General features: G+C 42.1%; 1 protein-coding gene across 1 annotated transcript; it reads right to left on the bottom strand.

The window, feature by feature from the left end:
• Nucleotides 1-4,398: 4,398 nt before the first annotated feature.
• NSUN7 (NOP2/Sun RNA methyltransferase family member 7) lies at nucleotides 4,399-115,520 on the bottom strand. Its single transcript, XM_082253836.1, has 11 exons — nucleotides 115,200-115,520; nucleotides 99,689-99,747; nucleotides 96,718-96,848; nucleotides 85,985-86,137; nucleotides 82,316-82,499; nucleotides 57,880-58,090; nucleotides 53,432-53,575; nucleotides 45,535-45,636; nucleotides 44,463-44,580; nucleotides 43,926-44,049; nucleotides 4,399-5,054 (listed from the first exon to the last, which is right to left on the bottom strand). Exons 1-11 carry the CDS (start codon nucleotides 115,447-115,449, stop codon nucleotides 4,422-4,424), a joined length of 2,109 nt encoding a protein of 702 aa, XP_082109962.1. The 5' UTR covers nucleotides 115,450-115,520; the 3' UTR covers nucleotides 4,399-4,421.
• Nucleotides 115,521-144,179: the final 28,659 nt, after the last annotated feature.

Raw genomic sequence — 144,179 nt, forward strand, 5'->3', positions numbered from 1 at the left:
ATGCCTGCTTTAGAATATCAGAAGCACCGCAATGCTAAAAAAAAAGAAACAGTATCTTCAAAAAGTAAAATGCATGGCAATTGTTTTCCGTTACTGACTGGAATAAAGATGAAGATAGGAATTGAGATTTTTACTCTGACGTTTTTTATCTGCATGCTTGTTCTGGGTCTATTGAAGCCAGGCAATTAGCATTTTTAGAAAGAATTCAGCAACAGCACTCTCCATATTACTCTAGTCTTTAAACTAGCGCATCAAGTCAACAGCAATCTTATAATACCTCCCTAAGAAAGCGAGGTTTATCATCAGCGATTCTCCTCAAAAGACTCAACAATGGGGCTCCAAAGGCTGGGGTTAAAAGAAAATCTGTCATGCCAAAAAACACGTAGGATGCTACTACATAGTTACATAGTAGGTGAGGTTGAATAAAGACAATAGTCCATCTAGTTCAACCTGTGTAGGTGTGTGTGGCTGTAATCATCTCACATACCCCTGAATGTTCTGATCCTTGAGATGTAAGTCTAAGAGTCTTTTGAAAGCCACCATACTACCCGCAGAAACCACCTCTTGTGGTAGAGAATTCCACAATCTTGTTGCCCTAACAGTAAAGAACCCCCCGCGTTGCCTGAGGTTAAAACGCTTCTCCTCTAATCGCATTGTATGCCCTCGAGTCCTCATGCAATCCCTTCGAATGAACAGCTTTTTTTCTAAGCTGGGATCCCCATTAAGATATTTATAAATTGCTATCATGTCCCCCCTCAGACGTCTCTTCTCCAGGGAGAATAAATCGAGCGATTGTAGACGCTCTTCATAGTCAAGGTCCTCCAATCCCCTAATTAGTTTAGTTGCCCTTCTCTGGACTCTCTCCAGCTCCAACACATCCCTCCTGAGGACTGGCGACCAGAACTGGATGGAATACTCCAGATGCAGTCGGACCAGAGTTTTATAAAGTGGAAGGATTATAGTCTTATCTCTGGAATGCATCCCTTTCTTTATGCATGCTAATGTTCTGCTGGCTTTGGCAGCTGCCGCTTGACATTGCATGCTGTTTCCTAATCTATCATCAACCAAGACTCCCAGATCCTTCTCCATTTTTGATTCCCCCAAGGGCTCCCCTCCTAACGTGTATTGTGTTTTTATGTTTTTAGTCCCCAAGTGCAAAACCTTACACCTCATTTGCCATGTCGTTGCCCACTCCGTTATTTTGTCCAGGTCATTCTGTAGGATATCTGCTTCATGTTGTGAAGTTATTGCCCTGCCCAATTTTGTGTCATCTGCAAAAACTGATATCGAACTACTGATCCCGACCTCAATGTTGTTTATGAATAAATTGAACAAGGTTGGTCCCAAGACTGAGCCTTGGGGGACCCCGCTTACCACCTCAGACCAGTCTGAGTATGCGCTGTTTATTACTACCCTTTGGACACGCCTTTTTAGCCAGTTCCGTATCCAAGAGCAAACCCTGCTATCGATACCTGCAGACCTTATTTTATAAATTAAGCGCTTGTGGGGAACAGTATCAAATGCCTTAGCGAAATCCAAGTACACCACATCCACTGGTTTCCCCCTATCTAGCTCACAGCTCACCTCCTCGTAGAATGTTAGGAGGTTGGTTTGACAAGAACGCCCATTTGTAAACCAGTGCTGATTACTGCTGATGATGTTGTTGTCTTTAGCAAACTCTACGATATATTTCCTTATCATCCCCTCCAGAAGTTTACATACTACTGATGTCAAACTGACAGGCCTATAATTTCCCGGGATATGCCTCTGGCCCTTTTTGAATATTCGAATCACGTTAGCTTTCTTCCAATCCCCTGGTACATCTCCTGTCCTAATACTGTCAGCAAAGATCAGGAACAGTGGTCTCGATATAACTTTACTGAGTTCCTTGAGTACTCTCGGATGTACGCCATCCGGTCCTGGTGATTTGTTTGTGTTAAGTTTATCCAGCCTTTCCCTGATTTCCCCCTCTGTTAGCCATAGTGGCAAGTCCTGTGTATTACTACTAACCATACAGTCATGGTCAGTGTACCCCTCCTTTTCCTGTGTAAAGACTGACGAGAAAAAAGCATTCAGCACGGTTGCTTTTTCAGTGTCCTCTGTAACCATCCTCCCATCATTGTTAATTATGTGTGCAATATGCTCTGCCTTAGTTTTTTTGCTGTTGATATATTTAAAGAATTTCTTTGGGTTTTTTTTACTATCCTCTGCTATTTGTCTCTAAAAGTTGATTTTAGCCATCTTGATTTCTTGTTTACTTTTCTTATTTGCCTCCTTGTATTGCTCGAAAGCCGATACTGTGCCCTCTGATTTATACTTCTTGAAGGCCAATTTTTTCCCCCTAATAAGTTTTTTGACGCTACAGTTTAGCCAGCCAGGTTTGGCTTTGTCTCTTCTAAATTTATTTCCCATAGGAATGCACTGCAAGATGCCTTTGCCTAATATGTTCCTAAAGCATTCCCATTTTTCCTCTGTGGTCAGGGATCCCAGGGTTTGGTCCCAGTTTACCCTTTCCATCAATGAGTACAATTTTGGAAAGTTTGCCCTTCTGAAGTTTAGGGTTCTTATGTTCCCCACTTGCCTTGTTATATTGTTATTTACACTAAATGTGATCATCCTGTGATCGCTAGAGCCCAGGTTGTCCTGGACTCCTACCTCCGAGATTATGTCTGGGTCATTAGTGAGCAATAGATCCAGGACTGCGTTTTCTCTGGTAGGGGAATCCACCAACTGTGACATGTAATTATCCAGTAAGGTTTCCGTGAATAGACGGGCCTTCTGTGAGTGTGCAGTCCCCTCTTCCCAGTCAATGTCGGGATAATTGAAGTCCCCCAATACGATGACTGATCCCAATTTTGCCACTTTACCCATTAGTGCTAAAAATTCCAGCTCTACCTCCTCCCCTTGGTTAGGTGGCCTATAGCAAACCCCCACAATTACTTTCCCCTTTTCTCCTTCCCTATGGAGTTCAACCCACACAGATTCTAAATCCATACTCATCCCATCCGTAATGTCACTCCTTTCTATCACCTTTATATTGTTCTTGACATAGAGACATACCCCTCCCCCTCTTTTTCCTACCCTGTCCTTCCGGTACACCGAATACCCTTGGATATTGGCCAGCCAGTCATGTGAGGGGTCGAACCAAGTCTCCGTTATTCCCACAAGGTCTATGTCCTCCTCATGTACTAACATTTCCAACTCATCCATTTTATTAGCTAGGCTCCTGGCATTAGCATATACCCCTCTTAGTTTTACGGAAGTTAAATGTGATTGGCGGTTATGTTTATTCCTGTTTGGTCTGAGATTTTCCCGCACAGACCTGCCAATTGACATTGTGGACCTACTGTCGCTGCTGACACTACAGCTGCCTTCTGTCCTCTGCTCCCTCCTGACTGACTCTACTTCTGAGCCCTCCCCCCCGTCTCCTAGTTTAAAAGCCCCTCCAACTTGGTGGCCTCAGCTACTAATAACCTCAGCTTTTAAAAGTGCTAGTTGACTTGGTTTGCCACTGACCCTATTGTTTTATTACTTTGAATCACTGGACAAGAATGCACATAAGGATGCCTGATTTTATCTTGACTTACCTGATCTGCATACTTAATCAAGATCAGTGACTCAGAACTCACTCAAGCCACTGTATGATCTGTGTGCCATTGGGGAGACTTCTCTTCACTTCATGTCCCATAATCAAACAAGAACTGAGAGAAAATCCCTTCAAAATGAAGGAATTCCTGGTTGTCACCAGAAGTAGTGTCTACATTGGAAGATTCCTCTCTGTTCTTTGGGATTTGGGTGATATTTGTGATATAGATATATATAATATGGATTTGTATCTCAAAAGGTAGGATGTCTGTGAAAAACATTTACCAGCGGCAGTCATGATGTCTCTAATGTCACATGACGTATTAACAAGTATTTCCGCAAGATGTTCATTGTAGCAAAACAGTTGCTGATATTTAATTATGTCATGAAAGTCATGCCTTAACATATAACCATTATAATAATATTGATAGAAAACACTAAAGTTGTTCTAAATATTTGTAAAATCTAAAAGGGAATATTTAAAATATTTTACGTATCATTTCCTTAAATTTAGGGTTTTTATTCAACATCAAAAAAGATTATTTCCCCTACAAAGATTTTAGGTAACAATAAAACAAACAGTTTATCCATGAAACTTACTGCACAATATTTTGGTTATGTATTTATAACATAGATAGTATGTACTACTACCTTCTAGCATGGTAGAACCCACTTGCAAGATACATTAATTGGTCTATTTAAAGAAGTTAAAACTGAATACTAACTGTAAGACATAAAAAAAAACCACAAATTTAAAATACAAAAAAATAGTTATATATTTTTGTTACAGTGTTAAATAAAACCAGTAAAAAAAAAAAAAAAAAAAAAACCATTGTTTAGTGCCAGGGCTTAGGATGTCGGACTGCGGTCCACGGTGTGCTTTCCTTGTTCTTGCCTATAAAAGGTACAGTTGAAATAAAGGGATTTTGGGGACTGCTCCTGATTCCTGAATGCCAGCGCTGGTGAAAATAATGGACTGGACTGCGGTTCTTGACCTCAGGTGGAGAACTGTACTGAACTGGAGAGGTCACTGGAGGCAGCATAATCTGGACCGGCTTCAATGGGATCATCTTATCTTCTGACTTTGGTCTGATGGCATTTGTCTGTCGATCTTTGGACAAGAAAGAGAAGTTACCTGGATTCTTCATGGATACAATGGGAATGCCACCACTCTGCTTTGGTGCCTTTGTAAACTGTAAAGTGCTGGCATAGTTTGTGTATTTGTGAGAAGTTTGATCATGTTGGTCTTTTGGTGTTCTTGGGCTCTTCAAATTATTTTCACGGATTAACTCATTGATTTTTGTTTGAGCGTTTGAAGTGGCTGGAGTGGTTTTATAATTTTGTGCTTTTGATTTCTTCTTTTTGTCATCTTTTCTTGGAGATTTTGCAACCCGAATGCCACTGAGAAGTCCCTTAGCAGCAGCCTGAGCCAAAACCTCTTGAGGGGAGACATACTGAGAAGGAGCCGTCTAGAATGGAAGCAGACAATGTAAAGAAAGTCACCTTGGTTATCAGAAAAAATAGTCTGCTTGCCAAATAGAATGAAGATAAGAACCCAGTACATGGTGAGAGTGTTGAATATGTGTTGAATGTTCTTTTTTCACAATGCTTTTAAGATCACCACAATACTCAAATATAACACAATATAAACAAATGGATCTCAGTCCCTAACCCCAAATGTATGACAAATATTATTTATGAGAACTGGTCATGATAGAACTAATGCAAGAACGATTGCTGCCTTGACAATGTTTTGGCCTCACACAGTGCACACTGTGTAGCACATTCTCACCCTTTGCTTTAGGCAGAAGGATCAGACAGACAATGCAAACAAAGCTAAATAAGAAGGAAAATGCAAATCATTCATTGGAAATTCTGTACACTTTTAATAACTAAAGTGATTGAGAATTTTTGCAAAAGTCTAGCTGGTACTGGTTCTCTAGGATCTCTGAAAAATGTATGTATTGCAAAATAACCCTTAAAATCAATATGTTATTAACATTTTACATCCCACAGCACTGGGTAATCAGGGAGAGCTCCAATATTATTTATTTTTGTTAGCACCCATTCTAACGATTGCATTGAGGTAACAAGTGGCAAAACCTGCACATTGACTCATAAACTACATTAACTAGTATTTTATGGCGATATTCATGTTGCTACTTTCACAGCAGAGGAAAATTCATGCACAAAACACATAGCATTCATTGTGGTGTGCTGCATTAAAAGAAAAAAAAAATGTTTGAATTTTGGGCCATGTGCAGGACATTAATATTAAATGCATTACCATACTGCTTGCACAATAATGCTTGAGCATTAACCACTTAAGCCCCAGCCCTATTTCGGACACTTTTTATTTACAAGTTAAAACCAGTATTTTACCCTAGAAAACTACTTAGAACCCCCAAACATTATATATATTTTTTTAGCAAAGACTCTGGAGAATAAAATGTCGGTCATTGCAAAATTTTTTGTCACGCGGTATTTGCGCAGCGGTCTTTAAAACGCAATTTTTTTGGAAAAAAATTGAAAAATCACATTTCACTGCATTTAAAAAATACTAAACAGTAAAGTTAGCCCATTTTTTTTGTATATTGTGAAAGATGATGTCACGCCGAGTAAATAGATACCCAACATGTTACGGTTTAAAATTGCGCCCCCCCGTGGGATGGCGACAAACTACGGTCAATAGAGATCTCAATCGGCGACGCTTTAAATTTATTTAACGGTTACCAGTTTAGAGTTAGAGTGTAGCCCTTTTATTTAATTATTGCCCACGCTCTGGCGATCGCGGCGATACCTCACATGTGTGGTTTGAACAGCGATTTCATTCGCGGCTCGACTTGGGTATACGTTTTTTTTTGTGCGCGAGCTAACGGTGACGGGGGCAGCTAACTTATTATTTTTTTTTTTCCTATTTATTTTTTCTTTTTTTTTAACTTTATTACAGGTTTTTTTAAAAAAAAAAATCTGATCACTTTTATTGCTGTCACAAGCAATGTAAACATCCCTTGTGACACCAATATATAGTGACAGGTACACTTTATGGAGGGATCGAGGGTCTAAAAGACCCTAGACCCCTCCACTACACTTCCATGTATGCAAAACGCAGAAAACGGCATTTTTGCATACAGCCGTTTTTCAAATTTGCCGCCTTTTGCAGCACAGTAACCCGGAAGTGACGTCATGGACGCCGCCTCCGGGTTACGTCATCGGAGACCTGATCGATGCCGTTTCCGGCATTCATCGGGACTCCATCCAGCCGGGGGATGTGCCGGCTGGGTGCTCGGGCTCCCGATGGGGAGCCACGGAAGGTGGCGGGAGGGGGGGGGACGTCCCCTCCCGCTCACCCGGGGTAACGATCGAGCGGCTCCCTAGCCGCATCGGTCATTACCGACGGAAAGCCGACCGTCGGCTTCAAACAACGGTACCAGGATGATGCCTCTAGCTAGAGGCATCATCCCGGTATAACCCCACAAAGTTACCCGACGTACGGGTACGTTAGTATGCGGTAAGTGGTTAAGGCACCGCAACAGCCTAAAAAATGTGAATGCTCCCTAAGTCTTGATACTGTGAGGTTGAATTGACATATAAAATTAACTGTATATATTTTGTAAATAATCCCTTATGATTGATTTTTCTTTATTTAAAGACTAAAAATCCTTATTTGGATGTGCACCATATATAATGCATTATATAAATTAGACATGTGCAGGATGGAAAAAAAATGTGTTTAGTTTCATTTTGATTCGGCATTTAAATAAATTAAGTTTAGTTAAATTCGTTATATTCGTTTTCGTAATCCGTTTCAAATTGGAAAAATTCAACTGAATTTGAATTAAACTTTTTTTCCATTTAAATGCAGCTGTTGCATTAGGCTATTGATACTGACTGTATGACAATTTGAAAATTAGAACAAAATAGAATAAAATAGAAAAAACTATACAACCATCTTTTGAAATTCGAATTTCAAATAGAATGAATTTAAATAGAAAAGAATAGAATATAAAATAAGAGAATAGACTAGAAAATAAAAGAATAGAATAGAAAAACAATAGAATACAATAAAATAGTATATCTAACCATCTTCCAAAATTCGAATTTCGAACAGAATTAATTCGACTTTGAATAGAAAAGACTTGAATAGGATAGAAAATAATAGAAAAGAAATAGAATAGAAAAGACTTGAATAGAATAGAAAATAATAGAAAAGAAATAGAATAGAAATTAGAATAGAATAGAAAAGTATAGAAAATCAATAGCATAGAATAAAACAAAACAGAAAGAATATAATGGTTATATTCTTTCTATTTTATGTTATTCTATATTAATTGTTTTTCTATTCTAGTCTCTTATTTTCTATTCTATTCTATTATTTTCTATTCTTTTTTATTCTATTGTATTCTAATCCTTTCTATTGAAACTCATTATATTCCAAATTCGAATTTCTGAAGATGGTTAGGTTATATTCTATTTCATTCTATTATTTACTATTCTATTTTATTCTTTTTCTATTCTTTTCTGTTCTCTGATTTTCTACTCTATTCTTTTCTATTATTTTGGATTCCATTGTTTTGGATTCTATTCTGCACTGTGACAGATGTGCATGGAGTACTGGTGAAGCCCTGTGACAGATGTTGATGGGACAATGGTACACTGTGGCAGATGTTTATGGGGCACTGGTGGTACGCTGTGACAGATGTTGATTGCGTACTGGTACACTGTGACATATGTTGATGGGGCACTAGTACACTGCAAAAGATGTTGATGGGGCACTGGTGCACTGTGACAGATGCTGATGGGACAATGGTACACTATCGCAGATGTTGATAGGGAACTGGTGCACTGTGACAGATGTGCATGGAGCACTGTGGTACCCTGTGACAGAGATTGATGGGACAATGGTACACTGTGACAGATGCTGATGGGGCACTTGTGGTACACTGTGACAGATGTAGATGGGGCACTGGTACACTGTGACAGATGTTGATAGGGCACTGGTACACTGTGGGAGATGCTGATGATGCACTAGTGGTACACTGTGACAGATGTTGATGGGACAATGGTACACCGTGACAAATGTTGTATTATTTTATGTTCTATTCTTTTGTATTATGTTCTATTCTATTCTAATATTTTCAATTCAAATTCATTCTATTGAAATTCGAGTTTCGAATAGAATGAATTTGAATGGAAAAGATTAGAATATAATAGAAAAGAATAGAACATAAGAGAATAGAATAGAAAACAACAGAATAGAATAAAATAGTATGAATATTTGTTAAGGGGGGATGGGTGCGCTGATAGTGTGTTGAAGCTGCTCCCGGTATTCAGTGCTTGGTGAATATATAAAATAATTATGGTGTGTTGGGGTGCGCTAAACAACAATAAATATATGAACAAAATTATAACTTATAACCAAACTTAAATATACAAAGATATTCGTGAGTATTCAGTATGTGCAAAAACACAAAAGTTCATAAGTGTCCATAAATGGGTGATGACAGGTAGGTGAAAAACTTAAATCAATTCCACATCCAAAGTGTATCCACCACCAAGTGAAATTCCTCCTTACCGAACGGAAAAAGGTAAGGTGCAAATAATAAACTCATATGCTGAACAAAATCCGATCTCCTTAGTGAACAAGCAATCACCTCGTGCAAAACACCTGGGTTAGCCTCTTACCAGATGGCAATCAGTATGCGCTTGTCTCTGCAAAGGCACTGCCTCCCCTTCTCTTTAGAATCCACAGAATCTGTCACAGCAACCCCGCTGATGATTCCAGCTATAGATGACCAATGTCCATCACTTCAATCTGGCCGCTGCTGCCGGTTCCATGAAATCAGACTTAGGGTATGCCGACATCACTAGCGGGGGGCTGCAATGTATCAACTATATCTTATGCCTTCTTACTCTAGTACTCTAGTACTGCTAGAGCTAGAGTAAGAAGGCATAAGATATAGTTGATACATTGCAGCCCCCCGCTAGTGATGTCGGCATACCCTAAGTCTGATTTCATGGAACCGGCAGCAGCGGCCTGATTGAAGTGATGGACATTGGTCATCTATAGCTGGAATCGTCAGCGGGGTGGCTGTGACAGATTCTGTGGATTCTAAAGAGAAGGGGAGGCAGTGTCTTTGCAGAGACAAGCGCACACAATTTCTTCTTTGTATACTTCTCTACATTAAATAAGGGCTACAAAAATACACTACTAATATCCCCTGCTGTAAATCCATGTAAATCACAATGTCCAGTGATGTAAATCCATTATCAAACACTGTGCCCAGCAATGTAAATCCATTGTCAATCATGGGGACCAGAAGCCCACAGATTTGTACATGTCACACTCCCATCTAAAGGACAGACCCCCAGCATTGTGGAAATGTAAACAAAACGCCAGGGATCCTGGGGGACATGGCTTACCAAATTAATGACATCACCCGACAGCATTCGGTATTTTCCTGCCAAAGCTCCTAAACTCAAATCCATAAAAGCCTACAGTGGGCATAGAAAAGAATCACCCCCTTTAAAATAATCACATTTTGTTGCTTTGTAGCCTGACATGAAGAAAGATACAGTTTTTGTTTTACCCAGCTGTATTTACATATGTGCTGTACGTATGTAAGTGCAACTTATTACACCAACATGTCAGAAAAAAAATAAAACAAATTAAAAAACAGAATCACTGAGTTGGAAAAAGGATCACCCCCTCCTAAAAATGACTTGTAAACTCAATCAGGTGTAGCTAATCACCTTTTCAATGGCACAAAAAGCCATTTGTCTTTCAAATGTGATCAGCTGTGGTCATTTTGATTAGCTCAGCATGCTAAGAGCATTCATGGAGCATTTCAGACCCTGTTAGTGCAACTGAAGCAAACAATGAACTATGGGTGACAAGGCACTGTCAAGAGAACTCCAGGATAAAGTTGTGGACAGGCACGAGTCAGGAGATGGATACAAACATTTTTTCAAAGGCTTTATCAATGCCTAGAAGCACAGTGAAGTATATTTTTAATAGGCATATTTTTAATAGGTGTAAGGTATTTGGTACAACACAGACCCTCCCTGGATCAGGACGTCGCTCCGAACTGGATGAAAGAATCAGGAGGAAACTGGTCAGAGAGGCTACCAAGAGGAATCAAATTCACAAATAGCTCACAGAGCTGCTGCCGCTCAGGTGCAAGCAATGAAGTCTTCAAACAGCAGGTGCACGTCTGGTCCATGAACCCAGCAATATCCAAACACAGGAATATAGACCACAATCCAAAGTGAAGAAGCGGAATTTAGTTTGTGAAACGCGTCAACTGCTCCTGTTCGTGTGTCCTTGATGTCTGTACCATGGAACATTATTTTTGTTCAATAACTTCCATTTGATCTTCACTTCGGAGTGCAATCTATCATCCTGTGTTAGGCTACCAAGAGGCCTACAGCAACTCTAAAGCAGTTGCAGGATTTTATGACAAAGAGTGGTCATTGTGTGCATGTGACAACAAAATCACAAATTCTCCACAACTGTGGCTTGTATGGGAGGGTTGCAAGAAAAAAGCCACTCCTCAAAAAAAGCCACATGCAGTTACGACTGAGCTTTGCCAAAATGCACCTTGAAGATTCTGAGGCCATATGTAAAAAGTTGTTATGGTCAGGTGAGACTAAACTTGAATCATTTGGCCTCAACACCAAACGATATGTCTGGCGGAAATCCAATACAGCTCACTATCCATATAACACCATTCCTACAGTAAAGCATGGAGGTGATAATATCCTGTTATGGGAGTGTTTCTCTGCAGCAGGGTCTGGAGCACTTGTCAGGATAGAAGGAAAAATGGATGGGGCAAAATGCCATTGTATTCTTGAGAAAAATCTGTGACCCTCTGCCAGAAAATTGTCAATGAGAAGAAGGTTTACCTTCCAACATGACAATGACTCAAAGCACACAGCAAAAATAACCACACAGTGGTTGAAGGAGAGAAAGGTGAAAGTCCTTGCATGACCTAGTCAAAGCCCAGACTTAAACCCCATCGAAAATCAGTGGAATTACTTGCGGACTGTAGTCCACAAACAGTCACCATCAAATTTAACTAAACGTGAGCAGTTCTGCAAAGAGGAGTGGGCAAACATTGAAAAGTCTAGATGTGCAAAGTTAGTAGTGACATATCCCAACAGAATAAAGGCTGTAATTGAAGCAAAAAGGTGGTTCAACAAAAAACAAGGGGGTGATCCTTTTTTCAACTCACTCCAAATCACTTCCAGTGATTCGGTTTTGTTTTTTTTTTGTTTTTTTCCTGACATGTTGGTGTTATATCTTTCACTTGGAGGTTTTAAGCTGCACTGACTAAATACAGCTGGATAAAACCAAAACTGTGCCTGTCTTCATTTCAGGCTGCAAAGCAACAAAACATGATGATTATTTTAAAGGGGGTGATTCTTTTCTATACTCTTTATATGTGTCCATGTACACATAGGCTTTTAGCAGATTTTAGGAGCTGCCATGTTTAGGTGAGGTTAAACCTCTCTCTCCTGAACGCGGAAGAATCACATTCAATGAAAGGAACGTTTTGACCACGGGCGCAGGAAAATGTTACACAATTGTGATAAAATTGAGCAAAAAACACACTTTGCATTTTTGCGGCATTTTGCTTTTTCAGGCGGTCAAGGGTAGGCTAGAGTACATGTAGCCTAAGAATGCAGCCAGTAGGAAGGTATATTTCCCAGCCAGAAGAAAATACCATAACTCATACACTGTAGGAGCTAAAAAAGCAGTATTACATAGGTTTTCTTGTGGTAAATACTGTTTGTATGTATTTTTACTAAATTGATAAATAAATTAGACATGTGCAGGATGGAAAAAAAATGTGTTTAGTTTCATTTTGATTCGGCATTTAAATAAATTAAGTTTAGTTAAATTCGTTATATTCGTTTTCGTAATCCGTTTCAAATTGGAAAAATTCAACTGAATTTGAATTAAACTTTTTTTCCATTTAAATGCAGCTGTTGCATTAGGCTATTGATACTGACTGTATGACAATTTGAAAATTAGAACAAAATAGAATAAAATAGAAAAAACTATACAACCATCTTTTGAAATTCGAATTTCAAATAGAATGAATTTAAATAGAAAAGAATAGAATATAAAATAAGAGAATAGACTAGAAAATAAAAGAATAGAATAGAAAAACAATAGAATACAATAAAATAGTATATCTAACCATCTTCCAAAATTCGAATTTCGAACAGAATTAATTCGACTTTGAATAGAAAAGACTTGAATAGGATAGAAAATAATAGAAAAGAAATAGAATAGAAAAGACTTGAATAGAATAGAAAATAATAGAAAAGAAATAGAATAGAAATTAGAATAGAATAGAAAAGTATAGAAAATCAATAGCATAGAATAAAACAAAACAGAAAGAATATAATGGTTATATTCTTTCTATTTTATGTTATTCTATATTAATTGTTTTTCTATTCTAGTCTCTTATTTTCTATTCTATTCTATTATTTTCTATTCTTTTTTATTCTATTGTATTCTAATCCTTTCTATTGAAACTCATTATATTCCAAATTCGAATTTCTGAAGATGGTTAGGTTATATTCTATTTCATTCTATTATTTACTATTCTATTTTATTCTTTTTCTATTCTTTTCTGTTCTCTGATTTTCTACTCTATTCTTTTCTATTATTTTGGATTCCATTGTTTTGGATTCTATTCTGCACTGTGACAGATGTGCATGGAGTACTGGTGAAGCCCTGTGACAGATGTTGATGGGACAATGGTACACTGTGGCAGATGTTTATGGGGCACTGGTGGTACGCTGTGACAGATGTTGATTGCGTACTGGTACACTGTGACATATGTTGATGGGGCACTAGTACACTGCAAAAGATGTTGATGGGGCACTGGTGCACTGTGACAGATGCTGATGGGACAATGGTACACTATCGCAGATGTTGATAGGGAACTGGTGCACTGTGACAGATGTGCATGGAGCACTGTGGTACCCTGTGACAGAGATTGATGGGACAATGGTACACTGTGACAGATGCTGATGGGGCACTTGTGGTACACTGTGACAGATGTAGATGGGGCACTGGTACACTGTGACAGATGTTGATAGGGCACTGGTACACTGTGGGAGATGCTGATGATGCACTAGTGGTACACTGTGACAGATGTTGATGGGACAATGGTACACCGTGACAAATGTTGTATTATTTTATGTTCTATTCTTTTGTATTATGTTCTATTCTATTCTAATATTTTCAATTCAAATTCATTCTATTGAAATTCGAGTTTCGAATAGAATGAATTTGAATGGAAAAGATTAGAATATAATAGAAAAGAATAGAACATAAGAGAATAGAATAGAAAACAACAGAATAGAATAAAATAGTATGAATATTTGTTAAGGGGGGATGGGTGCGCTGATAGTGTGTTGAAGCTGCTCCCGGTATTCAGTGCTTGGTGAATATATAAAATAATTATGGTGTGTTGGGGTGCGCTAAACAACAATAAATATATGAACAAAATTATAACTTATAACCAAACTTAAATATACAAAGATATTCGTGAGTATTCAGTATGTGCAAAAACACAAAAGTTCATAAGTGTCCATAAATGGGTGATGACAGGTAGGTGAAAAACTTAAATCAATTCCACATCCAAAGTGTATCCACCACCAAGTGAAATTCCTCCTTACCGAACGGAAAAAGGTAAGGTGCAAATAATAAACTCATATGCTGAACAAAATCCGATCTCCTTAGTGAACAAGCAATCACCTCGTGCAAAACACCTGGGTTAGCCTCTTACCAGATGGCAATCAGTATGCGCTTGTCTCTGCAAAGGCACTGCCTCCCCTTCTCTTTAGAATCCACAGAATCTGTCACAGCAACCCCGCTGATGATTCCAGCTATAGATGACCAATGTCCATCACTTCAATCTGGCCGCTGCTGCCGGTTCCATGAAATCAGACTTAGGGTATGCCGACATCACTAGCGGGGGGCTGCAATGTATCAACTATATCTTATGCCTTCTTACTCTAGTACTCTAGTACTGCTAGAGCTAGAGTAAGAAGGCATAAGATATAGTTGATACATTGCAGCCCCCCGCTAGTGATGTCGGCATACCCTAAGTCTGATTTCATGGAACCGGCAGCAGCGGCCTGATTGAAGTGATGGACATTGGTCATCTATAGCTGGAATCGTCAGCGGGGTGGCTGTGACAGATTCTGTGGATTCTAAAGAGAAGGGGAGGCAGTGTCTTTGCAGAGACAAGCGCATACTGATTGCCATCTGGTAAGAGGCTAACCCAGGTGTTTTGCACGAGGTGATTGCTTGTTCACTAAGGAGATCGGATTTTGCTCAGCATATGAGTTTATTATTTGCACCTTACCTTTTTCCGTTCGGTAAGGAGGAATTTCACTTGGTGGTGGATACACTTTGGATGTGGAATTGATTTAAGTTTTTCACCTACCTGTCATCACCCATTTATGGACACTTATGAACTTTTGTGTTTTTGCACATACTGAATACTCACGAATATCTTTGTATATTTAAGTTTGGTTATAAGTTATAATTTTGTTCATATATTTATTGTTGTTTAGTGCATCCCAACACACAATAGTATGAATATTTAACCATCTTTCAAAATTCAAATTTCTTTTTTGAAAATTTGTTTTTTATTAGTTTCCAAAGAAACTTACAAAAGCCCCCTACTGGGCCAACAATACATACATTGAACCAAAACAAACAGCACACCAATGGTCAGCTATTTACTCTCTAAGAGAGAGTACTCTTATAACTCTTAGGCCCCCATATAATATGATCAGAGCATTCACCCCTATATATAGATGGAATCTCCATCTCACCCTCCCCCTGCAACTCTCAACATTGCACTGGATTACGTACATATATACATCCTTACTGCCCAGCTAATATTATAGTGTGGTTCTATTTGCCCCGGGAAACTCTATCCTACATGGTCCATCAGGATCAGTCAGATACTGTGGACATGCTATTAACCCAACAGTCCCACAACTTATTAAACTTAGCAGGTGTTCCCCTGTTGATGTACGTAGATTTATACAGAAAAAGTGCCTTATTTATAATTGCCTTCCAGGTCTGTACTGTAGGCGGTCTGGAATTTTTCCATGAGAGTATTATTAGTTTCCTAGTATAATAGAGAAGAATCGTCAATAGAGTACAGTTGGCATTTTTTTAGGCCAATCCATCCACTAAACCTAAGAGGCAAACCTCCACCACTTGCTGTATTGAAACAGCTGTCACCTCAGCTATGCAGTCTACGACTCCCCTCCAAAATACCTGAATCTCCACACAACCCCAGAAAATATGGTCAAAGTCTGCATGGACAGAAGTACACCACCCGCAATCAGGGGTTTGTCCAGGATAGAGCTTAGCCAACTTAGCCGGGGTGTAATATATACGATGCAAACATTTATATATAAGATGATCTCTGGAGGATACCAATCTGGACAAATTTATGTCCCATAGATTGTCCCAATCATCCCCATCTAGTTGAGGGAACACAGCCCCCCACGCCGCACGGCAGCGTTCAAGGTTTTCCAAACCATCCGTAAAAAAATGTTTAAAGATCGTGGACAATGTTTTTACCAGGGGATCCTTTTTAAGCAGGGATTCCATCGCGCCCGCCTGGACTTGAGGGCCATCTACATCAAATTGAGCATAGAAAGCATGTCTAAGCTGGAAATATCGGAACAAATGTGAATTGGGGCGATTAAACCTGTCCTTCAAAACATGAAATTGGAGAAGCCCCCCCTCCTCCACACTATCACCCAATATCTTAATATTATATTGTGTCCAAATACCTGTATCCGGGTGAACAAAAAAGTGTGGCAAACGAGGGTTCCTCCATAGTGGTGTATAGGGCGAGATTGCTCCACCCCCCTTTTCTCCTCCATTTTACCTGCCACCACCCATGCTCTCATCGTTGCCCTCATAGAAATGGTAAGATTGTAGGGTGCCCTAGGACCCCGCATCACAAGATGTGACAAAGCCTCATTGCAGCCGACAATAGCCGCCTCCAGGGCAATAGCCACATCATCATCCAGACTATTCAGCCACCGATGGACAAAAACCAACTGACCTGCCAAAAAATATTGATAAAAATCAGGGACCGCCAACCCCCCTTGCCTCCATGGATGATGTAAGGTTTGTAGCTCAATCCTGGGGTGGCGACCCTGCCATAAGAAATTGGTAACAAGGCGATCAATATTTTTAAATTATATTTCAGAATCCACACAGGAAAATTTCTAGCTACATACAAAAAATTGGCAAGAATTTCATTTTAAGTAGGTTATTCCTACCTATGAGTGTCAAAGGTAACTTTTACCAAGATTGTATCTGATGCCTAAGCTGTTGCTGCAATGGAATAACGTTTAATGTTAGGAAGTCTGAAACTGCATTTGAAATATATAGGCCAAGATATTTTACCTTGTCCACTTGTTCAAGTGGGCAAGTATCCGGCACTCTACACCTTGGGGAAGGTGTTTTCAATGAGAGAATTTGGGATTTACTCCAATTAACCTTCAATTCAAAAAGGAATTCAGAATATCCAAGACTGCCAATAAGGAAGACTCCGAATCACGTAAAAAAAGAACCATGTCGTTCGCGTAAAGTGCAATTTTCTCTGACAGTTTACCCACTTGTATCCCCTGTATCTCCGTAGAGTTTCTTAAAGCCGTTGCTAAGGGTTCTATCATCAAAGCAAAAAGACCTAGAGACAATGGACACCCCTGATGAGTTCCCCTCCCCACAGAATAACTTTCCGACAGCATGCCATTTAATTTTATTGCAGCCATAGGATGTTTATACAAGATATCGATCCATTTCCTAAATTTAGGCCCAAATCCAAACTCCTGAAGTGCAACTCATATATTGCCAGTCTATGGAGTCAAAGGCCTTTTCAATATCCAAAAAGACCAATACTCCACCACTGGAGGTCTCAGCTCCCAACTGGGTATGCGTAAATACTCTTCTTAAGTTAATATCTGTCGTTTTTTTGGGCATAAACCCTGTCTGGTCTGGGGAAATAAGATGGTGGAGAATAGTCATCAGTCTGGTAGCTAAGGATTTAGCAAGTATCTTAACATCTACATTAAGTAACGAGATAGGTCTGTAGGAGGTGCATAATAGGGGAACTTTGCCGGATTTAGCTAATACTACAATATGCGCTTCATACATGGAGAGGGGAAGAGTACCTTTTTAGAAACAATCTGCATAAAGGGCAAGCAACCTAGAAACCAGAAGTGCAGCATATTGCCTGTACCACTCAACTGGCAGGCCATCCGATCCTGGTGCCTTGTCAACAGGAAATTATTTAAGTGCCATAGCTATCTCCTCCACCCTAAGATCTACCTCAAGAGATTCCCGAGCATCCTCCGGCAACGTAGGCAATTGTAATCCCCGGAGGGTGCCCAGGAGCTCCTCATTGTCATAAGGTGGTTTGGACATATAAAGTGCACTATAAAATAATCTAAAAGTCTGCAATGTATCCTCCCTACTTGTCAATACTTGCCCAATAGGAGAAGTTATACATGGGACAACGGTCTGAGGACTACCAGTCGCCGTGAGTAGGGCCAATAACCTACCATTCTTGTCCCCCTTTTCAAATATATTGCATGCCTTTTGCCTTTTTTTGCAAGGAGGCAGATGTAAGGTTTTGATAATAAAGCTGTAATTCCCTCCTTGCTGACTGTAGTGCCACCGCTGTATCTGATGAGGGCATTGCAGCATATACCGCAGCACACTCCCTTTCTTTGTCCTCTAACAGAGCCACCTCTCCCCTGCGTTCTTTCCTAAGGCCCTTAATGGCTGATATGTACATCCCCCTGGTAGTTGCCTTAAAGGCATCCAACGCCTTCATTTATCTACCAGAAAAAGTCCATATGAGACTTCAGCATCTCCACCACTTCTGCCTCTCCAATCCAGCACGGGGTTGGCTGCCAGGGTCCCCTCAACCCAGCAGGCCTAAATTGCAAAATAATTTGGAGAGGGGTATGATCACATGTGGCTTCCGAGACCATGGGCAGGAGGGAGATTCCAGCAAATGCCATATTATTTTCTGGAGGAGGAGGCATGTACAGGGGATAAATAAGAATAGCATCTTTCAGCAGGATGCCTCCACCGCCAAAGTTCCGTAAGACCCACCATCTCTGCCCAATGCCTCAGATCATGATTAATTGCCCGACCTGGATTTGAGGTATCCAGTGAATAATCCAAAATACTATTAAAATCACCAACAACCAACACTTAAGATGGGGAATATGGCACCAACCTCTCCAACAATTCATACAGAACCTCCCTAGAGAATGGAGGAGGAATGTATATCCCCACCACCGCTAAACGGTGGGAGTAAACATTAAGCACAACCACCACATATCAACCACCAGGATCAGTAGTGACCTCCTCCACTGTAGCCGGAAGAGATTTATGCAGGAGAATATAAACACCCCGAGCATACGAAGAGAATGTAGCATGTATGACCCTATGTACACAGGGGCATCTCATAGCTAGAATTTTATTATCCAACAAGTGGGTTTCCAATAGTACCATAATATGGGGACGTAGAGACCACAGGTATTTAAATACCAGTGCTCTTTTAAATTTAGATTTCAATCCCTGGACATTCCAGGAAATAAATTCTAATTTTAAATAGATTAAATTCGAATTTGAATATAAAAAATGTGAATAGAATAGAAAAGAATAGCACAGAAAAGAATAGAAAAGAATATAATAAAAAAAGAGAAAAGAAAGAGAAAATACATAGAATAAAATAGAAAGAATATAACAGTCATATTCTTTCTATTTTATTCTATACTATATTGCATATCGCTCTCCTGGCGGCGGAATCGATCAAGTTTTGAAGCTGCTTCCGATACTTTAAGGGGAGGTGACATAGCTGTGAGGTACGCTGGAGTGGTCACATACAAAACAGAGTAAGTGTAGCGTGGAATATTGAGCTCAGGATTGTTGTAACAGATAGGGACCGGGAGAGCTCCTCTCACCAGCGTCTGTTTACATGCAGCTCCAGGCCGCGCCCCCTATTCTATTCTATATAAATTGTTTTTTAATTCTTTTCTATTCTGTTCTCCTATTTTCTATTCTATTCTAATATTTTCTATTCACATTTATTCTATTCGAAATTCTCATTTCTGAGGATGGTTATATTCTTTATATTTTATTTTATTCTATTGTTTTTCTATTCTACTCTATTCTCTTATTTTCTATTATATTATTTTGGATTCGATTGTTTTGGATTCTATTCTAATCTATTCTATTCAAATTCAGAAGACGGTTATATTCTATTTTATTTTGTTCTATTAAATTCTATTCTTTATTATTCTTTCAATTTTATTCTATTGCTATATTATTTCATATTTTATTTTATTGTATCCTTTCTAGAAAATGGATTTCAAATTTTTTCTTATTTGATTTCAAATCAAATTTGTTTTAGAATTCAAATCAAATTTCGTCGGAATTTCAGTGTGTTACTTTGGATTTGTTTAAATTCCTCATTATTGTAATTTAGATACATCCGAATTTCCGAATAACAAAAAAATGTATCTGAATTTTTAATTTCGGAACGAAATGAGCCACACATGTCTAAACTACATTAAAGCTGCAAAAGTGTTGCTATAATTTTGTAATTAGGGCGGTCTATTTGCTTGATTTTTCCCTCTTTTTTTCTTATAGAAAAAGTCTAGCACACCCTTGTGTATTTTATAAACTCACTGGTATCAGAGAACCCAAATACATTGGCTACCTGGCTTACCAGTAGAAAAAAACATAGGGAATGGTTTTCTTGTATGTCTGAAAGTTTTCCCAGATAAGCCTTAGCTGGTGGTGTCTGCTGGGGCCACAGAAAACCCAGCATTGTCTAAGGTGTATGATCACCTTTGATTTTATTTTTCATTTGCAAAGGATTTTATTGACAATCAATAAAACAAAAAAAAAAAAAAAAACAACAGTTAGATGGTTACATAGTATGGTGATCAGGTACAAATCAGAGAAATATGTATATTGAAGGCTCGGAGCCTCACAACAATTAAAGTCATAGAGTTACTATCTGAGACAGTGGAAAGGTTCCTGTTCCTGTAGAAAATAATAATACGAAGGCATTGGAACACACGACTGAATACAACTAGACAAAAGCCCCCTCTTGTATATTGCATATTACAGAGGTTATTGTCTATACATATACAGTACTTGTAAGTAGAAATACAATGTAAAGTAAGGAGAGGTGCTATCACCGTAATCATCCCAGCCAGGACAAAGCCGGGTGGCCATATAGGCATATAAGTTAGACAAGAGAGGTAAGGCAGAAAATGCAGAGAATTAGAGAGAGAGAAAAAGAGGGCTAGTAGGAAAAGGAAAAGAAAAGATGAGTCCCATGTGGTGCGCGTCAGAGAGTCTTTGATCGGGTCTTCTCTTCGGCAGCCGTGCAGGATGGTTGCCCGGGTCTCCCAGTGGGACGGGAGACCCGGGTGAGCCACGGAAGGCGGCGGGAGGGGGACTTCTCAGCTGGATCGGTTGTCATTACAAGACAGCTGACCATCGGCTATGGACGCCAGTACCGGGGTGATGCCTCTAGCCGCAGGCATCACTCTGGTACAAGCACTTTCCCGAAATATCGGCAATATTGGTAACCTCAGGGGCCGATTTGATATATCGGGGAAAGTGCAGATCGGCCCTCGATATATCGGTCGATCTCTAATATGTATATATATATATATATACACACACACACAGTATCTCACAAAAGTGAGTACACCTCTCACATTTTTGTAAATATTTTATTATATCTTTTCATGTGACAACACTGAAGAAATGACACTTTGCTACAATGTAAAGTAGTGAGTGTACAGCTTGTATACCAGTGTAAATTTGCTGTCCCCTAAAAATGACTCAACACGCAGTCATTAATGTGTAAACCGCTGGCAACAAAAGCGAGTACACCCCTTAGTGAAAATGCCCAAATTGGGCCCAATTAGCCATTTTCCCTCCCTGGTGTCATGTGACTCCTTAGTGTTTCAAGGTCTCAGGTGTGAATGGGGAGCAGGTTTGTTAAATTTGGTGTTATCGCTCTCACTCTCTCATACTGGTCATTGGAAGTTCAACATGGCACCTGGAAATGGAGATCACCCCGACTCCAGTATATAGAAAAATAAAATAGATTCAATGTGCAGCACCTTGTATATTTATTAAAGTGGAGTTCCACCCTAATTTTATACTTACCTCCATCTTCTCGCTCCGGGTCACCTGAAAAAGAAATGGATAATCGCATTTTTTTTTTTTTTTTACTTACTTCGTAGCGAAGAAAATATACTTACCTTACTTCCTTCTTCCTCCTTCCTCGGCCGCGGCCCGTCGTCACTTCCTGGCTCTGCAATGATTCCTGGGAGCTGAACGTCATTGCTCCCAAGAATCATCGTGCCTGCACCGGCCCCGACGTCAGTTCCGGGGCACGCGCGTCATCCCCTTCTAAACAGCTTCTGGCATGCCCAGAAGCTGTGGAGGGATGACGCGCGCGCACCGGAAGTGACGGCGGGGCCGGCGCAGGGCATAGTTGGACCGAAGAAGGCGGAAGAGGACGCCGAAGAGGATCTCGCTGGCTTCAAGCTGCCCACATCTGAGATGGCAGCGCTGGACAAGACGTTTTCAAGGTAAGTATTTGTCCTAACAGGTAAGTGCAACCCGGGACAGATCAGAGGCTAGCCATTGTGGAATGCACTAGCCCTGACTGTCCCGGGGGTATTTTAAAAAAAAAAAAATTCCAGGGTGGAACTCCGCTTTAAGGGAGTAAAAATACTCACAAAGGAGACATCAAAATAACAAAAAATAATGACGCTTCGGATCCATCAAGAAGTTGATTACTATCTGTTGGTTTTACATATAGATCTATCTCTACTCCATCATTTTTCCTATAAACCCTAATATCCAGAAAGGGGATAAATTCTTTATTACAATGCATGTTAAACTGTAATCCTGGTATCATATTATTAAGATATGAATCCAAACTTTTTAGAGTCTCCATGTTTAAAATTTAAGGACAGGATATCCCAACATAAATCCTCTATTCATTCCCCACAGTCTGAATTACCAGTTGCTAAGCATTTTAGACAGGGTGGTCACACTGTAGCTCAGCTAAGATTTATGGTAATTGATCACATACCACAACCGAAGAGAGGGGGAAATAAGGAGATAAAGGGCCTGATTCATAGTACGGCGAATTGGCGTTTCGGCGGGATTTTGCGAACCGGCGATTATTTAAGTCTGAAATTGGCATTCAAAGAACGGCGGGCGGAAAATAGCGCCTAGTGTGAGATTTATTAAGATGCAATATGGTCAGAGCGCGACTTAAAACCACGCCAGCTAAAAGCTCGACTAAAGTTTAGCCAAATTTTCCCCTGTACCCCCAAAAATCCCAAATCACTGTGGAAGGTGTGGAAGTCAATTTGGAGATGACTTGCGTTTAAAAAATCTCAAAAACTGACTTAGAAAGAGAGATATCTGCGAAAGTGTGGAAAGGTTAAACAGCTCCTCCAGCCGCGAGCTGCGAACGCGCGAATGTGCGCATGCGCAACGCCAAATAGGCTCAAAAAATTTCGCCAGCGCGATTTTGGGTCAATTTTTTTTTGAATACCGCTTGCAAATCCGCTGTCTCGCCCATAGAAAATGGCAAAAACCGGCGGAATTGGAAAAACATGCACACTTCCAACAAGGGATCCTTTAGTAAACACCATCACATTCCATACACCTTTCCTGCTAACTCCGAAATCATAGCAGTCAAATCTACAGTGTTTATATAGAACCTCCACATTATCTGAAAAAACCCACAAAATATTACATTGGGGAATTGGTCGTCAGATAGAAAAAAAATAGATGTAAAACATATTTCAAAGAAAGATTATTAGCATTTCACACATATCAAGGAAATGTCACAATTTTGACAATATTTTATGTGTTTCCAAAGAATGTTTTTAGAAATATATTGCAAATACTACCTTTTCTTCCATATGGGTATGGCCAAGTGTTACCATTTTACTACACATTTAACTGAAGGTATATATATATATATCCCTTATACTTGGCTAATTAGCAAAGTATGCCCAACAAACAAATAGAGCTTTAGCTCACAATATTGCTACATATTGACTTTATGTGGCATCTTTTGTATTTTGTTCATGTCTTTAGATTAAAAGTTTGCTGATACACATGCCTTTTTCAAACATGAACAAAATTAATGATGTCAACATTTGGAGGATTGGAGATATCCAAGTGTTGCCCATACAGAGGGCACCTTCCGGATTCGAACTTACAAACCTACAGCAGGAAGGCAGACTCCCTAATCATTGTGCTATTTCTCAGTGAGCGTTGGGTGTTTTCCTCATGCCGTCAAAATGCTCACATGGGAACAGGGGCCATTGAACTGAATAGGATTGGATTTTTTGCCTGTTTTGGGAGCTGATCCTTGAGCTGGACAAATCCCCCTCAAACGGGCTACGTTCACATGTACGTGTTTGTGGTCTGTTTTTGGGGCTTTTGTAGGTGATTTCATATAACAATGCCTGCCCAAAAAATGCATGTCAAAACGCCTGTGAAAACGCCAGCCAAAATGCACATAAGAACGCCTGATATAATTGCCACGCCAAATTTAGGGATGTTCATGAGTGATGAGTCAGATTGTTGGCTTACATATCTGGTCAATTGTCACAATCTCACTTCCCAAATCCCAAAAGGTGTGTTTCAATTGTTTACCTAAATATATATTTCTCTCTCTCTCACGTAATTGTATATATATGTATGTATTCCTGTATCTAAACATTCTAAATAATGACTAGCAAACTTGAATAGAGAATTTTTTCAATTCACATATACTATACACACCTACATACATTTCTATTCCTCATTTCTATTTCCCTTGTTTTGGCAACTGAGCATGCTCCAAAACACACAGGACACACACAGTTAATTTTTTGACTGGGCGTTACCATTCTGGGTGTGTGTTTGCTTGGATTATATATAGCTCACTCAGACATCAGGAAAGATTTGACCTATGAAGAGGTCCAATATATTTGTGTGTCACATGCTTTATGGGTAACATTTTTGGCCCTTTGTTATTTATGGAGGTGAGATTTGGCTGTGTTGTGTGTTGACTCTCTGTAAGTATTTATTGCTGTTAACATAATTCTGTCAATCTGCACATGCATCTGTTGATTATGGGCTCTTTGTCGATGTATATGGTCTAAATGTTGTACAAAGGTTGTTTTTGTTTGAAAAATACAAACGTAATAAACAGCATGTTTCCAATTTTTTTTTAAAATGTCTTCATGTGTCTAAATAAAGTTTTCTGGTGTCCACAAATGTATGTATTTGTATTTCTTTTTCTAAGTTAAATCTGCTTAATGGTTGTGTATGTTGACTATTCGCGAATTCGCGAATATACAAAACCGCGTTCTCACATTTATACATGAAACCGGAAACGAAACTTTTGGTGCGTGCACACGTTTCCGGAAATTGTCCAGGCCCTGTCGTAAGTGTGCATCATGGCTCCTGCACTGTTTACTGCCGAAATAGTGGCATTTGTGTGTAAGGTAAGGAGGGGGTGTGAATGTGCAGGGTGCGGGATGGGGGATGGTGGCTGGGTGGGTCGCTTATCTAGCGGGTGTGCAAGAAACTTTTGGTCTGCTGATCCGCGCATGCACTTTCTGCCTATTAGACGTGATCTAGAAGCTTCCTGTTATAGAAACTTCCTAGATGTGAACCTGTTCCCTATATATATATATATATATATGTATATGTGTGTATATATATATATATATATATATATATATATATATATATATATGTATGTGTGTGTGTGTGTGTGTGTGTGTATGTGTGTATATATATATATATATATATATATATATGTATGTGTATGTGTATATATATATATATATATATATATATATATGTGTGTATGTGTATGTGTATATATATATATATATATATATATATATATGTGTGTATATATATATATATATATATATATATATATATATATATATATATATATATATATATATGTATATATGTGTATGTGTATATATATATATATATATATATATATGTGTATGTGTATATATATATATATATATATATATATATATATATATATATATATATATATATGTATGTGTATATGTGTATATATATATATATATATATATATATATATATATGTATGTGTATATAAAAAATATATATTATACAAAATATATATATTAGACAATATATATACTATGTATATATTATATACAATATATATACATTAGATACATTATAGAATATGTTATATACCATATATTAGTGTATATAATAGGGAACAGGTTCACATCTCTGAACTTTCTATATAGATATAGATAGGCATACCCTGCTTTAAGTACACTCACTTTATATACAATCGTGAGTAAGGACACAGCTTGTTCAGCTTGCCATGACACTGCTCACAAACCATAAGTGACAGGGATAACAAACTTAGGGAGCAACGACAGGGTACCCAGGTACCCAGGACTACACCATATCCATTTTGTGGCTGGCCAGCTTGCCTAGGTAATCTATCATGTCATAGTCCTGGCTCCCCTTAACATGCTCCCACATGGTTTGGGAGTAAGGCTATGTCAATGTGGCCAAAATTTACAATGGAGCTGGTGTATTTTCATGCATCGAGAAAAGAAAAAAGGGATTGCTTCACTTTAAGTACATTTTCAGTTTACATACATGCCCTGGTCCCATTGTGTACTTAAAGTGGGCTATGCCTGTATATAGATAGATTTGATTCGTTTCAACTTTTACACAAAATGAAACACAATTATCTGTGACAGATTGCTCTGACGCTTTGGAATCTGTCTCGATAAAGACAAATGTATTGACCCTTTTCATATATGCAAGATTAGAAACATTATATTCCCTAAATGCATAATGCCAAAAATTATTGCCTTACATACATCCATACACACTGCAAGCTCGGCCCCGTTTGTCTTGTCTGACACTCTTACCATCATAAGCTGGATCTGCACACAGCAGCTAATTGGTTCACCTGAGATGGAATCAGTGATCACAAAAATCTGGAATGGTTATGTCTTCAAAGGATTGCCTTGAACAAATCACCCATCTCACACTGCCATATGATAATGAATGGGGGTGTCCATTGCAAGTTAAATACACCCCCAGATCACATTGCTTTGTTAATTTACAGATCTAACTGGAATCTGATGGCACTGCTGTGAACCACTATGCCATCAAATTCTGCTGGGGACCTTTAAAAAGGATTATGTGTGATTGTGTGGATAATTATGCCACCTTAAATTTGCATCTCCCACATACCATGTGCAACTCTTGCAGGAATTGTGAATCAAGGATAATTCAGCACAGCTTAATGAACAGACACATTGAGGAGTGTAGGAACACACCGTCAGATTACCCGATCACACTATGGGGTTTTAACTCCTCCATAATTTTGCCACTTTGGAAACCAAGTGCTTACTTTATGTATACTTTTTAGACGGAACTACAATTTCTAGTAGGGTGATATCATTGCATGAGATTTTCCCTCACTTCCTGTCTTAGTGTCACCAAGACAGGAAGTGAGGGGAATATCACTGTGGGGAAATAGCTTGCAATTGTTGCCTTATAATGTCCATAGTATATATAAAAGGAAAGAATTGCTGGCTATATCCCCACGGGAGATTCCCTCACTTCCTGTCCTGGTGACACCAAGACAGGAAGTGAAGGGAAATCTCCTGCAATGATATAACACTGTTACATGTTCTAGTTATGTAGCAAACTTAAGAATATACAAAGCAAACATCTTTTTTTTTCCATTTTGGCAAAATCATGGATTAATTAAAAAACTATCTTTGTTTGTCCCGTGGCTTGCAGGAAAAACATTTTGCCTTGATTCCACCATCAACACAGACAGGGGAAACCCTCCTGCGGAGCCATTGTGTTCTCCTGGTGCTGCCCCTGCCAGGAAAACACAGTGATTATTGCTAGTGGCTACAAGAGATGCTAGCGATAAGTGTGTGTAAAATCTGACAGACTGGTTGTACGTTGTCCTCCAGGTGATCGACCAATCAACTTGGGTACCTTCAGCCTGGCCATACACAGTTTAAATCTGCATCTCAAATGAAGCAATCCCATTTACATATAACACTCCATAAAGGAGAATTGAGGGGCTTATCAGGTCTGCGTCAAAAATTAACAGCCACACCCAATCAGACAGCTCGTGTTAAAAGGGACCTGAAAAGCAATCTGCATGGCTTGCTTTTCCAAGCATTGGCTAGTTTAGTGAGCCTGGACTAATAACAGTCACTGTAATGCTACCCATACTGCTGTCCTTTTAACATGGTGACAAAAGTTGATACCTATGCTACATGTGTGTAAAGTTACTTTCACCCTGCTAAATGGACAGCAATAAGGTTGTAAATACAGTGACTGCCTGTCCCCCCCTGATGGCGGCCCTGGGTGTGTCATGAAAGGCCAATTGAGAAAATGGCTATATCATGTAGAGGAAATCACCAGTGTGGGGCAACCTATGTCATGGAGGTAGATTTGGACATCGATGTATATGTATCACCAGAAATGGAATTCTTTGTTCTACAATATCTCAAAGACGACCTAGCATGTTATTTGAAGACTGTACTATTTTGGACATACTTGGACTCAAACATACACTGCTCTTTCCACAGCTCCTCCTCCTCTGGGGGTATGATAAAGTTTATACGCATCTTCACCAAAAGCACAAGATGATGTGTCGTCTCCGGATGAGGCTGCAGCGGAGATTTCAGTTCCTGCCTGAGATAGTGGATCTGCAGCGGGCCTGGAGTGATGCCAAAAGGCGCTCACCCAGGCTCCTGCTAAAGGCTGTGGAGCAAATCTCCGGTAAGTAAAAATATACATTACATGTGACCAGATAGGTTACAATTTTTTGGGTAGGTGGACATGTGTTTAGCTATGCAACAACACTAATACCAACACCCCCCCCCCCCTCCCTCTCGCTCCTACCTTTCCTACCTCCATCAAGTGTCTCTTCACAACCTTTAATACTACTATGTACATTCGTATTTTTTATGTTTCTTTTTTTTCTTCTGCTTCTAGCCAAAGCGGACAGCCGGCACCCTCTTGTGCTTTTGGTGAAGAAGGGGAGGAGGAGGACGGCCACACTCCAATATGCATTCAGAGGCAGCGAGCCATTTGAGCAACTGCAAATTGTGGATCGTAAGTAGAAAATAAAAATGTTAGAAATTTCTAATCTCTAATCACATTTTACAGAGCCCCCTTTACATCGGAGTCTCCAGACTTACTACACTGTAAGAGGGAAGTGTGAAGACTCTGATATAAGGAGAGTTTGGGAACCATTATTTGAGGGGGGAAGCTGGGGACTCTGGTGTAAAAGGGAACTCTGTGGTCCCCAAAGCTCCCCCATACATCTGAGCTTACAGAGACCCTCTTACACTTCCCTTCCTCAGTCCACCACAGTCAAGGGCACAACAAGTCCCACTGCAGAAGGCTACCTGCTTGGACTTGTAATCCTCTCTGTAGGGGAATGAGGAAATACTGCCTGCTATGCTAAGACTTGTAGTGCCCTCTGTTAGGGACTAAGGATTCCTCAGTCCTCAACATTCTAGGGCACTATAAGTCTCAGCATAGTGGGCTGTCATACCTCAGTCCCTCACAGCTCGGGTCAAAAACAACACAGTTAAACATCTAAAGGACAACTCCAAACAAAACTACCAATAATGGACAGAGTCCATATGCTCTATAATGTCAAAGACCCGCTACCACTCACCTTCCACCTCTGGTGCTGTCATTGTGTAGGGCAAAGGGCTCCATCTACACCATGTTTGGCTTTCAGGTCAGATAGGCAGGACTTGCTCAGCTCCACTCTCTTCCTTGGCAATTGACTCTGGCGTCATTGTGGATCTTTCCTCCTCTAGAAAACACCCAGGGGCCCTCTCCTTGTCCCCCAGCCACCCAGGACCTTCTTCTCCTCCTCCTCCACCAACCATTTTCAGACTCTTCCAACTTCCCTTGGGCAACTCAACCCCTTTGCATAGTGGACACAACAAATCTATGACCAGCCTGCAAAATATCAAGTCTGGGCCTGGTTACCTGTATGTTCCGGGTCCAGGGCGGAGCTCTCCTCCCAGAGCAACAAATGATGATAGCAGAGTGAGTTGACCGGCCAGTCACTTCCTACTGGTGCAGGTACACACCTACCGATTCCTCCACATCTTAGGATAACATGATCAGACGGCCAATCCCCAGTCAGAGAAGGAGGAGTAAGTGTCAGCGGACAACAGACACCTGGCAGACGCAGTGAAGGGACTGCAGCACACTGCTGCAACTTTTTGATCCGAGGATTGAAAGCAATCTTTTACTTGGGAGATTTCCCTGACTGCGCCCTTCGAAATGTTGGTGCTCCGCCACTGGCCGCAAGGCCCCTGTAGGTGTGAGGCCTTAGGCGCCCGCTTAATTTGCATGGTGCCCTCCTGTTTTAAAACATGGTCAATGCATCTCATTGGTGTAAGTGCACTTCTATGTTCTGAATTGTAGGGGCATTGAGTATGGTGCTAGCATGATGAGAGGTTACTGCCTATTTGTGTCCATAAATAATATATAATGTTTTTCTTTTATTTTAGAAACCAGTGATCAGGATGTGGAGGCTCAGCCTTCTCAGGCCCCCTGTAAGTAATGTGGATGTGCTGGTGTGTTGTGTATTAGGTCGAACTTGGAGGAATGATTGTTTGTTTTGTTTTCTTTTGTGGTTGATATAACTTCAGCAAGAGAGGAGCCTCAGGCAGGGCCAAGTCGCCTGGATCCGGGCCAGGAACACATTGGTGCCCAAGAAGAGGCCAATTGGTCTCAAACGGATGAGGACCTGGGCTCTCCTCAAATGGGAAGTAAGTATTCTACATGTGTTTGTGTGTTCAATGTGTCCTGGGAAATCTAAGGGCTGTAATATATATATTTTGCCATTGGGGTTATGTAGCAGATGACATTGAGGATGTTAGTTGTGGAGGACTGGGGAAGAGGGGCCGCTGCTTACCCAGTCCAAAGTAACTACTACCTTCAATGTTTCCCAAATACTTTCTGTGTGCCTTTATCAAATAGCTTTGGTTCAAGGATTGTATTTGTGTCTTTGTGTTTCTAGGAGATACGACGCCATCCCCCCATGAAGGGACACCATCCCCCCATGTAGGGTCTCCCCCATCCTCCCCCACTCCAGGCTCCCCTGAACTAGTCTGTAAGTACCTAAAATTAGATTCTCACATGAATTGTGTGTGCTAGGATGATGTGTATCTAGGATAATCTAAGTTGGAGTCTAAGCAAGTGTAGTTTTGCTATATGTGACAGGAAGGTTGGTCATGAAACACTCTTGCTTAACCTTCAAGTTTGAAAGGTGGTTTTGGGCAGCTTTACAGGACATGTTATCTTTTGTAAGTTATCTCAAGCCACCCTATTCTAAATTGGTGTTAGTTTCTCTACATTGGAAATGGTGTGCTTTGTACTTGTAAATTTTTTGTGGACATTGTAATTTAATCATGTCCTGATTTAGTCAACACTGAAAATGTGTGTTTGTCAATCTTTCATAAATACTCTTCCTCGGTAATGTACCACATTCCAGTTCACAATTTGTGTTCTTTTTGTGCAGTTTCTCCCGAGCCAGCCACGCCATCAACTTCGGGGGCCCAAAAAAAAACTGATGATGGTAAGTTGTGTGCTTTTCCAGTAATGTGTCTACTTAGTAAGTGGAGAAATGCTAACTGTGTATGTCCCCGCTCAGGCTTCAAGTTGCTCTAAAGGCAGCAGGTTCTTTATGTGAATGCATTCTATGCATTAGTATTCCAAGTGATAGGTGTGCATATTCCCCCTAAGACTTACTGGGACCATTTTTTACTGTCCAAATTTTTGCACTAATACTTGTCTGGAACAGACTCCCCCTCCTCCTTAACTGAGGTGACAGCATGCCAATATTGCCTCCTGATGCTGTCACTCCTAATCATTGAGACCATCGGAAGGGAGGGGGGCAAGGCTGGCTCACAGCCTAGTGCCTGAACAGGCACAGGGTGCTTGGCTTCATCTCATGTGCCTCCATAGCAAGCTGCCTGCTGTGGGGTCAACCAACAGGAGGGAGGTGCCTAGAGGTGTGTACAGGGGCCATGTAAAAAGGAGGATTGTTATTTCTCTTGTCCCCAAAAACCTAGAGAGTGTAAGTCTAACCTAATTAGTTTTCCACAGCCCTCCCAAAATGATATGTTTCCAACACTTAGAACAGGCAGGGCTGAGGCACAAAAAACATCCGAAAAACACAATCAGCACAAAAGCAGGGAGTACGTATCCTTAACGCTACAAGCTTCACCCAGTAGAATGACGCTTGCACTGTACAAATCTGCATCACCACCATATCAAAGTCTAAATAAAACTTTCAGGGAAATGTGGAGGGGTAATGAGTGGGTGTTAGAGCGTTTTCATGACTGCCTAACCTACAGTTAGCGTGAGTCCATTTGTTGATAAACTTTTTCTTCTCTCTTAACACAGCTGGGATGGCGGAAAGGAGATCAGGGGAGCAGACACATCTGCTCCGTCCACAACTGGCCCTCCGAATTCCAAAGGGTAAGTCTCTACTATGTGTCAGGTTCAATCTATAGACAGTAAGAGGGAGAGAGAACGCTACACAAACTCCAATGGTGATAGAGATAAATGTGTGCACATGTATCGTGTTGACCAATTGAACCCAAAACACCTTACATTCTTCTAAATGATTGCTTGTGTTGACATGAAGAAAAGCCTTTTACTTAGCTTTGGTGGAACTGCTACTAACATTCCAAGCCATCTTATGTAACCTTTTGAACAATTTGCTGTGAAAGTTTGAGTTTAAGGTTTACACCAGCAATTTAGCATATTTGCTTCAGAGTGTTGATAAAAGCCAACCAATAGACTCCTAAGCATATTTGTTGAGGCACATTAATTACAATCGTTGTTTGGATCATTTTGCATAAAACTAATTGTCATGTCTTTTTCTACCCAGGACACACCCACCTCACCTATGAGGTCCTTTTGGAATATGTAACATGGTGCATAGACCGAATATTAGTTTTGGAAGACACTTATGGGGCGGATCCAGCCCCTCAGGAGCCATTTGTCAGGAATGTGTCACCCTTAAAAAGATTTTAGTTTTTATTTTTTAATTTGTTTGGTTAATTTTACAATGTTTTTTAACTGTCACATTTCGACATTCTAAAAAAAAATATAACAAAAAAATAAAAAAATTAAAAACCCTTTTTTTTGGGACCAAAAAAAATAAAAAAAAATAAAAAACCCTCGTTTTTGGGACCAAAAAAAAATAAAAAAATTAAAACCCTTTTTTTTGGGACCAAAAAAAATAAAAAAAAAAAAACCCTCGTTTTTGGGACCAAAAAAAATAAAAAAAACAAAAAACCCTCGTTTTTGGGACCAAAAAAAATAAAAAAAAACAAAAAACCCTCGTTTTTGGGACCAAAAAAAATAAAAAAATTAAAAACCCTTTTTTTTGGGACCAAAAAAAAAAAAAAAAAAAAAAAAACCCTCGTTTTTGGGACCAAAAAAAATAAAAAAATTAAAAACCCTTTTTTTGGGACCAAAAAAAATAAAAAAAAAAAAAAACCCTCGTTTTTGGGACCAAAAAAAAATAAAAAAATTAAAAACCCTTTTTTTTGGGACCAAAAAAAATAAAAAAAAAAAAACCCTCGTTTTTGGGACCAAAAAAAATAAAAAAAACAAAAAACCCTCGTTTTTGGGACCAAAAAAAAATATAAAAATTAAAAAAGCCTTGTTTTTGGCAAACAAAAAAAACACAAATGTTTACAAAAAAGCCTTGTTGTTTTTATGGCAAACGACAAAACCACAAATGTTTACAAAAAAGCCTTGTTGTTTTTATGGCAAGCGACAAAACCACAAATGTTTACAAAAAAGCCTTGTTGTTTTTATGGCAAACGACAAAACCACAAATGTTTACAAAAAAGCCTTGTTGTTTTTATGGCAAACGACAAAACCACAAATGTTTACAAAAAAGCCTTGTTGTTTTTATGGCAACCGACAAAACCACAAATGTTTACAAAAAAGCCTTGTTGTTTTTATGGCAAACGACAAAACCACAAATGTTTACAAAAAAGCCTTGTTGTTTTTATGGCAAACGACAAAACCACAAATGTTTACAAAAAAGCCTTGTTGTTTTTATGGCAAACGACAAAACCACAAATGTTTACAAAAAAGCCTTGTTGTTTTTATGGCAAATGACAAAACCACAAATGTTTACAAAAAAGCCTTGTTGTTTTTATGGCAAACGACAAAACCACAAATGTTTACAAAAAAGCCTTGTTGTTTTTATGGCAAACGACAAAACCACAAATGTTTACAAAAAAGAATTGTTTTTGTGAAAACCTTCAAAAAAATGATGTCAAAACATAAAAAATGTTTAAAATGTTTATCTAAATTAAATTTAAGTATGTTGCTCTTTGCAACACAAATGTTACATTGGCAATTTAGTTCATTCTATTATATATTGTAATATATTTTTTGTACGCTACAGTTGGTAGACACCCACATGTGTTATTAAAACATTTATTTTATTACCCAAGTTTTCTTTTTGGTGTACACATCGAATGTCTTTTGTGTTGTATTTGTTTAGTTGAGTAGTGTGGTCTGTAATTGTTAGTATGTTGGCTTTGGTTTATGTTAGCCTTGAGACTTGTTTTGAAGCTACATTTGAAGGGAGACCTTTTCTTGGGTCGTTATGTGAACATTGAGTTATCTAAATTTACATGAAATCATATGTTTGGAGATAGAGAAGCACGTGTGTATAAATGCCTACATTAACCAGGGCCATTACTTGGCCACCAAGACTCCTAAAAAACCAAAGAGCAAACACAAACTAATCATTTTGCATAAAATTTTATTTCATCCCCAAAAGAAGCACTATAATAAATCATATTGTGCCACCCTCAAATTAAAAAAAAAAATGGCCCAACAAATTGGCCAATGTAACAATCATTAACAAAACTAAACCAAATTAAACAAAAAAACAAAAAATCAAGTTGGTGGTGGTGCCTGAAGCAGTGTGGTGAGCACTGTTAAGTTTCCTGCCATCAAATGGTGGGCCAATAGTTCCATCTGGTCTGGGGTTAGCTGTAGAGTTGTGGTCAAGTGGCCCATTAGGATCATATCTTGTGTCTGAGGCTGCTGATGATGCAGGGTGTTGAACCTTGGAAATGTCCCAGACAGAAGATGTTCTGCCAATAGTGTCATCTGCTCTGGGGTCAGCCTAAGAATTTGGGCAACGTGTGCCATTAACATGAGATGGGATCGTTGCTGCTCCAAGGCTATTTGATGCTGCTGGTGGTGCAAGGGTTGTGAAGATGTGTGGGGAGTGGTGGTTGATTGGTTGTTGTGGTCCACGGTGCGGGGGCAAACGACATGTCGCATTGGTGACAAAAAAGAAGAACGGCCTGGGGAGGAGTGAAGTGATAAAGGTGTGGAGGGAATGTAGTCAGGTGGAAGGGGTACTGTGGAACCAGTGCGCATTGAGGTTGTGCAGGAGGATTGCTCATTGAGGGGTGTGGGAGTCCGAACGGAGTGTGAAGTGCTAGGAGTGGCTACAGGAGGAATTGTCCCATCCCCAGCTGCCTGACAAGTGGCCAACACTGGCATTACCCTCCCACTACCACAACCTGCAGTGGCAGGTGAGTGAGATGTTTGGGAGGGCTCTGCCAATGGGGCATCTTCAGATCCAAACAGGCATTGGCGTGTGGCCAGCACCTGAGTGTCAACACTTTGCCGATCCCGTTGATGCTGGTCTGCTAAACTTACCAAGCTGTTACGCATATCCTGTTGAACCTGTAACATATCCTGGTGAACCTGTACCATTGTTGCTACAGATTCCTGTATGAGCCCGAGCAGACGTACTGCCTCAGTAGATTGCTGAGTACGCCTCCTTAACTCATTTTGGACCTGATACTCATCAAGCAGCCTCTCGGCTACATCCAGCATAGATGGACGAAGTTGGGTAGGTGACAATCCCTCTGCATCTAAGGCTACCTGAAAGCAGAAGAAATAGACCAAATCATTATCAAACATCATGACTAAATATTTCAGATTAGTTTGACAACTTAACACCCCAAGCAGAACGTTGAAAAGTTTGATGTGCTTCTAATGAGTACTTGTTCATTGTAAGATTATCCAAGCTAGCAACACTTCTGATAATGGGTACATATTATATTGTTAGGACTAATATGACAAAGGCAAAAAAGATTCAACATGAAGGTGTTCCCAATTAACCCTGGTGTGGTAGGTTGTTTATGCTTTTGGTAAATCTGTTACTACACCAATGACTTTATACATCTACGTATGTTGTCTAAAATCTTGCCATCAATCGGCTAGAGGACAACCCAACCAAACGATACCCATGAATTTGGACCTGGAAAATCAAAGACGGGCCGGACTTTAAAGATCCTGGATGTTTTTGGAACATTAGTGGCACACCAAATTATAACATAATTCCCTGATGTTCAAGATAGAACTCTTGTTGTGCTGGTGCATCGTCAGAATGTCATAGCACTAATTTAACACACACAATGTAAGCCACATCTAGTCCAAAATCAATGCTACCATTGAAATGTTACATGTGCACCTTGTTCCCTTATATCACATACCACAGCACTGGATGCAGAATCGTCGCCAGCTCCTGATCCAACTCCAGCTGCAACGTCAAGAGGGGCCTGATGTTCTTTTAAAAACAAAAAAAAAAAAACATGTTTAGTACATAACCTTAGTCAGTAATGATTATGGCCAGATTGCCCTCCTAGCTTCATGAATGAAGCATTGAGGCCAAACATTCAAAAGTGCTTTCCTGGGCTCATAGGACACTTGCTAAACCCTCCCAAAGGTTAAGAAGGCTTGGTCTGCCTACTAATGACGGCACCCATTAATGCTGTCAACTGTGTTTTGCAGGGTAAACATCTAAAAGGCAACACTCTTTCATAAGAAAAAACATGTGTGTTAATGGGGTTAATAAGATTCCAAAAAACATTATTTGGCTAGACATACCAACACCTTCCTCCAGGCCTAGCTGCACTGGGTGTGTTCCCTGCTGCGGATCTTCTGTAAAGGACATAGCAATATGAGCTATCTTGGAAAAAAAAAAAAACATCTACATTGTTTGGCACAGTATGATATTGGACCTACCAGGAGGAGGGTCAGCACTGATGTCAACACCTGTGAGTCCGTCTGGTTCGCCAAGCTGCATGGGCTGTGGAGGGGCTGAGATCCGTGCTACAGATGAACAAATTGCAGGTTGGGGAAAACAAAAAAAGGACAATTGGAAGGGCAAGTATCACATTCTATTAATGTCACACATAGGATAGTAGTTAATCTTTTCCAAACAACTCACACAATTGACATCCAAGATAATATCCTACCTCGGTGCAAAGCATCCGAATCTAAGTCCTCTCTGGTAAAGATGGTATCAGGTCCTATGATGTTCAAGAAAGGTAATTGATAATCCCAGAGAGAACTTCGTGCACGTTCATCCAGCCGACCTTGTCGGTCATAAAGACCCTCCGCAGCCCATGCAATTAGCTTCTTCCGAACGGACCCACAGATGTCGTTGACCTTCTTCCGCACACTGTCACGGTGGCGAGGTGCTTCACCCAGTGCATTTACAGCATCCCGGATTTCATCCCACAATCTGTTCTTCTCTGTTACTGAGTAAGACGCGGCCCTGGTCCCATGTATCGCCTGATATCTGGCCATATAGGCGTGGACCAGGGCACAGCACTGATTGTGGTTGAAACGGGGAAGCCGGGATAATGTGGACAAGCTGACTCTGGTGGACGGACCCGCTCCAGGACTACTGTCAGAAGAGCCAGCTTGTCCACTTGGTGTGTTACCACCTCCCCCGGCTTCCTCCTCCGGGATGGGGATGGTGGACTCCCTCATGGATACAGCTGGAGCCTCCCTCACACCAGAGCCAGACGATCTGCCCACCCTGCCCCCCCTGGCCACCCTGGCCACCCTGCCCCTTCTCATCCTTCCAGTGGGTGGGGCCATGGGAGCACGAGGTGGGCAGAGAATCTGGCTGTCCAGCAGCAGCAAAGAGCCCCAAACTCCTAAATCTGAAATGACAAAAGAGAAAACAGAAAAAACAGGATTTGCAGATTGCTCTTCATATACAGTATAATTAGTGAACAGTTACAGAACACACTTACCTAATGGCACAAACAGACTTGGTGGTGGTGGTGGTGGTAGTAGTGGGCAAAGAGCAGAAGAGGCTGCAAAGAAAAGGAAAAAAAAAAACACATAAGAAAACGCATATGGGTACAAATCACACGAGGCCCTCCAAACACTTACCTAATGGCACAAACACGGTGGTGGTGGTGGTGGTGGCAAAAAAAGCAGAAGAGGTTGCAAAGAAATGTAAAACAAAAAATAAGAAAACGCATATGGGTACAAATCACACGAGGCCCTCCAAACACTTACCTAATGGCACAAACACGGTGGTGGTGGTGGTGGTGGCAAAAAAAGCAGAAGAGGCTGCAAAGAAATGGAAAAAAAAAACACATAAGAAAACGCATATGGGTACAAATCACACGAGGCCCTCCAAACACTTACCTAATGGCACAAACACAGTGGTGGTGGTGGTGGTGGTGTTGGCAAAGAGCAGAAGAGGCTGCAAAGAAATGGAAAAAAAAAACACATAAGAAAACGCATATGGGTACAAATCACACGAGGCCCTCCAAACACTTACCTAATGGCACAAACACAGTGGTGGTGGTGGTGGTGGTGGTGGCAAAGAGCAGAAGAGGCTGCAAAGAAAAGGAAAAAAAAAACACATAAGAAAACGCATATGGGTACAAATCACACGAGGCCCTCCAAACACTTACCTAATGGCACAAACACAGTGGTGGTGGTGGTGGTGGTGGTGGTGGTGGTGGTGGTGGCAAAAAAAGCAGAAGAGGTTGCAAAGAAATTTAAAAAATAAAATAAGAAAACGCATATGGGTACAAATCACACGAGGCCCTCCAAACACTTACCTAATGGCACAAACACGGTGGTGGTGGCAAAAAAAGCAGAAGAGGCTGCAAAGAAATGGAAAAAAAAAAACACATAAGAAAACGCATATGGGTACAAATCACACAAGGCCCTCCAAACACTTACCTAATGGCACAAACAGACTTGGTGGAGGGGGGGTGGTGTAATCCTTTATAGGCAAAAGGAGGCTGCAAACATTAAACATACATGAGAAATCGCATGACCTACATACGTGCACATAATAAATTACAGTTATCAGGAAAGCAAAAATGGTGTCTTTGGAAGCTGGGAAGGTAAGGGGGCAGGTTTAGATGCCAAATCTAGACTGCACACCTTTAACAAACATGAGAAAACACATGTCCAAACCACATGCACATGGGGCCAACTGCCAATGATTAAAAGACACTTGAGGGGTTCCCAAGCTATTGTGGGTTGGAGGGGATTCACCATAGACAACTTAAGCACACCCAAGATAAGTACAAATTCTCTCCTTCCTTTTTTTTGGGAGAGAGAGATACAATTGTCTTACCTCCAGATAATGTAGGTTGTGGGTCACAGGGTCTTGCTAGCACATAAGAAACATCGATCTATAACATCCAGCAGCCATATTGGCCATGTGCTCCTTTTATAGCTGGCTCACAGGTGTGATAATTAGCGGCCGTTTCTATATATATCTGCGCATTCGCGAATTTGCGCGTTCAAAATGGAGGACAATATCCCAGACGCATTAGATGGTGCAATGCTGGCATTTATCGGTGCCTTGTTTGAGGAGGCCCTGGCACAGGAGGCAGCAGAAGGTGGGGAAGCTGCAGCAGCAGCAGCAGCACCTCCAGCAGCAGCACCTCCAGTCCGTGTGCCCTTACCTCGCCAGCCACGCATTTTTGCTCCAAGGATCTATTTGGACAAGCTGCGGGATTCTGATGTCAGGAGGAAGTTCCGGCTCGAGCGAGGAACTATTCTACACCTCTACCAGCTCATAGCAGACAAAATTGACCCGGACACACAGCGCGGCCATGCGGTGCCCGGCATGGCCAGATTGCTGGCCACTTTGTATATTTTAGGGCGTGGCAGCTTCCAAGCCACTTCGGGAAGTATCATGGGCATTAGCCAGCCCACAGTTTCAAGGGTGTTCATGTTGGTCATTAATGCCATAGTGGATATAGTGCCCAATTTTATCCACTGGCCACAGAATGAAAATGAGTGGAATGAAGTCAAGTTGGGTTTCTACCTGCGGGCACACATGCCGCAAATCCTAGGGGCAATCGATGGCACCCACATAGCCATTAGGCCACCAAGGAGCCACGAAAGTGAGTACCGGAACCGCAAGCAGTACCACTCTGTGAACGTCCAATTAGTGTGTGACGCCAAACAGCGCATCATGAGTGTCAACACTGGTCACCCAGGGCCGTGCCATGATTCCAGTATGTTAAGAACAAGTACTCTGTACGAGGTGTTTGAAAGTGGACAAATGCCCGAAGGGTGGCTTATTGGTAAAGTATTTTGTCTTAACAACATAAACTGTAAGATTACATAGACATAGGAATAAGCTACATCGGTGTACACCCTGATTTAAGCAAAGCCTACCTAAAATGGATGTGTTAGGAGTTGTCAGGCTGTTCACACACAACCAGATCAGCAGCTTAGCAGCTCACAAAAGAAAGATTTGCAAAGTTGTCTTTGAGTCCAATGAAGGTGGTTAACCAATGTGTAAATGGTGTCCTCTAGCCACCCAAAGAAAACCTACAAATGATTCCAATGGTATTGCCATATCCCCAAAGTACTTTGCATAAGTGAGTCAATATTGGTTTCCTCACTCTAGTTGCAGATATATTCCAGAAGTAAGACCTAGGCTAATGTAATAGGAACAAAATAGGGGCCAAGTTGGAACTTGCAAGAGAAACCCACCACTTTGTGTGTCCTTTTTCCCATTTGTATTAGTGATTTAGGCAGTTAGACAGAGTTGAGATGTTTCATATGATTTTTTGCAAACAGACGAGCAGGTTGTTTAGTAAAATGCCTAATTGTCTCCCATTTTGAGGAGTCATCTAAAGTCACATGATAGGAAGAACTAATGTATATTTTTCTTATTTTTCAGGGGATGCTGGTTACCCGCAGCTGACGTGGCTGATGGCTCCAATCAGGTACCCCCAGGGCCCAGCAGAGAGGAATTACAACAGGGCCTTGCGGAGAAGCCGGAGTATCATTGAGTTGACCATAGGTCTTCTCAAGTCCCGGTTTCTCTGCTTGGCCCGGCCTGGGGGTGAACTCCTGTACTCTCCTACAAAGGCTTCCAAGATCATCCTGGCGTGCTGCGTGTTGCACAACATGTGCGTTGCCCGGGATGATTCTTGGGAGCTGACGGAGGAGAGGGAGCCAGAGGTCCGTCAGCCGGCGGCCCCCAGGCGGCGGAGCACCGCTGCCGGTATGGCCACCCGGAATACCCTGGTTGCTAGCCACTTTACATGTAAGTACTGTAACCGGTCAAGATAGGGCATGTGTATTAATTAGCTAGTTAGCAGAGGTGCCACTCACAGGGAGACAGAGGGTGATTATCATCTGCCAATGACACTTGCCATTGTAGATAAAGTGTAGTCAACATTGGTAAAATTGTGTTACTTGAGCAAAAACATGCACCTCTAACCATAAACATGTTGGTATTGTGAATAGTGTAAAGGGCTGAGAAGAGCTGGCAGGTGTTTATTTGTGTCTATGCCACCTGTGTAGTTATTGATAACATGAACGGCTGCTTGGTATCTTATGGTGTTGTAATTTTCCAGAACATCAACATCTTGGAATCATGGCACGTACCATGGGAAGCCTGTGGTGATGGGCTGTCTGGCGTCACAGGTGTGTATTCAAATGTTTACATTAATGATTTTTGGTTTGTGTAAGTTGGCATAAAATGTGTTATTTCACTCGTGATGTCGAAATTAAATGAAGTTCAGAATGAAGCAAACAGGCATTAAGATGTGATTTTCATTATGAAATGTCTTATCCTTTGTTTTATTTTTCCAGGAGTGGTACTGCTTGCGGGTGTAGGTGGTAGAAACCCACCTTGATGGACTCCACTCATTTTCTTTTGTGGTCAGTGGATATTTGGTAAGGCACATGGCCAATGACCAACATGAACAACCTGGAACTTCGAAAGTGGCTTGGAAGCTGACCAGCAACCTTGCCATGCCTGTCCCCTATGAGCTGGTAGAGGTGCAGAATGGATTCTGAACTCTGCCGGAAGTTGTGGAAGACATCAGAATCCCGTAGCCATGGAGCAAAGATCGTGGTCTGGCGCTGTAAAGGCACACGGACTGGAGAGTGACAATATTCTTTTGCTGCATCCCTCCTTCTGCTGTCATTCTCAAATAAATAAATACATTAGAATTGAACATGTGTTTTTTTGTTTTGTGTGGGTGCCTACAGACAAAAGGGCCATCCACACTGTAAGATTTAGAGAAGACTTTATCCTTCAGATTGACATTTTCTATGTAGTGCAAGGGCCTGCCTGATTGCATCCAAATTGAAAGTGTTGAGGTTTGAGCTTATATTATATGGTTTGGTTAAGTCTACAGGAAAAAGTCTAGACAAATTGTTAGTGTATGGCCCATTAAGCTGCCAAGGCCGGAGTTTTGCACTTTGCATGCTGCTTGTACTGGTGATGTGAGGGGTTGTAATGTAGAGTAGGGATGTGACAGTGTTGTGTTGAGGTGTGAGGCAAATGTAGTGTTGGACTATGAGGGTCTGTGTTGTTGAAATATGGAGAGAGTCCAATATCAGACACCTATGTTTATTGGTCAAGAAATTGTAAGAACCATGGTAAATATGTAAAGAATTGCATCTCGATAAAACTAGGACCACACTCATAAAATCAAAATTGTGTTGTTTCCATTGATGTGCTTGAAATTTGGGTAGGACACCCCCCCCCCCCCCAAATTCAAGATAGTTTAAAAAAACTGTTAAAAAAAATGAGAGTGAAAAGAGATCCCAAGTGTAGTGATGTGATTTGAACCCATGACGTTGTTAACTGCAGTGAAGTTGCAAAGCACTTAGCTATTGTGCAGAATAAAGCTGTATGGTGGAAAAAAAGGAGTGTGTTAAGGCTAAAAAGCACATATAGCTAAAGAACTAAACATTGTATGGAATGTGGGAAGAAGACCATGGTAAAATTGTGAGGTTTCATCTTGCCCTGAAGTAGGGTAGGGGTTTGGTCACTTGCCTTTGGTACTTTCCTTCATAAGATCGATTCGACACACAGACAAGATCAAAAAAACACTTAAAATGGTGTAAGCTTGCAAGCGCTTCTGAGTGTAACATTATTTAGCAATATATATGATGTAATCCGTTACATTTTAGCAATATAAACAAAAAAAGAAAATAAAAAAAGTAGGTGGAGATGGTAAGCCTCGAACCTACAGCAGAGGGAGATGAATTACAGACGTGTGATGTGTGCACTAATCCACTAGCCCACATCGCTATGTGAAACTGCTATAAGCACGAAGACATAAGTTTGCGAATTGGCGAAGCCGCGATCGTAAGTGAATCCCGCTGACGGCGGAATTCATTATTGCTGTTTTACTCGCCAATTCGCCGCAGCGCCAGTTAATTGATTTGAACGCGGCGAAACTGAAACACGTCATAGATGTTTGAAGCTGCAGTTTCTTTAAATCCGGCCCAAAGTTACAACAGAGGGAAGAAAATTGGATTTCACGACGTGATACTATTTATCCTAGAGGTTTGAATAAGGAATATGATTTACATCTCTTTTTGTAAATAATTGTTTAATCTTATAAATATTTTGTTTCTTTTTTTTTCCAGATGTGTATATGGATAACCAGTAACACTGTTATATTGTATATCTTCTGAATATTAGCTGTAATATTAGTCTCTATTTTACTTTGAGTGAAGACTATCCAGGTGATGCTAATTTCCAGTTGATGAGAGAAGTTGCTAAATAATGAATGTGATTAGAGTCAGATTTTCATGCTTGCTGTACCCGATGAAGGATCTTGATGGATCTGAAGTGTCATTTTTTGTTATTTTTATGTCTCTTTTGTGAGTATTTTACTCTCTTAATAAATTTACAAGGTGCTGCAAATTGGATCTATTTGGTTTTTCTATATATGTATATATATACATACACACACGCACAAGCACCAAGTTTTATTATGTATTTATAATATATTATTTACAGTTCTCTCACCTCTCTTGTCATGACAGCAAGAAAACAGCCATTGCAATTATCCGATGGTTCCATTTTGAAGAATTTATTGCACGCAGTTTCTATTTCTGCTGGAGGGCAAACTGAAATAACAGGTGGGCTTAGCCTGCAAAAAAACATCATGACTGGTAAAATGGCAGAAACGTATTACGAAGCGATTATTGATCATCTTGGAAGTGTTTTAGAATCATTAAATATGAAGACAAAGTTATCTATTCTTGACCAAAGACCTCTGATTCTTGGAAGGTAGGTATACCTAATTCATTTATTGTTACTAAAACAGGTAAATTTCAGGCAAATTTACAGCGGTCAAATTTTGGAACCCACCCATAGTGCCCTGTGTACCCTCCCCCTGGCGAACATTCTCAGCACTGGCTGACTTGTGCTTGTTGGGTCCTACCCTAAATTTTCTTACCCGCAATAGAATATGATAACTAGCAGAAACTTTTCTCCTTGATTTATAGGTGAGCTTTAGTGAAATATTCAAAATAACACATGCAGGTGCTAACAAAGTTTTACCTAAATGGCCGCACTTTGGTTCCATCCATCTTGAACTGAAGAGCCTGGCTGATGACATTTTCATTCTCCTCTTGATACACTGAGCGTGTACAGTATACAATAGTATGCACTTTATTAACTAGAAAGAGAATACACAATAGATAAACAGAAGACCTTTTACTGTCATAAATAACATGTCAGTTAAAGCAGAATTCCGATCAAACCCTTACTACTCTTAAAAATGTCCCCTCCCCTTCCTAACACCTATTCTGACCAACCTGGGTCAGGCTGCTTCAGTCCAGTCACGTGATCTCCCCAGTGTCAGCCAGCTACATGGGAACGGAGAGAGCACTCAACAATAGCTGGTAATCCCTGAGTGGTGATGTCATCCATAGGCTTTTTAGTCTGTGCTCCCTTCTCTACCCTGCATCCAGGGGAGCCGACCACTGGACTGGACCGGAGGATCCAGAAAATAGGTAAGTATATATCTTATGCAGGTTAGTCAGAGTAGGTGTTAGGAGGAGGGATGGAGTATTTTTAAGAGTAGTTAAGATTTGACTGGAATTTCATTTTTAAGCAACCTCACAATTTTGGCTAACAGGGATCTGATGAGAGCAGGGAAAGACATGATGCAACATAATCAGGACAGATCTAGTAGCTGTTGGCTTCATACAGCATCCTGGGGTCAGCTGGGTTCACACTGCCACACGGGGCGGCTTACAGCAGGGGTCCGGTGCGTCCCTGTTTACTGTTTCAGGTCCGATTTCTGTCCGAATTTTTGACTGATTTCGGATGTGAAAGGAACCAGAAGATGCACAGGACTCCTGTGCAATTCGCACTGGAGCTGCTCTGGAGATATGTGAACCGGCTCCATAGAGAGCCGGTCACAGTCTCCTGACATTTGAATTGGATGTGGGGAAACCCACATCCAATTCACAATAGTGTGAACTCAGCCTAAGGATACCAGGGTACGGTGGCATCTTGTTAAGTTCAAAATGCACAGTACATGGAAAGACATGCAATATGCTTGTTGTAATCTTGGACAATATCGACACTCTTCAAACAAAACAGTGTTAGAATACTGATCACCTACATTTCATAGCATGGTTCATCTCAGACAGCTGCTGTTTAGCCAGATCATTCAGTCTCTCAGCTGACACAGACCCTTGAGAGAGATCCTGAAGCAGAGAGGTGTCTGTATGAGAGAATACATTCATTCGCTTATTTACAGTAAAATTAAACACAATTGCACATTAAAGCATCTTTAGCTGCATCTTTAATTTATGATCTTTATTGTATGGCTAGGATGGAAAAAGGTATGCAATGGCACACTTAAAGGTAATCTGTCACAGTGGAAATATGTCAGTGAGAAGTCTCAGGAGATAGTCAACGTACTCTGGCTCCTGAGTTGCTTGTAAAACCAGACATAATGTACACTGATTGAAATTCAGCTGGTTCAACAGGGACCAGCAAAGTTTTGATCAGTGTATCGCAGTTCCAGCTGCTGGTAGTCCATCTCTTGATCAACAGTCTGTTGGAGGGATATGATGGAAAATTTTCATTGATCACCAGCTGCAGCCGCTGATTGGTGCATTCTGACAACAGCAGATGCCACAGTCAGAATATAGCATCCCAAAAGGGAGGGGATTCCTCTATTAATCTTGTTGGCTGAATGAAAATAAACAGTATACTGTATGCCCAGCTTTACTTATGGGGAAGTCATTAGCAGTGAAGCTAAACAGCTTCAGATTTGCTAAATAGTAACTAGCCTGGAGCCTGGAAACAGTTTAAGGCAGATTCCTTCTGGGGCCTATGACAATTGGTTTTTGCTTTGAAGCAGAAAACAAGATTTTTTACTTACCTGTAAAACCGTTTTCACAGGACACATGGCTTTAAAATCTTTCTGTTCGGTTATACAGTATACTGCCACCTCCAGGTGAAAGACACTGACACTCAAAGTAAAAAGTGGTCTGGCCTTATCTCATGTATATAACCCCTCCCAACCCAGCAGGCTCCTAGTTTACAGGTAAGCAATGGGAGAACAGACACAAAGGCTTCGGAATCTTTATGTCCTGTGATGTACTTCAAGAAAAGGATTTTGCAGTTAAGTAAAAAAAAAAATCATGTTTCCTTGATTGTTCATTCTCTGTTCTATTTATTGGCATTCCCCGAGCAATGCTATGAAAGGTGGGAAATGGCTGCCAGAAAGACCTTATGTTCAAAAAGTGATACAGCCAATGCTTGAACATTGGTATGGTACGTTGTAGGGATAGACCGATTATTGGCAAGGCCGATATCGGCTGCCGATATGCACTTTCCCCGATATATCGGTATCGGCCCCAGGACTGGCCGATATTGCTGATATTTTTGTGACGTCATTCTGCCTTCTTAGGCCACCTCCCTCGCCTTGGACAGCCTCGTCTGGAGTTGGGACTAGTCTCGCGGGAGTGTATCACAGCCATACACCCACCCACAGCAGCCCGGTGCCAGCCAGCCACCCACATCCACAAACTCTGTACCAGCCAGCCATCCACAGGCACTGTACCAGTGAGCAAGCCAGCCACCCACAAGCCCTGTACCAGCCAGCCACCCACAGGCCCTGTACCAGCCAGCCAGCCACCCACAGGCCCTGTGCCTGCCATTCACCCACCACAGGATGACAGACAGCCAGCCACCCACAGACAGGGTGCCAGACAGCAAGCCACCCATAGGCCCTGTACCAGCCAGCCACAGGCACTGTACCAGCCAGCCGCCCACAGGCCCTGTACCAGCCAGCCACTCACAGCCCCTGTGCCAGCCATCCACCTACCACAGGGTTCCAGCCAGCCACCCACCACAGGGTGCCAGACAGCCAGCCACCCACCACAGGGTGCCAGACAGCCAGCTACCCACCACAGGGTGCCAGACAGCCAGCCACCCACTACAGGGTGCCAGACAGCCAGCCACCCACCACAGGGTGTTAGCCAGCCAGCCATCCACCCACCACAGGGTGACAGCCATTAAGCACTAAACAGAAATTAACATGTTCAGTACCAGATTGTTGTCAAAAATTGTCTTTATTTTCCAAAACTTTAAATGTACAAAATATCGGCCCATATCCGCAGATACCGATACGTTGTGACCAAAATATCGGTTTTGCCCCTGAAAAAAAACATATCGGTCTATCCCTAGTACGTTGTTCTTCCTGCCTGTGCTGGCCATCTACAGAAAATCTACTGTGCGTGAGTGGCAAGAAGTAAAAGATGCTGTTGCCCAGAGATATGCCATTATAGCGCAAACTGTATCTAAACAATGTAAAGCCATGTTTTGGGGCTGTTTAGGGATAGAAAGACAATGTCTTGATTAATGGGAATTGACAGCACTAGGTTTAGGTCCTGTGGTGCAGAAAAGGTTTATGTACAGAAGGATGATAGAAAATTGTATCAGCGCAAATACCAATATATCACTCTACAGGAAAGCTGTTGAACACTTGTGGTCAATTTACATAACCCAACAGAATATACAATCAAAAAATCAATAGTGAAGCGCTATATAAAAGGAAATAGCTGTACATTCAGCCCCTATATTATGAGTAAAAAGTAGCTATGCTCAAATGTCTTTACCAGCGAATGCAAAGCCAACTTCTTTTGGAAAGTATAGCTTAAACTGAAATCTGGCCTCTAATAGCACTCAGAGCCAAAGAATTATCCAATCCTAAATTAAGAGACCCTAACATATGCTTTCCATGTGCAATGCTAAATCCTGTGCTGTGAGAATACAGCTTTCTAGCTACTAGAATAGTCAGTATGTCAGTCTGAAAGTACCCTGTTACTTAAGACTATGGTCTCATCAACTGGGCAACCAAAGCTAGCTACTGTAAAGCAGGATGGAGTACTGGATCCTGTGAAAGTAAATCCAGAGGTAATTAAAGAGCCGATGCTAACCTGGGGATGCCTGAGTACCATATCCTTATTGGTCAATTTGAAGCAGTCATAATTGGGACGTAAGAGAAAATTGGATTTTTGTAACAACTTACCGTAAAATCCTTTTCTCTGAGTCCTTTGACAGATGCAGCTCCTGTCCCTCTTTTTTGAGTTGGTTGTGTCCTCTTTCACTGCTTGCTAGGAATATGATTTGAAAGCACAGTGTGTCTGGGGTTATGTCGTAAGGGACAGCCCCTACATGCGTGTCGAGTGAAAACTTTTCACTGCCTAGTCTACTCATGTAGATGGCGCATAACCCATTATTGAAGAAGCATTAAGAGCTGCGTCTGTCAAAGGACTGATTTTATGGTAAGTTCTTACAAAAATCAAATTTTTTTGAGGAAGCAATTACTGTCCAAAGTGACCCCGTGTGAAAGTTCTGTACCTGAAGGTACCAACTGAGCTTGTTTAAGTCCAGAATAGAACATACCTTACCATCTGGTTTCGGGACCATGAGTAGGCTGGAATAAAAACCACTGAAGTACTCTTTCTCTGGCTCAGAGACTATTAGTCCCTGAAAAATGAGCTGTGCCAGAGCAGACTGAGCTTCTTCCCTTTGCAAGGGGACAAAGTCATGAACACCTGGGGTGCTCGGCGGGAAGTTCGCCTGCCGACGCGCGCTCCATAATGCTCTGCGATCTCGCAGTGCATTAATTGCTGGTGATTGGCCAAAGCATGCACCTGACCTGTATGCTTTGGCCAATCACAGCACAATGTCCTGTCAAAGCCATGATTTAGGGGCCACGTCATACCCTATATAAGGCTGCTTACACGGCAACCCTGTGTAGTGTGTTAGTGGAGATTAGGCAGGATAATCAGTGGATCGTTTGTTCAGTCAGTTTAGTGCAGTCAGTGTAGTGTAGGGCTGTGCTGTGATTCTTGTGGAACAAAAGTGTAGTATTGCCACTGAAGTGTTGGTGTATCTAACATGTCTGTGTCACCCCACTGGCCCCATTTCTTTTTTCTTTTTGCAGCATTTGGTTCTGTTACTGCATTATTAGTACTACCCTATCTGTGTTGCAGGGGCTATTCCTTCTGCGTCAGCAGTGATTTTCTTTTTTTTTGGCACAGCTGCACTTATAATATTTAGGGCATACTTGCTGTCCCTCCTTCTGCATTTCATGTGGTATTCCTTTTGCGTCAGCAGTGGTTTTCTTTTTTTTTATGACGCAGCAGCACTAATAATATTTAGGGCATAATTACTATCCCCCTTCTACGTTGCAGGTGCTATTCCTTCTTCATCAGCAGTGTTTTTTTTTTGTGGCACAGCAGCACTAATAATATTTAGGGCATAATTGCTGTCCCCCCTTCTGCATCACGGGTGTTCCTCTTTCTGCGTCAGCAGTGGTTTCCTTTTTTTATTTTTCCACAGCAGCACTAAAAATAATTAGGGCATAATTGCTATTCCTCCATTCTACATTGCAGGCATTCCTCCCGTGTCAGCAGTGCTCCCTTTTTTTTTTTTAGCTTTATTAATTTTTTCTTAGTTAAAAAAAAAAAAAAAAACTCTAATAAAACGGTTTATAGTGCACCAAGCACAAAAGTATAGCACCCAAGTACCATATTCCCTTCCCACACTCTATAATAAAAAGTTATAAAAATCCTCATCATGTCTGAAAGGCCAACAAGGAGAGGCAGATGCTCACAGGCCACTAAAAAAGGGCAAGCAGCCTCTGTGTCCACAGTGAAAAGTGGTGGTCGCGGACATGGTGCATCCTCTGCAGGCGGGGCACGCTTGTCCTTTTTTTCTGGTGCTGGCTGTTTTATTGAGCCACAACATGCAGAAGAGTTGGTGGAGTAGATAACTAAGCCGTCCTCCTCCTCTGTCACCTAGGCTCATATTAGTTTGCCTTCCATCGTAGCTGCCAAAGCGGCCTATTGCACAGGCTCCTTGTCCACAGCTACTCCTTCCGTAGCCCCACCATCATGCATGGAGGAGTCACCTAAATTATGGGATCATAGTGTCAGTTACAAGCTGCTGGAGGATGCGCAGCAATTTGAATGCTCCGATGTTGGTTCCCAGGTTGAGGAAGGGAGTAACGTGAGTCTAGAGAGAGGGAGTGCCAATGACGGACAAGAAACTAGCAGTCATGTTCCACCCAGGAGGAAGAGGAGGAGGAGGAGCACTGTGGCACCAAGATGTAGAGGATAACATACAGCAGTCTTCAAAGGATGGTTTTCATTCCCTAGAAACCCCAGGAGTTGTACATGGCTAGGGAGAGGTAGTTCCTGACAATGTCATCCTTAGTGACCCAGAGAATCTCATGCCTCCTCAAACTTACGCTGCATGGGCTCCCTGATTCTGCAAAGCCTGCGAAAGGACCCCAGGATTCGTGGTATCAAGGACGGAGATCATTACTGGTTGGCAACCCTTCTTGATCCACGTTACAAGGGTAAAGTTGCAGAACTCTTCCTGCCTTTGCAGAGGGAACAGAGGATGAAACATCTTGAGGACGCCTTGAAGAATAATTTGTGTTAACACCTTTCCAGTCACTGAGAAGCAACCATTTCCTGGACAACGTGTTTCTGAGGCTTTGTTCGGTCAAAGGAAGAGCAGTGGAGAAGACAGCCAGCTGTCAGATGCCTTTAAACAATTCTTCTCAGAAGAATAGTCCTCAGCGCCCAGGGCGCTTAGTTGAGTTTAAGCAACCATCGGCAGTGTCTGCATCATATGATGCAGGATTAGCTAGGGGCAAGAGCAGACTTGGAGACCTTTCCAACTGAGCATCCACTGGGTCTTGGGGATGGACCACTGGCCAGAACTTGCTCAATATGCAATCGAGCTACTGACCTGTCCTGCTTCCAGCGTGCTTTCAGAATTTTTATAAGAACTGTCAAAGCGCAGATCAGGCAGACGGCGGGACGCATTTTTTTTTTGCTTTTTTTCGGGTCCGGCGGTTGGTGTGGTTGACGATGGATTTACATTGAGGGACACTATTTTCTTTATTTGTTAAGAAAGGACTAATCAAAAAACTTTCCTGTGTTTCTTACTTTTTGACACATTTTTGGGGGAATGGGTAGGGGTACAGTGTACAGGATACACATTCAGATGGGGGGGGGATCTGGATCCAGATTCCGAAAAGTCCCCGCCCACAGACCCCCACAACAACAGCCCAGGGTTGTCGGGAAGAGGCCCTTGTCCCCATCAACATGGGGTGAAGGCAAAACACCCACCCCACCATGTTGAAGGCATGTGGCCTGGTATGGTTTAGGGGGGGCGCTCGCCGTTTTTAGAAAAAATGTTTTATCTGTATTGCTGGGATCCCGCAATACATTACAGCTGCAAGCAGGTTTAAATTACATTTTTTTCTTTAGAAATGTCAGTATTGCTGCAGCATGTTCTATACATCGTACAGATGCGCCACTTTACCGGCAGACTAAGAGGACCCCCTAGGCATGATATTTAAAGGAATTTTTCTTTTTTTTTTTTTTGCTTCACTTCAAGCATCATTAAAACCACTGCTCCTTAAAAAAATGATAGTTTTAAAAACAAATTTCCCCAGGAAAGTACCCAGGTCCCCAAACACTTGCACATAAGCCTTTAAATTAGGATTTTTGAGTCCCATAGACTTTAACAGAGTTCGCACATTGGCTAGAATTCCCTGAATTCGCTAGATTCCCTGTTCGAGATGTTCTGGTGCAAACCAAACAAGGGGGTGTTCAGCCCATTTCTAACAGACATTATGCTGAAAACCCAAGCATCGATCATCTCCCACATCCAAATATTTCCAAACAATTTTTTCTTCTCCCCACTTGTATTGGTGGGGCTGCACTCTTATTGTAAAGCTGTCTTGTCTGATTCAGTTAATTTTTGGGTCCATTTCTTCTTATGAAACTGAGACTTTTGTTTTTTTTTTGAGAACATGAGACTTAAGTGGGGTGAAAAAAACATTTCTTAACCCCGACATAGACCTTACCAATGGTTTAACCTCTTTCTTTAGGGGCAAAAAGGTCTCCCTACCACCCAAATTCTTGTGAATGGATATGTCTAAGGCCATGCCAAACAACCTACCTTCCTCAGAAGGCATCTTTTCCAACTGTTTTTTGTAGGGAAGGTTTCCCAACCAGCACTTTAACCACAACTTTAACAACAACACACACAACAGACATTAGCAATGTGGGATACCTGGTAAATGGCACTTGGTATGTGAGTATGTGAGTGTTCTTCTTTAAAGTGGTCTCTTTTATAATTATATATAAACTAATAAAAAGGCTTTTAATAATGCAATATGAAGAAGACAATAGTTCCCCTTTGACTGCAACACTGGTATTAAAGCAGAGTTCCGGCCTCAAAATCGAAAAAAATTGATTTTGGTCCATCCGCTTGCTGAGTGCAACCTGAAAAAGAAATGGATACTGCCGATTTTTTTTTTGGTCACTCACCTTATTATAGAAGAAAATATACTCACCTTCCTTCCACTTCCTCCCTCTGCGGCCGTGGCCTGCGCCGTCTCTTCCGGTTTGCAAAAACTCCTGGGAGCTTAACGTCATTGGTCCCAGGAGTCAATGCGCCTGCACCGGCCCCGCTCGTCACTTCCGGTGCAGGTGCGGCATTCCCTGCTAAACAGCTTCTGGGCATGCCCAGAAGCTGTGCAAGGATGCCCTCGCCTGCACCGGAAGTGACGAGCGGGGCCAGTGCAGTGCATTGTGGGACTCCGACATCACGGAAGAGGACACAAAGAGGGACGCTGCGGCTTCAGCTGCCCACACCTGAGATGGCAAAGCTGGAGAAGAACTTTTCAAGGTAAATATTTCTTCTTACAGGTAAGTGCGACCCGGGACAGTTCAGAGTCTATCCATTATGGAATGTACTAGCCCTGACTGTCCCGGGGGTATTTTTAGCTAAAATTTACCCCCGAGGCTGGAACTCCGCTTTAAATGTGACCAGGCAACATTTAGTTTGCCCATAAGGTAGGTGAATATACAGTCCATGAATACTATACTGGCTATGAAAGTTACCAAAGAATTCTCCAGAGGGCTCCTAGTTCTAGCCTCAGTAGTCACAAACAGTACTATTTTGATAATTACCTCCATGCTCATCTAGAATAAACTCCACAGGGTCGCTGACTCCTGATCCAGAGCACTGAGGTAGCAGAAGAATAAGACCGGCCTTTTGTAATCTTGGATCACCAGGGTCAATGTCAGTGAAGCTCTCTTTAAGCATTTTAACATCTACAAAGTAAAATACTGGAGTTAGTACATGTCATTGGTATGATGTACTATGTTTAGGAAAGTGAAATAAAAATAACATAATATATGAAGACGGTATATGGAAAAAGTAATTCCCCTTAAAGATAAACTCCAAGCAAACAGCTACATACTGTACAACTAAATACATACAGTATAGTGTCTCATTTTACCTCCAAAGGATCTGTATTTCTATCCATCCAGTCCTGAGATTTACACAGCTCTACCAGATAGGAGAGCTAAGTTGGTGTCGTGACTTTTCATAACTGAAGTAAGGTAATCCGGTTAGGTAACCTTTCTGTCCCCAGCCTGTGACTGGGGACAGTTGTAAGCACAGGTAAATTGCAGCACACCTCACTGGCCCCTATTGCTGCTTCTCACCTTTCTAGTCTCACCTCTACTTTCCAGTGAAATGCAGGAGGAAAATGCAAGTGAGATTTAGGAACCTATACATGTTGTATTTCAAAATAAATGTAATTTTTTTTGTGCTCAACTACATTCACTAGTGTTTTTAAATCTACCTCAAGTGGAGCTTTAACCACTTTAGCCCTGGAAAATTTGGCTGCTTAAAGACCAGGCCCTATTTTGCGATTCGGCACTGTGTGATTTTAACGGACAATTGCGCGCTCATGCAACGCTGTACCCAAACAAAATTGACGTCCTTTTTTTCCCCACACACAGAGCTTTCTTTTGGTGGTATTTAATCACCTGTGGGATTTTTATTTTTTGCGCTAAAAAAAACAGCAACAATTTAAAAAAAATATATATATATTTTTCACATTTTTTTATATGAAATTCTCAAAAATGGAAAAATCAAAATTTTTTAACATTTCAGGCCAATTTGTTTTCTGCTACATATTTTTGGTAAAAAAACAAAAATCGCAATAAGCGTATTTTGATTGGTTTGCACAAAAGTTATTGCGTTTACTAACTACGGTAAAGATTTATGTCATTTTTATTGTTTTTTTTTTAACTAGTAATGGCGGCCATCTACGATTTTTTTTGCGGGACTACGACATTGCGGCGGACAGACTGGACCCCTGACTGACATTTTTGACACTTTTGGGAGTACCAGTGACATTACTACAGTAATCAGTGCTATAAATATGCACTGTTACTGTAAAAATGGCACTGGCAGGGAAGGGGTTAACTTTACTGGTGATCAAGGGTGTGATTCTAACTGTCAGGGGGCAAGGCTTGTGATGTAATCACAGAGACATGCGATCCTTCATAGCAGGATTGCATAGCCTCTGTGAATACTTTAGTGAGAATGACAGACGGCTGTGTTTACATCAGCCGTCTGTCCTTCTCTCACTGCAGCGGGAGATCGCGAGTGGCCGGCAGCCATCGGAGCCGTCGGTCACACGCACTGACTCCCCAGCCGACGAGCGGGGGCGGGAGCGCACATCCGGCAACGCGCGATCGCCCCCTAGCTCCTTCCAGGCTAGCGCCATATATGTACGGCACTTTGCCTGGGAGAGCCAGACTGCCGCTGTACAACTGCGGCGGACGGTCGGCAAGCGGTTAAAGAGTAAGCTAGAATCAGCACTGACTATAACAAAAACAATTTATTTCCAAAACCACGGCACCGATATTAAGGGGATAAGTACTACGTGCATAAGCCTTTCTAATTTTTGGAGAGAGGTCTTTAAGCAAAAAAAAAAAGCATCTATTTAATCCCTTTGTGGAGTAGGTTTCCACCTTTCCTGTAACTAGCAAAGACACAGATCTTGACAAAGATTCTTTCATGTTTTGTATGCCTCTATTTAATAGAGGTTTTAAAATTATTTCAGGGGAAAATGTAACCTTAATTCTTAATCAGAGCAGAGATTGGTGTCAATAGGACAGTGGACGGGGTCCGTAGTTTCTTTTATATTTATTAATGTATTTTTTATTCTTTTAGGATCCCTTTTGGGACAGGGGGGGGGGGGGGGGGCAGAGATTAGAGATTTCCCAGTACCTTTCTCTGCAACCTCAGGTGCCCTGCACAGTGAATAAATGGGAAGTGCTCTGTACTGAGCGACTTTCTGTTAATTCACAAACTGAAGCATAGTAAACACTGTTTGCTGTACTTCAGTTATGAATAAAAGCAGTGAGTAATCAGTAGCAATCACTCACTGTGTTCATTCAGAAAATGAAGGGTTGGCAAATAGCATATTCACTGGCTCCATCCTGAAACGTTCCCACAGCAGCCAGCGGAGAGGGGAGAAGCCGGCAGTGTTTTAGGGGGACACGGGGGGCCCGCTCAGCAGGGGAAATCTGCATTGCATGGGGTGATTAGGGGGTGCCCAGGCAAACCCAGCAGACTCCCTGCGCATGCCTATGTTAGAACAAATAACACATCTGGCACCTAGAACACTTTGTCATGCGGAGACAACAACCTAGTGAAGATCTGCACATCCCTCTGAAACTGAAGTTTTTACTATGTGTTTTATTAACACATGTATAAAATAGGGAAACTGGCTAAACCATCCAGGGTGGAAATGTGACTATGATGGCACAGAAAGGGCTGCTGATTTATTCACTGAAGTTAATGTAATTTAACACTAAATTAAGGTTTAATAGTACCAATGGTTTAATAATACCAATTTTATTCAAGTATGTATTCTTAACTCAAAAAATGATTGCTCTCAGCCTCCTCCAAATTCCTTTTTTTTTCAGTGTTGTGATCTGACTTCTTGCTGAAGGGTGGCTATGGTCGTTCTCCACTGTATATACGATCGTAGCTTCCCTCTCTTGCTTGGTCCCAAGACAGACAAGGGACTATGAACTATGGGATGGGTAGTTTGCAGCACTCATGAGCGCAGCTAATGTGCATTGCTTGTTTCAAATACATAAATACAGTAGAAGTGAGGAGCAAAAGGAAAGGCCTGGTAGCTCACAGAGGACATTACAAGGAGGCATAAAACACAGTATGAAATCATTTCTTAAAAAACAGATTACAGGGACATTAAGTAGAGGATATGTATGGATTATCTTTGGAAAATAAAGATATCGTTTAGCGTCACTTTAACCACTTGCCGACTGCCTAACGCCGATCTACGTCGGCAGTCAGCCCCTCACAGGCAAAGTGACGTAGGGCTACGTCACTAGCTTGTGAGGGTCTAGTGAGCGAGCGCGCGCCCCCGGAGGCACGCTCCCGCGTGGTCACAGACCCCCCCGCGCGTGTGACCAGCGGACCCGATGTCCGCCGGTCACTCGGCGATCGGCGGGGGAGAGGGAGAAAGGCAGGCAGCTTGTGTAAACAAGCCACCTGTCATTCTCCTCGGTGTAAAGACACTGATCACACGGATCTACTATGTAGATCCGTTGATCAGTGTCCTTACAGCTGAAGCCACAGCCAATCACAGTAGAAAGCACGCCCCTAGGGACACACATAGCCCCTCCCTCCCAAATAAAGTTAACCCCTTCACTACCAGTGTATTTTTACAGTAACAGTGCATATGTATAGCACTGATTACTGTAGAAATGTCACTGGTAACCCCAAAAGTGTCAAAAATGTCAGTCAAGGGTCCGATCTGTCCGCCACAATGTCTATGTCCCGCAAAAAAAATCGCAGATCGCCGCCATTACGCGTTAAAAAAAAAAACAACAAAAATGACAAAAATCTTTCCCTTTGTTAGCAAACGCGATAACTTTTGCGCAAACCAATCAAAATACGCTTTTTGTGATTTTTTTTACCAAACATAGGTAGCATAAAACAAATTGGCCGAAAATGTTAAAAAGTTTTGATTTTTACATTTTTTTGGGGGGAATTTCGTATAAAAAAATGTGAAAAATATTGCTATTTTTGCAAAATTGACGCTATTTTTTTGTTTATAGCGCGTGATCAAAAAAATCGCACAGGTGATCAAATACGACCAAAAGAAAGCTCTGTTTGTGGGAAAAAAAGGACGCCAAATTTGTTTAGGTACAGCGTCGCACGACCGCGCAATAGTCCATTAAAGTCACGCAGTGCCGAATCGCAAAATACCCCCTGGTCGGAATGGGGGTAAAATCTTCCGGGGCTTAAGTGGTTAATGCAAGTTTGGTTCTGCCCAAACATATAAATAAATATTAGACCATTTTTTTTTTAGCATTTTTCTATATGTTTAAAAATAATTATGCATCCATTCCTTCCTACGCACAAAATGTAAAATTACACTTATATGTGTCAGTGATGGAAATCTGTCATGACTGATATATAGTACTTTGCTGCAAATCTACATTAAGCTGTGTTGGTGTAGCATATGTATCTGACATAATATAGTTTTATTTCAGGAACTGTATGTGATGTGTGAAGGACCTACTTTTACACTCCATGTTCTTGAAGAGTTCCTGCATTTCTTCATCTCTGGATTCAGACTTAACCCCACATACATATATACTGCATATGCCCTGACTGGTCAGCACAGAGAGGTGGGCGATAGTAAAGTCTGAAAAAGGGTTGGCCACAATGATATCACTGTCCATGTTGTGCAAAGCTTTCACAGTATGTGCTGCAACATTGTGCGACTTGTCCTATAGAGAAAACACAAATATGGCAAATATAGTTATAGAAAATACATCCTAACTTTCTTAAGTAAAAAGTTGCACATGGCCCAGGGTACAAATGTGTCTTCTGAGTAGGCAGCAGTTATCTCTTGAAAAGACAAGTGTCAATACTCCCTAAGCCTGCTATCAGAACTGAGTATACCTTTCATTTTATAACTAGCATTTAGACTTGAGTCACACAACATGCATTGTGTTTAGCGTGTAGACATGCTTTAAAAACACTTGATTTGATTTTTTTTACCTGCAGCGTTGATGTGTTCTCTTTCCCTAGAAGATGCCATACTATTTTTTTTTTCATTAACCTCCCTGGCGGTATGATTCTTTCTGATTTTAGGTGCTGAAAGCGGTACCATTATTTTGCATGTAATTCTTAAGAATGAGCAGCCCAAACCAACTATTTACATATGATTTTTTTTTACTGTGCATTCTTCTTTATAACATCTCGTGTATGATAAAGTTTGAAACACAAAATCATAAATTATAATATAATAAAAAACTATAAATAAGTTAAAGTATGTATGTATGTATACATATATATATACTGTATATATACATATATTTTATATATATATATATATATATATATATATAAATACATAAAAAGTACAGTAAAACTGCAGGAAAGGGCACTGGGGGGAAAACTAATGTGATTTTTTTATTATTTTGCATTGTATCAGTGTGTTTGGTGTGTTTTACATTTGAATTTACCGCCGGTTCCACCCCCCTGTGAACGTCACGTCGCAGGAGACGGAAGCCGGGGCACGGAGAGGATCGGGAGGAAGATCCGCCGATAGACACCGCCGGGATACATCGCTGGATCCCGGTGACAAAGTAAGTAACCCCTCTACCAGGATCCAGTGATGCTTCTGGCGGTACCCCGAGTGTGGCTCGGGGTTACCGCTTTTGGCTCTGAAATCTAACCCCGAGCCACGCTCGGGAATAACGCTAAGAAGGTTAAAATGGAACTAAAGTTAAAGAGTTACTAAACTCAGGTTTCCTGCATTCACTATATCTGGTCTCCCACAGTACACAGAAAACGGGAATGCAATTGTTTTAGTAAATATAAACTTCTAAATACCTTTTCTCATCAGCAATATATAGCAGTCTTGTAACTTCTATAAGTGTCTGGTTAAAGCTTATAGCAGGAGTTTTCATTCTACTCTGTGTCCTATAAGGGTTGCAGGACTCCTAACATTCTGTATGGACAGAGCTGATTGGCCCTGTACCCATCACATGCACCTTCCCAAGAAAGAAAAAACTCTAGAGCAATACACACCAAACTGAGCATGTGCAGAGTGACTCCAAAGGGTTTGTCTTATCGGTAGATGGATTGGGGACAGTGGAAGGAGGGGAGGATCTGAGAAGACAGTATCAAACAGCCTTTGTACACAATGCAGAGGATTAACCCCTTAGGTTCCACAGTGACTATAACAAGCATGCATTACTGCAGGGCAGGGCCTGGTGACATCAATTTGCTCTCAGAGGAAGATTGCACCCTGTTTGGTGGTTGAGTATAACAAGCATGCTTTACTGCATATACACAATGATTTTACTGATGTGGGTTTAACTTTAAAGTGGTTCTAAAATCAGAAGGTTTTTTTATGTTAATGCATTCTATGCACTAAGATAAAAAAAAAACTTCTGTGTGCAGCAGCCCCCCTTAATATTTACCTGAGCCCCATCTCAATCCAACCATGTTGCAGGAGAGTCTTGGCTGTCCGGGACTCTTCCTCCTCATTGGCTGAGACAGCAGCAGGCACCATTGGCTGCCGCTGCTCTCAATCAAAATCAGTGGTGAGCCAGTGAAGAGAGGAGGGGGCGAGTCACAGCTTCGTGTCTGAATAGACACACAGAGCAGAGTCTCGGCTTGGGTGCCCCCATAGTAAGCTGATTGCTGTAGGGGCATTCGGCAGGAGGGAGGGGCCAGGAGCAAGAGTGAGGGACCCCAGAAGAGGAGGATCTGGGCTGTTTTGAGTAAAACCTCTGCACAGAGCAGGTAAGTATGACATGTTTGTTATTTTTAAATGAAAAAAAAGGAGACTTTAGCATCACTTAACCCCTTTGCGCCAGCCGCACGCACGCAAATATGAGGCCTCTATGCGCCTGGGCCTTGGCATTGACAGGCCGCATATTTGTGTGAATTGCCATCAATAGCACTCCAGAGAACTCCGGAGTTTTCGGATCACGTGACTTTCGGAAACTTAGCTGCCTGTTCACAGTGAGAGGAGTAAATGTCAGCAGCTGGCAAGGGATCCAATAGTTGCATCTCTGGAGGGGAGTATGTCAGAACAGAAACTGTTGCTGCTGGGTATTTTAATAAAGGAAAAATATTATTTTGCATCTCAATGTGCAGTATTCCTGTTTCTGGTACAATTGGCGTTCCATTTTTACTCAGCTCAAATCAAGGCAGTGAGTTGGAGTAAAATGGGCCTATTGGAAATGTTGAGCAATGCCGCCCAACAGACATGGAGTGAAAGGGCCCGGAAGGTGTATGCAGTGATCCAATGGTTACATCTCAGGAGGGGAGTATTCTGTGACTTTAACGCATGCTGTGACACACTGAAGTGTGTTGCAGCACATTGCACTGCGTTTAAATGCAGCATGATCCATTTTTAATGTCAAACATTTCACATGCCACTCCAGAAGAGATCAGATCTCACACTCCTCAATCACATCATGGGTACTGGCTCGGCTCCTCTCCAACAACTGTACCAACAACAGGAATGCTGCACACCAATATTTAAATTATTATTATTCCTTCATTACAATAGCCAGCAGGAACAGGTCCTATTCTGACAAGTTTTGCACTAGCCAAGGTGCTTTGCCATAACATTTTTCAGAAAGCACTGTGCCTAGCTCGAAACATGTCAGAATAGAAACTGTTGTTGCTGGGTATTTTAATAAAGGAAAAATATTATTTTGCATCTCAATGTGCAGCATTCCTGTTTCTGGTACAATTGGTGTTCCATTTTTACTCAGCTCAAATCAAGGCAGTGAGTTTGAGTAAAGTGGGCCTATTGGAAATGTTGAGCAATGCCACCCAACAGACATGGAGTGAAAGGGCCCGGAAGGTGAATGCAGTGCTAAGAAAATTTTCAGTGAGCTTTGACAGTTGTGTTCTCCAGAGAAATCAATTATCTTTCTGGAAACCCTCATAACCAAAGCTAAAAAGGCTCACAGCGTTGCAGAAAATGTTCATGTGTATGGGCCCTTGATAGACAGACATAAAGACAGATAGATGAAGAAGAAAGGCAGATAAAGTCTTGATATTGGAAGTTTCTAAAACACTGACATTTTACTTGGTATGTATGTGAAGTAACCCTTGAAGCATTAAATGGTTAGAGAACTAGAAGAGATGCAGAAGGCTTCAGAGAATTCTACACAATAATAATCCCCCCTTCCCCCAGCACATCCCTGTAGGAGGCTGAAGAACCAACAGTATCCCACCAAACAAAGACAACACACCGGGTGGGAGGAAACTGGTCTATTAATAATAAAACCAAACTAGTGAAGAATCAGATGCATCTGTTATGTATGACCATTAATCATACTCAGTCTGCAGAACCTACATATTTTACCTTCATGGAAACAAGGTTCACTGATACTATGTACTCAGTCTACAAGATAATAATATTGACTATTCAATAATATTGTGAATCTGTCAACTGTTTTACATATGTTTCCATAATCCATAAATGTTTAAAGTGTATCTAAAGCCAAAACATGTTTTTAGTGTTAGATACAGTGGAGAATGGTTTGAACCTTAGTTCAGTTTTTATCACTGTCTATGTTCCCACTGGGGAGATTAAAATGTATCTAAACCCAAAACATATTACAGTTTACTAGTCTGATGTGGTTGCTGCATTATTTTACCTTTATTTTCATTTTGGTAATCCTGTAAGTACATTTCCTGTGCTAGGGTGACAACGCTCTGTGGGCGTGGCTTTGGGTGCCCAAATGGGGACACTGTGGAACTGCACATGGTAAAGCCTGTAATACAGGCAGAATCTGCGGTCATATTAAATTAAGGTACGCAGGACTTAGAAGAAAGCAGACCACTGGCACAGTTAACACTTTGTAATCGGCTGCCATACTTCTTATTCTTTCGACACTAATGCACTGAGGACACAACTTCTGTTAGAGATCTCTTCTCCCTAGGTGTGTAGCATTTCCGAGCGAATACCGTGGTGCATGTACCGGTTTCCACCAACTCAGCAGTCCTGTCACCTCACTCCCAGTTACAATGTTCTGTATTTTACTATTGGGTACAGGAAAAACACTTCTCCATAACTCCATGCTTGTTCCCCTCCCGGGCCCACTCTATATTTCTCTCTATGACTCCAGGCTAGGTCCATAGGTACTCGCTGTAAAGTAGGTCCCAGTATGTGTGGAACAAGTCGCTAGTAAATGGGCAAAGCATACCACCCTTTCACTAACACAGCATCTGTCACCTCTGCCATGTCACGAATTCCCTGGTTGGTTGGCTGATTTAGCAATTGAGACAAATATGGAAGTCGTAAGCAACAGCAATAAAGCCATCTCTGCTCGTTAGACCCATGTACTTTCTCTTCTCTAACTAGACCAGGCAATTAAGATGAACAACAAAGATCTTTTACTGAAGTAGATAAATGACACATTTGAGCAGTACTTGATAACATCTTTATCGCATTCCTCACAAAATTATCCAACTGCTCTTGAATAGTGCCCTCTTGTTTACCTAGTACAGTCCGTTAGAGTCCTTCTCAGTGCAAGAGTCCATAACTGGCAATAATCCACTTAAGGTAGCAATAGTCCACAAAAGGCAGTAAATCCAAGACTGGCAGCATAAGTCTATGTAAGTTCATAGTTTCCACACCTCACTGGGAACCCCAGCTGGGCTCCCCCAAAGTGTGGTACCATCCGACAGAGTAACAGTTATATCTGGCAGACTTTCCCTTAACGTCTCTCTAGGGCACTAATGAGCCCCGGCCCCTATGTATATGGTATGACCTGTAGGAGGTGGTAATCTTCCTGAAAAGAGCAGGAAAACCTGAACAGCAGCATTAGCTCTTCCTTCCCAGGAACCACTGGCTCAACCGGTAAACCCAGGAACCAGGTGCAATAAATCTACATTTTAACAAATGCAGGGCTGCTGTTAGATATCGCGGGGCCCCGTACAGACTACCTGGCAGGGCCCCCCCCCCCAAGAAAATATTAAAGATATATTTAGCTAAAATTACAACAAAATCACTATTAGCAGACACAAATATAACATAACTCACATAATTCCTGCTAAATCTAAAAAAATAAAACTATGTTCAATAAAAAAGAAGATGAGATGAGAAAAATATACAGGCTGGGCAGTTGGAGCTCAGTGATCAGAGAGACAGAGAGAGAGAAACAAAGTTACAATTTACAAATAAACTCCTGAGCAGAGATAAGTGCTGGGAGGGGGGACCCACACAAGGGAGGGGGGATTAGTGAGGGACAACTGTCTCTTTCTCAACAGATAAAAGCTTATAGCAGGGAGAGGGACAGATCAGATTCAGGTGCTGGAGGAAGATTTCTGTATTTGTTGTCCATCACTAATCCCCCTCTCTGTGTGGGCCCCCCTGTGTGCTCGGGCCCCCTACAAGAGGGCTGGTGGTCCCCCCCTATCAGTGGCCCTGAACAAATGACTTACACACATAAGCATAGTTGAAAAGGATCAAATCCAGGGCACATGGCTAGCAGCGGAAGAACTTTTAACACACAGAACCTTTTGAAGCACCTGCTTACAGCTCACTCAACATATTGTATCTATGGAGGAACAGTGTTATCACCCCTAAAACATGAAGTGCGTTAAATCTATAGAATGCCTCCCATTCTCCATAACATGGTAGGTTTTCTGTAGTGCTCAGAGGTGAAATGGAGGTCTGATAACACCTACTTGAGATAACACTGCAAAAAGCACAGGTACTCATCAGCTCAACAGATTTCTTGTCAGGTGAAAAGGTATTTTTGACACTTAGCCAACAGATATTTTAATGGCATATTTAACAGGCCAAAAAGGGGTAAATAAGTTAACTGTTAAAGTTTAGATACACTTTAACCTTTTTTGTTTGTCTTAGGGATCTTTCCCAAAAAGTGATGGGAAATCCACAATTTCCCAGTATTTACCGGAGCAAAGGCTGAAAAGATATCTTCCAATGAGGACCTGTTCTAAATAACTAACGGGGCTTCCCTTCACTTTGGTCTCTAGGACAGGATCTAAGTTGAAACAACCTAACAAATAGCAGACATAAACAAAACTTACAAGGGTTTTAACCAATCTGTACCCTATCCTAAATTAAAGGAGTTCACCTTTCTGAACATGTTACACGCATATGTAGGGTGTAACATGTTTAGCATCTGGCCCCGCTCCTCCTGATTCCCCCCTCCCTGTAACAGCAAGTTGGGGATCTTCCTACTGCACTCGCTGTCACAATTCAAAGAGAGCGCAGCCATGTGCAGCTCTGCTCAGGCAGCCATGTCATTAATTCTCAGATCCTACTACCAGGGCGCTGATGAACACTCTAGGTAGTTTACTGAGCTTTCTGTGATTCAGTAACTGCCTGTCCGTACCAGAGGTATGGGCAGAACGCTCAGAGACAGTCTGCAGGAGCATGGCATTACATCTATGATCTGCTGATCGTGGGTTTACAGGCTCCTAACAAAAAAAAAAAAAATTAATAAATGCACGTTTTACCTGCAAAAAAATGTTCATTTTTTAAATTTTTTTTTCTAAAGGTGAACTTATCCTTTAAAATGCAGTTCTTGAACTCCAGGCAAGTGACACTGCCTAGACGAAGGTGATGTCATCAGTCTACTGCAGGTAGGAGGAAGCATTGTAACTTTACAGTGAGTCTCAAGGAGAGATGTGTCAGACATTTGTAAAATTATGAAAGGATAGGGGCATGCAATGCTAGGTAGTTGGCTTGTATGTCAGCAAAAGGGACCTTTCTGTATTTGTCACGTCTCTGAGTATAGAAGAAGCCAAGAGCACAAGTTAAGAGGTTACTACTTTTTCCAATGCTTTATTCGATTGGGACACCTACAAAATCAGGCCTCCGGGGTCCAAGCCACACTTAATGCTACAAGGATTGTCTCTTCTTGATTCTAAATTGTTTAAAGAGGTTGTATTCGTTATTTATTATTTGTTATTTTGTTAGAGCTTTGTTATTTTTACCTACAGGTAAGCCTATAAAAAGGCTTATCTGTAGGTAAAATGAATATCTCTTAATCGTGCACCGATTAGGAGATAATCACCCTGGATGCAGCCATTGACGTCAGCGGCACATGCACTCTGAAGGTCCAGCATATTGTGTCGGAACTTCAGAGCTTCTTGCAGGAACTGAGGGCTCTCGTACGCATGCACGGGAGTGACATCATCGAGGCTCTGGGCACTCACAGGGCCGGAGTCCGCGAACCCGGAAGAAACGCCTGGAGAACATGTCAGCCCCCTCAGTGGTGACTGGGCGCCGCTGCGGAGGCTTTGTTTTAAGATAAGTATTTCATAATGTGCTAGTATGCAATGCATAATAGCACATTAAGCCATTGTCTTGCAGGTTTATTTATTTATTTATTTTTTAGGGGATTAAGGCTTAGTTCACCTTTTGAAAAGAAAATGCACATAATTTTGCAGGTAGAAAATGTACATTTATTTATTTTTTTCTTAGAAGCCTGCAGAGCAATGTCAGGCTTCTGCAGGCACTGCCTAGAGCTCTCTACCCATACTTCTGTATGGGCATACAGTTCCTGAGTGGTAGGCAATGTGAATGAACTACAAGCATGCTGATAAGCGTGCCCGCAATTTATTCAAATTACAAGTTCATCTTCTGCGATGGAAGACAGGGCTTGTAGTTTTTTGATTCACAGATTCTAAATTCAGATTTTGAATTGAGACAGTGGGAGCAAAGAGGACCAGTGGTGCATTGGGGGGTAAGCAAGGGGTGCTGCCTAGTAACATGTTGCATGTCACTCTCTATATACCAAAGGCGAACTTATCCTTTAATTATAATAAATACAGTTTCCAAAAAACATTATACTATTACAGTATATTGTGACATGACAGGTATTTTTGTGCAGGTTTGTAAAGTTACTGAAAGGTTCACCTTTAACAAAGTAAGGTTGCTTCCTATACATGACACTGGAATCTGGTGTTTTTAGAGTGTTATAAATGCAGATGAGCTGTATAAATATTAATATGTATAGAATTCCAGATAGCAGTTCTTCTGATAAATGATGCTTCATCGTTCTGCTCTTTTACTGAGGTGGTTAAGATTGCTATTTATGGTGCATCCTCATTTGTTATCTGCTTGTTTTTTCTTGTAAAGCTGTAACATTTGCAAATAAAATTGGATTTAAATTTTTTCTGCTCTGCATTTATTTTGCATAGCTTCCCATAAAAAACGGAATTGCCGAGGGAAGCAAGGACGGTAAACACTACAATAACTTTTCATTGAGTGTGGGTGAGGGGTGATCCTAACTCAAAAACAAAAATGTGATATATTGCAGCTTACTAGACCTTAGATGTACTGGCTGCATTTGTTTTCTTTCTTTTTTTTCCTTTTCTTTTTATTTCCACTGGTTTCCCTGTAAATAACACACTTCCTGTCTTTGGGTGGCTATATTCACTACCCCCTGTATCTACAGAGGGAGCCATATTTGATATCCAGGCTGGGTTCGAAATATGTCCATCTTTGCTCCTCTGTATTACATGGGAGATGGGGAAGTTAGTAGATTACGGGAGAAAGAAAACATTTCTTTTGCTAACAGTTTATTCCACAGGAGTGACAAGAACAAAATGCACATCTGGCAAAAAAGAACAGATATTTTCTAAACTTGCTGATAAAAAGAAACCTATGCAGCCACCACATCTAAGGACTGCAATGCAATACATTTTTGTTCTTCGGTTTAGTTATCCTTTAAATCAAGGAAGATTATTGCAAGAGTAGTTGGCCAAGAAGGGTAAAGTTTCCTCCTACTTTTCTTGCTCCTTTTTACCACTACCACCTTCATAAGACCTCCCCAGTTCAAACATATATTCATATCTGCTATTTATACCTTTTTTTGATCAAATTCGATTCCCCAAACATCAATACTTGAAAAAGAGGGAAGAGCACTTGGGCTATGACCATCCCATTGCCACCTGGCAAAATACCTGGAGCCGTGTGAGTAAAACCTAAATCTGCATGCTATACAAGGAAAACACACACATTATATATATATATATATATATATATATATATATATATATATATATATATATATATATATATATATATATATATATAATGTATTTACCATTTCATTGGTCCTTTACCCTGGAACAGCTCCACATGATTTATTCCTCTACCTTCAACTCCTACTGGAAATGACAATCAGCAACAGGCTCCCTATTCTGCATATACTGGTGACGTCCCACGTCATGTCTATGTGTCTATGTACACGCCTTTTGGTCTATCGTTAAAGAAATAATCTCAAAGTATTCACGTCTCCCAGCCACCCCCTGGATCCCACCCACTATACTGTATACTATGATTGTTGTTTCCACGTGTACCAAAACCAGATAAACTTACCTACCACATTTTACCAGCTCAAGATGCCTTAAAGCACTAAAATGGAAGCAACCTGCACCCCTTTCCCCCAAATTGGAACTTTTCAGCTAAGTTAAATAGGTACAAACCATGAAGCTCCTATCAGTCAGAATACACGACACCCTCAAAAATATAACAATATTTGCAACCCCTGGACCCAAATCTACACATCACTAAAGAAACGGCAATCTTCATCCCTGTCAACTCTTCTTCATGGTTGGACACATATCTCCTTCCTTTTTTGTCCTCTTTTTCTCTCTCCTCTTTCACCTTTTAATTTCTATCTTCCTTCAGCATTCTTGGCTTGTCTCTCTGGCAGCAGTACCATAAATGTCACACCAAGACCTAAAGTACAGTATACCTTGATTCTCTTTACATTCTGAATATGTTTCAGCATGTATAGAACATATAGACAAGCTTACATTATTTATAGACATAAGCTTGGATTTTGTGATCTACCTTTAATTGCTTGGCAGCCTCTGCACATCTTGTGGTCCCTAACGCTCCATCAGTTGGGCTAGTATCTTGCCATGTATGGTTCCATCATCCTTATTTTCTACTTTGAGTACAGTGATAAACTTCTTAAAGCGGAGTTCTGGCCTCAAATACCTTTTTTAACTAAATACCCCTATAATACTAATCCATCGCCCCTTACAGAACCGCTATTCTCATACTTACAAGGTGTACAGTATTGGATTTTAGTCAAAATCTTACTTTTAAAAACGCTGTCTGGAAGCGGCCATCTTAGACGTGGGTATCTGAAGCCGCAGTGTAATCTGCTGTGTCCTTCTTCCTGATTCCAGGAAGTGTTCTGGGAGTTCTTCCTGATTCCAGCCTCCTGGGAGTGATGACAAACAGCTCCCAGGATGCAATGCAAAGGCAGAAGTGATGTCGGTGGCCATGGCCACAGAGGGGGGAGAAGGAGGAAGTACAATCAAAAATGCCCTGAAAATAAGGTAAGGGACCCCGGAAAAAAATTGAAAATGCTCAATTGTTGATATGCATAGCGAGCACTCCAAGAATCACTAAAATTGCAAAATAGGCCGGAACTCCACTTTAAGACACGTACTGCGTACTTGATCAAAACTGCTATCACTATACCCTCTAAGTTTGTATGTCTTACTGTATATGACAAACTTATTTAAAAAACAATTATACTTACTACCAACTATGGAAATATGCTTCTTTGAGCCTGTTTAGACTTCGAAGCAACAGCAATGGCTACTTGTTGGCCACAATAAATCTTTTTATTATTCAAAATGGCACATTCCTTAGTAATTTATTTTCTGGACACCTGAGCAGGGTTGTTATTTCCTTTTACATTTGTCACTTTTAGACTTTTGAGGAGGTTACATTGATATTATCAGGGATATTTTTACAACCTATTAAATCTGTTGGCTAGTTACAATACGTTTAACTTGCCAATTTATAAAATGCATTGAATAAATGCCAGAAGTGACACGCAGGCAGTAAAATGGGGTTTGTAACTTTGCTCCCAACATAAACCTGTTAATGTCTCTGTAGACAATACAGTACGTGGTCTACGCATATCTTGTGTCTTTATGATGGTTACCATGGTGACTTTTTGTACTCCTACACTATCTCTACCCATGCAGCACTCAAAGTAAAAAGGCTCACAGAAAGGCAATATATTTCATGTTGGCATTGTCCTTCTAGGGATTATAAGATCAAGCTCCCAAACTGGGCAGCTTCTGTTTCCAGTGATAAACAGCCTGACATAAACATGTTGCTGAGCAATCCTCTCACTGATGCACTGATATTGTGCCTCTGTGTTCACAATCCTTCCAAGTCTGCAGAGAGTGGACAATAGAGTTATAAATCACACACACTCTTATGGGATCTCTGCAGCTTTTATGTGCGGTTTCCTAAACTAGAGGACAAAAATGCTTCCAAGACAAATATCACTGTCTGGCAGCCCACGTTCGCTGAGTAGGGAATGACGCATGACCATTAAGGTTGCCTAATCAATTGTTTTATGGTTACTAATTGTTTAGCTGCACTTATGCACTTGTTAATGTAATCCTTTTTTTTATCAAGGACCAGCATAACTATTTTCAACATAAACACCTTTGCACTTGATTTATATTTTGTGGATTTACAATCTATTGTGTCAACACCACAGAGTCTGTATCCGTGAAAGACATAAAGGGCCCCTGCCCAGGGTTTTAGCTCTCTTGAAAAGCTATAAACCTAGAAACCGTGAACTCACCACAGGGACTATTTACAGTGTTACTAAACCCAGGACCCTACATTCAATATATCTGGTCTCCCACAGAACACGGAAATGCAAAAGTTTTAGTAAATATAAACTGCAAAATACCTTTTCTCATCAGCAGTATATAGCAGTCTTGTGACTTCTATCAGTCTCTGGTTGAAGCTTGTAGGAGGAGTTTCCATTCTCCCCTGATTGTCCTATGAGGCTGCAGGACCCCTGACCCTCTGTCTGGACAGTGCTGATTGGCTCTGTGCTGATCACATGCACTTTCCCGAGAAAAAAAAAAACTCTCTAGCAATACGCACCAAACTGAGCATGTGCAGCTTGCCCCAAAGGTATCAGGAGATGTTTTGGGGACAATGAAACAAGGGGAGGATCAGAGAAGACAGTATCAAACAGCCTTTTTACACAATGCAGAGGATTAACCCCTTAGGTTACACAGTCAGTATACCAAGCATGCATTACTGCAGGGCAGGGCCTGGTGACATCAACGTGCTCTCAGAGGAAGTCCCTGATTGGTGGTTGTCAGTACTACATACAAGTGATTCTTAGGGGGGCTGCATACCCATATTGTGCTACACATGCTATCTGAGTGCACCAGAGCTAGTGCACTGAAAATTGTGATTTGTTATTTCTTATGGTTTTTATTAAAGTGGTTTTAAAGGGTTTAAATGGTTCAGCACTATGTCAGTTTTCTGATTTCTTTATGAGTACTACCGATAAGGATTGTCGCAGGAGATAAGAGGATTTACTTACCACTAAGGATCCAATCACCCACCAGAGAAATCTTTAGCCCCTTATGGGGAGGGAACATACTGGAAGGTCAGTAATAGAGGTGAGAGCATAGTTTGGAAAGTGGCAGGCACTGGAAATTGCTGTGAACCTTTTATGGGACCCATGGACCAGCCTCTTCACTATATTATACTTTCAAGCTTACTTTATATCACTGGAAACGCTTATTACTGATTATTACTGGTTTAGGCATCACAGTGGTGATTTATTTAAAGAGTCTTTTGATGTTTATTATTTATATATTCCACACCATGTATTTTGGTTCTGAAGATGTATAGGACCTCACATGTAGTGTGCCTTATTATACATTACTAGACATTAAGCCCGTTAAATTAACGGGCGCTAGAACATATGGCTGACTGAGCGGGGGCTGCGCGCATGGTACAGGGGAATGCAGGGCTGCGCGCATAGTACAGGTGAATGCGGGGCTGCGCGCATGGTACAGGGGAATGCGGGGCTGCGCGCATGGTACAGGGGAATGCAGGGCTGCGCGCATGGTACAGGGGAATGCGGGGCTGTGTGTCACAAGTTAGCCTATAGTTTTGTCTGTATATTCTTACCTCCTTGCAGCAATGCTTCTGTCTTGGCTCCCTTCACATGTGGTGTTTGGGCTTCTATGGGCGTCGCCTGCTCCACTGTGGGTTATATCCTGTTTCTGTCAATTACTTCCTGGGTCACCTCCCTGTTTGCTTCCCTATATATACACAGGCTCTGTGCACTGTTCCTTGCTTGAGCAACAACCCTGTTCTCTGAGCTCCCATCCGTGTATCCCTTGGCTATTGTATCTGATCTCCTGTGTACCGACCCGGCTTTGTTTCTCCGTCTACGTTTGTCTGCTGCCTGTCCTGACCTCGGCTTGTCTCTTGGATCTCCTTATAGTCTCCTGTTTACCCTGCACACGCCAGCGGTCTCCACATTCTCAGCTGGGCCTACCTGGGGGCCGCGACCTGGTTCCAGTCAGCTGCAAGTCCATCCCCACCATCAGGGGCAAGGGTGAAGAAGCAGGCTGGGGCTTAGACTCCGCGCCCTGGGGAATCCTGAGCTGGGGATCTATAAGGGCTCACTACCACAGACCCCTGACAGTTTGCTCAAGCCATGAGCTCGTCGGAGACACCGCAGCCACTTCAGGATCAACTTCAGAGTTTGGAACAGAGAGTTAACGTTCAGCAGGCTTATCAAGAACAGATTATGCAGTGTCTGCAGGCTCTTTCTTCCCGTTTGGATCAGCTGCAGATTGTTCCTACTCCCGCTTCCTCCATTCCAGCTCCTGTGTCCGCCCCTGCTGCTTCCGCAGTCCCTCCAGCAGAGGTCAGTCCTGCAAAACTCCAGCTGCCTCCGCCATCTCGCTTCTCTGGGGACCCCAAAGCTTGTCGGGGATTCATCAATCAGTGCTCAATCCACTTTGAGCTAGCAGGCCATTACTTTCCTACTGATCGTTCCAAAGTGGCGTACATGATTTCACTCCTGTCGGGACCAGCGTTGGCTTGGGCCTCGCCGCTGTGGGAGCATCAAGATCCTACCGTTTCCAGTCTCTCTGCCTTCCTACAAGCTTTCCGTAATACCTTTGATGTGCCTGGCAGGGCCTCATCTGCTTCTGGAGCCCTTCTTCGTCTTCGTCAAGGAAACATGACTGTTGGTCAATATGCAGTTCAGTTTCGCACCCTGGCTTCGGAACTGGCATGGAACAACGAGGCTCTTACTGCAACATTTTGGCAAGGTCTTGCAGATCGTATTAAGGACGAACTAGCTGGCAGAACTGTACCCACCACCTTGGATGGCTTGATTTCCCTTAGCATCCAAATTGATGTCCGCTACCAGGAGCGAGATCTGGAAAGGACTGTGTTGCGTCACCCCCCACTGGGTCACCTTGCTCCTGTTGTCCAGAACATTCCGGAACAACCCATCTCTCCCGCAGTATTGGCTTCTGAAGAACCCATGCAATTAGGCCGGACATGCCTCGCTCCACAAGAGAGGTCCCGTTGCCTGAGACTCGGCCTGTGTCTTTACTGCGGAGCTGGTGGTCATATGATAAAATCCTGCCCCGTCCGTCTGGGAAAATCTCGGGTCTAGGTCGCTCAGAGGGAAGCGATCTAGACCAGAATCTGAACTCAGCCACCTACCCTCGATTTGCTATACCCGTCTCTATTCATTGGGCCCTAAATTCTTATCAAGTTTCTGCATATGTAGACTCTGGAGCAGCCGGGAATTTCATTGAGCAGTCTTTGGCCACTGAACTTGGCATTCCTCTAGTTCCCCTGGCTATGCCTCTAGCTGTTTCGGCAGTGGATGGCTCTACCTTGGCCTTCGGACCCCTACGCTTCAGAACAGCCTCCATCACCATGCATGTCGGTGTTCTTCATCGGGAGGAAGTCTCCTTCCTGATACTTCCCAAGTCTTCTAGTCCCATCATTCTTGGACTTCCATGGTTGAAGAAACACTCACCTTATTTGGATTGGAACTCTGGCCAAGTGTTATCTTGGGGGTCGCAATGCCATCAGACCTGTCTCCCTAAGGTGTCTCCACCTCTCCGTGTACCTGTGGCTGAGGTCTCTACCTCTCCAATCCTTCCTCGGCAGTATCTGGCCTTCCGAGATGTCTTTTGCAAGAAAGCTGCTGACAGTTTGCCTCCTCATCGTCCCTACGACTGTGCGATTGACCTCCAACCCGAGGTTTCACCACCCCGAGGTAGAGTCTACCCTCTCTCCATCCCGGAGACCCAAGCCATGTCCAAGTACATCCAGGAAAATCTGCAGAAAGGATTTATACGTAAATCCAATTCTCCTGCTGGGGCTGGGTTCTTCTTTGTGGAGAAAAAGGATGGTACACTCCGGCCCTGCATTGATTATAGAGGTCTCAACGCCATCACCATTAAAAATCGGTACCCCTTGATTTCCGAACTTTTTGACAGGCTACGAGATGCTCATATTTTAAGTTGGACCTCCGTGGAGCATACAATTTGATTAGGATTCGAGACGGGGATGAATGGAAAACCGCTTTTAACACCAGAGATGGGCACTATGAATATCTCGTAATGCCTTTTGGCTTGTGTAACGCCCCAGCTGTCTTCCAGAACTTTGTTAATGAAATTTTTTCTGATCTCCTATATGTTTGTGTCATCGTGTATCTGGATGACATACTCATCTTTTCTCCAGATTTAAATACTCATCGCCAGCATGTTTGTACGGTTCTTCAACGTCTTTGGGACCACCGCTTATATGTGAAGTTGGAGAAGTGCCTCTTCGAGCAAACCCAAGTTCCTTTCCTAGGCTACATAGTCACAGATAAAGGGCTGCTTATGGATCCTGCCAAACTTCAGGCCATCTCCAACTGGCCTCAGCCTTCTGGTCTAAAAGCAATGCAACGGTTCTTGGGATTCACCAATTTCTATCGCCAGGTCATCCCTGATTACTCCTCTCTGGTGGCACCCATTACCTCCTTGACCCGGAAGGGTGCCAATGCCAGAACCTGGCCTCCTGAAGCTGTCAAGGCTTTCCACAAGCTCAAATCGGCCTTCCTATCGGCATCTATTCTCAAACGTCCTGCCATTTTTCAGCCTTTCTTCTTGGAAGTAGATGCCTCGTCCTTGGGAGTGGGGGCCGTCCTTCTCCAAAGACATGACAGTAAGCTCCGCCCCTGTGCCTTTTTCTCGAAGAAGTTTTCTGATGCAGAGAAAAACTACACCATCGGGGATCGGGAGCTTCAGGCTATCAAGCTGGCACTGCAAGAATGGCGACATCTACTGGAGGGATCTCCTCATCGTATTCTGATCTATACCGATCATAAGAACCTCCAGTATCTGCAGTCCGCCCTACGTTTAAATCCCAGGCAAGCACGATGGGCTCTCTTTTTTGCCAGGTTTAATTTTGACATCACCTTCCGGCCTGGCTCCAAGAATGCTCGTGCAGATGCCTTGTCCAGATCATTTGACGTTGCTGACTCAGAGTGTCATATTGAACCTGAACATATTATTCCTGCCAATTGTTTCCTGGCCTCCACTCACCTTCAGTCTCCACGTATCCCTCCCGGAAAGACTTTTGTGAGGCCCTCCCTTTGCCCCAAGCTTCTCAAATGGGCACATGATTCCAAACTCTCTGGACATCCTGGTGTGCAACGCACCTGTGCCTTCCTGCTGCGTTACTACTGGTGGCCCTCACTCCGGAAGGATGTTGAGGAATATGTCCAGGCTTGCTCCATTTGCGTGCAGTCTAAGTCTTCTACTTCAGCTCCAGCAGGTCTCCTGTTACCTCTACCTGTTCCAGATGTACCGTGGCGCTGCATTTCTATGGACTTTATATCTGAACTACCCCCATCTGCGGGCTCCACCGTTATCTGGGTGGTGGTGGACAGGTTTTCTAAAATGTGTCACTTAACTCCACTTCCAGGCCTACCCTCTGCTGTCACTTTGGCTTCCATCTTCGTTAGGGAAATCTTTCGTCTCCATGGTATACCCTCACACATTGTCTCAGATAGAGGAGTTCAGTTTACGGCCCGCTTCTGGAGAGCCCTGGCCACGTCATTTGGAATCAAGTTGGATTTCTCCTCAGCTTTTCATCCGCAGTCAAATGGTCAAACGGAAAGGGTTAACCAGAATGTGGAACGGTATCTTCGTGCCTTCATTTCTGCCCATCAGGATGATTGGGTAGACCTTTTACCCTGGGCAGAATTTGCCCTCAATAACCATGCTAATGCCAGCACTGGTGAGTCTTCCTTCTTCACGGTATTTGGCCGCCATCCTTCAGTACCATTTCCTGTTCCGATCTCTGCTGAAGTGCCGGCGGCCGCAGAGGTGCAACGGTCTCTCAATTCTATCTGGGCAGATGTTTCCAAGAATTTACATCTGGCGGCTTCCAGGTACAAGGTAGCTGCAGATCGTCATCGTGCGAGCCCCAAAATTCTCCCTGGTGATAAGGTTTGGCTCTCTACCAAGAATATCCGTCTCAGGGTACCCTCTATGAAGTTTGCTCCCCCGTTTCATTGGTTAATCCTCTGCCAGGTTAACCCTGTCGCTTTTAAGCTCCGTCTCCCGTCACATCTAAAAATCCCCAATGTTTTCCATGTTTCTCTCCTGAGACCATACATCATCAATAGGTTTTCTCGTCCTATTCGTCGTCCTTCTCCAATAGCCAGTACTTCGGATCAGTACGAAATCAAACAAATCTTGGATTCCAAATTCTCCAGGGGGAGGCTCTTGTATCTAGTGGACTGGAAAGGATATGGTCCTGAGAAGAGATGTTGGATTCCTTCCACTGATGTTTCTGCACCTCGTTTGGTGAAACTTTTTCATCAGAAGTTTCCTCTCAAGGCTGGGCCCAAACGAGTGGGGAGGCCCCTTAAGAGGGGGGGTACTGTCACAAGTTAGCCTATAGTTTTGTCTGTATATTCTTACCTCCTTGCAGCAATGCTTCTGTCTTGGCTCCCTTCACATGTGGTGTTTGGGCTTCTATGGGCGTCGCCTGCTCCACTGTGGGTTATATCCTGTTTCTGTCAATTACTTCCTGGGTCACCTCCCTGTTTGCTTCCCTATATATACACAGGCTCTGTGCACTGTTCCTTGCTTGAGCAACAACCCTGTTCTCTGAGCTCCCATCCGTGTATCCCTTGGCTATTGTATCTGATCTCCTGTGTACCGACCCGGCTTTGTTTCTCCGTCTACGTTTGTCTGCTGCTTGTCTCTTGGATCTCCTTATAGTCTCCTGTTTACCCTGCACATGCCAGCGGTCTCCACATTCTCAGCTGGGCCTACCTGGGGGCCGCGACATGGTTCCAGTCTGCTGCAAGTCCATCCCCACCATCAGGGGCAAGGGTGAAGAAGCAGGCTGGGGCTTAGACTCCGCGCCCTGGGGAATCCTGAGCTGGGGATCTATAAGGGCTCACTACCACAGACCCCTGACACTGTGCGCATGGTACAGGGGAATGCGGGGCTGCGCGCATGGTACAGGGGAATGCGGGGCTGCGCGCATGGTACTGGGGAATGCGGGGCTGCGCGCATGGTACTGGGGAATGCGGGGCTGCGCGCATGGTACTGGGGAATGCGCGAATGGTACAGGGGAATGCGGGGCTGCGCGCATGGTACAGGGGAATGCGGGGCTGCGCGCATGGTACAGGGGAATGCAGGGCTGCGTGCATGGTACAGGGGAATGTGGGGCTGCGCGCATGGTACAGGGGAATGCGGGGCTGCGGACATGGTACAGGGGAATGCGGGGCTGCGGGCATGGTACAGGGGAATGCGGGGCTGTGGGCATGGTACAGGAGAATGCGGGGCGGATTCATTTATTTACCTATTTAATTTCACCTTTAGGATTGTGTGTTTTTTACATCTTGCTATCTATGATTATTATGCACTGATAGATTTATTTCAACACCACGAATTTTAGTAGTTTATTTATTATGTTTGCTAACACTAGGAGACGGGGGGAGGGCTCAGAAGTAGAATCAGTCAGGAGGGAGCAGAGGACTGAAGGCAGTTGTAGGGTCAGCAGCGACAGTAGGTCCACAACATCAATTGGCAGGTCTGTGCAGGATAACCTCAGACCAAACAAGAATAAACATAACCACCAATCACGTTTAAATTCCGTAAAATTAAGAGGGGTATATGCTAATGCCAGGAGCCTAGCTAATAAAATGGATGAATTGGAAATGTTAGTACATGAGGATGACATAGACCTTGTGGGAATAACGGAGACTTGGTTCGACCCCTCACATGACTGGCTGGCCAATATGCAAGGGTATTCGGTATACCGGAAGGACAGGGTAGGAAAAAGAGGGGGAGGTGTATGTCTCTATGTCAAGAACAATGTAAAGGTGATAGAGAGGAGTGACATCACGGAAGGGATGAGCATGGATTTAGAATCTGTGTGGGTAGAACTCCATAGAGAAGGAGATAAGGGAAAAGTAATTGTGGGGGTTTGCTATAGGCCACCTAAACAAGGGGAGGAGGTAGAGCTGGAATTTTTAGCACTACTGGGTAAAGTGGCAAAACTGGGATCAGTCATCATATTGGGGGACTTCAATTATCCCGACATTGACTGGGAAGAGGGGACTATACACTCACAGAAGGCCTGTCTATTCACGGAAACCTTACAGGATAATTACATGTCACAGTTGGTGGATTCTCCTACTAGGGAAAACGCAGTCCTGGATCTATTAATCACTAATGACCCTGACCTAATCTCGGAGGTAGGAGTCCAGGACTACCTGGGCTCTAGCGATCACAGGATGATCGCATTTAGTGTAAATAACAATATAGCAAGGCAAGTGGGGAACAGAAGAACCCTAAACTTCAGAAGGGCAAACTTTCCAAAATTGTACTCGTTGATGGAAAGGGTAAACTGGGACCAAACCCTGGGATCACTGACCACAGAGGATAAATGGGAATGCTTTAGGAACACATTAAGCAAATGCATCTTGCAGTGCATTCCTATGGGAAATAAATTTAGAAGAGACAAAGCCAAACCTGGCTGGCTAAACCAAAGCATTAAAAAACTTATTAGGGGAAAAAAATTGGCCTTCAAGAAATATAAAGCAGAGGGCACAGTATCAGCTTTCGAGCAATACAAGGAGGCAAATAAGAAAAGTAAACAAGAAATCAAGATGGCTAAAATCAACTTTGAGAGACAAAGAAATTGTTTAAATATATCAACAGCAAAAAAGCTAGGCCTGAGCATATTGCGCACATAATTAACGATGATGGGAGGATGGTTACAGAGGACATTGAAAAAGCAACCGTGCTGAATGCTTTTTTCTCGTCAGTCTTTACACAGGAAAAGGAGGGGTACACTGACCATGACTGTATGGTTAGTAGTAGTATTGCACAGGACTTGCCACTATGGCTAACAGAGGGTGAAATCAGGGAAAGGCTGGATAAACTTAACACAAATAAATCACCAGGCCCGGATGGCGTACATCCGAGAGTATTCAAGGAACTCAGTAAGGTTATGTCCAGACCACTGTTCCTGATCTTTGCTGACAGTATTAGGACAGGAGATGTACCAGGGGATTGGAGGAAGGCTAACGTGATTCCGATATTCAAAAAGGGTCAGAGGCATATCCCGTGAAACTATAGGCCTGTCAGTTTGACATCAATAGTATGTAAACTTCTGGAGGGGATGATAAGGGACTATATCGTAGAGTTTGCTAAAGACAACAACATCATCAGCAGTAACCAGCACGGGTTTACAAATGGGCGTTCTTGTCAAACCAATCTCCTAACATTCTACGAGGAGGTGAGCTGTGAGCTAGATAGGGGCAGACCAGTGGATGTGGTGTACTTGGATTTCGCTAAGGCGTTTGATACAGTTCCCCACAAGCGCTTAATTTATAAAATAAGGTCTGCAGGTATCGACAGCAGGGTTTGCTCTTGGATACGGAACTGGCTAAAAGGGTGCGTCCAAAGGGTAGTAATAAACAGCGCATACTCAGACTGGTCTGAGGTTGTAAGCGGGGTGCCCCAGGGCTCAGTCCTGGGACCAACCTTGTTCAATATATTCATAAACAGCATTGAGGACGGGATCAGTAGTTCGTTATCAGTTTTTGCAGATGACACTAAATTGGCCAGGGCAATAACTGCACAGCATGAAGCAGATATCCTACAGAATGACCTAGACAAAATAACGGAGTGGGCAACGACATGGCAAATGAGGTTTAATGTGGAGAAGTGTAAGGTTTTGCACTTGGGGACTAAAAACATAAAAACACAATACACGTTAGGAGGGGAACCCTTGGGGGAATCAAAAATGGAGAAGGATCTGGGAGTCTTGGTGGATGACAGATTAGGAAATAGCATGCAATGCCAGGCGGCAGCTGCCAAAGCCAGCAGAATATTAGCATGCATAAAGAAAGGGATGTATTCCAGAGATAAGACTATAATCCTTCCACTTTATAAAACTCTGGTCCGACCGCATCTGGGGTATTCTGTCCAGTTCTGGTCGCCAGTCCTCAGGAGGGATGTGTTGGAGCTGGAGAGAGTCCAGAGAAGGGCAACTAAACTGATTAGGGGATTGGAGGACCTTAATTATGAAGAGCGCCTGCAATCGCTTGATTTATTCTCCCTGGAGAAGAGACGCCTGAGGGGGGACATGATAGCAATTTATAAATATCTCAATGGGGATCCTAGCTTAGAAAAAAAGCTGTTCAGTCGAAGGGATTCCATGAGGACAAGAGGGCATACAATGCGATTAGAGGAGAAGCGTTTTAACCTCAGGCAACGTGGGGGGTTCTTTACTGTTAGGGCTACAAGAGTGTGGAATTCTCTACCACAAGAGGTGGTCTCTGTGGGAAGTATGGTGGCTTTCAAAAGACTCTTAGACGTACATCTCAAGGATCAGAACATTCAGGGGTATGAGAGATGATTACAGCCACACACACCTACACAGGTTGAACTGGATGGACTATTGTCTTTATTCAACCTCAACTACTATGTAACTATGTAACACATGTGTCATTATTGGCCTATACTGCAGATAACTGTGAATATCCGATAACTAGCTCAGACAGCGAACATTTTTTTCTTGCGATTTTAGTCGCTTGATGCGATTATTTGGTTGTTTCTCTGTGTAATTATATACTGTGTTTTTTACCCAAGAATGGAAGTCAGATATTAATTTGGAAGATTTATTTGGAAAGGCTATTTTAGAATATATATATGAAGACTTATACATAACTGGTGCTAGGAATTTTACCATTTTTTAAGATTTGCATCATACACGTTTTTTGCTACAGTCCTCTGATCTTTTTGTATTATTTATTGGTCATAGCCAGATATATTGGAGCAATTATTTTAGAACGCATATATTGAAGACAGATACATATATATTTCTTCTAAGAATTGGATTGGCTTTCAGGAGTCGGATTTTATACGTTTTTCTGTTATAGTCTGTTAATCTTCTTATATCTTTCATTGTGTATGGAGTACTTGTTTATTCCATTTTAATCAATGGTGCAGATTGCATGGTGATTCCTGTGATATCCTATCACAGGAGCTCCCGCTTTACCTTGGATATTGGCTAGCTCAATTTGAGCCCCTTCTGAGATTTTTTCCCATTTGCGCCGACTCATTGTTAATTATGATATTGGTATTTTAGTGATAAATACTAGAGCTGGCTGCATGTGGGATAGGATTTGATCCTAATCTCATAATCATTTATAATCTGTTACCAGCTGCAACATATTAGAGGAATCCTCCCACTTGGATACCTACGCACATATCATATATATATTTTTTCCTTAATTAACACACTGTACTCCTGATTTCAATCAACTGACGCGGGAGCTGTTTTTTGAGTCCACCAAGGGTAAGGGTAAGGGTTTTTACCCCCCAAACATGTTGGCTGTTTCCTAAATAATCAATAAAATTTTTTTATGAATTCTTTATAAAGCTTTGTTCCTGGCAACTTCTCTAACCGAAACACAAAATCTTACAACAGGGACACTTATTCTGGGGACAAATGTCTAAAAAGTTATTTCTCCTCACTTTGCAGAGATTTACAATCACTTCCTTCTGCATCTCTGGGACCAGAAGTGAAATCTCTCCAGCAGAAATCAGAGAGCAAAAAATAAACTGACAGGGCTTTTAACTCTTCCCTACTCTATCCAATACTGAAAAAAAAAGTTTTGTGTATACATACACATTAAAGTCTACTTTTGAATGAATGTACAGAATAGATTAAAAAAAAAATAGAAAATTAAACTGTTAACAGCAATTTTAGTGAATAAGTAAAACCATTTACTAAATGTACATTAATCGATATCTACAACTAGTATGGCATTCTTCTCCCACTCCTAATTACAAAAGGCATATATAATACACACACCAGATGCAGACTATCCACTGTGGTGCTGCCTACAGCCTGCTGATTCCTATTTACAGAAAACACTATTTGCCCCCTTATCCCCACTGCTTGTTAGGAGGACAAACATGTGGGCTACACCTCTATATTATATAATGGTTGCATTAAGTTCATACACTAAGCATGGCCACCATACACGGGCTACACTGCTATATTATATAATGGTTGCACTAAGTTCATACACTAAGCATGACCACCATACACGGACTACACCGCTATATTATATAATGGTTGCATTAAGTTCATACACTAAGCATGGCCACCATACACGGGCTACACCGCTATATTATATAATGGTTGCATTAAGTTCATACACTAAGTATGACCACCATACACGGGCTACACCGCTATATTATATAATGGTTGCACTAAGTTCATACACTAAGCATGGCCACCATACACGGGCTACACCTCTATATTATATAATGGTTGCATTAAGTTCATACACTAAGCATGGCCACCATACATGGGCTACACCACTATATTATATAATGGTTGCACTAAGTTCATACACTAAGCATGGCCACCATACCAGTGCATGTGTGAGTGGTTCAAAACAGATACATCAATTAGTTGTTGGTTCAGCTAAAATGAATATTGACTGCAATGTCATTCATATTAGCATGCAAAACAGGTACTACATATACGTATGTAAGCTTATTATAATTTAGCCTCCTTTCCTTGATACAATTCCCTATACAAAGACTAATAAACGTTTGCATACCTGTAATACAATCTTATAATCAATGAACATTTCCATGCTGCTCAGCTCTTCTTTAAGATGAGTTGGAAACACAAGCAAATCCTGGCAATGCTCATCCAGGCAATACTTATAACCATCCAGGTCTGAGGGAGATTCCACCTGAGTGAATCCTTCTTTTTTCAACGTGTTTAATACCTCTGTGAGGCTAATTCGAGAAATAAAGTACAGTGTTAAAAACAATTCTGAATAGAAAAAATATCTCAATATTTGTTAAAAATAACATTTAATTTTCAAGGATCTCTTCATGTTCTGTATTTTTTTCCCACTGATCACTAAAAGGAAGACCTAATCATGTGCTGATTATAAGATGTCTATCCACTGCTGAAGATTTAGATTGCTCCAAGCTAAGTTGATTCTGGAAAGAGGCAAAAGTCATCCCTTGACAATTGATTTCACAGCCATTTGCAGGAAGGCAGGCAAGTTAGGCAGCCAATAGATAAGCAGGAAAAGTGAGCAATTTTGACAAAAGGTTGTGGAAAGGTGTATAGGTTGGGGAAAATAATTATTTGATGCCCTGCAGATTTTGCAACTTTGCCCACTTACAAAGAAATGAAGAGTCTATAATTTTTATCATAGGTGTGTTTCAAATGATAGAGACAGAATATCAACCAAAAATCCAGAAAAAACACATAAAACAAATGTTATAAATTGAGTTGCAGTTAAGTGATTAAAATAAGTATTTGATCCCCAAAAAAAAAAACATGAATTAGTACTTGGTGGAGAAACCCTTGTTGGGCAGCACAGAGGTAAGACGTTTCTTATAGTTGGTTACCAGGTTTTCACACATCTCAGGAGGGATTTTGGTCCAATCTTCTTTACAGATCTTCTCTAAATCCTTAAGTTTTTTTAGCTGTGGCTTAACAACTCAAAAATTCAGATCACTCCATACATTTTCTATAGGATAAGGGTCCGGAGACTGGCTAGAACACTCCATGCATGACCTTAATGTGCTTCTTCTTGAGCAACTCCTTTGTTGCTTTGGCAGTATGTTTTGGGTCATTGTCATGCTGAAAGATCCTTCCATGACCCATCTTCAGTGTTCTGGCTGAGGGAAGAAGATTCTCATCCAAGATTTTATAATACATGGACCCATCCACTGGCTCCTCAATGCGGCAAAGTTGTTCTGTACCTTTAGCAGAGAAACAGCCCCAAAGCCTAATGTTTCTACCAACATGCTTGACTGTAGGGATGGTGTTCTTAGGGTCATAATCAGTATTTTTCTTCCTCGAAAACACGGCAAGTCCCCCTCCTCAAGAAAGCACATTTATAGCCATCTAAATGATTCAGAGAAGTGCTGTGGTCAGCTAAGACCAAAATTGAGCTCTTTGGTATTAACTCGACTCGCCGTGTTTGGAGGAAGAAAAATCCTATAAAAAATTCAACAAGGGAGCTGAAACTTCGAGTTGTCAAGAGACAGCAAAGAAATCTAAGGATTTAGAGAAGATCTGTAAAGAAGAGTGGACCAAAATCCCTCCTGACATGTGTACAAACCTGGTCACCAAGTACAAGAAATGTCTTACATCTCTGCTTGCCAACAAGTGTTTCTCCACCAACTACTTAGTCATGTTTTGCTTGGGGATCAAATACTTATTTTACTCACTAAACTGCAACATTATTTATAGCATCTGTTTCATGTGTTTTTTTTTTCTGGATTTTTAGTTGATATTCTGTCTCTATCATTTAAAGTGGAGTTCCGGCCACAAAATCGACATAATCTATTTTGGGCCATTCGCTTGCTCTTGGTAACCTGAAAAACAAATGGATAGTTTTTTTTTTTGTTTACTTACCTTGTTATTGAAGGAAAATATACTCACCTTTCTTCCACTTCCATCCTCTGCGGCCGCAGCCCGCGGCGTCACTTCCTCTTTGCATTAATTCCTGGGAGCTGAACGTCATCGCTCCCAGGAATCAATGCGACTGCGCCGGCCCCGCTCGTCACTTCCGGTGCGGGCGCCTCATTCCCTGCTAAACAGCTTCTGGGCATGCCCAGAAGCTGTGGAGGGATGACGCGCCTGCACTGGAAGTGACGAGCGGGCCGGTGCAGGCGCATTCTGGGAGAAGAGGACGCAGAAGAGGACGCGCTGGCTTCAGCTGCCCACATCCGAGATGGCAGCGCTGGAGAAGAAATTTTCAAGCTAAGTATTTCTTCTAAAAGGTAAGTGCGACCCGGGACAGTACAGAGGCTATCCATTGTGGAATGTACTAGCCCTGACTGTCCCGGGGGTATTTTTAGCTAAATTTAACCCCCGTGGCCGAAACTCGCTTTAAAATAAAAAAATGTTATATGGAGTTCATGTCTAAGAAGTCCGTGTGGACTATCTGCCACATCCCGAAAGGTAAGAAAGGACAAGATTATCCCCCCAGTGGGACTTTTTAGGCAGTGAAAAAGAGTATATAAAGTAAAAAATATTATTTTATTCAAAAAGAGTAAAAGATGCAGAGTACATCATATAAAATGGTATAGCAATATACATGCATTCGTGTACATATGATACTGGTTCAAGGTGAACATGGTAGGGACATCAATCCAATGTATTCACAGATACGAACATGTTTTGGACAAATCCTTCTTCAGGGATTTTGAACCCAATATAAATATTTGTTTAATATAGCAGTTTGTAGGGTATTTAAATGCCAGTTTCACCTAAAATGCAATACAAAAAGTCCCCCAATGGGGCAAAATTGAATTCAACTGGTCACCAATGTGTTCTTTTTGTCTGGCAAAGTGTCTCCACCCAATAGTAATGGAAGGAGAGCATCTCTGGAGCCACAGCCGCGCACACACCACCCTCAAGGATCGGAATGAAATTAAATGAATTTAATTTCATGCTGTGTACCACAAACACCAAAAGGAGCTCTCTTTACTCAATACAGGTCCAGATGATTGCTGACACTTGGCGATCCTTGAGGACGGTGTGTGTGCGGCCGTGGTTCCAAAGATCCTCTCCTTCCATTATTATTGGGTGGAAACACTTTGCCTGACCAGTTGAATTAAATTTTGCCCCATTGGGGGCCTTTCTGTTCACCTTGAACCAGTATCATATGTACACTAATGCATGTATATTGCTATACTATTTTATATGAAGTCCCACTGGGGGATAATCTTGTCCTTTCCTATCATTTAAAATACACCTATGATAAAAAATACAGACCCTTCATTTCTTTCTGTGGGCAAGGGTAAGTGGGTAATCTTACAAAATCTGCAGGGGATCGAAAAATGATTTTCCCGACTGTAGGAAATAATTGTCACTGTTTTTGGAGACAAAACAAGATTACAATTTTATTTTGATTTTATCTAAAAATAACAATGTTAGGATGATAAGTTGGGGAATGTTGTTCTAGGATGATATTATCAGTATGAGTAGTCATTAACTGTGATATATCTTTGCTAATAAAATAATGTATCCTAAAAAAAAAAATGTATAAAAGATAAAAACATTAAATTAAACTCTCAATAGATTTTTCAAAGAATGTAATTATACGTAGATTACACTAGGGTGTGTAAGCCAATACCTGACAAGGTACCACATCTTTCACATATCACATCACTCTAACAGGGTTATGTATTCTTGTCACTCTGTGGTCAATCAAATGAGACACAAACAGGCATAAAGGAAAGCTTCATCATACCTGACTTTGGCTGTATTGATCCAAGCATTGAGTGGTATGGTTGAAGCTCTTTGTTCCTGTTTCCGTACAGTCTCTGGTAATATGTATTCAATGGTCGGAGCTGAATATTTAATTCGGCATTTTGCAAGGGCAGCAGCAAGTTTGGTTTTGTAGCTAAATGAAGTAACATAAGACATTAACTATATTCATTTTCTTTTTCTTGGAATGTAATGCTTCTAAACACAAGCCAACCACTCCTTATGCTAAAACGTAGGGTCTAATTTACAAGATGAAATTGACACTTGAAGAGTACAAGGCAATTTCATTAAAAATAGAGTTGCAGAGAAAGAAAATACAGGTGGTGGATACTTTCTTTGGTCTCTCAAGAGTTTTCTGTATTTGGGAAGTAATCTTTGCTTGTTACCATTGCAGCATAAGGCTACAAAACAGTGGAAGGTTTAGGTATGACAACCACACAGTGTATTCTGTAAAAAGAGATAATAGCACAAAAGAACACTAGGGAGAAAAACCAATGCAGGGATTTTTTAGTGTTATGTGATCTTTTATACTCTCTTTTATATCTCTGACTTCTGAAGTCACCATGGCAATATGAAAACATGAAGATCTAAGACTTAAAATCACTCTGTGGTTATTTTAAAGTGCTAAACAGGCAGGAGATAGAGAAAGCAGACATCCAGATATATCTGTTTGTATGATCATATACATCGTAAAGTTTGCTGGGAGTCCTAAAATGGAGGAATTCTAAAATATATGAAATGTGGCATTTTGCTTGGGCCTATCCCCTCCCCACTGTGGGGGGTTCACATGGCTATGATAAAGGACACCAAGTGATACTGGTAAAAGAGGTTGTAAAGGTTTGTTTTTTTTTTCTTTTATAAAAATAACAAACATGTCATACTTACCTGCTTTGTGCAAGAGTTTTGCACAGAGCAGCCCCCATCCTGCTCTTCTGGAGTGCCCCACCCGTGCTCCTGGCTCCTCCTCTTCATTGGGGGCCCCAGAGAGCTGCTTTCCATTGGGGCACCTGTGCGGAGTCGCTGCTGAGTCCTCTGACACAGACAATGGGACTCGACCCCACCCCCTGCGTCATTGGATTTGATTGACAACAGCCAATGGCTTCCACTGCTATCAATCTATCCAATGAAGACAGAGATAGCGGCTGGAGCCACTGGGCTTGTGCACATCGCTGGAACGGATGGGCTTCGCTAAGAAAAAGGGGGGGGGGCTCTGAGGTCACCTGCAGCAAAGAGACGCCAGGATTCTCTATAGCAGCTCTTCTCAATCAGGATTCTGGGGAACCCTAGGGTTCCTCCAGAATTTGCTAGGGGTTCCTTGAGTTGTGGCTGAATGATCTCCCATCTGATTGTGCCTGAACAGTGACACCAATCATCATTTTAGCTGTATGTAAAGCATTCTGACAATCACTGTAAGTGACATTCTTCCCTGTGACCACCAATGTAAGGGAATTCTTCCCACTGACCACCAATATAAGGGAACATTATTTTCTCTGACAACAAGTGTAAGGGGCATTCTTCCAATGTAAAGAGGCATTGTTCCCACTGACCTATAATGTAGGGGACATTCCACCCACTGACCACCAACGTAAGGGACATTCTCCTCACTGACCACCAATGTAAGGAACATTCTTCCCACTGACCACCAATGTAAGGGTATATTCTTTCAGCTAACCACCAATGTAAAGGGAAACTTTTTCCCCAATGACATTGGGAACGGGCGTTCTTCCTACTGATCACTAATGTAAGGGGCATTTTTTTCCCACTGACCACCAATGTAAGGGGCATATTTCCCACGGGCCACCAATGTCAGGGACATTCTTCCTACTGATCATCACACAAAGTTTAATACAGTAATATGGCAGCATAAACGTAACATAACTCTTCAAAAAAAACACAAAAATATTAAACAAAAAGACACAGGCAATGTATTAACCTGTTTGCAGTATATCGAGGACTATAAAGGCACAGATGCTCTTTAACCACTTTACCGCTGCTCACTAGAGTTCTACTGTGGCAAAGTGGCTCTTGTAGGTCTGACGACGTAGACCTACGTCGGCAGACACTCCCCCTTCTCGGCGGCGCGCGCGCGCTACCGGAGGCTCGCTCCCACTGTATTCAGTCACAGCGTCGGGCCAGGGGAGGAGCTGTTCTTCCCCGATCGTCGGGGAATCGAGTCTGGAGATCCGCCCGCTTGTGTAAACAGAGCGGGTGGATCTCCTAAGTGACAGGCAGTGTCAGATTGCAGGGTTCAGCATAGTTGAACCTGCGATCTGTCCCTGTGTCACTCATTCACCTCCCCCCACACATGTCAGTAAGCACCAGGCATACATTAACACCTCCCTCTCCAATAAAATTAACCCCTTCCCTGCCAGTGTCATTTTTACAGTAACAGTGCATATTTATAGCACTGATTACTGTAGTAATGTCACTGGTACCCCCAAAAGTGTCAAAAATGTTAGTCAAGGGTCCGATCTGTCCGCCGCAATGTCGCAGTCCCACAAAAAAAAAAAAAAAAAAAAAAAAACGCAGATCGCTGCCATTACTCGTTAAAAAAAAAAACACAAAAAACGACAGAAATCTTTCCCTTAGTTAGTAAACGCAATAACTTTTGCGAAAACCAATCAAAATACGCTTGTGATTTTTTTTTTACCAAAAATATGTAGCAGAAAACAAATTGGCCTAAAATGATAAAAAATTTTGATTTTTACATTTTTTGGGGGGGGAATTTCATATAAAAAAAATGAGAAAAATATTGTTATTTTTTCAAAATTGTCGCTCTTTTTTTGTTTATAGCGCAAAAAGTAAAAATCGCACAGGTGATCAAATACCACCAAGAGAAAGCTCTATTTGTGGGAAAAAAAGGTCGTAAATTTTGTTTGGGTATGGCGTTGCATGACCTCGCAATTGTCAGTTAAACTCGCACAGTGCCGAATCGCAAAAATTGGCCCAGACGTAAGACAGCAAAATCCTCCGGTGGTAAAGTGGTTAAAAAGCATTATAGATTGCATATAATTCACTGAGACTATGACTGTACTTGGTTAGCTCAGTTGCCCAGAAAGATTGAGAAAAGGCATTAAAGTCGTCTGAACGGAGGGAAACTTGAGGGGTACATAATCTTTGCAAGTTCATACAGGGTGCTGTGTTTTTATTGTGTTTTTATTGTGGTGCAAGGAAAGGACTGTCCTCAAAAAAGATGATTCTCTTCTTCCCTTTGGCTTATTAAACATATTGGGACTGAAATAGTTATATGAGTGACACCCAATGCATTCAATAAAAAGCTTTATCTGAATATTATTGTGCTTTGATTATATTTAGCTGTCCACATTATAGATTTCACTTTCACAGTGAGTTTATGGCACATCATCTACTGGGTAGATGTTTATTACACCCATTAACAATATATATGACTATGGTTCATAAGGGACGCCCACTAGAATAAGTTCTAGCCGAATTAAGAGAGGGATCCAGGGAGATAAACACCAGATGAGCATTTGAAAACTAGAGTTTTATTTTATGTCAAATATTACAGAAAGTAATGGAATGAGAAAATGAAGAGCATAATAGAAAACTAAGACTTGCAATAATATTCCTCCTTAAGGAGCTCTAACAATAGGAAACATAGTATGAAGAATTGTTCTTTGAAATAAAAATTTCATGTGGCCAATAAAATAATTCAGTGAACTGGTAATTTAACTCAGGAAACACTACAGTTTGATCAGTGTTTCATTACATTTTCAATGATTTTATGCCACTGGATAAGGCAGGGAGTTTACAGTGCCTTTACGGGTTGTCAGGATTCAACAGCTGAGATGACCAGATCTGTGTAGCTCCACAAGGAAACTGAGACCAAATGACATACAGTGGAGTGAATTTATCAATAGTAAAAAAAACGATATGCACAGACCAACAAACACCTTACATAAAAAAACAAGTGAACCACAACCCTATAACCAAAATGCCTAACAAAGTAATAGAAATAATAAACTAACTGTATAAAATATGTACAAAATACATACAACGTGGGAATACCAGAAATGCAAGAAAGGGGGAATCAGGACTAGGTACAGGAAAAGGTGAACAGATGTATGTAAAGGGTAGGATAAAGGACTAGATCAGGAGCAGGATAAACTGACATATAGTATATGGTAGCAAGCAAGGCAAACGCTGACGCGAGGTAAACTACCAGAAGGATTTAGGTACCCTCCCAGCAGCTAAGGCCAGGTGGAGCTGATTACTGGAACCTCCTGGCTACTGGCCGACACCCACTGGTGGCCACTAGGACTACAGCTTTCCGCCCCTGGGGAACCACAGTGCCACCAGTAGGTGAACCAGGTCCTGACACAGGTATATTTGCTGATGACACCCAAATATATCTCTCCACCCCTCAGCTCACTCCATCAGTCTCCTCACGCATCACCAGCTTACTAATAGACATATCAGCCTAGATGTCACATCACTTCCTCAAACTCAACCTATCCAAAATCGAGCTCATGATATTTCCTCCCCCACGGTCCTCTTCCCCTGATTTCTCTGTCAACATCAACGGCATAACTATCAACCCGTCCACCCATGCCAAGGTCCTAGGTATAATCCTGGACTCTGAACTATCCTTTCAGCCACACATCCAGTCACTGTCCAAAGCTTGCCGCCTCAACCTCCGCAACATCTCCAAGATACGTCCCTTCCTAACCAATGATGCCACAAAGCTTCTAATCCACTCCCTGGTCATCTCTCGTCTCGATTACTGCAACTCCATTCTCATTGGCTTACCTTTAAAAAGACTATCCCCCCTTCAGTCCATCATGAACGCTGCTGCCAGGCTCATCCACCTTGCAAACCGCTCTGTGTCTGCTACCCCTCTTTGCCAATCCCTCCATTGGCTGCCACTCAACCAACAAATTAAATTCAAGTTACTAACCATAACTTACAAAGCCATCCATAACTTGGCACCCAGTTACATCACTAATCTGGTCTCAAAATACCAACCAACTTGTTCTCTTCATTCCTCCCAGGACCTCCTGCTCTCTAGCTCCCTTGTAACCACTTCCCATGCTCGCCTCCAGGACTTCTCCCAAGCTTCTCCCATCCTCTGGAATGCTCTACCCCCATCTGTCCGACTATCTCCTACTTTGTCTACTTTCAGACGATCCCTGAAGACACATCTCTTCAGAGAAACCTATCTGGCATCCACCTAACAACTGTACTTTCATTTTCTCCATCAGCTTATCCCCCACAGTTATTACCTCTTGTATCTCTTGACCGTCCCTCTTAGATTGTAAGCTCTAACAAGAAGGGCCCTGTGATTCCTACTGTATTAAAGTGTATTGTATTTGTACTGTCTACCCTCAAGTTGTAAAGCGCTGCGTAAACTGTTGGCGCTATATAAATACTATATAATAATAATAACCAATGTTCATAACTAGGCACTGGGGAGTGGAATCTTTGGCTTACAAAATAACATGCTGAAGATGGCCATACACTAAGATCTCCTATGTTCAGCCTTATCGATTTCCCTGTCCACACTAAACAGCATGGATGGCGGAATGCCCCCTGTAGACTATGGTATTCTAAACACCTAAACAATGGCTGCATGTGATTGGATGCAGTCACTGTCCAGCAAACAATTTTCTGCCTTGCTCCTTCAATCTTCAGATCAAAGGGTAGGAGGGTGCTGACAGGGCCATCCAAGGCTCAAACTTCAGATGGCTCATCAGGAACCGTCCAAATATTCACTCTGTGTATGGCCATCTTAAAGCACTTCCTGCTATTTTTTTTTTTTTTTTCCCTAGGCCAGAATGACCTTGTGTCCCACTGCCTCCTAAGATTCTCCACAACTTGATGCAGAGTTCAAAGAGACTTGCAATTGTTTAGGATATATTAGAGACCAGTGAAACGTGCACATGTACAGGGCAATTCCACACATGTGCAAACAAGCCACAGGTCTCTGCAAGGACCTAAAGACTGACACATCTGCACAGGTGCCAGATAATTAAAGATGATGGCACCGAAGACAGGGGAGATAACAATATCCCGGGTAAAATTCTGCTTTAAGGACTGTGTGTTTTAAAGAACGCCAAATTCAGTGAAGGTAAGTATACACTCCTTCAGTCTGCTATCAAGAGAACCTAGTTTGGGGAAAGTATAGGTTTGCTTTAATACACTACACAATGGGCCATGTGAAAGAACCCAAAGGTCACGTCAACAACAAGCCTAGAAAAAGCAGAGCAAAGTTATAATCTCTTTTTATCCATCTCTTTCTCATGTGCATGTAGGCAGCCATACAAATAAATCCATAGAAATACTGTTTGTGTATGTAGAATTGGAATGACAGATCCAGTAATACTTGTGCATACAGTGATGCAGGTAGACTGCCAAGTGACGGATGAAAGGATGATTTTTATCACAGTGTAAATATCAGTTTTATTCCTCATGACTTTGGAAACATTTGTCACACAATAAGTCAACAGTACTTTGATGGCTAAAGGAAAAGTGTTTAATAGGAATACCGAGCTGGTGCAACACTCATATTTGCCAAATCTATCCTAGATAACATAGTAACCTTACATAACTTAAAGAGCTCATAAACGTACAACCTGCCTGAGTGGACTTGAGCTCAAACACAGGGACCATAGTTTTCAAACATGCCATTTAGTACAGTCATGGCTGAATCCGATAGCTGTGGAAGTTATTTGCATAAGAAAATGTTTTTGGGATAGTGTGAGTGAAAACCAGAGTGTGTGCAGCACTATGGCAACTGCAAATCTAAGTAGAGACTAAGATGGCACCATCTTTGGTAGACAAGGGCATAGGAGAGTTTAGTTTCACTTTATATAGAAAAAACAGTACAGGGTATCAGATCAGTAATTTAGAATGACATTATCTAAAAAGTTTAAAAACAAATAAAAACCTACAACCTACAAGCACTGAAAACATTTTTTAACAATTACTCTTCAGTTTAAAGTTAAAAATGGCAGCAGCTGTTAATAAAAGCTGTATTCCAGGCCCATAGACTCCTTCTACAACAGTGGAAGAACAATAGGGCCCCCAGCCATAGAGCATGAGCGGACTCTAGTTTTTATGGATGTCGACCCAATCCCTCTTTCTTCCGTACCATGGATTCCGCCCATGCACTGACCCAAATCTGACCCAAATCTGATTTTGACTCACACCCTCTCAGTCTGGGATTCCATTAAATATTCCACTCGTCTTATATCCCCCATCTTCCTTTCTTACCCCTGCTTAACTGCCCTTTGTTCCCATCTGGGTTGGAGAATCCCAGAGTTTTCAATGATGGAAGCAAAAGGGTCTTGCCATGGTTCATTCTCTGCTCACGACAGAGGAGTCTGTTCATATCAATACTTACGGGGCTCTAACGAGATCTTGAATTGAAATTTTTTAGATTTCTACAAATTCGTCACTTCATTGAGTCTCCTACGAAGCATCACAAACACCCATTATTGTCCACTGCTTTTGAGGCCAGATGTCAAATAATTCCTACTACTCAGGGTCTGATTTTATTCTTATATTCCTCCATATTGAGCAATACTGGACCACAATAGAGTACAGGTGTGGGAGGGTGGGGTGCTCAACCCCAGAAGTCTGGACAGGACTGAATACATAACAAACAAAGAGCTGGGGGGGCACACCCTGAACATGCATTTCTAAAGCTGGTGCAACTATGAACAAAGCAACATGCACATCTCTCCCAGTAAGGAGTAAGCATCTCCAATGGTGAGAGGTTGGATTCATCCTTCTTTTTATGCATAGTGTAGGACCCACTTACAATGGGGTACTTTGACGTAGTGGTGGGCTTGAGCACGATATGGCCATATGGTGGGACCAAATCCCCATTTTTTGCCTTTATATTTGATAGTCATTTATTTTGCATGTGTGCGCTATTTTCTGTAAATATGCATGTCGCTTGGTTCATAGCTGCACCAGCTTTAGAAATGCATGTTCAGGGTGTGCCCCCCAGCTCTTTGTTTGTTATGTATTCAGTCCTGACCAGACTTCTGGGGTTGAGCACCCCACCCTCCCACACCTGTACTCTATCAGTGTCCACTAGCAAGCAGATATAGGAGGAGTCCCTTATAATGCAGTTGCACATCTCTCCCAGTAAGGAGTAAGCATCTCCAATGGTGAGAGGTTGGATTCATTCTTCTTTTTATGGATAGTGTAGGACCCACTGACAATGGGGTACTTTGACGTAGTGGTGGGCTTGAGCACAATATGGCCATATGGTGGGACCAAAACCCCATTTTTTGCCTTTATATTTGATAGTCATTTCTTTTGTATGTGTGCGCTATTCTCTGTAAACATGCATGTCGCTTTGTTCATAGCTGCACCAGCTTTAGAAATGCATGTTCAGGGTGTGCCCCCCCAGCTCTTTGTTTGGTAAATACTGGACCACAAATCCCTATGTACTGTGACAAATGGATAACAGACTTTGGTTCTGACCCACAACCAGGCGACTGGCATAAATTGTGGGAGGCCCTGTTTAAATCTTCTCAACTCTCCTGGCTCTTTAAAGTTATGCTTTGATGGTATTTTACCCCAGCTAGGATCGCAAAATGTCTACCATCGTACCTGTCCAACTGCTCTTGAGGTTGCCCAGATTTGGGCAATATAAAACATATATGGTGGACCTGTCCTAAAGTCTGGAGAATATGGATTAGGGTATACACTTTGGTTGATACAGTTCTCTACGTGAATTTACAGAGAGACCCATGGGAGGCACTTTTACATAAATCTTTTACAGACCCTACCTGTTGGGAATGCACTCTAATCACTCATATTTTTATGGTGACAAAGCAAACTATAGCGCGATCATGGGAGACACCACTTCCTAGCTTCAAAGAGGTTAAGAACCACGGTACGCTCAATAACAAAAGGTTGATGTTTTGTTTAGGACAGGTATGACAAACTCCAACGGACTTGACAGCCCTGGATTGGCCATTTCCCGCCTTCTCAAATTACCTCCTTATTTTTAGAACTGTAAAAGTTCCATGTGGCTCAGCTCAAAAAACCCTGGGGTACCTGTCTCTCTCCCTTCTCCATTTCCCTTCCCTCTCTCGCTTTCTCTCTCCTTCTCTATTTTCCTTGCTGAATGTCTTTCCGTGCTTCCCTCCCTCATCGTTGAGCTCCTGTTGGCTCCGGATGAACAGTATAGGCCATGGCCGTCTACATAATTTCTTTTAACTCATATCTTCCATTTGTGCCAAAGAATCGTGAAAGCATCAGTGGTTCAGACTGCATGATATTGCCTCGATTGCCTGGATGTTGTTCTTTAGGCATTTTTTGTGAACAAATGTCTTAGACGCTCAACTTATTCTCACAAATTGATGTTCTGTACCTCCTGTCTTATCCATGTTCTCTTAAAGTTTTAGATTGTTGCCTGCTCTCATTTTGCATTTGGGGAGCAATACTTGTACAAAGTGTACTCGTATTTTTTATGTACACTAAGTTTCTGTACCGCCTTATTTCTCTTGTTATATTGAAAAACTTTTAAAAAATCGAATCAAAAGAAAAAGTAATTTTTCAGCATTGGGGATGCCCCGGTAAGTTTAAAATGCTTTGGGGTATGGGCTGGCAGTTCCAGGTCTTGCAATGGTGGACCTAGCACTGGATAGAATTCTGGGTTGACTTTATTTGTACAAATTTTATTTTCTTTTTATGGGCCTGTTGGAAATGTCACACAATTGTCAATCTTTTCTTACCACACCCTTCTTCACCGTATGTGTACTTTGCAATTCTGCATCATCAATGGGATTGTGCTTTATGGCTTTATACACACCCTACCAACATTTACTGTGTCCGCAGGAAAACGCAAAACGCAGCAAAATCATGCTGAGATTTTGCTGTGGGTTTGCATTTTCCCCTGGGCGGTGGCCAAAACGGTCCTATCATGAACGCAATTCTTCCACATTCAAACTTGATGGAGGTTGAAGCTCACCTAACCGCAGCAGCTCCTACACTCTGGTAAAAGTCTATGTGTACTTTGACACATAGGCTTTTATGGAGTTGAGTTTAGGAGCTTTTACAAAAAAAACGCCAAATGAGTACATCAGGTCCAAGAGTGTTTACCACTCTCTGGATGTACTATATCCTGTATAGATAACGGGAACTTTAGAACACCACTACTGACTTGTATACTGATTGTATTTGTTGTATTTATTTGTTAAAGTTCAATAAACTTTATTTCTGATTAAAAAAATAAATTATAAAAATGGCAGAGGTTGAATCAAGAACACAACTTAGACATACCTTAGGTGTATTTACTTAAAAAAAAAAATAATTGTATAGTTTTTTTTTTCCTGTGCAAATGGAGTAAAAAAGCAGACGGTATTAGGCTATTTCCTGTGCTGAGTGTTTTTTGATTTCAAATAGAAAATACCGATTTTTGGCCACTAGATGGTGCTACCTATAATAGTACATTGTTATGATTGTTAGCACCATCTAGGGGTCTAATGTGGTATTTTCTATTTTAAAATACATTTTTTAACCAGCACAGGAAATAGCCTAATAACATTCATCTTTTTCCCTATTTGCACAGAATGTACTTTTACTGGATGATTTGCTATGCAAATGTTTTATAAATACATCCCACATGTTTTTTAAAATGTTCCAGATAATTATAAAGATGACTTTCTAGTTCTGTTTATGTGAACACTATTTTTTATCGCATACAGGTACATTATGTGATATAAAATGACTCACCCATACAAAAAGTTTTCTACTTCTCTTACATCCTCTATCACTTCATCATTGTTTGATATGTAGCGTGGCTGAAACTTGCGGTCTTGGAAATCATATAACATCACCACCACTAAACTAGTCATTTCGTCTGGCTAAAGGAACATAGATAAAATAGAAGTAGATGTCAGATATAAGAGAATTTATGCATTTATGTATTGCAATAACACAAACACAATGCTTGCTTATATATTAAGGAAATATTGTTATGATGATTTTTTTTTGTCACAGTTTCTAAATTTAGATCAGGGGTCTCCAAACCTATCAGTATGAGGGGCACATTGTATACTTAACAAATATTTGCGCTTTGAAAAAATCCCCATCACAGCCCCTTACATCAGAGTGCCTCTTACATCAGTGTCCCCATCTGAGTCCATTTTACATCAGCATCCCCATTACAGCCCTGCTTACATCAGGGTCCCCACTAGTGGCCATCAAGGTCCCCATCTGAGTTCCCACTTACATCAGAGTCCCCCCTTCACCATATTTCCTATTAGATCAAGGTTTCCCTTCCATGGTTACCCAGATGATGGATGGAGGGGGGGAAGGGGGGTGGGGGGGGGGTGGTTTGAAGTATAGTCCATAAGCAGACTCTGCTGACCTTAATCTTTATTAATCTATGCACTCTGGGGATAGCCACTGACCGTAGCTGAGGGCCAGAGAAAATCTTGTAGTGGGCCCCCATTTTTGATATTTGGAGACCCTTGATTTAGATGCAAGGAAAATAACTTTACATTCAACCCTCCCTTTCCCCCTTCAGAGCATTTCCCAACATTAATTTAATACTTTTACCCTGTTACTGTAGCTTTTATTACTTCCAGTGGCATTATTACCAGGCAGGTAAAATTCAGGGGAAGCTGCTGTGAGCTACAAGGTGCCCTGTATCAGTTCCCTTTGATGTAGGCACCCTCCAGAACTACATCTCTCAAGAGCTCTTTCTCCACACACCAGTATTGCCAACCGTCAGAATTTTTACTGGCAGCCAGTAAAAAATGGGCACTTTTCTCCTGCCAGTAAATGCCAGTGATAGGAAAAGGTTGCCAGTAAAAAATATGCCAAGATCACGAGACAATCTGAGTGCCTGCTACAGTGTGTTCAGGCAGAGGCAGTGCCTGAGCGTGTTGTGTGATTTCATGGTGTAAGGGAGCCAAGAGGAGCCTCATGTGCGGGTCTGCAGGACGGGAGCAAGGCAAGCCAGAAGCAGGACTGTCAGTACTGTTTGGACTGAAGGGACTACCTAGTGTGGGGAGAGACTGTCACTGTGACTCAGGAGGGGATGTGTCGTGTTGGTGAGGTGTCATCATCATCTGTGCTGCTGCACACTGCTGTCAGTGTCACTGTGAGAGTCAATTTCATGTGTTTGTGCCTACTTTCTTGCCCTCTTTCTGTCTCTCTCTGCATGCATACATTGTCTATTGAAATTTATGCCTCCAGACAGCAGTAATCTGGGCATATATTTAGTATTATGGGTGGTGCCCCTATCCTTAATTGATTATTCAAATTGGAAGGATTGGGAAGACAAGGATTTCGGGCACGTTGGATCAATAAAATCAATTTTTATTTACGAATTGACTAAAATCAAAAATCATACATACATACATGTGTAAAATAAGAAAGGACCTAATACAGGGTCCATGGGATAATGTAATATACGGTTCACAATAGATGGAATCACAATTTTCATACAGAATAGTATATATAGTATTAGGACAATTAGACAGTCACAGCACTTATACTTTACATCAGGAGATTCCTGCTAACGGATACCCGAAACCATAAGGTGCCGGCCAAGCGGGTCAACTGATGTTGTATTCAAGTGTTCATCATAATGTATTTAGTATTTTTCTCAACATGTTTCGCTTTGCTTCAGAAAGCTTCGTCTGGAGCTATTACTAGACTTTTCTGTATATTGTATGATGAGACCTAGGTCTCAACATCCTTGATATGTAACGAGGAGGTTTGTTATGGGTTCATAGGGAGCTCACAAAGTAGTGGATAGTCGTTTTTAAAATGATATAGGTAATCTGATTTTATTCAGCATCCCACGTTAAGCTCCTAATAACAAACCCAAACCTCCTCCCCGGAGGGGAACCGCTGCCATGCATATATTGATTTTTGACCCAGAAAAATAATGCTACTGCCTTGACTCCCAGAATCTCCCCACACACTGTGTGCAGAGGTGTTGCCAACCTACCAGATTTAAATTTGCTGACATGATGCCCAAAATTTACTGGCACAGCCAAGTTATTACTGGTATTTCCAAAAGTTGCAAAATTACAGTTTTAAGTGCAAATTTCAGTATTTAGGCTATGAACAAGTACAATATTCAATTAGCAATGTGATTTAAGGTCCTTTCCCTAAGCTACTTACTTACTATATCGAAAATAAAATAAGAAATATGTTTTTTTGCGTTAATATCTACCTTAAATCACATTGCTAATTGCATATTGTACTTGTTCGTAGCCTAAATACTGAAATTTGGACTTAAAACTGTAATTTTGTAATTTTTGGAAATACCAGTAAAAACTTGGCTGTGCCACTAAATTTTGGGCTTCATGTCAGTAAATTTCAATCTGGTAGGTTGGCAACACCTCCACACACAGTGTGTGGGCAAGATCCTGGAAGTCAAGGCAGCAGCATTATTTTTCTGGGTCAAAAAACAATGTATGCATGCAGAGAGAGGGGGCCTGTGATAAGTGGAATTCAGTATTCCAGCAGGGGAGAGAACAATGCAACAGTGCAGCAGAGGTAGCACTGTCAGCCTATAACAGTTAGGAGCTCAGACTTTTGGCAGATATAAAAATAATTTTGCTGTACTTGTGAAAGTTTAAAAAAAAAAAAGAAATCATGGGGAAATGCGGTTTGTACAGTAATGTATTGCAGCATTTTTTTGTTTTTTTTCTATTTTCAACTATATTTATATAAAAGCACTCACTAGTGGTTGGGAATGGTAGAAGCCACTGACCAGCAAAATAGTCTCAAGCAGATCTTGATCTGTAAAAAACATATAGGAATATGAACAAAAAATAAAAAATACATCAATAAACAGAATATTGCATTTTTTAGTGCAGACATAGCTAAAGAGGCAAACATAGTTATATAATCCAATATACTTCAGAAACTGCTACAAAAGCACAATAAGGGGTAGATTTACTAAATGCAAATAGACTATGCACCAGTGGTGGCTGGTATTATGGTATTATGGCTGGTGTATTGGGGGCGCAGGGGAGCCGCCACCCCTATCCATGCGTCCAGGCCCCTAATCTACATGCAGGGCGCCGGACGCATGGAGTTCAACGGGGCTTTTTTTTTTTTTTTAGCCACGTGATTAGAGACTAAATAATAGACTAAAAAAAAGGGTGGGCTCGGGGAGCAGAGCACTGCGCCCCGAGCCCACCCAGTTGTGTGACAATAGCGAATTAAATTTCGCTATTGTTACATGGATCCTCCTCCTGGCCAATCAAAAAGCGGGACGTGAGGCCGTTTCCCGATTGGCCAAAATTTGAAGCTATGCCATTGGGCATGGAGGAGGAGGGAGGAGACGCTGAAGACCGGGAAGAAGCCGAAGTTGCTGCCGCCGCTGCACTTGTCCAGATGTTGCGTCCAGGCAGGGTGAGTGATCCGGGGGGGGGGGGGGGGGTCCTGCTGTGGTCCGGGGGTGGTGTATGGCGTGCAGCCTGGTGTGGTCCGGGGGGGGGGTGTATGTTGCGGTCCATCTGCCATTCCCCCCCCCCCCCGGCCCATGGAGCACCAGCCATTACTGCTATGCATTATACAGCAGAAGTACAGTTGCACTCATTTTCCCTGGAGCTTAGTAAATTGGGTAAAGCTCTGCTGATTTCCATCATCCAATCAAGTGTAAGTGGAAATGTGATCATTTTTTATTTGCCTTGCAACGAATTTGGTATCCTTTAAGGAGTGAAGCTTCAACACATTCATATTGCCTTTAGTAAATCCACCCCATTGTATCCATTACCTGGAACAAGAATGAAAATAAGGATGTCTAAATCTGGCCATACACTGATCAAAAGTAGTCCAGGTCAGGAGGGACCAGCCGAACTTCATTTAGAGTGTAGCTGTCCCCACTCAAGAGAAGTCCATTGCTTGATCCATCTATGTCGAAGGGACATGTTGAAAATTGTTCTCATTCATCGGCTTCAGCTGCTAATCGGTGTTCTAACAGTAGTGAGTCCCACTATCAGAATTTAATGTCCTAGTGGAGGGATTCCTCCATCCACCTTCTTTTTGTGGATGAAGGATATTGTTCTGCTGGCTGAACAAGAAAAAATAACAGTCTATGGCCAGCTTAACTTTACAAATGTGCATGCTTGTCCAAGGTTAGTAACTCAAACCTTACTGAACCAAGTGGGTCAGTGTAATAGCTAAACAACAACCATAGCATTTTTCAGGAGACTGGCAATGCAGGCCTAACTGGTTTCTCAGGAAAGGTGTGCTTCAAAGCCCTGGTACCCAACCTGTGACCCTCTGGCACTTACTGTAAAACCCCTGGGGCCTGTGAAGACAGTGATCAGTTTTGATGCTTACTCAAGCAAGTTAAGAAAAAGTATTGTTTAGACTGGATTCCAGTAGTTAAAGTGTATCTAAGCCCAAAAAAATGAATATATTGCAGCTTACCATTCCTTATATGCGGTGGCTGCATCAGTTTTCTTTTTGTGTTTTTTTTTTGTTTTATTCTCCTTTATTTTCACCTGGTGATCAGGCCAGTAACACACTTTCTGTCTTAGGGTGTCTCCTCTCTATTTAGGAGCAACAAAGCTACCTTTGGACAGCAGCATTGCCAACCTATGGAGAAGGTAGCAAATTTAGGAAACCTGATGAAAAAAAAAGTTGAGCTCCAGCTAACACTTTGTAGGCAGTTACAGCAAAATATTTGCCTTTTGGGATACAGGTTTTACAAAAATGAATAAAAGCTGACCATTTTTAGCACCTATTAGTGTTAAATTGTTTATGTAAAAAATCCACGCTATGTTATGCCTACCTGGCTGCAATCCCAATGAAGGTATGCAACTATAGTTACTGGCTAGATCACCAGCTACCAAGTTAAAAAAAAAAAAGCCCAAAAAAACCCAAAACAAATGCAGTCACTACATCTAAGAATTGGTAAACTACATATACAATTTTTGCTTTTGGGCTTAGATGTTTTAAAGCAGGGGTGCTCAATCTTTTGAAGAGCGAGGGCCACTTAAGTGATTTGGCAACCGGCCGTAATGAAATAAAATGGTCCACAATTTCACATTTTTTATTTTAAATAGCATAATGAAGATTTTAAACAACAATCAGGATCATCATTTTCAGTGGGACCAATCCCCATTGTTTGATTACCCACTTTTTAATTACGATCACAAAAAGGAAGAAAACAGGCTTGGACCAATCGTGAAAATGGACAGGATCAGTGTTAAAGCAGCCTAATAACCCTTTTTTTTTTAAAGTGCTCATATATGCCTATTGCAAAACTATGATGTTTAATACATAATATGCCCTTTGCTAACCTGTAATGTTTAATAAACTGACCTTTTATCTTTCAGTTCCTGCTTGCAGCACTGGCTGTTCCAAAGGTTTCTGTCCTAGGCGGAGTGATACCAAATGTACTTCACCTGGACAGCACTATAGCAGAAGCATAGGCTTATGTGGCTCCTGCTCCCTCAGCAACCACTTGCTTTCTCCGGCGTTGGCTCCATCTGCTCTGATGATTTGGGGTGGTGTGTCAAAAACCCACGATCTGGGCTTGCTGACCCACCATCCCAAAGCAGGTCACGGGCCATATCACTTCTACTCCCCTAACTGCTTAACCTCCCTGGCGGTATGATTCTTTCATATTTTAGGTGCTGAAAGTGGTACAATTATTTTGCATGTAATTCTTAAGAATGAGCAGCCCAAACCAACTATTTACATATGATTTTTTTTTTTTTTTACTGTGCGTTCTTCTTTATAACATCTCGGGTATGATAAAGTTTGAAACACAAAATCATAATATAATAAATGACTATAAATAAGTTAAAGTATGTATATATATATATATATATATATATATATATATTGTGTATATATATATATATATATATATATATATACATAAAAAGTACAGTAAAACTGCAGGAAAGGGCAATGGGGGGCAATCTAATGTGAATTTATTTTATTTTGCAATGTATCAGTGTGTTTGGTGTGTTTTACTATTTGAATTTGCCGCCGGTTCCACCCCCCTGCGAGCGTCACGTCGCAGGAGACGGAAGCCGGGGCACAGAGAGCATCGGGAGGAAGATCCGCCGCCGCACACCGCTCGCATACATCGCTGGATCCCCGTGACAAGGTAAGTAACCCCTCTACCAGGATCCAGCGATGCTTTGTACGGTTCCCCGAGTGTGGCTCGGGGTTACCGCTTTTGGCACTGAAATGTAACCCCAAGCCACACTCGGGAATACCACTAGGAAGGTTAATAGGGTTTGGTTTATGTTACTTTTTCTGTGCTGTCCACCCCCTTTTTACTTTTATGTTTCGTTTTTTTTCCCTTTTATATTTTATAATAGATGGTGCTGATAGAAATATTAAATGTGGCATACACTATATTGACAAAAGAATTGGGACGCCTGCCTTTACACAAACAATGGTAATGGTATACCAGTCTTAGTCCTTAGAGTTCAATATTGAGTTGGCCTACCCTTTGCAGCTATAACAGCTTCAATTCTTCTGGGAAGGCTGTCCACAAGGTTTAGCAGTGTGTCTATGGGAATGTTTGACCATTCTTCCAGAAGCACATTTGTGAGGTCAGGCATTGATGTTGGACGAGAAGGCTTGGCTTGCAGTCTTTGTTCTAAATCTCTAGTTCATCCCAAAGGCGTTCTATCGGATTGAGGTCAGGACTCTCTGCAGGCCAGTCAAGTTCATCATCGCAAACTCGCTCATCCATGTCTTTATGAACTTTGCTTTATGCACTGGTCCAAATCATTTGGTGGAGGGGGGATTATTGTGTGGAGTTGTTTTTCAGGGTTTGGGCTTGGCTTCAAGTGAAAGGAACTCTTAAGGCATCAGCATACCAAGACATTTTGGACAATTTCATGCTCCCAACTTTGTGGGAACAGTTTGGGTATGGCCTTTCCTGTTCCAACATGGCCGCGCACCAGTGCACAAAGCAAGGTCCATAAAGATATGGATGAGCGAGTTTGGGGTGGAGGAACTTGGCTGTCCTGGCCTTATCCTGATATCATACTGTTGGGATGAATTCAAGCGGAGACTGACAGCCAGGCCTTCTCATCTAACATCAGTGCCTGACCTGAAAAATGCAATTCTTGAAGAATGGTCAGACATTCCCATAGACACACTCCTAAACCTTGTGGACAGCCTTCCCAGAAGAGTTGAAGCTGTTATAGTTGCGAAGGGTGGGCCAACTCAACATTGAATGCTACGGACTAATGGCCTGTACACATGATCCGAAAATCAGATGGCAGATCGTCCATTTTCTTTTTTTTTTGCATGCTAGTTGCAAATTGAAAATGGAGAGGTTACTAAAGTTACAAAAATTCTCATATGAAAGAACAAAAAATCGGAAGTGATGTAATGTGTTGTAGTGTATTTGTATTGTATTTTTGAATGACAACTATACTGATTAAAGGAAAATCGTACGATCTGGTATCGTAGGAGAAAGATTTTGTGCTTGTCCGATCAGATAATGACAGACGAACCGTCGTGATCGGCTCTCGAAAGCTCTGTACTAACGAACCGATTATCATACAATCGCTTTGAAAGCTTTATTTTACGTCCAATTTTCAGGTCGTGTGTATGGACCATTAGACTGGGATGCCATTAAAGTTAATGTGTGTGTAAAGGCAGGCGCCCCAATACTTTTGACAATATAGAGTAAAGCCTCATACACACGCAATGAATTTCCGCCGACCGGTCGTCTGTCTTTTGTCCAGAGTGGTGTTTGTTGGTTGGAATGTGCTCTAGACTGCACACAAATTTTCCCGCACGACAGAATTCTTCTTCAGAAGTGATGTCATGTGTTGGATTGCTCTGAGCATGCCCTGTCTTGCTCATAAGATTTTTCCCTGTCGAAATCTGTACTGACTGCACGAAAATCGGACGTGTTTTGACGGTGGACAAACATTTTATAGCCTGCACACCAGAATTTTTTCAGCCGAAAAGTCGGAGTCGGTTGTCGAGAGCACCATACTAACAAGCCTGAAAATCGGCAGATCGGTCGTCGGACGAAAATTCCCGGCCGAATGTCAAGGTCTGTACTTGAGGCCTTATAAATCAAGTAAGTTGACCATCACTGCTTTGTTGGCTAGGAATCAGCAAGCTGTTTGTTGCTTCTGGGTTGCTGGTTCTAATATCTCCCCCTCCAACATCCCGTGCTTCACTGTAGGTCCATCACTCTGATTGCTAGCCTAACTAAACAGTAGTGAGGCATGTGGACATGGGGAGTTGGAGGGTTAGGTGATTACGGAGGTATTTATTTGCATCACAGGGCAGCTCAGTTGTTTTGTGTTCAGGGCTCTGCAGGATATCAGGACTCGGAGTGGTATGCCTGCTATTCAATGCAAGCCACACACTGCTCACTGTGTCAATGTATGTCCTTGGAATATCACCCGACTATCCCAAGATGTAATTTATCTCCTTGCTTAGGAGATCACATCATGCGTGGCAGTGTTCATTTAGCTTGTTTCCAGTAGTAGTTTTTGTTTTTACCCGGTGTGGTTTGTTTTGGATATACTTTCTGTATTATCAGTATTTGCAAAGTCTTATCATTAGAACACAATGCTGATCAAACATACATGTGCTGGTGAGCTAGCAACAAGAACTCTTACCAGCAGCAAATCACCTCTTAAAAATTCCAGCTGAATAACTTCCACTCATGTAAAAGGAAGTAAGGCAAAGAGTTCTGGATCAGCAGGTATCCTTATCTGAGGGGTTTCTAAAGCTGCTAAAGCACCTCTAGGTATACCTAATGAGTATACCCAAAAATAAGGGTCTGGAATACTAGCATGCCAGTTGTGTGAAGAATCATGCCACTATTCTTCAATGTTTATTTGTAAAATAGGGATCTGTGTCACTTGTCTTCCTCCACCCTCTCCCTTATTACCCTCCAGAAGTGCCTGTCCCATCTGAATTATCTGCCCCAATTTTCTTACCTGTCCTCCACTAGGAAACCTAGAGTAAATATTCTACTAGCTGACCAGAAAATAGTTATATATTTAACTTAGATATATCCTTTTTTCTTTTTTTCCCCTTTTCCTCCTTCATCTTTACATTAGGCCACATTATTTATATTTTTACACAATTCTTTTCCCTCCAATTTCCCCCCTACTGTCTTTCCTTCTCTTTTCCCCTCTCTTTTTTTATCCATTTGACACACTATACTTTTACTACAAGGCATGTTAGAACTTGTATACTCTCATTTTTTTGACCCTCTCCACCCCTTTTTTATTTTCCTATGGTCCAAACATGATAGTTTGATTCGTATTTCACTTAGTTTTTGTATATCTTTTTTTTTATGCAGGATCCAATTAACCTACCAGCATGTCTTTGGAGTGTGGGAGGAAACCAGAGTACCCAGAGGAAACCCATGCAGGCACAGGGAGAACATGGAAACTCCAGGCAGGTAGTGTCGTGGTTAACCACTACACCACTGTGCCGCCCGTTTTTGTATATCTTAATGTCCAATTTGCTTAAACATATTGTCCATGTTTCATTACATTGTGCCGTGTTGGGATGCGTTCATATTATTGTTAAAAATCCAAACTAAAAAAAAAAAAAAGTTTAACAAAAATACTCCCCCAGCCCCCCTATAAACATCTGGCCTAGCACATCACACCCTTTTCTAACCAGGTGCAACCCGACTTTAGCACCATATGTTATGCACCAGTAAAAAGTCAGCCCAGTGCTCTAGACACATGTTTTTCCAGTTGATCTCCATTGCCTTGTTGGCTGTCAAGTTTTTCACCAATTTTTCTATTTCTCAACTTTCCCTCTGTAGTCTCTTCCAAAAAGAAGAAAATTGAGCAGAGGAAGGTGAAATGTAGCAAAACCTAACATCATCATTTGATGATCTTCATAAATAGGTGGCTCAAGCCTCCATTCACACCTGAGCGATCCAGATCGCGGGTGGAATTGCCACAAATTTTTGCCACGATTCCAAATTGCTGCAAATTGCAGAGACGCTTGAGTGATGTGCGAAGACTCACTTTGATAGCGCCCTGTGGGAGGGGCGAAAGGCATTGACGCAATTTTCAGTTTTCTAACCAATTGCATCACTTCCTCTACCTGTGGAACGCACGTTGAGCTGCGGTGAACCCAGGAGAGCTCTTGTACTTTGAGGAGTGATATTTGACTGGATACTCTGTAAGTGTAATTTTATTTTGAGTTTTAAATAAATTTGAAAAACTGCTCTATAAGAACGCTCTCCTTCTATTGAGCCTGGTGAAAAATTAATATAGCAATAGCTATATATAGAACCAGGGTGTTAGAGGCATACAAAGAAAGAGAAGACCTGTGGTACCCCACCAGATACAAGCCAGTTTGACCCCAGACTGAAAAGCTGTGGGTCCATTTTCTCTGGTGAGTAGGGGCATAAGAGGGGTGTGTGCCACATTTCACGCCATGTTTATCTGGAGAACTTCAGAACTTTATTAATGAACCATTGAGCACCGAGCACTTTATAGGAAGATGGATGATCATGGAATGGATCACTTTTGAGTTTGGAATTTTTTTGTTGGACTGTTTAATTTCTTAAACACATTTCTTTAACATAAAACTATTTTGGTCTATGATGTGGGTTACACAGTATGCGCTGTGGTAATTATTTCGATTGTTTACATGTTGTATAGCACTTATTTAGTAGCAGCTACAGAAGATTGGATGCACTTACACTTACTTGGAATACACAGCGCAAGTATTTGAATTTTGTTATTAAGAAGTAATGGCATCGCACAAGCGATTTGTTGTGATTTGGAACTGTGGGCAGAATCAGGGCGATTCCTCCCGTGATTCGGATCGCTCAGATGTGAATGGAGCCTGTAAGGGATTAGCTCGGTGGCGGGTGTGGATGACCCCTTGGGGGGTGCGTTTTCCCAGAGAGGTAGCCGACAAGTGCTTGCAAACAAACAGTGTGGTTTATTAAATGGTGTTTTCTTCACCAGGCTGTATGCAGCCAAACATCCAAAATAAAATAAAACAGAAAATAAATCCTTGCCTCTGTGGGCGGCTACCTTCTCACAACTGGAACCTGCCTAAGTGTCTGTCTCCAACCTACCGTCGGGCAGACTTCCTTGTCCTACAGCGGACACTCAGTAGTCCTTTTATAATAGCTTCACAGGGCAACACAGTCCTTTTGTTTCTTTCACATCAACAGTTCGTCTTCTCACCTTTGAGACGTATTCACCCTTGGTTACCGTCCCGGGCACACATCACTCCGGGGGGTCTTCTCCCAGGCCCACACATCCTGTCGGGAGGCACACGCTGACTGTCCTCCTGCTCCCAGCCCACATGGCTTCAGGATGCAGCTTCTGGAGGCAGCAAACAATAGGAATTTCTCTGAACAAATTATAGAGCCTTAACTCCCTCATTCTGAACAGGTGAAGGCCTTTCAACTTCCTGCTGGCTAGCTCTGTAGCCAACACCCTAAATTAATTAATGGACTTTCTAAATCAGGTAGAAATGTATCTCCTTCCTGTGACTACATTCCCAGATTTAGCTGACTTCCTGTTACAAGCCTATATTCTGCAGTTGATTTTCTCAAAGCGCCACTTTCACACTGGTGATGCCTGTAAAGGCCCGTACACATGAGTCTAAATTCGGCCGGGAATTTTCGTCCGACGACCGATCTGCCGATTTTGATGCTTGTTAGTATGATGCTTCCGACAACCGACTCCGACTTTTCGGCCGAAAAAAACTGGTGTGCAGGCTATAAAATTTTTGTTCTCCGTCAAAACACGTCCGATTTTCGTGCAGCCAGTACAGATTTCGACAGGGAAAAATCTGATGAGCAAGTCTGGGCATGCTCAGAGAAGAAAGAACACAAAGAAAGCAAACCAACACATGACATCACTTCTGAAGTAGAATTTTGTGGTGCGGGAAAATTTGTGTGCAGTCTAGGCACATTCCAACCAACAAAACACCACTCTGAACAAAAGATGGACGACCGGTCGGCGGAAATTCGTTGCGTGTGTACTAGGCTTAAGGAACCTGTAAAGACCCTCCTTAATCATATCTTACTTTGTGCTTTACTGTGACTTAACTTATGCCCAGTACACACGATCCGAAAATCGGACGACGTTCCGTCCGTTTTTGTTTGGTTGCTAGGAACTCTCAATTATATTCGCAAATGGGAGAGGTTACTTACGATACAAATTTTCTCAGACGATGATTCAAAAGCTTCCGGTAAGCGTAACCACGCTGTAGCGTGTGAGGGGAAATGATGTCTACTGCTCATGCGCTGTCTACTGCTCACCATTTTTTTCGGACGAACATACTGACAATACGATTATCGTACAATGTGTTATAATATGATCAAAATTTTTATGCTTGCACGACCGGATAATATCGGGCGAACTGTCGTGATCGCCTCTCGTAAGCTGTGTACTAACGATCAGATTATCGTCCGATCTTTTCACAAGCGTTATTTTTCGTCCAATTTTCGGATCGTGTGTATGGCCATTAGAGCAATTCTTAAACATTTGCTTTTTAGCTAAACAGTCTCATATGTGGCAACACTGTTATCATAGAAAAGATGATACTGAACATGAGAAAAATAACCATAGACAGTCTGGCAATATGCCCAGAGTATAGGTTTACAGAATGTAAGCAAAATATGCTGATAGTGTGTCTAGAGTTAATTAACTTTAGGATTGTACAATAATACACAAATATACTTTAAGAGATGTGTATTACTTTTTAACAGGTGCTTATAGGGTCGACAAATATATGTCCATAACAATTCCATGAAAATGGGTCTGTCTTTCTACGATGACAAGCAATGGGTGGACATTTTTCTATTGGCTTAATGTTGTAAACATTGCCCGGTCATATCCTGATAATATACTGTATTTAATATACTGAACCAGGAAATAAAAGATGAGTAGCGTATCATTCTGTGTCTGACCTGCATTGCTCCCACAGGGCTCTGTGTGTAACGGAGAGAGCCGGCAAAGGTTAGTATAGAATATAGATTGGTAATATGGAAAGGACAAAATCCCTTAGGGGTAGTTCACACCATAGAAACGCAGTCCAGGATGTGTTCCAGGTTGCTTTTCTGCAAGCGCATTTTTGGTGCGTTCCAGTGCATTTTTGATGCGTTTTTGGTGCGTTGTTGAAGCAGTCCAGTGCATTTCCCCCCCTCTTCTTTCTTAACCTTCATTAAGAATGTGTGTTGTAGTGCGTTTTTGGTGCATTTAAGTGCATTTCGGTGCATTTTTGATGTGTTTTACCACGTTCCAGTACAGTCCAATGCAGCATGTACTACTTTTTTTTCTGTAACTGGAACGCACTGGAGCTGACTGCACTGGTGCGAACTATGCCATTGAAAACCATATAACCTACTATCCATGCTTTTCTGATGCAGAAAAAAACACACTGGACTGCATATGGTATGAACTGGCCCTTAGATAGATAGGTACCGTTAACTCATTACAAATCTGGGATAACCTGTTAGTTAGTATAGGAGAAATATATAAGGAGAACATCCTATAGAAAGAGAGGTACTATTAACTATGATAGTTGTAGTTTCCTGATCTGAGTGATTCGGATCGCTCAGATGTGAATGGAGCCGATTCTACAATTGATTTTCTCTAAGCACCACCTTCACATTGGTGCTGCCTGACATACAGATGTAAATCTGTCAATTCTGTGATGGCAATATGACTCAGTGAATACTCAATGACAGTACACTAAAGTTTCCTCCAAGGAACAGCCAAAAGACACACTTGGAGATATTTAAACCATGAAATGCAAGAATAAAGAAAAGGAACTTCAATTTCACTCTACTAATTCAGTCCTGAGCCAAGGTTTCTAAGCTCCATTCCCATATACTGTACTTATACACTTATCTAAACTTAACATTCCCAAAACCTATGAAAACTATTGCAGCTAACATGCAAATCACCACATTAACTCCTGTAGCTAAAGATCCCATCTTTACATCTCCTCCAAACCTAACCCCCCAACTCCTAAACCCACAAATATTTACATAGCATGTGCCTTCTCCTCCAGGAGACATGTTTTAGTCTCACACACTTCCTAAAGCAAAAAGGTAATGGTGGGAGCTTGAAAATGGCTATACATACCCTATGGGGCTACCGGGAACAGGGGCAGAGGTGCAATGGTACCTCAGCTATCCATTTTTGGCTCAATTATGGTGCTTTTCCACTGCATGGAACCAAATGGTTTGGCTCGCTTTTGCGCTTTTCCACTGCATGGTACCGCATGGTACGGTGTTGGAACGGTTCGGTGCGATACGGTACGGGACGGCGGCGCTTTTCCACTACATGGAACCGAATGGTACGGCTTGCTTAAACAGTACCACCTCGGTTGTGGTTCCAAGAGGGCTGTACCGGTACCATATCCCACAATCCTTTGCATGCAGCCTTGACTGTTTGTCACTACTAGCCACTGATTGGTCAGAGAATCGTTGTTATCCCACCCACTTACCATTAGTGGAAAAGCAAACCATACCAAACCGTACCGAACCGTTCCAACACCGTACCATGCGGTACCATGCAGTGGAAAACCAAACCGAGCCAAGCAGGGCAGAGTGGAGCCGAGCCGGTACTTGCAGTGGAAAAGTGCCTTTAGTGCTCATACCCACTGTTCCTACAATAACCTTTAAAATACAATACAATTGCAAGTGCCACTTTTAGACTGTTTATGATAACTAGACTAGACAAACAGATTTCATTTTTGCATAAGTTATATTTTTTGTAATCAATCTGGAAGCAGCTAGTACACAGCAATTTTATTTTATGTCAATACACTTCTAATGGAACTTGTATGGAAATTGCGAAGAGCTTACGTCAACTGAGAACATCTTTTGTCTCAGAAGAAAGGCAAGGAAGTGTTACATTTCACAGGTTTCAAGAACATGTTTTAGGATGTTATACAAGGTTGATCTAAGTAAACAGAAAATTGATTCATTAACTGTGTAAATACATGAAATATTGCAGAACTATACTTGTTTCACAATCGATATTGTCAGTTCGTTTGGAACATACAGTTCTTTGTAGTGGTTTCTTGGGGTGTTTACCTATCAGAAGTATGAATAGTCCCACGTGTTAATGAACACAGGCAACCAGCAAATAAAGCCTACTTGCCTTTCAAGTTCAAATACCTGAGCACATTTATCAATTTTCCAATATGAAAAGGGCCAACATACTTTACACATGTGTACAAGTATACATTCTTAAAGAACATAAGATCACCCACAGGGATCTGATTAAAGGAAATATGGAATGAGAACACATTTGAGCTGCCCTTGTTGATATATCCTTTTGCGAATAGTAGTTACCCAGCATTCAACATGCAGTTATATATGTTTTACTTTGGTGTACATGTATCACACCTGAAAAACTGGAACTAGGTTAATAAAGCCCCGTACACACGGGCTGAATATCGGGCCGCATCGGCCAGTTCAAAAGAAACCACCCGACATTGGGCCTGTGTGTATGACATCCAGTGCGACAGCAGCTGGACAACCATCTGGGCTTCTGTCGAAGGGGCATGACTGAAAAAGGTCTGCCAATCGGCATGCAATCAGTGCTCTCAGCCAATGGCGGGTGGCCATCCCCCTGTCAAAACACAATAGCTCAGTGGGGGAATATCTGTACTAAAATAGGATAGTTAGTACAGTGGCTCCTCCAAAGCTCTTCAGGTTTTTTTTTGTTCAGTCTGCTGGATTAAATGGAAAAAAATGAGTGTGTACTAGGCTTTAGTCTATTTCTGTGCTATGAGCCTAACCTTTAAAGTGAATGTAAAGTCTTATGTTTTTTTTTTAAAAACAAACATGTACTTACCTCCTTCTGTACAGTTGGATTTGCACAGGGCAGCTCAGATCCTCCTCTTCTCGGGCCCCTCCCTCCTATCGAGAGGCCCCACAGCCAGCAGCTTGCTATGGGGCACCTGAGCCGAGCTGCAGCTCCGTGTGTCCATTCAGACATGGAGATGCCGTTCAGCCCTGCCCCCTCTCTCTCCTGATGGGGTAACAGACTATGATTGCGGGAGCCAATGGCATAGAGCGCATTAAGATAAAAAAACCTTCTGCCTTTACAATCCCTTTAACTTGAACCCAATCACTAAAGCTAACTGTGAACTCTACACAGACCCCTACATCTAACCCTTACCTCAACCTAACCCTTAACAACAATTAATTAAAGAACCTGCCAAAATACAAACATGGGCATTGCCACTGTTGACTTAATTTTGAAGGTGCAATCTCTGTAACCCTCATCCTTCTTACATGACGTTCTATGTCAATTACATGTAAAAAGCATGTGCATATCACATGTCCTAGTCCTTTACTCCCTGCATGTTTGTTCCAGCACAAAGACTCACAAAGTAGACGGCGTGAGATGACAGCTACAGAAAATGCACCTTCAAGAACAAGCCCTTAAAGGTTTCCTTTCAAGTGACCAAACCTTTCTTTTATACAGTTGAGGAAGGATTGAGGAAGGATTATTTGAGAAGAAGGAATCTCAACAATGGGAGCATAGGAATAAAAACCTGACACATTCCTTCCATACAAAAAAGGTATTTGGTGTTCCAGTTTAACCTTAATTTAAAGCAGACTGTTCATTAAAATTAGCTAACCCCTAATTATATAATTGCTACCTGAATCTAAAAAAAACCTTAGAAGAACAAAGCAACTTACCACAGACCCTAGATTCTAGTCTGTTTGCCTACGCCAAGGTGACGCCATACAAAGCTATGTAATCCTAGCAAATCTGAGAATTCCAAATCTTACCAAAATACACATTCTCGTAAAATTTGGAATCCTCAGATTTCCTAGTGTCTCAAGAGAAAGCTGACTGGCAACATCTAGGCAAGGGGACTGGAAGCCAGTCCCTGCTATACATACACCGATCAGCCATAACATTATGACTACCCACCTAATACTGAGTATGGACCCCTTTTACTAAAACAGCCCTGATCCACTGAGGCATTGACACCAAAGTAACATCCACATAAATGGCAGGACCCAAGGTTTCCCAGCAAAACATTGCACAAAGCATCACACTGCCTCTGCCGACTTGCCTTCTTATACTGCATACTGGTGCCATCTCTTCCCCAAGCAAGTGACGCACACGCACCCAGCTGTCCACATGATGTAAAAGAAAACGTGATTCATCAGACCAGGCCACCTTCTTCCATTGCTCCGTAGTCCGATGTTCATGTGGCTGTTGTAGAAGCTTTTGGCTGTGGACACGGGTCACCATGGGCTTCATAGCCCCACACACAATAAACTGCGATGCCCATTTTTTTTCTGCTTTCACCACACCAACTTCATGGAAATGTTCACTGCTACCTCAAATATCCTACCAATTTTTAGAAGCCATTGTAACAAGATATTCCCTTTACCTTTTTTCTCCTACAGATTTTTAGGCTACAGTTAGCACTTTTAGATGCAGGGATGGGCTTAAAGAAATGGGTTAATTAATGTTTTTATGAGAGGTCCACTTTAATGCTAAAATTCAATCTAACCCTTAACCCTAACCCTAAACCTCAAATCAGGTATAATCCTACCATTTGTGATTAAATTGAGCTGAACATTTCATGCACCTTGGCAAACTGACGTTGTACATGAACTACACAAATTCTGGAGCTGCTATACAACGGGACAAATTATATTAAATTTAATTAATTAAATTATAGCAGGAGAACATTTAACACAATATCTGCACTAAAAATGCAAATGAACAAAAACGATCCATAAAGGGCTATTCACATTTATATATTACAGTAATGTATGGTAAAATGGACACCGCAGTAGATGGCGATACACAGACCATGATGCTTTGCAGGTCTATTAATTTTGAATGGCATCCCAACGCATTAATAGAACGCACTTGCAGCTCTACTAAAACTGGAGCACCCAGAATCTGGTGCAGCTGTGCATGGTAGCCAATCAGCATCTAACTTCAGCTTGTTCAATTAGGATTTGACAATAAAACCTGAAAGACGACTGGTTTCTATGCAGAGCTGCACCAGATTTTGCATCCTGTAGTTTTTAGTAAATAACCCCCACGGTATATGTGCATTGGTGTACACTGTATCATGTTCTATGTTTTGGTGCATTTTAATAGGCTACCTTATCAAAGGGGTAACAAATCTTAATGCTCTGCAGTGCACTGCATATCAGTGGGCCCTGAACGTTTATGAACTGCAAGCTTTCATAGTGTGTTTATTCTAATAATGTAGAATATTTGTGTATTTACTTTACTTACATTTTAGAGCATTAAACGCTAGTTCATAGGACCAGCGCTGAAATCTTTCATCTTTGAAGTCTGGTAAAGGTATCCCAGAGTCACTGCCATAGCTGACCAGGATCTTATCTGGAGGTTTCTTCCGATGAATATGCTGGAATACTCTGGCAGCATTGAAGAATACCTGGTCAGGATAATTTATTTTTTCACTCGACCAGGTTGAACTGTCCTCTGTAAAGTCTACAGTGGTCATATTTGAAAGTGGCTCCATTGAGTGATTTGTGCTGTTTGGATCCAGATTTCTTCAAAAGCTCTGCATTCCTTTGATCAATAAAATACACCAAGCCTAAAACACAAGATTACATCATTTATATTTACTTAGCATAATAAGTTTACATTTAAAGTAAATGACACAAAGATCACGCATTGTTTTCATGGAACCATAACAACACTTGTAGATGAAAAACGTAAAACAGAAAACAATTGCATATCACCAAAAACAATATTCTCTTTTCTTAAATAAATAAAAAACCTAGATGTTTGAAGATACATGGTTTGCAAAACTTCTGCAGTGAATTTTGAGGCTGAATTACTCCACTGTGCCTGGGGCAACAAGGGTCGGTAAGGAATTGTTTTATAAGTACTAAATGCTTAAATGTTCATAAACACAGGTTCAAAGCACACCTTCCATTTTAGAAATATGTTTGCTTCTATTGCTGATCTCAATGAGTCAATGACCCAGAATAAGTATAAAGATTAGGAGTTCTGATTCTTTTCCGACACTCATTTTTATGTTTAGAGCCTGTGACTTAAAAGTATTGAAGCCAGATTCAGCCAAGCAACTAGAATTTTCACAGGGAGGCCAGCGGTTACAAGTGATCAGCACCGAGGAGAATACAAACCAGGGTCACACCACACCAACTCAAGTCTGACAACTCGATATCCAAATGAAAAAAAAAGTGTATTAAGAATAATGTATGCATATTTGTTAACAATCCTGGATTTTCTGGGACAGTCAAACTTTTACCTTAATTGTCTTGCGATGGCTGCATCCTGGGCTTTGTCTTAGGAACACATCATGAGGCTCACTAGTGTTGCTGCACATATTGATTGGCAGCTGTGGTGCCCAAAACCTCCCTCTGCACCTCTGGCCAGCAGCTCATGCTATGCAGTGGAATGGAGAGACACTGGCTTTAGTATACAAGCTATGGGATTGTGAAAGCCTAAAATGATATTAAACCCAAAACCTAAAATAATACCAATCATTAGAAGGGGTGGCTGCACTAGTTTTCTTTTTTTAGACTTTTTTTCCCTCTGTTTTTACTTGGTAATCTGGCCAGTAACACACCTCCTGTATTAGAGTGCCCCCCACGCTGGATGAATGAGCACAGGGGAAACATTTGGACAGCAGCATTGTGGTATCAATGTAAAATGTTACATTGATACCACTCAGAGTATTATTAAACTCATGAATTCATAAACTTTCGTATATCTTTTATAACTATGTTAAGGTCTCCCATACCCGCCGGTGAGACTATGTGGTGATCCTGCCGCCCCCATTGGCCAAATCCGCTCTATGGTGACTGCAGGTAAAGTAGATACTCCCCATCTTATCATGGGCGTTTATAGTCCCAATGTCTAAGTGAATATGTGCATTTGATCTCACTGTCACTCATTCAATTTTGTTCTATTTCATAGAATCGTTTTTTAACTCATTACTGTTTCTCCTGAAGAAGCGGCTCAGCCCGCGAAACATGTAGAGAATCAATCGTGGAGACACTCCAACTATACTCCACAGTCCAAATTGCGTCAAATGTATTTCAGTCAATTTTGATTGTATATTGACTGTGTCTTTGTGTCCCTTTCACCGTGTATGTCTGTGCAATTACCTTTTTTATGAAATAAAAACTATTTTATCTATATGTGATGTTGATTTACAATCAATAGATACCGGTATCCAAAAATCCAGTAAACCTTCCCCCTCCCTTCCCCTTACCCCATTGAGTACCTCTTCAACTGGGGAGTTTGAGGTCTCTCTTATCCCCTTACCCCATTTGAGATATAGTCTAGCATCTGGAAGCTGATACCTTTTATCGTTTGACTATTTATAGGCTCTCTTTAATCTAATTATTATAAGCACTTACAACAAACCGTTTTTTTTTTCCCTTTAGGGATAAAGGTTTTACATAAATAAAAGCTGATCTTTGTAAGAACCCCTGTTAGGGGTAAATGGTTTGTCTCATCCCTGTTACTTGATACATCTGCAAGAGAACATGTTTTTTTGAAAAACAGACAGCCAGATCACCAAGTGAAAATAGAAGAAAGAAATAATCTAAGAACTGGTAAGATGAAATATAACAATGTTTGCTTTTGGGTTTAATACTGTTTTAAGGCAGCTACAGAGGCTCTGTGTGGACTCCACCCTCAGTGTACTAGGTACCCACCTGAGAATAGCATGAGAATTGGGAGTGGATCGGTGACTGCAGAGGTGGGTGGTGATCATATCTCCCAATGTTTTGAGATGGGGACAAGGAAAACCTATTATCAAAAGTATGTAGGCATAAGACACACCCCCTGCCGCACCCCCTTAAAGCAGAATTATTAAAAAAAATTAGTTAAACCCCAAGTGCTTTTTTTTACCACTACTATTCCTTTACAAATGAGGGACAAATTAGGAGGAAAGAGGGACAGAAGGACTTTGTTCGAAATCAGGGACAATATCTTGAAATCAGGGACAATTGTGAGCTATGGGTGATGGGGTATTAAATAGGTTGCAGAGACGTGCTGATGGTGGAGGGATATAGAGAATGCTGGAAGATACAGGACTGTGTGTGTGTGTGTGTATGTGTGTTTAGGGGGAAATACCAAGATGTCATGAGGGGTATGGAGCCATGGGCTTCAGAGGCATTCAGGGTGCAGAAATATGCAGGGGAGTACACAGATGTGTTGGGGGGGGGGGTACAGAAGTATGCTACATGGTAGGAAGGTGCGCTACTGGGTATGAAGATATGCTGGGGGGTTCGGACTGGGAGATACAGCGTCATGCTTGGGGATACAGAGGTGTGCTGGCAGATACAGAGTCATGCTGGGGCATCTGAAGGCTTTCTGGTTGATGATTTACATATGCTTCAGCCATAGCATTGTCCGATTGTATCCGCACAGGGCGTACCTACAGACGATTCGTCCATTGAGACAAAGTCTAATCGCCTGAATTTCCATGATGTTGATCGGCAACCTGGACTCCTCCCGAGTCCAGACACCTTGGGCGGAACACACTCCCAAGACACCCCTCTATCTGGACAAACTGGCATCCGTGGTGATAACAGTCCGATACAGGGGAAGAAAAGATTTCCCCAGACATAGGGCCGGGAAGCGGAGTCACCATAGGAGAGACTCCCTCGAACCTGGACTCAACAGAAACAGATTGTCCAATGACAGCAGATCCTTGTTCTATTTGATCAGAATCTCCCTTTGCAAAGGTCTGGTATGGAACTGCGCAAAACGGAACTGCCTCGAAGGTGGAGACCGTCAGACCCAGCACTTGCATGCAAGTCCTAAGTGACGATTGATGGTTGGACAACAGGAGCCAAAAAGCCTTCTGTAGCTTCAGTAGTTTTGACGGACAAAGATACACTCGGGCTGATGCTGAGTCCAGCATCAGTCCCAAGTAGTTCAGCTCTGTGGTCGGAGACATTGCCGATTTTTAAAAATTCAGTGTCCACCTGAACTCCTGCAGAGTTCGCACCGTAACGTCCAAGTCGGGTTCTAGAGCCAAGAAAGACTCTGCACGCAGAAGCAGATCGTCCAGGTATCCCAGTACCGCAATCCCCTTCTGCCGTGACAAGGCCAACACTGGGGCCAAAACCTTTGTGAACACTCGAGGAGCTGAAGCGAGACCAAAGGGTAAAGCCACAAATTGAAAGTGCTCCTCGCCAACGGCAAAACGAAGAAAACGATTGCCCAACATATATTGGAATATGAAGGTAAGCGTGCTGGAGATCTATAGAAGCCATCAGATCTCCTTGATAAAGGAAAGCTACTACTGTGCCCATGGACTCCATCTGAAACTTATGAACCACAAGGTGGTTCAGAGCCTTGAGATCAAGGATCGGGCAAACCTTGCCTTCCTTCCTGGGAACTGTAAACAGATTTGAATAAAAACCCTGGAAACATTCAGACTCTGGAACTGGCACAATAACTCCTTGTGCTAACAGGTCCTGCACTACTCCGTAGAGGCCCTGTGGCTGCTCTAGGGACAGGAGTAAGTTGGAAGAAAAGAACCTTGCCGGAGGCAAGGACCAAAACTTGATCTTGTAACCAAACCGAATCAGTTCGTGGACTCGTTTGTCTGAATGAGCAAGGTCCATGGACCCGGAAAGAAACAAAGATGTCCCCCGAACCCAGATGCGGGTGAGGGTGCCCCTTCAGGCTGGAGAAGTCTTGTCTGCGGGAGCCAGACTTTGGACTTTCCATTCCAGGGTCTCTTAGAGCCTCCCACAAAGTTACAGGTCGATCTCAAGCCCTTTTCCTGTGACCCAGATGGACGAAAGGGACTCTTGTGAGCCGAAAAGAAGGGACCCCTCTTACGGCGAGGTTCCTTGCCCTTAGCAGCCTGTGGAAGCAACGTACTCTTGCCTCCCGTAAGGCCCTTAATGATCTCTTCCATAGAGGCACCGAATGGTCATCTACAAAAGGGAAGATCAGTCAGCTGACCAGTACTTCAACAAGTTAATGCAGTGAAGGATCACCGCTGACACAGAAACCCTGTGTAAGAGAAGGTCAGCCAGACCCAAACATGAGTTGATGCGCATGCACGGGAACATTAGCATGTGCACAAGAAAGAAGGTGCGTGTGCGCATGCGCGAACGTGCACCCGTGCACGCGCAATGGGGCCAAACGGCCTATTTAAGCTGAGAAATGGCAGGAGCGCATTGCTGAGTGGTCTTTCAGCTTGTTCCTGTACACCTGTGCCCTGACCAGCTTCCTGCCTATCTGTGTTTGACTTGGCTTGCCCTCGGCTCTTTTCTGGATACCTGCCTGCCTACCTGTGACCTCGGCTTGTGTTTTGACCCTGCTCTTGTCTTATGTCCTTGTACCTCTCTGCCTGACTGTGTACCGACTTCCGCTTGTATTCTGACGCTGCTTCAGTCTCACGTTCCTGTACCCGCAATGCTCAGCTGTTGACAACCTTTTGGCTCATGTTCTGGCTACGCTCCTGCCTTCTCACCCAGCATCACAGAGTTTCAGTTCCAGGTGCCTGTGCAGTGATCCGAGACCATCGGTTTCCTATCAAGGCTCAGCTTGTACCACCTGCTATACCGGCCCTCGTGCCACTCTGTGTCCCACACCACCTGTCATCTCTCCCAGGGGTGTTGAACAGGAGATGCAAGAGAAGCCAGCTCTATAGCTCGGTCTCCACTAGGTACGTGATACCCTGCCGGCCAGGGGGGCCGCATCCAGGGATGCATCACAAATATACTGTAATCCTTGGATCAACTGATCCGCAAGGTCCGCCAACTCAGAAAGATGTTGACTCCCCTCCAGATCCTGGCGCAAAATCTTAGCACATTCCGTTAAGGTCTGGGATACCAAGGTGATAGAAAATACTGGTCTTAAAATTGAACCAGCCACAGTGAAAAGGTACCGGACCAGAGCCTCCGCTCTTTTGTCCATGGGATCCTTAAAAGACAGGGAATCTTCCTCTGGCAAAAGCGTGGTCTTATTCAGCCTGGAAACCTGAGAGTCCCCCAATGGTGGAACCGTCAGTTCTTCAGAAGAGACTCCTCAAAGGGATATCTTCTAGCAAAACACTTTGGTATTCCAACCATGCGTTTCGGGGGAACTCCACTGACTAGTGACAATCTCGTAAAAATAGGCAGGAAAGGGAAAAACCTTATTCACCTCGGAAGATTTGCGGGTGCCAAATGACACTGGTGTCGCAGACTCAGCAGCAGCTGAGTCCTCCAACTTTAAAGTTTCCCGCACTGATACAATCGGGACCTCCACCAATGCTTTTTCATGTGCGGCTGCAGAGGACGAGGACTCATCCTCACTATTAGAGCACTCAGCGTGTGTGGACGCAGACCAAGTGGGCTGACTGTCGTCCGCAGCAGTCAAATCCACCTCAAAATCTGAGGAAGTAGAGGATACAGGTGAAGGTGGGGGGCGCTTCTTGCGGGTCTCCTTTGCAGGGCCATATCTACTTTAGCTACTAGTGACTACAGGGCTGCCGTCATGGCTGCCAGGGCAGACTGAGATCCAGAGGGTCCCGCAGCTTCCGGGAGTGGATCAAGAGTGGATAGGGGTGTCCAGCACCCAGGTAGGGACACCCCTAACAGGGACTGACAGCGGTATAACCCACTGTTCCTCCAGCCCAGCACCATGAAGCCCCCCTACCAAATTGCACCCATGCTCCCAAACAGGGGCCGGGGGAACAGGGGACAGATGAGGGCATCCAAATTTAGGGGGGAACCCCGCAAGGAGGAGGGGGAAGCACAAGGGGGGGGGGGAGGACACAAGGGGGCCTACCATCACCCGGGGAGGGGCCCGTGACCACCCCAACAATTCCGCCGAAAAGGAGGGGGGACACTACTTACCATACCACGGTCACCAGGCGGGCGCCACTCCCAGAAGTCACTGCACCATCTTGGAATAGGGGTGCTGGGGCCTGAGGTATGCTGTGACTCTGGTCATGACTGCTGTCGTGACCAGTGCTATGCGACCTCGTGAGGGGTTTCACTCGCCGGTCGGACCCCTTGCAGTGAGGCTATGACGCGGTCAACTTAGCGCGGAGCTAGTAGTTGGGTCGCACTTGCAGGCCAGACTGGGAAGAACGTAAGGATCAAAGAATATCCAGTGCGTCGCCCAGTCTGGATGTTGATTGTAGTTCTCACAGGAACAGTTGATTGTAGTTCACACAGTAATACAAATAAGAAAAAGTAAAAACAAATTCCATTCAAAAAGGAAAAAATGCCAGGACCGCAGAGAGCCAGGTCCTTACTCCTGACTAGGCAGAAAAAAACCTAGGGTCCTATAGCAGGAAGCAATGGTATACCCTCTGGGACTGCCCCAGGGGCGTAATCAAAAAGGTTTCCGCCTAGTCCTACTCCTAGAGAACAAAAAGATGAAGACTTGAAGCTGTGTCTGTCAGTGAACGAAAGAGAAATTAGAATTTCATCAGAAAGTAATTTATTTCAGTAACTCAATTCAAAAACTGAAACTCATATATTATATAGGTTCATTACACACAGAGTGATATATTTCAAGCATTTCTTTCTTTTAATTTTGATTATTTTAATCTACAGCTACCGAAAACCCAAAATTCAATATCTCAGAAAATGTGAATATTACATATGACCAAAAAAAAAAAAAGGATTTTAATGCAGAAATGTTGGCTTACTGAAAATTTTGTCCATGTACAGTATAGTATGCGCTCAATACTTGGTCGGGGCTCCTTTTGCATGAATTACTGCATCAATGCAGCATTTCATGGAGGCGACTAGCCTGTGTCACTGCTGAGATGTTATAGAAGCCCAGGTTGCTTTGAGGGGGGCTGCTGCACACAGAAGGCTTTTTATCTTAATGCATAGAATGCATTACGATAAAAAAACCTTCTGCCTTTACAACTCCTTTAGGAGCTTCACTGGTCAGATCACCTCTTAGGCTGGGTTCACACATATGCAAATTGGATGTAGGTTTCCCTGCATCCAATTCGCAGTGACCGACTCTCAATGGAGCCAGTTCACACAAGTCCGGGGCTGCCACGGTCCGCATTAAAAAAGGTTCCTGTGTGTCTTTTGGTCCGATTCAGGTGCAAATTCAGACAAAAATTCGGACCTGATTCGCACCTGAACCAGTGAACAAGGACGCACTGGACCCCAGGCACCAACCCGTGGCCGCATATGTGTGAAAACGGCCTTAAAGCCCAACTCAGCAAAATCAATGTTTTCCCCTCACTCTCTCCTAGCACCCTCTAACCTATACTTTCATCCAGGTGTTAAAGGATAAGTTCACCTTTTAACAAAAAATAATAAATGCACATTTTTTCCAGATAAAAAAATGTGAATTTACTATTTTTTGTTTTAGGAGCCTGGAAAGCATTTCACCTGCGATCAGCAGATCGCTGATGCCATGCAGGTCTCCTGAAGACTGTCAGTGTAAGCTGTTTGCCCGTACATCATACACCGTGTATGGGTGTAACATGTTGTAAAACGTGAACTTATCACTTGCTGACCAGCATTGTATTTTCTGCGGCAAAGTGGCGCTATTGCGCAAAACAACATATCTGTACGTGATTTCGTTCAATAGTCACTAGATGGCACCACCAGGCTGCCAGAGGCGCCATCGCGCTATGATTGGCTAGCGGGGTTGTCAATAAACGGACCTGATCTTCGCCCGGCCATCCGCGATCATCTCACGGCAGAGGCAGAGCGGCAATCTGCCTATGTAAACAAGGCAGATCGCTGTTCTGCAAGGGTACAAGATGGAGATCTTGTGTTCCTGCTAAGCAGAAACCCAGATCTCTGTTGTCCCCCAATCAGTGAAACCCCCCCCACAGCTAGTAAGCACCCCCTAGGGACACCCTTGACCGTTTGATCCCCTCTGATGTTAACCCCTTCCCTGTCAGTGTCATTAGTACAGGAACAGTGTATTTTTTTTTAGCACTGATCGCTGTATTAGTGTCACTGGTCCCCAAAAAGTGTCAAAAGTGTCAGTTAGGTGTCCGATTTGTCCGTCCCGCAATGTTGCAGCCCCCCTAAAAATTGCTGATCGCCGCCATTGCTAGTAAAAAAATAAAAAAAAATACATAAAAATATTGCATCGTTTGTAGACGCTATAACTTTTGCACAAACCAACCAATATACACTTATTGGGATTTTTTTTTACTTTTTTGGGGAAAAAGGAAATAAATTTTATTTGCATACAGCGTCGCACGACCACGCAACTGTCAGTTAAAGTACCAGTGCTGTATGACAAAAAATGTCCTGGTCATTAAGGGGGTAAAATCATCTGGTCCAGAAGTGGTTACATTTTTTTGTACCTGGTGAATTTAGTTATATTGATATAAGTCCTGGTCTCTCACTAACATTTGCGAAGACTGCTAGTCCAGTACTGCACATTAACCAATGCTGGCTGGTCTTCTTCACGCCCCTCGGTCTGATGTCGGTCCTCTTCTGGATCCTCCACTGGTCAGCCATTGACATCCAGAAAAAGACCCATCCAGTAAGTACACAGGGGGAGAAGGACCTGGCACTAGATGATCACATGACTGCGTCTTAAAGTGACACTAAACAATATTCTTATCCTCCAAAAATAATTCATACACGTCTACTACTTAATGGCCCTGTAATCTATGTTTCAGGACCTTGTTTCTTACCTTTTTAATCTGTACCCGCAGACATAGCAGGGTCTTGAATAAGAGTCAATGCTGATTTTGAAACATAGGTGCCCCTTTGTGCTCCATACAGCATTACATTTGTCCAGTGTCCTATGAATTATCAACATCAAATGTTCCATTCTTTGTACGTCTTTGATTCTTTTAGGTAAGTTGTACATAGTGGGGGGGGGGGGGGGGGGCTGGGCAGTGGTTAGACTGCATGTCACCATGAGGAGGAATGCCTATTTCATAGGTGTCTGAAATCTATTGCACCAAAGCACAAAAAAACGTGTGTGTGTATAATTATATACATATATATACAGTACATACAGTCTTCCTTGCGGCACTCTACCCGCCGGCACTTGATCTCTCTGCCTGCAGATTTAGAGTGAGAGAGAAATGCTTTCACGCTTCTCCTTAAAGCAGAGTCACTCAGTGGGAGAACTTTCCCATATCCCCCACTGGCACATAGAGCAGTAATGCTAATGCAAACTGGATGATTAGGGTGTGCCCAGGCACACCTGTCACACCTGGTGTGCATGCCTATGGCCTATTTTTAACCATGCCTGAATAATAAAAATCCCACTCTAATCTCATATAAACACATCTGTGTCTGTTTTAACCAGACTGATAAAACTAAGCCTCTGTTTTTTTTGCAACCAATCGATGTATACCTCTGTTTTACTGAGATTAATCAGTGTTATTAATGTAGCTAATCAGTGTATGCCTCTACTTTATTATGATTAATTGAAGTCTCTATATCTTACTACAATTAGTCAATGTGTGTCTCTGTATTTTGAAGACCAGTCAATGTATGTCACTCCTTCACAAAAGGTAAGGCGAGACATTCCCTTAATGTATCACTACCAATCAATGCTTGTCTCTGCTTTACTAGAATTTGTCAATGTATGACTCTGCTTTATTATTGCCCATTGAATGTATGTCCCAGTTTGCTGTGACCCTTGTTTTATTATGATCCGGTGATATGTGCTTCTCTTTATGACCAATCAATAGGTATCTCTACTTTATTAAGACCAGGTAATAAATGTTTGAGCTTTACTATGACGGGTCAATATGCATCTTTCAGCTCTCAAGGAAGGTCACCTAAACTAGGCCGTTTAACTATTGTGTGTAAAGTGCCTGCTTTGTATCTGAGTTGATAAATATGTGCCTATTTTGTATATACAGTAGGTAGGAATAAAGGTATTCTAATGCCATGAATGTATTGTGTTAATAAATGTATACTGGAAGCTGGCACTCAGCCAGGGACAGCAATAATAAATTTTATCGCAAACAAAGTAAAAAATCCATGTGTACAGCTCTGCTAACGCTAACGTGTTTCAGCCACATGGGGCCTTAATCTTAGTTATGATCAAGACCTTCTTTGGCTGAAACACGTTCAAATTAGCGTAGTTTTACCACATGGATCTTTTACTCTGTTTCTGCAAGTCCCTCGCTGAGTGCCAGCTTCCTTTATACAGTTGTTCATTCACAACTTGCAGCACCAATCTTCCTCACAGATCACCCGGGTTAGGTGCAGTGAGTTTGCTCTTTTCTAATGACTGTTTCAATTTTACTACACCCAACTGATATTGGTTATATTCTCCCAATCATCCTTTAGTATGTGATTCTATTTTACAATGGCTTAAGCCCCAATTTTAACCAAAACTTTTTCATTTCGAATTGGAGGGGTCTGTCGTGTTTCATTGCTGGTAAAGGAAGTGATGGGAAATATACCCAATGGTGGCACAGACCAAATCACAATTTTAGTCGTTTGCGGTAGGGTTAGGGCTTTTGACAGTGTTTCTATTGAATCCTGTACTTTTCTTTCCTTGTGATAACCATATGGCCAGTGGAAGGGCTTCACAGAGAAATGAAGTCAGAGACAATTTCCACAGTTGGGGTCACAGACGGATATAAAGATCTGATCTAAATTTTAATTTTCCCTACTCTATTTAAAAGACAATGGCTGTTGTTAGGCTTTAAAGTAGACATTCAGCCCAAAACTTCCTAATTCTAAATTTACTGGCAGCCAAATTTTTAAGCCTAGTACACTGCCCTGCTGGGTTGAGCAAAAAAAATTTCATCCAACGTACAGTGATCTCCCCTGCTGTGCTATCATGTTCTGACAGGGGGATCCCTTGTCAGAACCCTTCCGATTACTGCTCTCAGCCATTGGCTAGGAGTGCAGATCAGAAACAGATTGGCAGACCTTTCTCAGTTACTTTCTCAGATACTGTTGTGGAGAAGTTTAAAGCCGGATTTGGATACAAAAAGATTTCCCAAGCTTTATACATCCCAAGGAGCACTGTGCAAGCGATAATATTGAAATGGAAGGAGTATCAGACCACTGCAAATCTACGAAGACCTGGCCGTCCCTCTAAACTTTCAGCTCATACAAGGAGAAGACTAATCAGAGATGCAGCCAAGAGGCCCATGATCACTCTGGATGAACTGCAGAGATCTACAGCTGAGGGGGGAGACTCTGTCCATAGGACAACAATCAGTCGTATACTGCACAAATCTGGCCTTTATGGAAGAGTGGCAAGAAGAAAGCCATTTCTTAAAGATATCCATTAAAAGTGTCATTTAAAGTTTGCCACAAGCCACCTGGGAGACACACCAAACATGTGGAAGAAGGTGCTCTGGTCAGATGAAACCAAAATCAAACTTTTTGGCAACAATGCAAAACGTTATGTTTGGCGTAAAAGCAACACAGCTCATCACCCTGAACACACCATCCCCACTGTCAAACATGGTGGTGGCAGCATCATGGTTTGGGCCTGCTTTTCTTCAGCAGGGACAGGGAAGATGGTTAAAATTGATGGGAAGATGGATGGAGCCAAATACAGGATCATTCTGGAAGAAAACCTGATGGAGTCTGCAAAAGACCTGAGACTGGGACGGAGATTTGTCTTCCAACAAGCCAATGATCCAAAACATAAAGCAAAATCTACAATGGAATGGTTCACAAATAAACATATCCAGGTGTTAGAATGGCCAAGTCAAAGTCCAGACCTGAATCCAATCAAGAATCTGTGGAAAGAACTGAAAACTGCTGTTCACAAACGCTCTCCATCCAACCTCACTGAGCTTGAGCTGTTTTGCAAGGAGGAATGGGCAAAAATTTCAGTCTCTCGATGTGCAAAACTGATAGAGACATACCCCAAGCGACTTACAGCCGTAATCGCAACAAAAGGTGGCGCTGCTACAAAATATTAATTTAAGGGGGCTGAATAATTTTGCACGCCCAATTTTTCAGTTTTTTATTTGTTAAAAAAGTTTGAAATAGCCAATAAATTTCGTTCCACCTCATGATTGTGTCCCACTTGTTGATTCTTCACAAAAAATTACAGTTTTAAATGTGGCAAAAGGTCGAAAAGTTTAAGGGGGCCGAATACTTTCGCACTGTATATATATATATATATATACACACATACACACGTGTATATATATATATATATATATATATATATATACATAAAAAGTACAGTAAAACTGCAGGAAAGGGCACTGGGGGGGGGCAAACTAATGTGATTTTTTTTAATTTTGAATTGTATCAGTGTGTTTGGTGTGTTTTACATTTGAATTTGCCGCCGGTTGCACCCCCCCTGCGAACGTCACTTCGCAGGAGACGGAAGCCGGGGCACGGAGAGGATCGGGAGGAAGAACCGCCACCAGACACCGCCGGGATACATCGCTGGATCCCGGTGACAACATAACTAACCCAGCTTTCAGGATCCAGCGATGCTTCTGGCGGTACCCCGAGTATGGCTCGGGGTTACCGCTTTTGGCAGATGTCTAAATCTGCCCTAGCTCTGAGCCCAGGCTGTCATTGGCCCATCCCAGCCTGTAAATGGACAGTGAAAGGGGAAGCAACACAGCGAAGAGCTCATCTTTCCCTCACTCTGCTTTCTCCTCCTATCAGCATGCTCCTTGTCAGCACATTAACAAATTGCCACCTTGTGCAGCTTCATATTTTCCCAGTCTGAACTCTGCTGTACAAGGATTGCAAGGGACTGATATCAAGTTTATCAAGTAAAATCTAGGTAACTTACACTGCTTGTATTTAAAAAAAAAAGCATTTAATGATGATTACAGAGCTGTATTTATTTTTGTCCTTTATATCTGCCTAAAGTTCTGATTTAAATGATTATGCACTGCACTGAACTTCTATCTGCCTGGAGTTCAGCTATACAAACTTCATAAGCAGTCTGGTGCCAAATATTCATGCAGTAAACTCTTTTTCGAGGTGCACAGTTTTTACTTACAGAGCTGCAGACAGGTCACAAAGATTTACTGCTCGCCCTGACTTAGCTACTTCATTTTGGCTCCACAGTCACAGCTGTGAATGGGATTTTGATGGAATTCAAGGCCCATAAATGTCATAGTGCATACATTTTTAATTTTATCAGATAGCAAAGGGTATAATGGAATGGCAGAAAACAGGATTAAAATATAATTTTCTTCTGCTCTAGAATCTTTAAGAGGACATTATACAGTAAAGCAGAAGAAAATGCTGACCACATAAGGGCATCATTCCAAATGGAACTGCTGTCCATTCGCAAATATATATGACCTGTATGGTCACAGAATTAATAATTATCTTGAAATATATTTCATAGGAAGGGATTATAGATAATAGACTTTTCATAGCCAACTGCCTATCTGGTATACCCCTTCCTAATAGAAATGTATAATGGTTTTGTACACATTTTTTATTTATCCTGGTCAGGGCTATACATTTTTTTAAAAAGTTTACTTTTTAGCCAGGTATATATATATAATAATGTATATTTATATTATGTAATCTTCTATCCAAGCAGTTAGAGGTCTAGTGCTTTTTCACATGTGGAGCATGGTATCACTATCGGTCGAAAGAAATCCACCCAAGGTTTAGGTCTAACAAGCAAATATCTATGAAGGTCTCTTCTTGATCCTTTTAGGCTACATTCATACCTGAGCGTAGCGTTTTCGCGCATTTTTTTTACCGCGATTTTACTGCGATTTTTACCGCGATTTACAGGCGTTTTTAGATTGAATAGAAACCAATGGAAAACGACTGTAATCTGCCCAAAAAGAAGCTCATGTACTTTTTTGAGCGTTGGGCGCTTTGCTTACAGCGTCAAAACGCTCAGATGTGAACAGGGGCCATTGAAATGAATAGGATTTGTCTTGTTGGGCGTTTTGAGAGCTGATCCTAGAGCAGAAAAACTCCCCAAAAACGCCCCAAAACGCCTACATGTGAACGGAGCCTGAGGGAAAGAGAGCCTTGACTGATGGGGACATGGCCAGGGGGCTTGGTTATAGCAGGAAGCTATGTGGGAGAAAGGATTGGATGGATTTTTTGGGCATGGGGTTGGGCCTGAGCTCAGTTAAATATACCTTACCCAGGGAATTCTGGGTCTTTGAAGAAGAAACCTATGCACCTCAGCAGTCATGCAAGCTTCATCTTCTGTGCTGTGTATTTGGCTAAGAATTAGGACTCTGGGAATCTGTTGTCATGTAATACATTATTATTAGGCCCCTTGCACACTGCAGCTTAAAAATGCTCAGTACAGCTTTTTTTTTTTTTATGAGCTAAAATAGAGCCCATTCATTCTAATGTGCCTATGCACACAGCTGCGTAAATGAATGCCGCGTATTCTTCAGTAAGGACAAAATAGAAAAATCTGCATTTTTGGACAGTAATTTATGCCTAATGCGTGCATTTGCATGCAAATATGCGCAAATGCGATCAAATGAACGCACACGATCATACTGTTGATCTGGAAAAAAAATTTGCATATTCAGAGCGCGAATTTACGCGAATTTGCGCGAACGCAAATGCACGAAAATACGCGCAGATGCGCGCTTTTTAATAAGACAAAAATTACGGCTGAAAAGGGAGATGCTCAGGAGTATCGTGTGTAAGAGGCCTTATACAGGTTTTACATAGCATCAACCGTTTACACAGCGCTTTATAACATAAAGCCAGACAATACAACTACAATACACTTTAAAACAGTAGGATTCAGAGAGCCCTGCTCATTAGAGCTTACAATCTAAGAGGGAGGGTCAAGAGATACAAAAGGTAATAACAGGGTGGGATGTGCTAAGGGAGAAAATAAATGCACAAGTGTTAGGTTGGGGCCAGACAAGCTTTTCTGAAGAGATGAGTTTTCAAGGAGCGTCTGAAAGTGGACAGGGTAGGAGAAAGTCGGACAGATTGGGATAGAGCATTCCAGAGGATGGGAGAGGCTCGGGAGAAGTTCTGGAGGCAAGCATGGGTCGAGGTGACAAGGGAGCTGGAGAGAAGGAAGTCTTGGGAGGAATTAAGAGAATGATTTGGTTGGTATTTTGAGACCAGGTTATCTTAAATTTAATTTGTTGGTTGTGTGGCAGGCAATGGAGGGATTTGTAGAGAGGGGTAGCAAACACTGAGCGGTTGGTAAGGTGGATGAGCCTGGCAGCAGCATTCATAAAGGACTGAAGGGGGATAGCCTTTTTAAAGGTAATGAGGAGGAAGTTGCAGTTGTTGAGGTGAGAGATAACCAGGGTGTGAATTAGAAGCTTGGTGGTGTCATTGGTTAGGAAGGGGCATATCTTGGAAATTTTGCGGAGGTTGAGGTGGCAAGCTTTGGACAGCGATTGGATGTGGGGCCGAAAGGATAGTTCAGAGTCCAGGATTACACCTAGGACCTTGGCATGGAGAAATCAGGGTAAGAGGTTGGTGGGGGTGGAAATATCATGATCTCAGTTTTGGATAGATTGAGTTTGAGGAAGTGGTGTGACATCCAGGCAGATATGTCTGTTAGTAAGTTGGTGATGCGTGAGGAGACTGATGGAGTGAGATGGGGGTAGAGAGATAGATATGGGTGTCATCTGCATATTACATTTATTAAACATTGTTTAATAAAGTTAAAACACACACTATATAAAACAACAGCTTAAAATATATACAGTATATATATATATATATATATATATATATATATATATAAAACATTAAAAATATATACTGTTTTTGCAGTGTTCAGATCTCTCTGACAGGCCCCACCCAAAAACAAAACGCTGCTCCAATCAACAGTCCAGCACAGAGGGCACACGTATTGTTGATCAAAGCAGAATATAGAAAGAAGAAGGGATATAACTACTAAAGAGCCAAACGTCTGCTTTGTGTGTGAAAGCCACAGTCCGACTCTCCTATATGCTGCCAGCACACAGGCCCTGGAATTTATAAAGGTGCAGACAAATTTTGTGAAAGTGTCTGGCATGCCTTCTAAAAGTAGGGGCAGCTTGCACCAAACCCATGTTCTTGTCTAGAACCTGTACTTGAATTTGACGTATGCTGTGCCACTTCTAGAACGCATGTGAGACACAAAATCTGTCTCCTTAAGCCCCGTACACACGTACCGATTGTCGGCTGTAAATATTCGGCCGCCGACCGATCGGCCGATTGTAGGCTTGTTAGTATGATGCTTCCGACAGCCGACAGCGCATTTTTGGCCGAACAGAATCTGTCGTGCAGACTTTAAAATTTTTGTTGTCCGTCACCAGAACGGCCGATTGTTCACCAGTCAGTACAGATTTCGGCCGACAGACAGCAGATTAGCAAGACTGGGCATGCTCAGAAAAGAAAAAAGACAAGGAAAGTTAACCATCACATGACATCACTTCTGCAGTCGGCTGTTGTTGGCCGACAAAATTCGTGTGCAGTCTTTTGCAGTTTTCAACAGACACGACAGCCCTGGACAAAAGACGGCCGATCGTTCGGCCGACGATCAGTACATGTGTACGGGGCTTTTCACAAAAAGAAAGTTGGCCTTAATTAGCTCCACTTTTGAAAGATACCGACACTGCAATTCATAAGAGTGTGAGAGAGGAGTTCATGGACACTCTGTTACAGAGAGATATCAGCAGTGGGGTATTTCTGTATCTGGTAGGGGCAAAGCCTTATGGACACTCGTTCCTCATCATGTCCACTCCCCTTGCAACTGACAGCAGGTAGTGGGATTGATCCTCAGCCATTAGACAGCCTGCTATTGTCTAAAGAATCCACGCTCACTGGAACGTCATTGGTTTTAGGAGGCTGTCAACTGTGAAGCTTACCGCATCCTTAACAATCAGTGACAGGGAAGAAGTGGCAATGGTGAATATGCTACACTGTGGACAGGAACAGGCACTCTGCCTGTCTCTGTATGCCACTTGAAAGTAGGTCTAAATTACCTCCACTTCCGTTATCTAGAAACTGGAGGTAATTATTTTTTAATTTGGTGCATTAATAATGCCATTTTGTAAAAGTGACGCTATTAAGAACTACCTGAATCTGCCACATAAAGTAACCAAAATGGGCGGTATACATTTTTGAATTGCATTGTGTAAAAAGGCTGTTTGATCTTGTATGCACAGACCCTTCTCTTCTTCCACTGATTCCAAAACATGTCCGGATAAGACAGAGCCTTTGAAATCAGACTGCACATGCTCAGTTTGGTGTGTATTGCTAGAGAGGTTTTTTTCTTCTTGGGAGGGTGCATGTGATCATCACAGGGCCAATCAGCACTGTCCAGACAGAGGGTCAGGAGCCCTACAGACTCATTAGAAAGCTTAGTGAAATAAAAAAAAAAAAAAAAAATCCTCATACAAGCTTCACCAGGTACTGATAGAAATCACAAGACTGCTATATACCGCTGATGAGAAAAGGTATTTCGCTGTTTATATGTACTAAAATAATTGCATTTCCATGTTCTGTGTACTGTGAGAGACCAGATACAGTGAATGCAGGGTCCTGGGTTTACTAACACTTTAAATGAATTCTCTTTGAACTATCTATATTTTATTTTGAATTTGTGCCACAACACTGCTCGCTCACGAGCCGCACTTTGTGTCCCCACAGCATACCATCTAAATGTGGCAGAGAAGGGGGAGGAGGAAAGACAGCAGAAATTCCCCTTTTGGGTAAACTTCCTCTTTAACAAACAGTTCAATTTTGTTTGTTTTTTAAAGAGTGATTTCATCCATTATCAACCCCCCACCCACGGACCAGTTGCATGTTTCTCTGAAGAGGTCTGCCACACACGTATAGCAAATAAGAGACAAGCTTTAACCACTTGCCGACCGCCGCACGACTATCTACGTCGGCGGTCAGCCCCTCACAGGCAAAGTGACGTAGGTCTACGTCACTAGCTTGTGAGGGTCTAGGGAGCGAGCGCGCGCCCCCGGAGGCGCGCTCCCGCTCCCGAGTGGTCACGGACCCCCCCGCGCGTGTGACCGGCGGACCCGATGTCCGCCGGCCACTCTGCGATCGGCGGGGGACAGGGAGAAAGTCAGGCAGCTTGTGTAAACAAGCTGCCTGTCATTCTCCTCGCTGTATGAGAGCTGATCATCTGGATCTACTATGTAGATCCGTTGATCACTCTGCATACAGCTGAAGCCCCAGCCAATCACAGTTAGAATCACGCCCCTAGGGACACACACAGCCCCTCCCTCTCAAATAAAGTTAACCCCTTCACTACCAGTGTATTTTTACAGTAACAGTGCATATGTATAGCACTGATTACTGTAGAAATGTCACTGGTAACCCCAAAAGTGTCAAAAATGTCAGTCAAGGGTCCGATCTGTCCGCCGCAATGTCGCAGTACCGCAAAAAAAATCGCAGATCGCCGCCATTACGCGTTAAAAAAAAAACCAACAAAAATGACAAAAATCTTTCCCTTAGTTAGTAAACGCAATAACTTTTGCGCAAACCAATCAAAATACGCTTTTTGCGATTTTTTTTACCAAACATAGGTAGCATAAAACAAATTGGCCGAAAATTTTAAAAAATTTTGATTTTTACATTTTTTTTGGGGGGAATTTCATATAAAAAAAAGGGAAAAATATTGCTATTTTTGCAAAATGGACGCTCTTTTTTTGTTTATAGCGCGTGATCAAAAAATCGCACAGGTGATCAAATACCGCCAAAAGAAAGCTCTGTTTGTGGGAAAAAAAGGACGCCAAATTCGTTTAGGTACAGCGTCGCACGACCGCGCAATTCTCCGTTAAAGTCACGCAGTGCCGAATCGCAAAATACCCCCTGGTCGGAATGGGGGTAAAATCTTCCGGGGCTTAAGTGGTTAAAGCCCTACTCGTAGAGGCACGTGTCTGCAGTAGAGGCCATTTCCCTCTTCTGTGTCCCTCGAACTTCCTGGTGCCCAACTTGTGGCCTGGGGGCTGCATGTGGCCCTTTGACATTTTTTGTGCATTCCTTAGGGCAGTGATTACGAACCTTGGCACCTCAGATATTTTGGAACTACATTTCCCATGATGCTCACCTATACTGCAGAGTGCATGAGCATCATGGGAAATGTAGTTCCAAAACATCTGGGGTGCCAAGGTTCACCTTCACTGCCCTAGGGCCTCTGCAGAGTTATAAAAATGTTTTGTCTTTAGTTCTACTTTATGTAAAAATTAAAAAAAGAATTTAAATTTTCCAGCTGCTATCTAAGAATGGGAAAATAAATGAACTATGAACTTCCAGTTCCAATAAAGTGTTTGTCATCCCTTACATAATTATTTTGTCTATCAATCTTTTCACTACAGTGGTTTATTTTGTGCATGCATTTAGCCATCAATAAGATGAAATTGTGACCTGTGTCCTCAATTGAAGCTGTTATGTCTGATGAATTTCTGTCTGGCTGCACCACACTCTCCACTCCTGAGTTCTTACAATCTGTTACACTGTGATAACACATTACAGAAGAGCTCATATGGTAATTTGCTATCACAGCTAAGCAGAGGGTAGCAACAGTGATTAGAACTAATGTCAGCAATATGGCTCATGTCACTTCTGTATCTTACTAAAATAACTTTGTTTAGAAACTGTGGAAAGAGATGGAAAAAGGAAAAAACTTAACAGTGGTCAAAACTCCCTGAACTTGGGGAGAAAGAATATGGTGTATATGTGCTAGTGCGCTCTAAGAAATGCTCATAAATGAAACATTTAAATAAATTATCAAATTGAAAAAAAAAAAAAAAATATTTAAAAATGGTGCAAATTAAGATAAAATAATAATAGTGCAACAATATTCAAACCTTGTGCAAATCAGAAAAAGATAAAGTGCTAAAGTGCTTGATCTCTGAGTGACACCAGTGAAAATAATAAATATATATTTTGTTAAAAATGACAAAGTGCATGCTTGTATACGCTGGATTTTCTTGTTCTAAATGTAAGTGGAAACTTTTTATCTACAATAAAAGAAGGGTAATGCACCATCCAGTCCTTTATTCTATCCACATGCAAATCGTTATAATATGGAATACACTGGGGATCCATAGGAGACGGGGACTATATGCCATTTGGGTCACCTTCATTTGGATGCTCCTGTATTACCACTGTGTCCTGACTAAGTGAATGAGCTGGAGGGTCCTATTTATGTGAAGATTTCCCCTACATCGGGACATTTTCTCTGCTATCTGTGCTGATTACAACGCCTTTAGTGTGTGGACACCATGGAGTGTGAATTCTACAAGGTCTATAGGTCTGTATTGCCGCAAGATTCAACAGACTCTAGGACTGTTGTATTGAACAGAATATTTTCATCTTGCACATTTACCCATTAAGGGTTATGCACTTTGTCATTTTTAATAAAATATATATTTATTATTTTCACTAGTGTCACTCAGATATCAAGCACTTTAGCACTTAGCACTTTTTCTTTTGCAGATTTGCACAAGGTTTGAATATTGTTGCACTATTATTATTTTATCTTAATTTGCTCTATTATCAAATGTTTTAGTTTTTTTTCAATTTGATCATTTAGAGTCCATTCACACTGCCACGACTTGTGAGGCGACTTGTGTGCCCTCAAGTCGCCCCAAGTCACTTGACATAACAAATCCCATGTAAATGAATGAGAGCCGTCTTAATATGCACTACTGAAGTGACTTCAGAAAAGGGTCCTGTACTACTTTGAGGCGACTTGTGCCAATAGACTTCAATGGGAGTCGCCTCCAAGTCGGATCCTTATCTTATTTGAAGCGACTTGTTATCAGACTTTCCAGGAAGAAGAAAGAGATTAGCCAGGCATTCCCCACATTGCAGCCATGCCTACAGTTCCTATATAGTTACACATCCCATGAGGCATTGTAAAACTCTGACATTCACAGACATGACTAGGCATGATGGGAATTGTAGTTCCTGAACAACTAGAGCGCCATAGTTTGAAGACCCCTGGTATATACCATTATCTCTGCCTGGTCTGTGTGAGTGGCACTGGTGGACACAGATAAGTGGCACTCGTGGGCAGTGGCACTGGTGGACACTGATTCGTGGCACTGATTCGTGGCACTGGTGGACACTGATACGTGGCACTGGTGGACACTGATTCTTGGCACTGATATGTGGCACTGATACATGGCACTGGTGGACACTGATTTGTGGCACTGATATGTGGCACTGGTGGACACTGATTTGTGGCACTGATACGTGGCACTGGTGGACACTGATTTGTGGCACTGATTTGTGGCACTGGTGGACACTGATTCATGGCACTGGTGGGCAGTGGCACTGGTGGACACATACGTGGCACTGGTGGGCAGTGGCACTGGTGGACACATACGTGGCACTGGTGGGCAGTGGCACTGGTGGACACTGATATGTGGCACTGGTGGGCAGTGGCACTGGTGGACACTGATTTGTGGCACTGATACATGGCACTGATACGTGGCACTGGTGGACACTGATTCGTGGCACTGATACGTGGCACTGATATGTGGCACTGGTGGACACTGATTCGTGGCACTGATATGAGGCACTGGTGGACACTGATTCGTGGCACTGATACGTGGCACTGGTGGACACTGATTCATGGCACTGATACGTGGCACTGGTGGACACTGATTCGTGGCACTGATACGTGGCACTGGTGGACACTTATTCGTGGCACTGATATGTGGCACTGGTAGACACTGATTCGTGGCACTGATACGTCGCACTGATGGATACTGATTTGTGGCACTGATACGTGGCACTGATATGTGGCACTGGTGGACACTGATTCGTGGCACTGATACGTGGCACTGGTGGACACTGATTCATGGCACTGATATGTGGTACTGATATGTGGCACTGGTGGACACTGATTCGTGGCACTGATTCGTGGCACTGATACGTGGCACTGGTGGACACTTATTCGTGGCACTGATATGTGGCACTGGTAGACACTGATTCATGGCACTGATTTGTGGAACTGATACGTGGCACTGATATGTGGCACTGGTAGACACTGATTCATGGCACTGATACGTGGCACTGGTGGACACTGATTCGTGGCACTGATACGTGGCACTGGTTGACACTTATTCGTGGCACTGATACGTCCCACTGATGGATACTGATTTGTGGCACTGATACGTGGCACTGATATGTGGCACTGGTAGACACTGATTCATGGCACTGATACGTGGCACTGGTGGACACTGATTCGTGGCACTGATATGTGGCACTGGTAGACACTGATTCGTGGCACTGATACGTGGCACTGATGGATACTGATTTGTGGCAATGATACGTGGCACTGATACGTGGCACTGATATGTGGCACTGGTGGACACTGATTCATGGCACTATGTGGCACTGGTGGACACTGATTCATGGCACTGATACGTGGTACTGATACGTGGCACTGGTGGACACTGATTCATGGCACTGATTCGTGGCACTGGTGGACACTTATTCGTGGCACTGATACGTGGCACTGATATGTGGCACTGGTAGACACTGATTTGTGGCACTGATACGTGGCACTGATGGATACTGATTTGTGGCACTGATACGTGGCACTGATACGTGGCACTGGTGGACACTGATTCGTGGCACTGGTGGGCCGTGGCACTGGTGGACACTGATACGTGGCACTGGTGGGCAGTGGCACTGGTGGACACATACGTGGCACTGGTGGGCAGTGGCACTGGTGGACACTGATATGTGGCACTGGTGGGCAGTGGCACTGGTGGACACTGATACGTGGCACTGGTGGGCAGTGGCACTGGTGGACACATACGTGGCACTGGTGGACACATACGTGGCACTGGTGGGCAGTGGCACTGGTGGACACTGATACGTGGCACTGGTGGGCAGTGGCACTGGTGGGCACTGATACGTGGCACTGGTGGACACATACGTGGCACTGGTGGGCAGTGGCACTGGTGGACACTGATACATGGCACTGGTGGGCAATGAGGAAATGAGTAAAAAAAAAAACAGAAAACGGGAATTAGGTCACAACACATCATATTCTGATTGGCCAAATACAAAGTCGTCTGTCATATAAGTCGCGCAAAATAATTCACAAGTCGCGCTGAAGTCGCGGTAAAAAGTCGCTCCGACATGGGGTGACTTATGGTCACGGCAGTGTGAACCGGCTCTTATTTAAATGTTTTATTTATGAGCATTTTTTAGAGCGCACTAGCACATATACACCATATTCCTTTCTCTCCAAGTTCAGGGAGTTCTAGGTGCTGCTCCCCAAATCTGAGTTGGTGCATCCAATTTTTTTACACAAGTAAAACCTTGGACAGGGGAGTGGCTGTGGATGTAGTATACTTGGATTTTGCGTTTGACACAGTTCCCCACACAAGGCTAATGTGTAAGGTAAAGTCTACAAGGTTGGAAAAATCAGTTTGTAAATGGATAAAAAAAAACTGGCTAAAAGACAGTGTTCAGTGAATAATGGTTAATGATTCATACTCTGAATGGTCTAAGGTTATCAGTGGTGTACCCCAAGGTTCAGTGTTTGGACCCTTACTTTGAATGGGGAGAAGGCGTGTTAAATTTGGTGTTATCGCTCTCACTCTCTCATACTGGTCACTGGAAGTTCAACATGGCACCTCATGGCAAAGAACTCTTTGAGGATCTGAAAAATAGATCTGTTGCTCTACATAAAGATGGCCTAGGCTATAAGAAGATTGCTAGGACTCTAAAACTGAGCTGCAGCACGATGGCCAAGACCATACAGTGGTTTAACAGGATAGGTTCCACTCAGAACAGGCCTCCCCATGGTCGACCAAAGAAGATGAGTGCATGTGCTCAGCGTCATATCCAGAGGTTGCCTTTGGGAAATAGATGTATGAGTGCTGCCAGCATTGCTGCAGAGGTTGAAGGGGTGGGGGGACAGCCTGTCAGTGCTCAGACCATATGCGAACATTGCATCAAATTGGTCTGCATGGCTGTCGTCCCAGAAGGAAGCCTCTACTAAAGATGATGCACAAGAAAGCCCACAAACAGTTTGCTGAAGGCAAGCAGACTAAGGCCATGGATTGCTGGAACCATGTCCTGTGGTCTGATGAGATCAAGATAAACTTATTTGGTTCAGACAGTGTCAAGCGTCTGTGGCGGCAACCAGGTGAGGAGAACAAAGACAAGGGTGTCTTGCCTACAGTCAAGCATGGTGGTGGGAGTGTCATGGTTTGGGGCTGCATGAGTGCTGCTGGCACTGGGGAGCTACAGTTCATTGAGGAAACCATAAATGCCAACATGTACTGTGACATACTGAAGTAGAGCATGATCCCCTCCTTTCAGAGACTGGGCCACAGGGCAGTATTCCAAGATAGTGGAAGAGGACTCCAGTGGCAACCTGTGAAGCTATGGTGAAATCCATGGCCAAGAGGGTTAAGGCAGTGCTGTAAAATAATGGTGTCCACAAAAAATATTGACACTTTGGGCCCAAATTGAAAATTATTCACTTTGGGGTGTACTCACTTTTTTTGCCAGCAGATTAGACATTAATGGGTGTGTGTTGAGTTATTTTGGGTGGACAGCAAATTTACACTGTTATACAAGCTGTACACTCACTACTTTACATTGTAGCAAAGTGTAATTTCTTCAGTGTTGTCACATGAAAAGATATAATAAAATATTTACAAAAAAATGTGACGGGTGTACTCACTTTTGTGAGATACTGTATATATATATATATATATACACAGTGCATTGCGAAAGTATTCGGCCCCCTTGAACTTTTCGACCTTTTGCCACATTTTAGGCTTCAAACATAAAGATATAAAACTGTAATTTTTTTGTGAAGAATCAACAACAAGTGGAACACAATCATGAAGTGGAACGAAATTTATTGGATATTTCAAACTTTGTTAACAAATAAAAAACTGAAAAATTGGGCGTGCAAAATTATTCAGCCCCTTTACTTTCAGTACAGCAAACTCTCTCCAGAAGTTCAGTGAGGATCTCTGAATGATCCAATGTTGACCTAAATGACTAATGATGATAAATAGAATCCACCTGTGTGTAATCAAGTCTCTGTATTATTATTATTATTATACTGGATTTATATAGCGCCAACAGTTTGCGCATCGCTTTACAATGTGAGGGAAGACAATACAGTTACAATACAATTCAAAACAGGAGTAACTAGAGGGCCCCTGCTTGTTAGAGCTTACAATCTAGAAGGGAGGGTCAAGTGAAACAAAAGGCAATATCCGTGGGGGATGGGCTGATAGAGAAAATGGAGGTATATTTGTTAAGTGTGGGTAGGATAGGCTTCTCTAAAAAGGAGGGTTTTCAGAGATCGCCTAAAAGCTAATAGAGTAGGAGATAATCGGACAGATAAGGGTAAGGAGTTCCATAGGATTGGAGAGGCTCTGGAAAAGTCCTGGAGGTGAGCATGGGAGGAGGTGACGAGGGAGCTAGAGAGCAGGAGGTTTTGAGAGGAACGAAGAGAGCGATTAGGTTGGTATTTTAAGACTAGTCTAGTGATGTAGCTAGGGGCTAAGCTGTGGATTGCTTTGTAAGATGTTGTAAGTATTTTGAATTTAATTTGTTGGGTGAGCGGAAGCCAGTGGAGGGCTTGACAGAGAGGAGCAGCGGACACTGAGCGATTGGTAAGGTGAATGAGTCTGGCGGCAGCATTCATGATGGATTGAAGGGGGGATAGCCTATGTAGAGGTATGCCAATGAGAAGGGAATTGCAGTAGTCGAGGCGCGAAATGACCAGGGAGTGAACTAAGAGCTTTGTTGTGTCTTTGGTTAGAAAGGGGCGTATTTTGGAGATGTTGCGGAGGCTGAGGCGGCAAGATTTGGACAGCGATTGGATGTGGGGTTTGAAGGAGGGTTCAGAGTCCAGGACAACACCTAAGACCTTGGCATACGGGGATGGGCTGATAGTAATGCCATCGATTTTGACAGAGAAATCAGGGGAAGGGGCACGTGGTGGAGAAAAAATTATAAGTTCGGTTTTGGATGGATTGAGTTTGAGGAAGTGGTGAGACATCCAGACCGATATATCTGATAGTAAATTAGTGATACGTGAGGAGACTGAGGGAGAGAGCTGAGGGGTGGATAAATAGATTTGGGTTTCGTCAGTGTAGAGATGGTATTGGAAGCCATGGGAGGCTATCAACTGACCCAGAGAGGAGGTGTAGATTGAAAATAGGAGGGGTCCAAGAACAGAGCCTTGAGAAGGGAACAGGAGAGGAGGAAGTAGAATTGTACATAACGCTAAAGGTGCGGTTGGATAAGTAGAAAGATAACCAGTGAAGAGTACAGTCATGGAGACGGCTTCCTGATTGGCCAGGAGGAGGATCCGTGTGACAATAGCGAATTTTCATTTGCTATTGTCACACAAATGGGTGGGCTCGGGCGCACTGCTCTGTGCCCCGGGTCCACCCTTTTCTGAAGCTTTTCTGTGACTCACACTGTCAGGACGGAGCCATCGGCTCCTTCTGACAGCTCCGCTGGCATACACAGGCTCAGCGGCACGGGGGGGCCGGACGCAATGATTGTGTGGGCCGCATGCGGCCCGCGGGCCGCAGGTTCCCCACTCCTGCCCTAGAACAACTCAGGGTATCTCTTTGGTGACTGTGACCCTTACAGGGGTTTTACCTTCTGGCAAGTGCAGACCTGGAAAAGGGGGAGGACGAGTTGACCCAACTTCATTGTTTATCACTAGAGACTGTGTTTTTTGTACACTGGTTTGCCACTTTATATGGAATTATGTATTTTTTGGATTTATATATTTCATGTATTTATATTTGATTTTTATCACTGAGAGCACTTTTTTTATTCTATGTGACACCAAGTGCTGCCATATATTTATGAGATTTATTGTTTACTGAACCTTTATCACTTTACACTGAGAGCACTTTATTATTGGATTTATAAGCTATATATAGTATGTGCCCTGGAATTGGTTATATACAGTGCCTTGCGAAAGTATTTGGCCCCCTTGAACTTTTCGACCTTTTGCCACATTTCAGGCTTCAAACATAAAAATATAAAACTGTAATTTTTTGTGAAGAATCAACAACAAGTGGGACACAATCATGAAGTGGAACGAAATTTATTGGATATTTCAAACTTTGTTAACAAATAAAAAACTGAAAAATTGGGCGTGCAAAATTATTCAGCCCCTTTACTTTCAGTGCAGCGAACTCTCTGCGGAAGTTCAGTGAGGATCTCTGAATGATCCAATGTTGACCTAAATGACTAATGATGATAAATAGAATCCACCTGTGTGTAATCAAGTCTCCGTATAAATGCACCTGCACTGTGATAATCTCAGAGGTCAGTTTAAAGCGCAGAGAGCATCATGAAGAACAAGGAACACACCAGGCAGGTCCGAGATACTGTTGTGGAGAAGTTTAAAGCCGGATTTGGATACAAAAAGATTTCCCAAGCTTTAAACATCCCAAGGAGCACTGTGCAAGCGATAATATTGACATGGAAGAGACATACCCCAAGTGACTTACAGCTGTAACCGCAGCAAAAGGTGGCACTACAAAGTATTAACTTAAAGGGGCTGAATAATTTTGCACGCTTAATTTTTCAGTTTTTTATTAGTTAAAAAAGTTTGAAATATCCAATAAATTTCGTTCCAATTCATGATTGTGCCCCACTTGTTGTTGATTCTTCACAAAAAATTACAGTTTTATATCTTTATGTTTGAAGCCTGAAATGTGGCAAAAGGTCAAAAGTTCAAGTTGGCCGAATACTTTCGCAAGGCACTATATACTGCATTGTATTTTTGTATTGTACACACATCATTCATCACACATGAGTTTAAAGCAATAGCTCTTTTTTTGATTTTCACACTTGTAGTTTTCTTTTCAGGCAGTGCCACCCATCCCTCTCTTATATTTATCAGTGGCAGCTTTCTCAGCTGCACACGAGGAGGACAGCTGTTAAAATGCCTGGTGGATATTGGGAAAGGGGGTGTGCATGATGCGTTTCCAGGGATTTCACGCTCTTTTTACAAATGCATTTGAAAATGCAATTTGAAAAACATCAGTGCCTGACCTCACAAATGTGCTTCTGGAAAGAATGGTCAAACATTCCCATAGACACACTCCTAAACCTTGTGGACAGCCTTCCCAGAAGAGTTGAAGCTGTTATAGCTGCAAAGGGTGGGCCAACTCAATATTGAACCCTACGAACTAAGACTGGGATGCCATTAAAGTTCATGTGTGTGTAAAAGCAGGTGTCCTAATACTTTTGGTAATATAGTGTATATAAATTTATTTTTCTTACATAGTGATTTCCTCCGTTCTTTCTTACACCTTTCTTATGAAAAAGAAGAGCACATAGTGACCAAAATGGTGCAGCTTGAGGCTCAAAGTAACTAGGAGAAGTAAAATCCAGTGGGCTATTAAAGCCA

This window comes from Pelophylax lessonae (genome assembly GCF_965119305.1).
Source record: "Pelophylax lessonae genome assembly, chromosome: 1".
Lineage (NCBI taxonomy): Eukaryota > Metazoa > Chordata > Amphibia > Anura > Ranidae > Pelophylax > Pelophylax lessonae.

Bases quoted from the DNA above. Each gene is read 5' to 3' on its own strand.
- NSUN7 (XM_082253836.1), bottom strand. From the start codon at position 115,449: ATGGAGCCACTTTCAAATATGACCACTGTAGACTTTACAGAGGACAGT. The intron at 86,138-96,717 runs GTGAGTCATTTT...TACTTCATTTAG, and splicing joins GTAGAAAACTTTTTGTATGG to CTACAAAACCAAACTTGCTG. The intron at 58,091-82,315 runs GTATGCAAACGT...TTTTCTCTATAG, and splicing joins ATTATAAGATTGTATTACAG to GACAAGTCGCACAATGTTGC.